The sequence below is a fragment of the Diadema antillarum genome, unplaced genomic scaffold (assembly GCF_040938485.1).
Source record: "Diadema antillarum isolate AM-2024a unplaced genomic scaffold, OU_Dant_1.0 seq00001523_RagTag, whole genome shotgun sequence".
Lineage (NCBI taxonomy): Eukaryota > Metazoa > Echinodermata > Echinoidea > Diadematoida > Diadematidae > Diadema > Diadema antillarum.
Genome location: NW_027272255.1, coordinates 598,138 through 721,910, shown reverse-complemented (window position 1 = coordinate 721,910; position 123,773 = coordinate 598,138). Strand labels below are relative to the sequence as shown.

The following is a 123,773-nucleotide window of genomic DNA, read 5'->3' as shown; positions in this document are numbered from 1 at the left end:
ATCCTACACTGACCCTGGGAAACAGCTTTGGGATGTTACACCTTGTGTTCGAACATGTTACAGTTCACAGAGTGACTGTGCAAAGCAATGCGCAATGTCAGAATTGCTTTGTGACGTCACAATTGTTTTGTAAGAAATAATTGTTACATTTCACAGAGTGACTGCGTTTTGTTAAAATTGTCACATTTCAGAGTGACTGCGCGAAGCAGTGCGCAATATTAGAATTGCTTTGTGACGTCACAATTGTTTTGTTAGAAATTGTTACATTCACAGAGTGACAGTACGAAGCAGCGCGTAGTGTCAAAATTGCTTTGTGGCGTCACAATTGTTTTGTTAAAATACATTTCACAGAGTGACTGCGCGAAGCACTGCGCAATATTAGAATTGCTTTGTGACGTCACAATTGTTTTGTTAGAAATTGTTACATTCACAGAGTGACACTACGAAGCAGCGCGTAGTGTCAAAATTGCTTTGTGGCGTCACAATTGTTTTGTTAAAATTGTTACATTTCACAGAGTGACTGCGCGAAGCACTGCGCAATATTAGAATTGCTTTGTGACGTCACAATTGTTTTGTAAGAAATTGTTACATTTCATAGAGTGACAGTACGAAGCAGCGCGCAATGTCAAAATTACTTTGTGGCGTCACAATTGTCTTCTTAAAATTGTTACATTTCGCAGAGTGACTGCGCGAAGCAGTGGGCAATGTGTAAGTTGCTTTGTGACGTCATAATTGTTTTGTAAGAAATTGTTTACATTTCATATAGTGACAGTATACGAAGCAGCGCGCAATTTCAAAATTGCTTTATGACGTCACAATTGTTTTGTAAGAAACTGTTAAATGTCAAAGAGTGACAGTATATACGAGGCAGCGCGCAATGTCAAAATTGCTTTGTGGCGTCACAATTGTCTTCTTAAAATTGTTACATTTCGCAGAGTGACTGCGCGAAGCAGTGGGCAATGGGTAAGTTGCTGTGACGTCATAATTGTTTTGTAAGAAATTGTTTACATTTCACAGAGTGACAGTATACGAAGCAGCGCGCAATGTCAAAATTGCTTTGTGGCGTCACAATTGCCTTGTTAAAATTGTTACATTTCGCAGAGTGACGGTACCAAACGGTGCCGCCATGTCAGAATTTGTTTGTGATGTCACAATTGTTCTGTTCAAAATTTTTACATTTCACAGAGTGACTATGCAGAGCTGCGCACAATTTCAGAATTGCTTTGTGACGTCATTTCGCAAATAGTACTTCATGGAGTGTCAAACATGCCAACATTCTGACATAGCTGAAAATACCTATAATCGCTTGAAGCTCTTTCAACCAATCACTATAAGAGGATACATTTTTATCCAAAATACAATACTGACTATTGATTGGTCTGACTAACGACAATTATTCTTGGTTCCAGACCTCCTCCTCCTCCTACTTTTTTTCTTTCTCTTCCTCTTCTTATTCCTCTACTTCTTTTTCTTTCGTTCTGTGTGTGTGTGTGTTTGTCTTAACCACCTTCTTTGTATGACATTGTCATTAAAAAAAAGAAAACAATCTGCGATCAGTCATTAGTAAACCTGTTGACATTAAGGTTCACGGGGAGCAGTATTGTCTATAACTTCCCATTTGCCGACTCCATTTCCCATTTGCCGGCAGAATAACGATCCTACGGTCTTGAACTAAGTCTCTCAAGCAAAGAGTAAATATTCAAACATGAATGACGCGCCTCTCAAACTAACAGTAACGATAACAACAAGGAATAGTTCTAAATTACAAAAAAACCACCGACGTACATTCAAACACCAGCAAAACAACCAACATTCACACCATATGGATCACAGAAAGTCTTCACTGTTTGATAGTGATAACACAATCATATAATATCAACCACCATTGACTCGAGTGGTGAACGTTGCTGCACGCAGGGATACTTATTATAGTCGTGGTGAGAAGTACAGTAAAAAGAGAGAGAGATTTTTAGGTCAAAGTTAATCATGAGGGGAACACAGTTCAAATAATCCATGCTAACCAGGGAGGTGGCCTCCCTGCTATAACCTGGATTTTGGTAACTACACACATGCATCCATCAGATGAAAGAGTAATGTCCTATGTCGATGATTTTAAAAAGAAAGGCAAATACAGTCTTGTAAATTGTCTAGAATTAATTTGAACAAAAACTTCACTGCGACAGGCTTGTGTGATAGGTTTCATTGTATGTACATATGCGTGTTGCTGAATGTAACCCCTTTTGTATAAAATATAAGAAGTTAGGGTGAATGAAATAATGTTATTGAACATGGTAACCCTGGTTAAGAAAAAAAATCTTTCTATATAATTATTCCACTGCCGGCGTATTGCGCGACTGCAGACGGCAAAGCACATGCAGTCTATCGACTGCAAACATAATGCTGTTTCCAATTCCTGTGAATTCTTCCATCTTAGTGTAAGTGCTATCATATGAAATGATGATGTTGCTATACATGTCCTTCTAAATTGAATTTATTAAGAAGACACTGGCGGAATAAGGGTTGTCTTTTCATCGCTCACGTATCTTCTCTCCCTACACCCATCTTTCCCTATCTCACAGCTACAGACTGGAAATCATTACTGTGCATAGGCACACACTACGGGGTCTCGACGCGGAGGTGAGCGGGGGAAAAGCGTGTGATTCACGTCGCGTGTGCGTGTATATTGCCCGCCGTCATTAGGCTGAATATGAAGCATAAACACCGGGGGTGGTTCCCGTAATACCTTTCCTGAATATTTTTATTGTTTTCATTCTTTCTTCTTTATCTTTTCCTATCACAAACGCATGCTCTTTGTCTGTCTGTCTGTCCCTCTATCTATCTATAATCTACCCATACATATCTCTCCCTCTCTTTCTCAGAGTCTGTTCTCTTTGAATTAAGATATATACGACTCAAATATAGTTTTCTTTTAGATGTAAAATTGTGATGTTTTTGTTGAATTTGTTACTACCTATCATGAACCAAAGTATCTGCCATTATTTCGCAGTAGACAGGTCAATATTAATAACTTTTGCCTGCCCCAATCTCAGTTTAAAAGAAAAACATATTACCAACATTATATTATTAAAAAATAGATATGTATGATTTATTTACTTGAATATTTGCAAGAAGGAGATGGGGGGGGGGGGGGGGTTACGTGGATAAGATAATACAAACCGGGCCTAAAGGGATATGAAACTCCAAGCCTGTGTGAATGCACACTTCGAATTCGGATGTACGTAAGTCGTTGCCGACGCTGTAAGGGAATATGAAACTGAATTGTGCTCTTGTAGTCTTGATAGATAAGCTTCCACATCCGGTCATTTGGAATCCATAGTGACTGCGATGGCCCATTTTTCTTGGGGTTTGTGTGCAGGTTGTGTATCTATGGGTGCATGTGCGTGTGCGCGCGTGTGTGCATATACGCATAATCTTATGGCAGAGCATTATGGTGTGCAAATGATGCAATGTATCTAGCCCCTGTATCCCCATGCTTTTAGGATGTGTTACTGATTCGCAAGACCTTAATGAAGGAAATTATTAAGGGAGAATGTTATTTTTGTTCTGAAGTACCCCACTCCTTTAAGAAGTTTCGACAAACTGGACTTCAGAGTTTCGACAAACTGGACTTCAGTCTTTACGTAACTGTTTGAATGTCATCAAATATCTATCCTGAATGAAGTTTTGACACCTTTCTTCCTCTTTTTAGTCTTTACAATGTTTAATGTCTCCGCGTTTAAAGGAAACCAAAACCAAATTATGAATATGGATTGAGTGTAAGTTTGAGGAGAATCCGACCATCGATTCAAAAGTTATGAATTCTTAAAGTTTCGGTGATTTTATCACTGCATAGATAAGAAGACTGCTACAATTCATAACGTCATGCACGGACGACAATATAAAGAAAATATAAGGAGAATTCCTGAAAAAAAAATTATCTTAATTCTTTTTAAATGAAAAGTACACATTCCATCGACTTGTAACAGACGTAATATTGATAATTCCCTCTGCTTTCTGAAAGAGGTAACTCAAGTGCTTTTTAGTGTGCTAAAAGAATGAAAATACAGTGTGTTGATTTTTCTTTATATTCAATTTCCTTCATCCTGTTGTCTATACATGACGTCATGAACTGAAGATAGTCTTCCTATATCCAACGATGATTGCATGCACGCGAGCTTTTTAGTCTATTGTCCGATTTTCCTCAAACTTTCACTGATGTAGTGTTCTACTATACTGCTGCATTCATTCAATCTTTAGGCTTGGGCTTCCTTTAGCGGGGATAATGTATTGCAGCGCCAACATGATTTTAAGTTTGAACGACTCTTGGACATTTTCAGCGACAAATAAAAGTGGCAGAGACATTTCAGCGACAAAATCAGAATATTCAGAAGTGAAGCATTATGACTGAAATAAAATTCGCATCACCTACATGATTGATAACGATTAAATGAGTTTGATATTTCGGGTGTGCACAATAGTAACAGAATGTCACCATTGTGGCAGTCAGTTAAGCTTATTATGATATTTCCCGTTCGTATAGACCATTAATTCACTTTCACACCATTCTTAATACGGAAGAAATGCAGCTTAAAATTTAGCTTTCTATGTCATCTAAAGTTTGGCAACGAATTCGATTTTCTTATCAACATTTCCTTAGGTCACAGAATCAGTGTAGTGTTCCGCTTCCATTTCAAACCCATTAGAAAAACCTTCGTGATATGCCATTCATGGGGAAAAAATGTAGTCGATATCAATACATAAAGTTCTTTGGAAAATATATTAGTTATTTACTTAAGGGATATGTCTGTGATCAAGACTATTTTGTATATTGTTCGTTGATGATGCATTATAGGCCCATTGTATGTGGGTGATTACCAAAGCAATGACATAACAATGACGACAACGATATTCAAAATAGCAATAATCAGAACTCGAATCACGATGCATTTTGAACTTATTCAGCAAAACAACTTTCAACATGATTACGTTCTGAATTTCATAAATTTCCATTAGACAGAAAAAAAAGAACTCCGTCGTGATTAATGACATTCAATAATGTGATTTGACGTCAGATCATTTACATTTTAATCACCAATTTTATCTTCAATGTTTGATGTAAAAATGTCGCCTAAAAGCCTACGAGTAAGTCCTGTCCATGGTAGTTTTATCTGCGACTGTCATGATTACGACGTAATGTGCCGATCATGCGAGTAAAATTTGTACCCATCGATTTTTTTCATGACCCTCATCCATAAAACGACACATTCTCAGGAATTGACATATAAAATTAATGATTTACTTTATGTCGACTGAAATACGTCATTCTTCTAATTCCCGTGTTTTTGCTTTTAAATCCTGACTTACTGCCATGTCCCATTCTCCAAAGATTATCGGATAAGTTTCGTCAAAAGCAGTAAACACTGCGCACACGTCAATCCCTGATTTGGAACGTAAAGCTGTTGAATGCATAAACAAAATAAGGAGCAGTAGTATAATTGTAAGAAGGTAAATGTGCAGTCGATTCTTTAAAGTAGCTTTTCTCTTCTTCTCTTCTCCTTAAGGGTCTGGTTCATATCAATATATGCTCGAGAATGCTTCACTTCACAGTTTTGAGACAATGCGTTTTTTATTTTCCATTTTTTTCTAATGCGGTTTTTATTATCTTCTTTTTTTCTTTCTTCGTCGTGTTCGGGTATTATATTTTTGTTCAGTTCAGTTCAGTTTCATTTCTGCATTTCATTTTCAATGCAGCATAGCAAACTTTAGATAAGTGTCAGCATTATTACTAGTCTATGAATTCTGTCTCTATGCACCATGTGGTATAAATCGCTTATACAGTTCGTTATTCCGAAGGTTCGTCGATCCCAATATGAAATAAAAATGGTTTTTTTTCAGACGGTTCTTTAATCCGAACGCGAACTAAGGTTGTAATTCCGAGGTTTGTTTGTATAATACCCTCCTTTTTCCATTTTCGTATTAACGAACCGAAATGCTTTCTGAAAGAGACAAGTTGAGTGCTCTTTCGTTATGCTGGAAAAGTGAAAATATATCAAAATTTCTTTATATTTTCTTTATTTTTTTATACGTGACGTCACAAAGTGTTGTAGTTTTCTCATCCATCGATGGGCTGCACCAAAGCCTTTAAATTCATAACGTTTGAACGGATTGTCAGATTTTCCTCAAATTTTGACTAATGTGCGTGTTCTATTGATATTGCTGAATTCCGACAATTCACATATCTATATATTATTTATGTTTCACTTTCCTTTAAAAGGCAATTCCTCCGTATCCCTTAGTGGACTTGACTTGATGAAATCAAACGAACAGGAGGGTATAGATTTCATCAAAATTTGACCTCAATATAAATCATACGAAAGATCTATATAAGATTCTAAAGTTTAAAATATTTTCATGAAAACTGCTATAAGAAGCAAAAAAAAAGCAAGCTTAATAGGTGCAAATATAAGAGAAGTAAACGTCGTGGCCTCAAAATTTCCCAAGTTATCTACACAAACATCTGCAAAAATTTAATAATTCTTTTCTTTTTTTGTTCAAACACAAAAATAGTTTTTTCAAACGCATACTTCGCATCATCACAATTTTGTCGCATACCCTTTCATTGAAGACTTTTAGGACAGGGATAACGTTATTAATGGAAAAAATTTTTACTGTGATATTGTTATGCACATCATTATATCAGCAAGATAATATAAGCATAATTACTATATATTTGCCACTAATATTATAGTATTTAAGAGGGGGAATTGACATATCAAAGATCCATACGTTTGTTTCATCAAGTTCAATTTCGATGACTCCTTTTACCATTCTCTTTGACTGTTTTTACTCTTGTTCATTTGTAAAGACAACTGGAACATTGTGACAGTATCCGTCATAATAATCATCATATTGCTCATGTACATAGGCCTATATGATATGGTCTTATATATAAATAGATATTTGCCAGACTAGTAGACAGAATGTATTGTGACACCGTATGTCTTAAGTGATGTTGTATTTTTGTGGTATCATTTCAGGCATGTAGAATACGAGCAAAATCTCATGTGCAATCTTATTTGAGAACATACATTTCTTCACCTGTGATAAAAACAAATACGATAGTTTGGAGACTTGTGATAAATTGCGTTTTATTTTCCAAAATCGTAGTCTTGTTATATTAATGTCATCATTACCACCGCATCTTTGTCGTTGCAATGAATATCATTATCATCATCATCATCATCATCATCATCATCAGAACATGTAACTATAGTTTGTGTTGTCATTATCATTATTATCGTTATTATTATCATTACAAAATGCAATCTTGTTATTATCATCATTGTAATAATCATCATTATTATCATTATAATGATTATTATCATTATTATCATTATTATTATTATTATTATTATTATTTATTATTATTACTACTACTATCATTATAATCATCACCATCACCACCATCATCATCATTATTATCATTATTACTGCTATCACTATATTTATTATTGTTATCATGCATCCTCCCTTCTCTTTACGTACATCTCCTCATTTTCCTCTTCTCAAGTTTCCATCTCCCCCCGCCTCCTTCTCATGAAATCTTTATTCCAAACCCTCATCAATCGATAATTACCTAAATGTACCTCGCTGTTATTCTCAGAGAATTGAAGAGAATTAGGATTCTGCTCTCAAGACGAGATATTTACTCTTTTGGATAGTATTATCGTCAGGACCAGAAAACGCATTACCACCCCATTACGATTGTCCATCATAATCTTTCAATGTCCTGCCGTTTCACAGTAGTATATAAGGATTTATTTCATTTTTTTCTTGCGCAAACCTCGTACATTTTCAGCGCTGGCCCACGCAGAGACAAATGATAATACAATGAACTCGAATTTTCTTACCTTAATGGCGACTCGACATCATATGCATTATATATATACCAGTGTGTTCCATAATGATAGAAAATAATAGATTTCAACATTAAACGTTTCATTTGTTCTCATGCACGCAAACCACTTACGCGACCAAAGGTATCGTTAAGTATGCGTATACACAACAACCCTCCCTCCCCCCCCCCCACCAAAAACAAACAAAAAAAAAAACAAAAAAAAACAAAAACAAATAGAGAAAAAAAAACTAGATTCACATTGAATCGTATATAATAACGCGATTATCAGGAGAAAGAAAATATTAGTGGTAATCGTTTAGACGTGAATTAAGTCCAATACAGAAGAAAAATAAATATGATAATTATGAGTCCTATATAGGGAAGAAAGTTTCAATGTGCGCTTTTAACTTGTATGAATATTCTCACGGTTTTGTTGTTGTGTTATTGTTGTTGTTGTTGTCGTCGTCGTCGTCGTCGTCGTTGTTGTTGTTGTTGTTGTTGTTCAATTGAAAAATTGGGTCAGCGGCGTACGTATGAAGTTCGTATCATTCATCACGGTGCAGAGGAGCAACTTATTGTCGATGATACAAGTATTAATATCCCAAATGGATTGTGCTTTCTTTCCAGTGGGTTATCATATACAGTCATGGACAGTTACAATCACACGATAAAGTATATATATATAGGCTATAGGATTTCTATCCTATCGACGCACTTCCGACACTCGATATATCTTTCCCTTGCCTCTTTTTTTTCATTCTTTAAAAGTTTCGCATTCCCGTTAAATATCTCCCTATAGTTGCACTTCAAACCGCAAACGATGACCGTTAAACGATTATTATTCTGAACACTGTTAATGGGTTGTCTAAAAACAGGCATTATTTTCAATCAGGTAAAAGACTTAAGTTAATAGAAGTGGCTTATTAATGAAATAAAATACAATATCTCTCCAAATGACATAATGAAAAAAAAATCTACTCTGATGCTTCTAATCTTATAAAGGCTTTCAAAAATATACCCTTGTTTGAAAGACATGGACAAATAATGCATGCATGACACACACATCCTCATACGCTAATGGAATATCATTACATGAATCATCGCAGAGCATCAACTCATCAATATTGACAGGTTTTGTATAATTAAGAGCATATTGGGATAAAATATTCATTTCCAAAGTTCCCAGTGCAATTGCGATAAAGTGTTTATATTAATTGTTTACGCCATCGATAATAATTGAGCCCAAAGATCATGTTAGTGACATAGGAATTCCATTCAAACATTGTGTACAACGTTTATAAAGAAGTATAGAAACTGATCAAATACATATATACATAAAATAGATCTATACATACTTATGACATACGACATGAACAAATAGACATGAATATACATGTGTTAAATCGGTTACAGCTCGTTATTCCGAAGGTTCGTTATTCCGAAGGCTCTTTAGTCTGAAGATTCGTTATTCCGAAGGTTCGTTAATCCGAATTTCATTTTCGGATTAACAAATCTCCGGAATAACGAACCTTTGGAATAACGCCACAAATGTTCGGATTAACGAACCCTTTTTCATTTTCGGATTAACGAACCTATATGTATAGGGAATTTGTGTGTTTCGGATTAACGAACCTTCGGAATAGCGAACCTTCGGAATAACGAACAGCACCCGTTAAATCATACCCGCTAAAAGTTATTAAGTTTCCTCCCTCGAAACAGGTTTGTCATCACGAAAACATATCGATATAATTTCTCATTTCTAAGTGACGATTAAAAAAAGAATCATAAGTATTCGCTTTATAAGGGGACTAAAAATAAGAGCACCAGATTCTCAAATGGCCACAACGAGAAAAAATAAAATGAATACGATGTAAAAATGTTGATTATGTATATGAAAAAAGTAGCACGACGATGATGATGACGATGATTATAAAAGTAATGTATTGTGTTGATAAAAATGGCAACGATGATAATACTCATCTTTTTTAATGTCTTCCACTGCATATTTTCAACAATGATGATAGTAAAAGTTATGATTATAATGATATACTATTCTCAATGATGATAAAACGATTGAAATATTTCAATAAATGTGATGATAATGTTAAAAATGATAGTAACTGTAATACAGAGGCTAACTGATCTAAGAATTTTATACAAAATAGATGACTTTGATAACGACAGTGCATTTAATATTGCCATTTTTAACTATATAGAGAGGTATACATGTAGAACGGATGGTAGGCATGGCGAATGTCAAGTCTGTATAAAGAGTATCATATTTTCTTTATTGTAATCGACTATGTAAGGAATTTCAGATTACATTCGCTCGTTTTGAGTTTCCAAAAGTGTCACGTTGAAGTCTCTTTGGAATTGATATTGAAATGACGTGAAATGAAATATCGTGCACGACGATTTAATGAATTCAAAGAAATTCAGATATCATGGTATAGGTGTGTCAATGACGCATGGAAGTTTGGTCACGTATCAAAATTTCATGTACAGCCAGACCAAAAAAAATATATATATTCTCGATACCCAGAAGGGTTACCCGACCGTGTACATTCCTATAAATCGTGACAAACACAGATAGCAAACTGATTGATCAGACTCAGATTTTGACGAAAAAAGAAAGAAATATAAATAACGACAGACAAAAAAAAAAAGTCGCAATGGATGAGAAACATGTAAAGGAAATGATCATACTGCAACGTTTCTGGAAAATAAAGCTCGTGGTTAAGACAGCAGGCATTTACGATTATTGTTATTAGCAGTAGTAGCAGTAGTATAGTATATCATTGTTATCATTATTTATCATTAGTAGTAATAGTAGTAGTATAGTAGTAGTAGTATCTTTATTATTGTTATAGTAATAATGATGATTAATATTATTATTATTATTATTATCATTATTATTCTTATTGTTATTATTATTATTATTATTATTATTATTATTATTATTATCATTATCATTATCATCATCATTGTTATTATCATTAAGAGATATACAAAAACAAATCCAATCGTAATGTTGTTGCACTGCGTGACCAACCAAAGCTTTTAAAGAAAATTGATATAGAAAAAAAGCACGCGCTTGCTCCAGAGACTGAGCACTTCAAATTGCCCCCTCCCCCCCCCAAAAAAAAAGAAAAGAGAAATACATACATATATATATATGTATATATATATATATATATATATATATATGTATATATATATATACATATATATATGTATGTATGTATATATATATATATATATAACATATAAACAATTCTGTTTTACTGTTTCGTAAATCATGACGAAAGCGCAGAATTTTTATCATTATCCTTGATTAGAAGCATTCAAAAGTTATGAGTTTTAAAATTTGTGCTGTAATTCCAGTTCTGCCCTTTTTTCTGTGATGAGAACTCTGCGGCAATTCGTGATGCCAGTAGTAGAACCATATAATAGAGAAAGCATGCATAAATTTGACAATATCGACATCAACTCTTGATCTGGTCCAAGACATTTTCCTTAAACTTTCACCCAGAGCTTCACTATAATCTATCTGTGTATCTGCTGAATCCAAGTTTTATAGTTGTGAAACTTCTCTCCATTCTTCCTTCCTATCATAGTTCCTTCCTTAATTTCTGGCCGCTTTATTGCCTCAATATTCTGAGTCCCCCCAGGTCCATCTTTGTTTCGATATTCCCCAAACATCTCTAAACCGTGGGATCTGCATGCACGTGACTGTTTATCATCTCAGACCCTATGATAGCTGCTTTCATTAATCTCATATATAACCAGAAAATCTGACTGGTCTTTTATCTCTTCCAGAGCATCGAAAGCATAATATATCTATTTTCAACGCAACTTTCCCTCTCCTAAGATTGTGTTCTCTTAGTTTCCTGTGTGCGCACAAATTAAATAAAATATCCTCATCAGGATGTTTTTTCTAATGAGTTCATTAAGTTCATTCAGAATGATCATATCTGCTGTAGGATCAGACTCCACATCGCTTTGTATGTGCTCATGATTAAAGGACAACAACAAGTAAATATATTATTGCACGTGTCATTATTGCACGCAATCACACAGTATCTAAAACCAATAAATACTACTATTATTGTCTTCCTCAAATATGATTTGATGCAATTGTGATTATTCCAGAAACTGGAACAGTGCGTCATATTGTAGCCTATATCAAAATATTAACTAAAAAGTCCAGCGCTGCAAAATAAATCATATTTGGGGTGGGGGTTGGGGCACAGCAAACGAATAAACTAACACATTGCTCTTTGGCAGTAAAAGTGTCCAGTAATCAATAGGACATCATTTCAAATATCCTTTTGAAATGGTATTGACGTTATACATGTAAATATGATACAATTCTTGAAAAAGAAAAGAAAAAAGGTTCAGCTGATACTCACACACATACACACACAAACGGGCTCGCGCACACACACGCACACACACACACACACACACACACACACACAAAAAATCAGGCATGATGATATACTTACGCACATCAGACTGTTATGTGTAACATACGTGTACGTCGTTAATCTGCAAATGTTTGCCCACATTTAGAGCTAATCAAAACTCTTTCTCCTTTCACTTCCAGTTTTATGTAAGACGTCGACATTAGTGAAGTTTTCCCCGGAGATGGGTTGGGATGGAATAAGGTATCAGTATCTTCACCTAGACATCATTCCCAGGTTGTTTCACTTTTCCTTTTAAAAAAAGAGGTATGTATACAGTGTATGTGTGTATATATCGTGACGTTGGCTTGGCCATGTACGTGATAGGTGCTTCCTTCGTGACGACTACATTATATACACATGTATATATCATTTTTCAATATTGTGGCATTACATACCCGTTGTTTTTTGCTGCTTTCGTTGTGAACGGGAGGGACGAGAATGCCGAGTCCAAAGTGGCGCGAATGTAACCTAAGGAGGCGCTCTTTATTGGTGGTTGAAGACCTCGCACCGAGAGGAGAAAAATAAAAAAGAAGGAACATAGTAATTTTTTTGTGATTCGAATAAAAACACGCAAAAGCTCACTCAGCAATATCCGACGTACAGACCTACCAGGTATTTGCCTTACAATTTTCTTATTGTTTTTAGTAGATATCATTCCATGTTGCAATACATGATTATAATGGAAAGCCTTTGTGCAATAAAGTTTAAGGATGGGTTTTTATTACACTCAAACTAGATTTTTGGATCGTACGTGCTCTTACAGATATAAGTTGTGGTAGGGTTTCCAAGCGTACCCGCTCTTGATCATAAAATCATGTGCACTTTTTGCTTCTTCCTTTAGACCTACTTTGAAGCCACTCCTGTTAATTTACTTGATTATGTTCGTTTCTGAACATTGTTCAAAAAGAAAAAAAAAACCCAGCTACGTCAGTGTTCCTCTTCTGTCTTCCAGAATGTTTGTTTTCTGAAGTGCAAAGATCTACACTCACCCAGAGACCAATGTTTGTCGAAAAACGCTGCTCACACTTGTATTTGTTTTCCCAATATTAAATCTTCTTTCCCCACGTCAATCGCGATTACGACACGCCCATGTCGCGGTTTGAGGCCGACACGTCAGATGTAAACAAAGCTTTTGATTGGACGATGACATTCGTTTCTCCTTTTCCTCCTTGCACGAAAGGATCGTGCATCGTTGTTTCTTTACATGGGCTTGGAGAAAATGATGATGATTGGGACTTTATTGTTTTTAAGCCGATTACGCGAGTGAGAATTGGTTCTCTTGCACGTAGTTTCAGGCCCAATGCATGAAAGTGAGAGCCAAAGGATTGTATTCAAATTATCATCCAGTGTGTTTCTTACATGTCGTCACAAGCAATCGGCTGATAAACTCGGATGTTCACGATTAGCGTCTCCGATCTCGATGGCGATTGTCTTTCTCTCCAGCTGTTTTATATTTTCCTTTTCTGTGACAATCTCCATTATATTGACAGTCGAGCAAGAAAATGACACGGCTTCTTGTTCAACATCAAGCGTGACTGATTGTAGGCGGTTGCGTTATCAATATGCGAATTAATCATGATTGATATCATAGCTCATCGTTGACGAAAAAAATAGTAGCGTCTGGATCGAGGCTACCAGAGGACATGTTGGCGCGCTTTGACTGTCGTCTGCAGCTGGGCTTGTCACTCACTTCGGCCGAGAGATCAGCGTGATGAATTAGCGCTAGGTGCGAGTGATTCACCGTGATTTTGAGCCTTCCCCGTAGTTCTCTTGGATGGGAGGGAGAAAACCAATAGACCAGGAGCTGGCTGCTGGTCAATTTACCCCATCAAGCCCAAAAGGTTTGACCCCTCAAAGTTACTGGGGCCACCCCCCTCATTACAAAACTGGGCGTCAGCCTGATACCTGAGGGCGGGGTCGTCCCCCAGGGACCCCCCCAAAATGGCCCCCGGCGGGTGTAATTTACCCCATGGAGCCCATGGACCAAACCTGGTCTAAAAGAATGGCCTAGGGGTGTACATAATAAAAATATAAAAACTGACAAAATATCTGGTCGGGAAAGGGGTTGCCAGACCGTCCCCCCCCCTGGGCCCCCCCCCCCCCCTGGCGGGTGTAATTTACCCCACGCAGCCCATGCACCAAACTTGGTCTAATGAAAGTACTATGGGTGTACATAATGAAAATATAAAAACTGACACGATATCTGGTTGGGAAAGGGGTTGCCAGATCCCCTCACCCCCCCCCCCCCCACCGCCCATTACGCCCCTTCGTGGGTTTAATTTAGCCAACAGCACCCATGGATCAAATTTGGCTGGGGGAAAGTAGGCCCCACTATGGGTGTGCAAAAAATAAAGATAAAAGCTGACAAAATATCTCACTTACAAAGAGTAATCAAACATATCCCCTACCTTTGCTACCCCCCCCCCCCCATTTTTTAGTGTGAAGGGCCTATACGGTTTGGAGAGGTATGAATGAGCGTGTCATAAAAAGTAATAAATGGAACTTCTCGAATTAAGATGAAGTTATGACAACAGAAGCATTGTGTGTGTACATATATCCACATGCCCCATCCCACTCCCTCCCCCAAAAGAATGGAGTTATCAATATCTACACTAGAAACATACTCAGACAGTGCAGACCTTTGCCAAGCAGCTCATTTCCACCCATCCACACATGCTAAAAACTGCCAAATTTCCCATATAAAAGCCTTTTGCTTTTAAATGCCATCAACTTCCAGCTGTGTGGTAGTGCATTATACCTTGAGCACATGCCTTTACCTTTAGTGCGCATGTATGCAAACCTCAAATTCATGCAGCTTGAACTCCCAATTCCATTGATCTCATCTGCCATAAGATAAAAATCATCAAAATTTCATAAAGATTCCCGGATCACTACCAAAATTTATATTTATCATCTGTTTTTAAAATGTAATTGTGTTATTATCATCTTTTCATACAAGTTTCATCCAAATGTGTTCTCAACCTTTCAAGTTGTTTTGCATACAAACAATAATGCAGACAATACTATATATAAGTAACATAAAACCTCAAGTGGCAGAAATAATTACAACTGTATCCAACATCCTACAGTTCAACTGTGTTACCATGCATGTGGAGCAAGCTCATGTACAACAGTACAAGAACTGTATACCTGTGATACAAAATTGTACATGCAGTGGGTGCATAGGCCATAGTGTGGTTAATTGCATGCATATATTTGTATGTTGTATACATTTTACTTGTTGCATGCAATTATACATTTCGAAGATCGGCAACACGTGTATCATCAGTCTGCAAACAATAAAAAGGCGGTGTTTTCCTGACCTTGGTAAGTGAACTGGGCTTTCCTATTGTAGGTACTATCATGGAGCTACAAACAATTTTGTAGCTCCATGGTACTATACTGGTAGGCCCCTATGACAGTAGTACATGTATTTCATCACTGGATGACAATTGGTGTCAGTAACAGAGCAAACAAAGAAAGGTCAAGAGTCTAGATCTTGGACTAGATCTAAGTCTCAAATATGCTATGATATGGCTAGATATCTAACGTTAGACCTATATTTCCTATACATGCTATAGCTTGTAGAGTACCTAGTACTATTTGGCGAAACCAAATGAACTGGAACAGGGGATGGATTATCAGCGAGATGTAGTGTATTATGAGTCATAACTGAAAAACCAATAAATAGAACATCAATGTTCTCAGCCTATATAGGTTTAAGTGTCAAAGGTGTGCATTGCTTTAAATTTGCATAGAACACTTAAACCCTGAATTTGTTCAAGTCACTGCACTTCCTGTCATTCATAGCTAGAGTCAAAAAGGCAGAATTATACTACATTTCAATTTCTCTATCTAATAGACAACTTTGACTTTAGGATTAGAAATAGCCTTATTAATAGCTATATGTATCATACATGTAAGTGTTGAAGATGCAGATGTTCCAGTGAATGAATACTTGCAGAAGTGGGTATGAAGATTAGGCCAATAATCTGAAACTCTCTTTAAATATAGCAAAAGAAATAACAAACAGCCTGATTAAAGTTGCAAATATTGTGATACCAATGTCTTAGCAAGCTACAGTACATGCAGCATGTCTACCATGCCAGAAACATGGACAGAGAGCCTTAAGATTGAAGAGCTGTGCCCAAATGAAGCCTCAAATTGCTTAAATTGCAAATCAAAACCATTGGTAGTAAGATAATATTTTAAATACCTGCAAAAATATAGGAATCTGTACCAAAGGTCATTCACTTACACCTCTGTTAGAACCAAAGCTATAATTGTGCATTGCTACGGTATTTATGCTCAACTCTGAGTTTGTTTACACTGATGTATGAGGCAAAAGTACACATAAGCTTGTTTTCACTTCAGTTGTTTGTTTTCTATACCTTGTGCAGCTCTCATAGTTTACAGGTACAAACCTTTGTTGGTTGTCAATGAGTCTGCACAAAGACTACTACATGCACCACACTGGCACTGCAGCCTCTCCTGGGAGAGGCTACAACACAGGGAATGCAAGTATTCATTCACTGGAACATCTGCATCTTCAACACTTATGATACATATAGCAATTAATAGGGCTATTTCCAATCCTAAAGTCAAAGTTGTCTATTAGATAGAGAAATTGAAATGTAGTATAATTCTGCCTTTTTGACTCTAGCTATGAATGATAGGAAGTGCAGTGACTTGAACAAATTCAGGGTTTAAGTGTTCTATGCAAATTTAAAGCAATGCACACCTTTGACACTTAAGATGAAATACATGTACTACTGTCATAGGGGCCTACCAGTATAGTACCATGGAGCTACAAAATTGTTTGTAGCTCCATGATAGTACCTACAATAGGAAAGCCCAGTTCACTTACCAAGGTCAGGAAAACACCGCCTTTTTATTGTTTGCAGACTGATGATACACGTGTTGCCGATCTTCGAAATGTATAATTGCATGCAACAAGTAAAATGTATACAACATACAAATATATGCATGCAATTAACCACACTATGGCCTATGCACCCACTGCATGTACAATTTTGTATCACAGGTATACAGTTCTTGTACTGTTGTACATGAGCTTGCTCCACATGCATGGTAACACAGTTGAACTGTAGGATGTTGGATACAGTTGTAATTATTTCTGCCACTTGAGGTTTTATGTTACTTATATATAGTATTGTCTGCATTATTGTTTGTATGCAAAACAACTTGAAAGGTTGAGAACACATTTGGATGAAACTTGTATGAAAAGATGATAATAACACAATTACATTTTAAAAACAGATGATAAATATAAATTTTGGTAGTGATCCGGGAATCTTTATGAAATTTTGATGATTTTTATCTTATGGCAGATGAGATCAATGGAATTGGGAGTTCAAGCTGCATGAATTTGAGGTTTGCATACATGCGCACTAAAGGTAAAGGCATGTGCTCAAGGTATAATGCACTACCACACAGCTGGAAGTTGATGGCATTTAAAAGCAAAAGGCTTTTATATGGGAAATTTGGCAGTTTTTAGCATGTGTGGATGGGTGGAAATGAGCTGCTTGGCAAAGGTCTGCACTGTCTGAGTATGTTTCTAGTGTAGATATTGATAACTCCATTCTTTTGGGGGAGGGAGTGGGATGGGGCATGTGGATATATGTACACACACAATGCTTCTGTTGTCATAACTTCATCTTAATTCGAGAAGTTCCATTTATTACTTTTTATGACACGCTCATTCATACCTCTCCAAACCGTATAGGCCCTTCACACTAAAAAATGGGGGGGGGGGTAGCAAAGGTAGGGGATATGTTTGATTACTCTTTGTAAGTGAGATATTTTGTCAGCTTTTATCTTTATTTTTTGCACACCCATAGTGGGGCCTACTTTCCCCCAGCCAAATTTGATCCATGGGTGCTGTTGGCTAAATTAAACCCACGAAGGGGCGTAATGGGCGGTGGGGGGGGGGGGGGGTGAGGGGATCTGGCAACCCCTTTCCCAACCAGATATCGTGTCAGTTTTTATATTTTCATTATGTACACCCATAGTACTTTCATTAGACCAAGTTTGGTGCATGGGCTGCGTGGGGTAAATTACACCCGCCAGGGGGGGCCCAGGGGGGGACGGTCTGGCAACCCCTTTCCCGACCAGATATTTTGTCAGTTTTTATATTTTTATTATGTACACCCCTAGGCCATTCTTTTAGACCAGGTTTGGTCCATGGGCTCCATGGGGTAAATTACACCCGCCGGGGGCCATTTTGGGGGGGGTCCCTGGGGGACGACCCCGCCCTCAGGTATCAGGCTGACGCCCAGTTTTGTAATGAGGGGGGTGGCCCCAGTAACTTTGAGGGGTCAAACCTTTTGGGCTTGATGGGGTAAATTGACCAGCAGCCAGCTCCTGGTCTACAAGTGACAAAAGACAATATTTGCTGGAAGGGGCAAAACTGTCAACAATACAGTACTGGAGAATATGAAGCATTGCAGACCACGGACCCACAAAAACCTCATTCCCCCCCCCCCTCCTTTCTCTCGATCTCTCGCTCTCTCCCTACCCCTCCCCCCCCCCGTCTCTCCCTCTCTTTCTTACACACACAAATGGACAAATGAAAAGGAACTGAAGATACACACAACCAGAAAGTTCGTGAGGGGAAAAACGGTTTGCGGGAGGTTAGCTGCCACTCATGGCGGTCGAATCAATTCCGTCCATTAATTTTTGGGGGCAATAACTAAATACTATGAGGTTTTCCGTCAGATGGACGCGGGTCAAAATAGCCCTTTGTAACCCGAGATTTATGAGTACCCGTCAGTCATTACAGACTAACCAGAGAGGGATAGCAAAAACTAAATTGCTCATCGAAGTGACGCAAGGTTCTCGAACATCAGTCTTTGTAGATAAAATTGTTCTCTTGTTTTTCTTTCATAGCCACATGACATTATACTTTATACATACTATTTTATGCGGTAACGTGTTTCTAAAGTGACATCATAATACATTAATAGTACAGCCTCTCGCTCTTTCTCTCTCTTCGCTAGGTCATAGTTCGTTACATGAACAGAATATTGTAAAAGGACATTTTATTAAAGGGATGCCGTGCAATATAACAATCTCCCTCCTAATTTAAAAGTTGTTTGTAGTCCTGCCTCATTTTCTTGTAAGTTAATATCATTTGTTCCAGATTTTTATAATCCCTCCATAGTATAGGTTTATTTATTTCCTTTGTAGCTAAGCCAAAATACTATTTTTCTGTTGTCAATGATTTGCAGTTTGAATCTTTTTATCCAATATCAATTTCATGTTAGGACCCCATGGAAGAACAGCCATTATTTGCTACGTGTATTCATTATGTTCATATTTTGGATGCAGGAGTTGTGTGTATTAGACTTTTAAATTGTTATGCTATTGTTTGTAGTTGTATTTGCTTCATGACTTCTTGTACAAATCGTCAATGTTATTACGCAATAATTTGTATTATTTGGATATGGAAAATAAATGAAATTGAATTAAATGAAATAGTAGCAAGTGAAATCGTTTAATATCTACTAAATCAGCACATTGCAAGCCTAGTTATAATCTGATGTTCACTTACACTGGCAACCAAATATGCACAAATATGTACAAATCGTCAATGTTATTACGCAATAATTTGTATTATTTGGATATGGAAAATAAATGAAATTGAATTAAATGAAATAGTAGCAAGTGAAATCGTTTAATATCTACTAAATCAGCACATTGCAAGCCTAGTTATAATCTGATGTTCACTTACACTGGCAACCAAATATGCAATGGGCAAAGCTACATTTTTTAAGTAAAGTTTCTATGATATGCGTAAAGGAAACGTGAAGGAGTTCTGAGACAGACGCTCCACAGAAGACAGTTATAGTAGTTTAGTAGGACCTACTACAATGTTAAAGGACAAGTTCGCCTTCATAAACATGTGGATTGAGAGAATACAGCGACATTGGTAGAACATGTTGGTGAAAATTTGAGGAAAATCGAACAATCCGTTCAAAAGTTATGAGTTTTTGAAGCTTCAGTTCGCGATCGCTGGATGTGAAGACTACGAAAGCTTGTGGTGGGTATTGTGTAGAACGATATAAAGAAAATATACAGAAAATTCAACATATTTTCTCTTTTCTCTTGTGATAAAAGAGTACATGACTTGCCTCTTTTAGAAGGCAGGGGAGTAATATTACCCTTAGCATGATTATGTCAGTTACAAGTTGAGGGAATGTGTACTTTTTTTCAAAAAGAAAAATTTTGTAGAATTCTCTTTATATTTTCCTTATATTGTTCTGCACATGTGACATCATCAACTGTAGTAGTCTTCCAATCCAGCAGTGACTGCACAGAAACTTTAAAAATGCATAACTTTTGAACGGGTTGTCCGATTTTCCTCAAACTTTCACTGATGTGTTCTACGTATGTTGCTACATTATCTCAATCCACATGAACGAGGAGTATATGAAGGTGAACTTCTCCTTTAAACTTCACAGTTCACATTGAACAGTTGAATTCCAAACGTTACCTCAGATAGATGAGTAACACCTTGTATACGTTTCAGTGTTGTTTCAATCGGAGGCAGGCACCTATCACAGTGATTTGCAAAATAATGCGCGTTGGTATCGTTTATTGCGTGAAAAACCACAGCAGTAAATGTTTCCTGTATTAAGAAATGATTGATTTGTAGGAACAACTTGGCACCAGAGGGTTAACTCTAGCAAGTTTGCAGTGACACCGAAGCACTAAAAATGGGCTATAGTGAACACCTATTGAAAAACAAGAGAGAGAAAAAAACAACAACAACACACACAGACGCTTTTAGACACGTACTCATCACTATACACCCATTAATGATAATAATGATTTTATGATGACGATAACGGTGATGATAATTATATATATATATATATATATATATATATATATATATATATATACATATATACATATACAATTTATGTTTCTGATGGTACCAACTAACAAACCACTTGAGAGAACATACAAATTAATTTATTTAACTTCGCGTATGATAGAACATGTAAAAGCGTCCTGACAAAATACAGAGAAATACAATGAAAAATCAAATCACCATGCAAGACAGTCCCCATCAGTGAGCAAAACTTAAATCTTTGGAGCCTATAACAGAGTTATAATAAACCATCGATAAACTTAGCTACAACAAAACAACAAAATAATAATCATGTTTCACAAAACAAAACATTGATAGACGTGTACACAGGTGATGCTAAGAAAGAGAAAAGGATAGCGAAAGTGCAAGATAATGAGAAAGAGTATAAAGAGAGAAAGTAATATATCTCATGAATGCAATATAAGAAGTGTATATATACAAACATATGAATATATATATACATATATATTATGATGTGTGTGTATAACATATTTATCATCTGTCCTCTGTAGTGTATCGACAGTGATCTGATAAAATGGAAGAGGAGAGAGAGAATTCAGGACGAGATAGAGAAGGAAGAAAAAGAAGAGATGCCAAATTTTAAATTCACAATGGAGGTATGATCGGAAGTATATCATCAGAACAATAATCGCATTATAATACTAGTTTTTATTTTTCCCTGAGTTACTATTTGTCACACTAAACAATACATTTCATCAAGGTCGTGCTGCGGGTAATGCATGATCTCAATTATGACCAGATGGAAATGGATTTTGTGCATGGTACATTTATCGACGATCTGCATACACTATCTTTATAGATTACGGAGAATCATTAATCATGTTAGTGGGAAAATCTACACTGAGAACAATATGCGTGAATCGTTGCATTATCAAATTCTAATTTCACCGTGCGCACTAGAATATGAAAAAGTAGACTATTTCAAACAGTTTGATAGCAGTATTCAAGATCAAATTACCAATGGCATGATCTATGAGATATTTATTGTTAGAATTGAGGGGATCAATTTCCGATTTCAAGATCAAGGTCGTAGTATATAATGAGTCCTGCGGATCGTCCACTTGTACCGAAAGTGTGTCATTGATACATGGTCTGTAACTTATCCCATTGAGAGTTTCCCATATATAGTGAAAAAGCGACGCTTTTTCTGACGTTTTTTTTTCATTATTATTGATAAAAATATAGATCATCGTCGACATAAACAATCGAAACACAAATGAAGTACTGCCCTGTGTTAGTGCTTGCCATCAACGCGGTTCTTCGCTCACTATACCAGCTGCGGCTGGGAGTGCGTGAGTTTCGTACTTTCGAACAGACAGCATGCAGCGAACGAGCGCGCATCGCATTACGCCGAGCACGTCTTTCACCCACGCTGCAGCGCAGCAGAGCTCTTTCCTGTGCGGGCGCCACCACTGGATTCGCTATGACGCACTGAGAGCGCCCGAGGCGATAGCCAGCGTCCGTCACCCCCCGGCGTACGTGGGGAGGTAACTTGGTCCCGCTCATGCGACCTGAAAGCCATGGACACGCACTCGTGGTGATGCAGTCATCGAGTCAGGAGAACTGTCTATACAATCAGGGAGGTGTCTCACCTCCCTGATACAATACTAAGACCTAGTATTTCCCCCACTCTGTAGATTCTTTCAGATCCTAGTTTAGCTCAGCTATATTTCAGCGTGACTCAAATCAGTATGATTTCTACGGTGATAACCCGCTTTCCGGTTTTGTTGTTGTTTTCATGAAATCCGAACCGCTCTTATTGTGTCGGTTAATAAATGAGCCTCTACATAGAATCAGATAGATTGAGGAAACGGCACACCAGTTTTTGCTAGTTTAGAAATAGGAAGGAAATGTGATGGGGGATTATCTTTAAGAATATTCTTCTAAATGAAAAGTTTTGGGTCAAGAAATGCAAAGATGAGTTTAGGGCATAGGGGACCATGGAGAAGGAGGTTACAGTTCGTTATGCCAAAGGTTCGTTACGCCGAAGGTTCTTAAATTTTCGAAAATGATATAAGTTTTTGTTATTTCGAAAGTTTATTCGTTATTGCGAGGGTTCATAAATCTGAAAATGGAAGGAGGCTCGTTATTCCGCAGGTTCGGTAGAAAGAAAATAATGTTCGCAATTCCGAATGTTTGTTAGTACGCACCATCTTTACATTTTTGGATTAAAGAACCTTGTTTCATTTTCAGATTAACGATCTAAGCTTCGGAATAACGAACCTTATTTAATTTTCGCATTAACGAATCTTCGGAATATCACCACAATTAATGTTCGGATGAACGAACCCCTTTTCATTTTAGGATTAATGAAACTCTAGGTAACGGAATCAGTGTGTTATGGAAAAACGAACCTTTGGAATAACGAACCTTATTTCATTTCAAGATTAATGAACCTTTGGAATAAGGAACCTTATTCTATTCATAGACTTTTAACGAACCTTTGGAATAACGGACGTCAATTAACCATGGAGATATAGGTCGAGTCCATATGCCCGTCTCAGAAAACATTCTGCGCATGGCCTTCACTTGAGCGATGAACTTGAGCGATGGACTGCTGATGTCACACTGTCACTGCGCATGCGCACCAAATATCTTGTGCCTTGGAAGATTCTCAACACAGATCTTGACTGTGTGTCTCTATCTCTACAGAAGCACCATTACGACTTGTGGGTCGTGAAGAAGAAATCCACTCCAAAATGTCATCAATTTTATAAGAAAGAGAGAGAGAGAAAAAAAAAATCCCCGCAGAACAAGGCAAGAATGATCAATCGGATAAGAAATACTAGTAAGGAAGTTATGACATTTTGAAATACCATTTTTTTTTTGAAAACACTTCTTGACCGGTTGTCGTAATTAACATTACAATCAGCAAATTTTGCGATGTGATGCTCTCACAATTTCTTATAAATTTCAATATACAGAAATTACAAAAATCTCATATTTCAGCTGTATAAATATAAGAATTACCATAACATCGCCCAAAATAAAAAAGAACAAATGTTACCTCTGATATATTTTGGTATGGGAATATGCTTTTACCTGTATTAGCTAAAAGTAACGTATTTTCCAAATTTCACATGAAACATACATGAAAAATTGTGAGGGTATGACATCATCAACTCGCTCATTTAAATATTGATAAGGTCCGGTCAAAAAAAAAATTTCCGAAAAACTGTTGAATTTCAAAATGTCATATCTTCCGTATATTCAATCCGATTTTGGTCATTTTTGAAAGTTCGGTAGGGAATTTATTTTCTTTTGGAGTTCATTTACTTTTTGGATGGATTTCCTCTTGAAATTGAACAATGTGCGAATTAGGAAAAGAGAAAGCAGGCAAGGATAAAGCAATGTGTGTGTGTGTGTGTGTGTGTGTGCCGATAATTACGTCATTGTGGATGGCAAATATTTTAACACGTGGCGTGCCGTCGCGGCAGATTCAAACGGCGCCATACCAGGCCACATAGTTTAATGGGAGGCTGCTGGTTGTTGTTCCCCCCCCCCCCCCCCCCTTGGCCACACTGGAAAATTTCGCATGCATACATCTGCCTTTCTTGTCTTTTGTGTTCATATAGATATGATACCCGAAGAGCAAGCCATGAGCGTGAAAGAAAGTATGCATGTCAACTCATCGCCCCGTGCGCATTGATTGTAACTGCCTTGATTTCACCTGTACAACAACAACAGCAACAGTCACACTTTGATTAAGCGGTAATACGGGGTGACGGTCGTAGAAAAAAAAAAAACAACGATGAGTTTGAATGACGAAACAATAAAGATCATCAAATGTATATATAAAACATGCATATTCATCTAACTGTGGGATCTTTATCCTTGGCAAGTCGAGGGATTAGTTAAGGAGTTTGATTAATACTCATACGCTCCTGAATAATCTGATCCGGTGGTGGGCCTCTTCCGCACGTGCAAGTTCCTCATTTTCACGGCGCGATTGCGAGCTCCCGGGAGCGAGGTATACGTACAGAGCGAGGCAAACAAAACACTCCCGAAAAGCCACCAACCAGCACTTTCAATCACATACCGAACGGACATTGACTCTTTTCAGTGAACATAATAGTGGTTTTAAAGGGGCATACCAGACGATTTTTATAATTTCACATCATGGAGTACATAAATCAAGAGCTCTATGTATAAATTTGTGGAATTTATTGTGGTCCTATAGAGCAGAGAAATCAATAATTCTGAAAAACCCAAAACAAATTACACTGAACAGGGATGATGACGTAGAGCCTACTCACATAATATTTCAGAAATGTAGCAATGTTATACCATTACAATATCACGCGCTTACAACAAGTTCATCTGTGTACAATTAATGCCTTCTTAACAATTCCTTCTTTTGTTCTGCTTCTCTGAGCCCCAACTCATGCATTCTTATAGTAAGGCTGCTATGTCATCATCCTTATTCATTGTGATTTCTTATAAATTTTGAAAACATTCTTATTCCTCATCCTAATCACTATAAATTCTGAAACTCTGTACCCAGCATAACCAATTTATGGTTGTTCATATGTAAAAGTCTGAAAATCATCCGGAGGTCGCCTTTAACAGGCGCTCTCGGTAATGTGAAATGAGTGTGTACTCCACTCGGCATGTTTGGTATATCACGTCGGGAAATCGCTCTCAATCCTGCGGGATCATACGAAGATCTTTTGTCCAATAAGACCCAACTGATTACAAGTACCGACCGCTACTCGGCGAACGCTTCGGTAGCCTCAAATAAAGTTTAACTTGATTAGTTCTACACGATCGATCAAAATCGATAATCTCTCTTACGTGGAATAATGTCCTCGGGGTTTTTTTGTGTCCCATGTTCGTCCCTGAAACCGAGGTACAATAGACAACAATGGACCGGTCTTTACGAGTGTTAGAAAAGACACAGAACGCACCGCTTGCTGTAACAAGATCGATCATTTTGATATACCGGGTAATTGAATCGGTATTGTTTTCGACGACAAAGACAAACTCCTCCACAATGCCCTCCGCTATATCGGATATCTCAAATTCAGTACTCCGTGGAGTGACTAAAGCCAGACGCGCAACCACTGTAGAAGGCAGTCAAATACCAGTATAAAATGACGACTGGGGCTTTTGTTGTCACGCAAAGTGGAAATGATGAGCAGAAACCAAAATCAGGGTTCATTATCTCAGAAAACATGAGTCGTGTCGAGTCACATGAGAGGAATGGAGGAAAACGGGAAAAGCTGTGTTTTCGCTGCACTGTACAAAGATTGGATGCCTGATACCCAGTCCATGGGATTTTGACCCTGACAGTTGAACCGTATACTACTCTATTCATCTATACATGTATACCTCTTTGTACTATGCGTTTTTATGTCTGTAATTTCATCAATTGATTTCATGAATGTGCTAATTCATTTTTTTTTTCATTTATCTAAATATCTGTTCTCTGTTTATCCACTTACTCTCAAGCTCTTTTCGCCAATTTGAAATATATCCATGGTCTACTAATAGAGTAATTTGCGTATGGTTCAATTTGTGTAGTTAGTGATTTATTCACTAATATTGTATCGTATTGTATTACATTTTTTATTCATATCTATCTATCTACCTACCTATATATATATATATATATATATATATATATATATATATATACACTCCGCAAAAAAAAAGAAAGTAAACACTTTTTCGAGTTCATCTTTCTAGACTATTTGGCAAATAAGGGTGTTTTATATACCATATTAAAGGTAATTTAATTGGCTATCAACCCAGTAGGTCAATAAGAATGGAAACTTTACGCATGAGTGAACACATTCGTTTTTCTCTTCCAAGGCACAAAAGTAAAAATTGCAAAAATGGACAAGTTGTTATTCAAGCGTGTATGCTTTTCAATATAACAATGAGGACAAAAGACAAATTCAAGACAATAAAGATGCAGATTAATTTGCAAAAATCCCCCTATGAGCTCTATATTGTCTCTATAACAATCCAAAGATAAAGAAAACTAAAAAATAACGGAGTAAAGTGAAGAATCTTCTGTCCAATCCATAGTCAAAAGATATAAGAGAAAAAGTAATGGTAACAAAGAAGGTTAATTTGAAACCTTATTCCAAATCAAGAAAATTTGAAATAATATTTGGTTCTTGAATTTGTCTCATGCATTCTTAAATTCCTTAATTAAAAGGTGAAATGTAGAAATTCTGTCAATTTTATCACCTTTGCGGCTTACTCCCTATATATGTCATTTAAAGTTTGAATTGATAGAATATTATGTTTTTGTTTTAGAATACAAAGAGAAACGAGGGAACGGAAACTTATTTCTGCTATTCCATTCATGTCTCTCATTGCGATAAATTGGGTTTTTGTTATCATTGCTATCTTGGAGGGCATTTGTAAATGAATTTCAATGTGTCAATTTCCGCAATTTTTACTTTTCTGCCTTGAAGGACAAAAATGAATGTGTTCACTCATGCATAAAGTTTCCCTTTGTATAAACCTACTAGGTTAATAGCCAATTGAATAATCTCTAATATGGTATAATGACACAATTATTTTTATTAAAATCTTCTATGAAAAATATTAACTGGAAAAAAGTGTTTACTTTCTTTGTTGTTGTTGTTGAGTGTATATAAATTTTAAATAAAGTATATCGCAACAGCGATGCAGTTAGTATGAATTCAAGTTCGGAACTTTATATGACAAGGAAGAGATTTGCCATTATACTCTGACAAAGCAGTCAATATACCCCCTCCATCGGAAACTTTTTAACAGTAAATCACATGAGAATGATATTGCTGTTAAACACAGCAAACGCAGCCTAATTCTTTCATTTAATCAATTTCACATATTCTTGATGTTTCCCTTCGTATATATATCCCAACCCTGTCTGTGGCACAGTGGATAAGACTCTTGACATTCAATCTGAGATCCTGAGTTCGAACACCGTCGAGAGCCAGTATGCCATTGGACAAAATGTTTTTACCCACCATGTCCCTCTTGACCAAGATATTATATGAATTTGGCATCTCGTGACACTATTGACTAAAAATCATGACAAGGCCCTCTGATACAGCAGTGGCAACACTGCAGAGGCTACGCTTGATGAATTATAATGATAGGACACCATAACATAAATAGCACTACCACCTGACTTAAATAGAAAACGCACTGCCTGCTCAAATTTGATTACAGTTCGTTATTCCGAAAGTTATTCCGAAGGTTCTTAAAGGGGAAGGCTAGTAACTGATCAGTGGGAATCAGTGGAAATGCTGGGAGATGATTGTTCCAATCCTTATGGGATTCATTCAAGAGTTCAATGTATAACTATTGTTGTGTGAAAATGATTTGCTTCAGAACGGTCTCATATTCAAGTAATGTGCAGATTAATGCTCCGTCACTGACCAGGGACGCTAACCTGGAAGCATTAAACTGCACATTACTTGAATATGAGACCATTCTGAAGCAAATCATTTTCACACAACAATAGATATACAATGAACTCTTGAATGAATCCCATAAGGATTGGAACAATCATCTCCCAGCATTTCCACTGATTCCCACTGATCAGTTACTAGCCTTCCCCTTTAAGTCCAAAAATGAAGTAAGGTTCGTTATTCCGAAGGTTCGTTAATCCAAACTGAAATACGGTTCGTCATTCCAACGGTATGTTAATCCGAAAATGAAAAAAGGGGGTTCGTTACTCGGAAGGTTCGTTAATCAAAAAACGAAATAAGGTTCGAAATTCCGAAGGTTCGTTACTACGCATCTTTTCAGTTTCGGATTAACGAACCTTCGGAGTAACGAACATCACCCCTCAAATTTAACTATGCATTTTTTTTTCTTCAAACGGATGAAATCATTTGCTATTTTGCGATTGCTGTTAAAAAAAAAATTTGATATCAAAATCTTATTCTTTTCAGAACTTACAGATGGCCAATCAAGGACACACACACACATTACACTATGATTCAGAGGACACACTCGATCTTCTCATACTTGTCATGTTATTTTAGTCAATATCTCTCTAACTATAAGAATTACCATTGATCTTAATGGTCATTAGATTTAATGACTGGCATTAATATCTTTTTATTTTTTTCTTGTCAAAAAAGTATTAGTATCAACATATCGAAATATGCAAGTAACGCAGACTTGCATTTGATTTTGCTGCTTGTCCCTACATCAGTTACTATTTTGTTTTATTCATTAGTTGTGCACGTGCATGCACACCACTTCTCTTTCAATATCAATATCTATTTTGTAATCATCTATCAATGTTTCTTTTTATGCATCATATACTGTCTCTTTACAATGCAATTCCTTGTGAAAATTCACAGTGAAATACCACTCATCTATGCCAGTCTGCCAAAATCTGTAAGTTTAGATTAAATTTTGTCCTAATTTCGTCCTTGCTATTCCAAAGTATAATGTACAAATTACTTTCTTTTAAAACATGCTTCATCTCCGAGACCTATTATAGTATTTGCATCAGATGTTTCGGTTTTACAATAACATCTTACATTCGCCAAAGCAAATAAAGAATATAGAAAGAGAAGAAGAAGAAACCGAAGTAACGAACAGATATTGTATCAAATGCCATACATGTATAGATAGTATTACCGACACCGAAGGGCGACCCACAATACACTATACACGCATGCACTGATTAACTCCGTCCGTTCTACTATAGGCCGTTTTGTGAGAGTATGTGAAAATTATATACAGTATCCCATATATATATTATCGCAGTTTTGCATCATGTCTGACAGCAGTGTCGTTTACGAGCTAATTACGGCGCATTAATTAAATTCGCCACGAAGATTGATCCTTCCCGTCGATACTCCAAAAATTATGATATTGTCGTTAATCTCTAAACATAGGTTAGACGCGAATCGTTAATAATTGATTAAACTCGCTTCGCGCAAGATTTCGGAACCACTCGCCGTTGACAGCGTTCCCGTTCTGAATTTGATTGATCTGCCATATTTCGGGTGATAAAGTATGATTTCTCACATGATTGGAATTGACAAGAAGAATTATACCAACATTATGTTGATACCGTATATAGTCATGGCTGCATCAGCTTGAAATTTTGTTCAAAATTTAAATAACGTTGACTGAAATCCTAACTACAAGAATGGGGAGTTCTTGTTCTCAGATTGGTATTCTAAACGTGTGTTGTTGCTGTCGTCTGTGCAAAAAAAAAAGAAGAAGAACATAATAAGATAAATGTTAAAGTAATGGGAGCACACTGAATTCATATCATCGATAAACAGTATGGGAATTGTCATTGCTGATGATCATTGTGAATAATTTACAGGGTAAATTATCAGCCTTCGTATAATAATGTTCAAAACAACCTACATTATTATCTTATTGATATACATAATATACACACATTTTAACTGATTTACTCAGATAATAACAATGAGAAAAACAAAATATTGTCGAAAACAATTCTAGCAGTGATAATAACGAAAAAAAAAGACCACTATTGTTGTCATCATTATTTTGCCTATTAGGGCACAGTAAATCATTACATTCTATAGCAGTGATAATGATGAAATGGTAAATCTATAGATGTGCTAGATATAGTAGACAACCAATTGCCCCTACGTGCACAAAATCATATTCTTTTTCTTTTTCTGTAAATATATACAAAATCATTCAGATGAGCGCATTGAAAATGGATGTATAATAATGCCTAAGAATAATCATGTGATATATACACGAGACAATCCATGTACAGAACCATTGGTGCCTGCGTACACAAAATCATCATAAACACTGCATTTTGTAATGTGTAGATACACAATTATGAAGAAGAGCGCATTGAAATTGGATATATTATTATGATCGAAACTTCAAAGCTATTAGTGTATACGTCACATTTAGAAGGAGGCACGTTCGACAAAGGATTGCACAAGAGTTATATTTTTTATCTCGAAAATATTCTATTACTAGTAGAGCATCAGCATGTCTTATTTGATAATTATTTAGTACATGATCTTCTATGCAAATCAGCCTTTATTGAATTTAATTCCTACTTAAAGAGATGTGCGATTATTTTCCTGTGAAAAATGTCTTACAAACATCAAAATCATTTTTTAATACATGTAACGCTTATTCAAACATCATTGGCTTATGTCCATTAATGGCTGATGATGACAAATCACGAAGATTTACAAAAGTATACCTGATGAACACACAGAGACATTATTATACAAACAATCAGAACAGCTACATGCCCTTAAAAAAGCAGGCACGCATGAAGTATAAGAATAAGAATGTTTTGATCTCGTTGCATTGTCGATGACTTACTTGCCATGCTTCATTCTTCGGTTTTTATGAATGAATGAATGAATGCATAAATGAATGAATGAATGAATGAATGAATGAATGAATGAATGAATGAATGAACGAACGAATGAACGAATGAATGCATGAATGAATGAATGAATAGAATTATTTATCTCTTTATTAATTCACTAAATAATACATGTATTTATCTATTTAGTTATCCATTTTTCTATCTATTAATTCTTCCTTTTTTCTTCAACATTTTTTTTTTGTGTGTTTGTGTGACTTTTGTCCAGCGCTAACACACCATAGGATCACACTGTATGTATAGAGTCCAGAGTTATGTGGTGTCAAAATCAACCGAAGCAACAGCTCTTAAAAAAAAAATAAATAAATAAAAAAATGAAAAAAGCCAGTCCAAATATTTCCATGCTAATTCTCTTGAGCAAGGTGCTGTTTTACATTCTGATACCGGAGTTGGCTGGGAACATCATCAGTCATTTCCAGGGAGTCGGAACAGTTGTCGCCTAATACATCTGTAAAGACTTTGAATATTATGAAGGGGGAAAAGGGGGGAGGGGCATTCAAAAGCGCCACAGTTACACATACTTCATTATCACTTCAAGAAAAAATAAGCTCTTCTGTGAATCAGAACAAGGAGATATTGTTTGTACCTTTATCATAACTCGGTATTCACTAATGACAAGCACGTACTTTCATGGATCGGACGAGGGGGAGGAGGAGAAGGAGGAGGAGGGGAGGAGGAGGGGGAGAGGGTTGATGGGAGCGTTTATAGTCAACGAAGAAGTTTACAGCGAGCAAATGGGTCGTTCTCTAATCATGCATCAACGATGCAGAAAGGTGGTGTATAAACCTTGTTGCCCATACAGCGGAAGCAAAAGTTACCATTACCATATCTTGCAGCGTTAATCAAATTGTATAACTAGAACCAGTCTGAACGCCCCTGTTCAGGTTTTTGTAACTTCGAGTCGCTCGCCAATCAATTACTGTCCCAATTTGTTTATGTAAATATAATAGGTCGCAAAAACGAATCTATTCTCCATTTCGGTATGCCTTCCACGGAACCGACGACGCTGACGAGGAAATCTTCGGGGACACTCAGGGAAGGCTAACGTGCGCCGACAGGGTCCGTCGCTTAATTGGTTCTTTCAATTAGAATTGGTCTCCCTCTCTTCTCCCTCTCACAACCAAGCCCCATCTCCTCTCTTCCTCTTCCTCTCCTCCCCTCTACCCCCGTCTCTCTCTCTCTCTCTCTCTTCCCATGTCTCCCTCTCTCTCTCTATCTATCCATCTCTCTCCCTCGATTGCTTTGCAACGCGCCTGATAGCTTCATGAAATTGGACCTCCAATCTCGCATTGAGATTTTCTCTTTCGTTCTCATGTTTACTTTCAAAGCATCCACATATTTCCCTTGTTTTGACTTCTGTAGTACATTTTTTGGTGTATTATGCTGAAGTATACCACTGATAGTCTTTTTCTCTCTCCTTCCTTATTATTCCTTTTGATAAAGTATTTTTCTTCCATTTAATCATCCCTTTTCGAATCGATGTTATTGGAAACGTACACATTCGGGAAGCGACATACCACTTATCTCCTTCTTTCTCGTATAGGTAATCAAGTGCCAACGATTTCAAATTGTTATTCAAGTTGTCATTGATAACCTAGCACGCAGCGCCGCCCACTGAAAAATATCTACTTGATCAGGGTTAGGGGCTTTCAAACCGGGCTTGCGTAAAGTTGCGTATATAGTGTTGAGTACCGACTACGCCGAGCTTACGCTATACCCTACGCTGTGACTACGCTGCCTACGTAACAATACGTTACGAGACGCAAAGGGGGACGCGGGGTACCCGGGAAAAAAAAAAAGTACTTTCGGCGTAGAGATTTGACAGGACGCAAAAATACGCAGTTTATACGCAAGTCTACGTTACCCTACGCAATATTTTTGTATACGCTACCCTACGCTGGTCCGACGAAAAACTGTCGATTTAGACTGTACCAAGTGGAGGAAAAAAAAACCCCAGAACGTTCGCGAAATTAATGTATATTAAAACCAGTTACTGTAACCTTGAGTTTTGCAAACCAGTTTTTGAGTATGCAGTCACATGCACCATGTTATTTTGCACTGAGAAAATTTCATAATTTTGTTCTTGATTCTACTTTATTGTTACATTGCTCTGGCATAAACTGAGATAACTATTCTATTTTTTTTCCAGGTGTGCGTTCGTCGTTTGTTTCTTCTTCTAACTTTGTTCTTTTCAGGTACCTTCCTGCGATAACAGCAATGGAAAGCTGTGGAATTGTCGTGTTGCTGGAATTATTAACATACTCTGCATGTATATAGCACTAACACGGACAGGCAGACACCACAAGCACAAGCACAATCAGATAATGTGTCTATAATGTATATGTGCGTGTGTGTGTGTGTGTGTGTGTGTGCGCGCGCATGTGTGCGTGTAATGCTCCTTGTGACAGGCTGATGTGTGGGCGGAAGCAGTAAACTAATATACCATAAAATGTAACCGTGTGTGTGTGTGCGAGTGTATGTGTATGTGTGTGTATGTGCATGGATGTGTACGTGTGTGTGTGGTTTGGTGTGTATAGGAAGTTGAGGTATCGACAGGTGCAAGGGGGCAAAAGAGAAGGGATCGGGCAGAAGGGATAGGACAGGGTTAGAAGGGGGAGCTACGAAGAGTAGCTGGGGCAAGGGACTTGTTTGGTCTACATGTAACATGATTCCAGTCTATTTTGCTTTACAATTGTATTTTCATTTCAACTTTTATCAATTAAACACAACTGAGATGGTACGTGTTTTCATTATCTAGTTTTGATTCTTATTTTTGCTTGAAAAAGAAAATAGTACACATAAAAGAAAGCAAATATTTTTGTTAATCAAGTTCAATTTATTCCTGTTACTTTGTGCACAATGCAAGTTAAGATCACAGTTAAGATTACTGTCCTTGTATTATATTGCATTGAATAAATACCATTGAAAAAGAAGTGTGTGTGTGTGTGTGTGTGTGTGTGTGTGTTTGTGTGTGTGTGTGTGTGTGTGTGTGTGTGTGTGTGTGTGTGTGTGTGTGTATGTAGGGTGGTAGGTAGGCAGTATAGCCAAAACAGGTTAAGTCAACACCAAACCAAGTTCAAGCTGGTTTTAAAGAGGAATGGAACCCAAATAAATATATTGATTGAGTAGATGCGTAAAAAAACTCATTGGTAAGTAAATAAGGGTGAGGAAAATCGGACAAACCGTTCAAGAGCTTGGTGCCGTCATCGCTGGATGAGAGGATTACTACCGTTCATGACATTTTCTGCAGGACGAGATGATAAAATATAGAGACAATTCCACAGAATTTCCCTTTTTTATGAAAAGTGAACATTCCTTCCTCTTAATCTGAAAGACGTATTAAAGTAAAGTGCTTTTTCATAATTGCCCCCCACCAAAAGAAAAAAAAAATGTTGAATTCTCTTTATATATTCCTCATTCAACGTTGTCCATGTGTGACGTCATGAAATGTCTTCTCATCCAGCAATGGCGGCACCGAAACCTTACAAACTGGTAACTTATGAACGGCTTGTCCGATTTTCCTCAAACTTTACTAGCGTGTTGTACTAATATTGCTGCATTTACTCAATCCACAAAATTATACACTAGTATTTGGATCTCAATCTCTTTGAAGACACTGAAGAACTTTGTTAACTGAGCTATATGATGCTGATTACGATTATGGATCGGAAAAAAAATCAATATGAACAAATAATACATATACAGTATTGCTTTGCTACCAATACCAAGAATTCTACAAACAAAGTTTAATATCATGTTACTAATCAACCGTTTACTGACTGGTTTATTTTTACAATGTCTACGGGCAATATAGAGCATGGTAAATCATACTTTTTTGTTGTCGTTTGAAGGATTTAGCATTTGCTCTCAACAAAAATTATTCAAGGATTCATATCTATATACAATATCAAAGACTCGGGTATAGCATTTCAAAACACGCATTTCAGACCATGAAACTTTGTCAAACGATTCCGTAGTGAATATTATGATAAAAATCACACAAACAGAACGGTGGCAATTTTGTAAAAATCAGCACTGCATAATATATAAAAGTTATGGAATTGTAACAATTTCACATGTTTTCAAGGCAGTGATACTAGTAGCAACCACACATGCTAATTAGACGAGCTATTCTACGAATAAAAATTTTCGTTTTTTATTAAAAAACAAAAACAAAGACGGAGCTGCGCATCAAATTTTATTGCGCCGCAGCCATTCAGGAAAGGTGTACCATGATTAGCTTCAGGGTATATACATAGTAGGGCTAACGGCTAGTAGTTAGTTATGCGGTATACGTACATAAAGTGTTATTTATATACGAAATATGGCGCTTGCTTCCTTCTGTCAAAGATCAGTACAACGCTAAGAATACTATCACGACTCTGACAAAAGGAAGCAACGTCATTGGCATTATAAAACAGCCCGATATTAACAAGTGGTTAAATATTTGATATACATTCTTGGTTTCCTTTTTAATGTTATAATTTCGAAAACGAAGAAAGGGGTTGATAGAATTATGGAGGAGGATTAGGCTTTAGAAGGGGAACTTATAACTGGTATAAGAGCCCATCTCTCGATCAAAACACGCCTTTCTTTGGTATACTTTTGCGCACGGAACGAAGGGAAATAATGTGCGTGGATACATCGCCACCTCATGCATCTAACTTGCATTCTGTTGATCTATACGACCAATGTCACTTTTCGGTGAAAACATGTGAACCTTTGAAATTCTATTGAACTTCAAACTGTCGTTTTTGCGTCCATTGAACTTATCATCTTGTTCCTCTGATATCCGTTTGTGTGTGTGTGTGTGTGTGTGTGTGTGTGTGTGTGTGTGTGAAGTCATCGTGAAAATGGCTGGGAATTGCACCTTGACGTTGTTTTGGGGACTGGCAACAGGGGAGATTTGTGGTTCTTTGGGTGTGTTTGGAGATATGCAGGGTATGCGTGTTGTGGTTGATTTTTATAGGTATCACTAGGGTGGTGTCCGATGGGAGATCTCGATGCAGGCTGACAGAAATGAGCGTCAGCAGGGAGAGGGTTAAGTCTAGTAATAGGGCTTGGTAGCGGCTGAAAGTATGCGTCGCCCTGGCAACAGCCGATGTTAAGATAATGAAAGATATATTATACGCGATTTGTATAAACGGTATATTCAATAACATTGGTCTTAACGTGATGGAGTATTCCGCAACCCCTTGTTGCCGTCTGATGTACAATGTATTTCACACCGCTGAATAATGTCGTTAAGATAATTGTGCCAAAAAGTGCAAAAATCAAAGACGTGTGTGCTGGCATATAGGGTTTGTAATAGAGTACACGGTCCGCGGATCACGATACATGTATGACATGTATAGTATTAGGCCATTTTTTCTCCCGTACCCAAGCAGCCATTTGATACCTCTTGCATTCAGGATGCAATTTCAACTAATAATCACTGCATATCCATTATTCTCATTACTATCACTGCGATCCAGGGAGCGGCGGCGGTCCATTAAAATGAATTCCCGGTTCCAGGAACGTATAAGTTCCACCAACGCTAACTCAGTATAAAGCCTCTTTACATTTGCCATTCCCAATATTTTTTTTATTTCTCTTACTTTTCAAGCGCGTATAGAACCCTCGTAAAAAATATGTGCTATAGATATCAAACGCACAAGTAGTACTGAATAAAAGTTTTAAAAAGTGTATGTAGGCCTACACATACACACACACACACACACACACACACACATATATATATAAATAAATAAATAAATATATATATATATATATATATATATATATATATATATATATATATATATAGGCCTACACATACTTAATATCTCAACACTAGATTAACAGCAACGAAGACATGTTTTCATCTTATTCAATAAGATCAGTTCACATTCCCGCCGCAGTGCGCCAGAATGACCCCCCCCCCCCACCCCCATTGCAGTAGTTATACTGTATTAGTGATAAGAAGATGTTCGTCGTTACCACTCTCAAGAACTGAATATTACCCGTCTCTGTCAGAACAATTGGGATAGTCGCTCTTTATTATAGTCACTTATGCGTTTTGGCTAATGTTATTATTTCAAGTCCCCTCCGATCGTGCTGCCAAGCGTACCAGCACTATTCTCCTCTCCCTTCGTTCTCCGCACGACAGATTGTTGGCAGCCACTCGCTATCCCTCAGCCCGCCCGGCATGGCGCCGTCTACCTTGACAATAATAACAGAACATAATTATTATCAGAGCTTTTCTTGCGCTCACGGGTCGAGCGCGTATAGCGTTTCGTAAAAAGATACCGCGCTGGCGAGGCTTACCTTTGCCGAATATAAAGGGCGACCATTATAATACGCCATGGGTTGATGGTAGAGGCTATCTTGTTACTAACTACACATATTAAGCGGTACTTGCTCCGACGCGATGGGTAATTCTTTTCGCTCGGTACCCTACACCGCGACTTCGCGCAACTGACGTGCGGGGGCCCGGTTTACTTCGCGCCATTCATTTCCGCATGGGCCTGCCGTGGCTGTCGGCCCAGACTACCATGGCACATAGCTGTCTGAAACGGTGCGCGCACGGCACCTACATGTATGTGTCCCTCTACAGAGCTAGAGACGAACAAGCAATATACCCGAAAGTGAAGATTTCGGCATTTCAGTTTCGAAGTCCCTCCTGACTAATGAGAAAAGGTGACCTGAAACCAAGGATGGCGGTTTGTGGGCAGTAAGGGAGAAGATGTGTTGGAGAAATTAAAAAAAAAAGAGATATGCTGGTGTGAAGATAATTTTCGGGGCAGCCGCTCCTCGTCGCAATCAAGGTAATGGCGCGTTTGTCGCGAGATCTGCGGGCGAGATTTTCCGCTTGGCAGAGCATCGTCGGCTTTCGTTTCACGGCAGCCGCTTCTACTAGTCACAATCACCGAACACTCCTCGAGCCATCTCCGCACTCAACTCGAATCAACCCACAGTTCTGTGGAATCAACCCCACAAAACAGCGACTGCGCGGGTACTTACCGAAGAGGGCGCATGCGAAGAAGCAGCAGTGAGACATTGCGGACTCGCTGATCGCAAGGACTTATCACCTACACGATACATACGCACACATGCTAACACACACACTTTAACACACATACACCGACACAAACACAACACCTATACACCGACACAAACACAACACCTATACACGTGTATACCCCAAAATACGCACGTATGCTAACAATCACAATCATGTGCATACATTGTAAGCTAGAAATGTACAACCAAACACACACCCTGACAACTCAAACAAAATACATACACAGTATACATACACAGAAGTACCTAAAAAATATGAACTATTAAAATAATTGGTTGAACACACAGCTTTGATGGAAAAATAAGACGATAAAAAACAAATTCATTTTCTTTTGAGTGGAGAAATATATTCCAAAACAACATTACAAATGTATAAGTCTATTCAAACAAATATACAGATAAATAAGTCACAAGCATAGAATTGTCTATCTACAATATAATACACATTGTACTGTACATTAAAGGACAAGTTCACCTTCATAAACATAAGGATTGAGAGAATGTAGCAATATTAGTAGAACACATCATTGAAAGTTTGAGGAAAATCAGACAATCTGTTCAAAAGTTATGAATTTTTGAAGTTTTTGTGCAGTACCCGCTGGATGAGAAGACTACTGCAGTGTATGAATAACTTAGATGTCACATGCGTACAACAATATAAGGAAAATATAAAGAGAATTTCACAAAATTCCATCTTTTGAAAAAAGTACACATTCCCCTGACTCGTTACCGACAAATGTTATGGGTAATATTATTCCCCCTGCCTTTAGAAAGAGGCAAGTCAAGTGCTCTTTTATTATGCGAAAAAAGTGAAAATATGTTGAATTTTCTTTTACATTTTCTTTTACTGTTGTACGCATATGACTCACAAGCTGTAGTAGTCTCCTCATCCAGCGGTTCCAACACAAAACTTTAAAAAATTCATAACTTCTGCATCGATTGTCCAATTTTCCTCAAACTTTCACTGATGTGTTCTACTAATATTGTTGCATTTTCTCAATCCTTATGTTTATGAAGGTGAATTTGTCCTTTAAGGCATTGACATTCAGATGCCACTGACTGATATGAAAGGGTAACTGCCCTGTGGGTCACAGTCATTTCATCTTGCAATGGAAGAAAAGTATGTATTTAGACGAGTATGTTTCAGTAATAAAACATTTTGAACTTAAAGGGATAGTATAGTTTTGGTTGAGATGGGGTGGCAGGTTTCCAACTTTTTTTTTGTGAGATATGAGAAACCTCTTTTAAAATATTAAATAGAATACAATTCTGAGAAGATTCAAAGCTCATTTGTTAAAAATGGGTTTTGAATTAGCCGAGATATCCAAAAACAAAGAGGTCCTAATGAAAGGTGGGACCCACCTTTTATTAGGAAACTTTAGCATTTTTAGAACTGAAATCTAACAATCCTGCTGCTCACTTTGGGTGACATATTTGGAAAATGTTAAATCACTAACAGCGATACAGTTATTTATTCAAATTAGAAAAAGAAACTAGCTAAACTTCTTAAACAGCTGTGTAATTTTCTCATCTACTCATGAAATTATTTTAAATATTAATCTCCAAGTCTAAAGATTGTTTTCTTTGTTCAAACGAACCCTCCTTACTTTGTACATGTGGTTGCATGTGATCTACTGGTATATCACACTGCCCAGAAAACATTATGAAACACTAAAATTCTGTAACTCTCCTATTTTAGCACAATCTTTTTAAAACTTTCACTCTCCTGCTAAAGTTTAATCTGTTTACACCACCAGAGAACACTTAAAGTGGTACTTCACTTGAAAGGCGGGGGTGGAGTACTCTAGTAATTGGCTACTTGCATGTTTTTTTGGTGGTTAGGTAAAGCGTCCAAAGGTTAAAGGGACATTCCAGACGATTTTCATAATTTCAAACCATGTAGTACATAAATCGACAACTCCATGTATATATTTGTGGAATTTATCATGGTTCTTGAGCAGAGAAACAATAGTTTAAAAAACCTTAAGCAAATTACACTGAACAAGGATGATGACATAGGAGGTTCACATATTTCAGAAATGTAGCAGTGTCATTCCATTACAATACCGCTTGCTTGTGAGTTCACCTGTGTATAATCTATGCATGCCTTCTTCTTTTGTTCTGCTTCCTTGAGCCCCAACTCATGCATTCTTATGGTGACTCTGCCATGTCATCATCCTTGTTCATTGCAATTTGTTCTAAATTTTGAAAATATTCTTATTCTTCATCCCAATTATCACAAATTCTGAAACTCTGTTCTCAGTATAACTAATTTATAGTTGTTCAAATGTAAAAATCTGAAAATGATCCGGAGGTCTCCTTTAAAGGGATGGTACAGTATTGGTGGAGATGAGAATTGGGCTTTTAACTTTTTGCGAGATACCAAGAAAACACTTATGATATAGTACAGAGCATACCATTTTAAGAGGAATTGAAAGTTTATTTGATGAAAATCGGGTTTGGAATGACTGAAACATCCAAAAAAAAAAAAGTAAAACAAAGCGATCGTAATAAAGTGTGGTCCCACACTTTATTAGAATCGCTCTTTTTTGGATATCTCAGCCATTTCAAAACCAATTTTCATCAAATGAATGTTGAATTCCTCATAGAAATACATGCTCTTTCATATTTCATAAGAGGTTTCTCATTATCTCACCACAAAATGTTAGAAATCTGAAATTAGGTCTCAACCAAAACTGTATGATTCCTTTAAAATAGACAACACCAAAAACAAGCTCTTGCCCCGGCTTCCCATCATCTCTGAATATAATGGCTTTGCTGTCTATCTCGGCGCCCACGTCCTGTAAGAGGATTTCTGACCATAAGAGAAATCAAGTGATGTTTGAAATTAGGGTTTCATCCAAATAAAGGAATATACAAGGAAAGGAACGGGAAAAGTTTGATAATGGGCCTTGCAGTGGTAATTAAAGGCACTGGGAACCCATAGAAAATGTTCCAAGCAAGGCATGGCAGTTGTGTACTCCTCTAGGCAGATCTATACAGGGAAACTGTTTGATGCTTGTTTTTTACTGAAGACTGACAATCCTCATTAAATTTTGTCTATTTTTTGCTACGCAATGTCATTTCTCTTAAGCAGAAACAATGAGTCAAGTACACAATTCATATCTTTGCAGACACAATTCTTCAGTAGACATGCGGTGGGTGATAACAAAACCTTCTATATAACAAAGGTGATTTTGCTGGTCGTAACTCTTTATATTTCCATGTTGGTTTATACCCTGATGTACTGAGAAACCTGGGCCCTGTTTTATGAAGAGTTATAATTGATTATATAGTTGATTTCTATCATAAGTCTATGGCAGCCAGTGTTGTAAGGAAATTTATAATCAATTATATCTTTTGATCAAATGGGGCCATAAGGTACCAGTCAAGGTCTTTAAGGCCTCGTCAAAACGAGGTACGACTGTATGCTATGCAGGAAAGAAAACTGTAGGGGAAACCTTGCTACAACAAGGTTTCCAGGAACGCCCATTTTACCTCATTATACCTGATACCTCATTGCAAACAAACTAAAAATGAGACCAGCTAGATACAGTAAGGGAAATTTAGGACTGCCAGATTTACCTCATTAAAAGTAGTATTTCATTGTTAGCGACCTCTCTCTAGTCCCAAGTGAGGACGGGCAAATAAACTGCCATTCGTGGTTTTAATTACCTCTGTTTTGAAGCACAAGGAAACGTCAATATGTAGTCAGAGGAAGAGTGGGCCATTATGAAGACAAAGCTCACTTTTGAAGCATATCTTAACCCTTTGTGCTCCAATTGGTACAGAAAACCCCATAGCATTGTACACACTGTCAAAAGTCTGTAGTACAGATAGGGTTAAGCAGGAAAACAGCTTAAGTCCTTAGAAGCAGAGCATCAATACAAACTTGTGTGCATTCGGGTCAAATCCTAGCACAGGGATTATCATCCACTGATATTTACCTCCGCCAAGGAGGTTATGTTTATGCCAGTGTTTGTTTGTTTGTTTGTTTGTTTGTTTGTTTGTTTTTGTTTGTTTGTCTTTGTGCAAAATAACTCAAAATGTTGTGAATGGATTTGGATGAAAGTTACAGGGAAAGCTGATAATGACATAATTAACAAATGATTCATTTATTGTAGTGATCAAGGAATTTTCATGAATTTTGAAGGATTTTCATCTTTTGGCGGATAGGGTCAATGAACTTGGGATTTCAAGCTGCACATAACTTAAGGTTTGCATACGCACACTAAAGTGCATGCTCTGATTAGGTTAGATGCAGCACAACTTGAAGCTGATGATGTTAACAAAAGGCTTTTATACTGGGAAACTGGGTGAATTTCAACATGCGTGTGTGGGTGAAAATCAGCTGCTTGGCGGAGGTCTGGCTCTTAGAATGCTTTTCCAGTTTTCAAAGAATTTTGTGAGTACCATGATGCTGTGGGTTTTGTTTTTAACTGAAAATTTTTGATTCATACGTCAAAAGGTTTCTTCCAATAGTAGGCCATTCTTTGGGACAGCAGCAAAAAAGATTACCTCACGAAACAGACAAAGAGAAGGTGATGAGGTTTCATACAGGTATCATGCTGTTTCCAAAACATCAATATGGGTTCCTTTCTTCTTTCCCGGGTCAGACCGCCACATCCCAGAGAAGAATCTCAGTCCCCGAAACAGAGAACAACTGGTCTCCACTTCTCGAGAACCTCACGAGGTTGACGGCGCCACTGTGGGCAGCAAAGTCTTGAAAGCTGCATTCATGGTAGTCCATTATCTTCAGCAGACGTTCTGCAAGGTGGGGATAAAGTTGAAAAGGGGACAAATACTTCATATTCTACTATTAAAGAGAAAAGCAAACCAACAAAGTCTTTGCATTTGAAGGCTGTGCGGCAAACTACAAAAGCCACATCAAACTTCTGCACTGATTTCAATTTCAATTCCAATTTCAATTTTTATCGTCCATTTTGAAATTCATTTCATTTTTAAGTCTTGAATTTCGCATGTTTTTAATTCTGGGGAATCAAGACATTTACCGGTAATAGTGGTACATATAACAAGCAAAAACATTTGTGAGCTTTTATTTATGAGCTAGCTTCTGGTTGCACGAAATGTGCAAATATTTCAACACCGCAAAAATTTCCACTTTTACAGTAGTAGGAATATTAGTAGATATTACTACTGATATGACACAATCATATTAATCATAATTATGCCTCATCTTAAACATAATAGTGCTGAACTTCTGGAACTGATTCTAAAAAGTGATGAAAGCAGACAGGTAGCAAATGGAGGTTTGTTGGGAGAAGGCAGACTGACCTTGAGTGGACAAAGCAATGAGATGACCCCTGGGGTTGAGGTCAAGGGAGGATGCCCAGTGGGTCAAAGCTGCTGTCCTTGTCACCTGAAACAATAGATAATGCCACAGAAAAAAAAATGAAACAACCACAGTCATAATTAATTCAGGGACTTCAGCTTTCTGTTGTCAAGGCACCATGATCAAATTCCAGTACTTTCTATGGTATAGTACTTGCATGGGGTGGGTAGAAGTGAGAGTGTATATTCAAAACCTGCCCTGCAGTCTTCCTTTAAGTGTCACCCAATATTTGAAGAAAACAAATATTTGTAAAATATGATATAATTTGCGAATATGAAAGAGACACGAGACATTGTTTAAGAAAGTTTGCCCCTTTCATGACAGCTGACGAGAAGAGTAGCCAGCCATAAACTAAACCAGCATCGGGCGAAAGTGTGAGTATGTAATCAAACACACTCGCTAATGCTCATTTCTGTCAGGCACACATTTTATGTTTGGCTTGACGTGCAGATATTTCACGGGAGCTACTGCCACAGGAGAAAATGCCATGGAACTGAATAGAACACAGAACGGATTAACATCAATGACAATACCACTATGTTTGTTTTCTCTTCAGGATAGGACTGCAATTCATCTACCACATCCCTCCCCCCCCCCCCCCCCCATCACCCCTCCTCTCCCCCTGTCTTTCACCCCTCCTGCTCCCCTTCACCACTCCCACTCCATCTTCCCTCACCTTCCTCTTTGCCGTGCTGTAGAACGTCAGCTGCTTCTGCATCCCGTATCCAGCGTACACTATGACGCTAGGGTCCGATGGGGAGAACCTGGCCTGGCTGGGGGGTAGCAACTGGTAGTGGTCCTGAGGGGTACAGAACAGAAAGTTTGAATCACAAAATGAATACATATGCATTATTATTATTATTATTATTATTATCATTATTATCATTATTATTATTATCATTATCATTATCATTATTATTATTATTATTACTATTATTATTATTATTATTATTATTATCATTATTATTATTATTATCATCATCATCATCATCACCATTATCATCATCATCATCATCATTATCATCATCATCATTATTACTATTATTGTCATTTCCTCATTACTATCATTATTATTACCTATGATTCCTGACCAGTTGCTTACAAATACTGGTTGTGCTATTTCAGATGATCAAACAAGATTTTTTTTTTTTTTTTTCATTTTGGTTATCAGCTTCTGCAACCAAGCTACAAAAAGCAAAAGGAAGATAAAAACTCTGATCTCTTCTTTCTCTCTCCCTCTCTCACTCTACATCTCTCTCTTTCTCTCTTTCTTATATGGATTCCAGTCTTGCTTTGAGCAAAAGCTGCGCGCCATCACAAACACAAGAGAGAAATGAAACTCCCTGTGAAAAGACGAAGAAGGAAAAAAATAAAAAAATGGGTGCCTTACAGGATCCAAAACACGTCTCCAGGAATTACCAGGATGTGGAAATGGGATATTAGCTTCCCTGCCATAATTCTGGTCACTTTCAATTCTAAACTAAATACAAACATGTTACAGAAGACCAGAATAAAGTCCAGGCGAGAGAGAGAGAAAAGGGGAAAAAAAGAGTTGTATATGCAGGAAACATGGCGCGACACTTACAGCACTTCCTTTCTCCACTGGCGTGCCATCGGGGGCATAGGCCGGAGCGGGAAAGGTCAACCAATCGGTCAGCTCGCAGAGATCCTTTGACCAATCAGCTGCCCACACACTGACTCGGCGGTCAGCGCTTACAGCTAGCCACTTGTGGGGGGCACGGATGCTCGTCTCAGAGAGTTCCTGTTGGGTTGGATGGAACAGTGTAGATGGTTACTCTCCGTATGTCTGTCATGCTCTCAGTGTATGTTGTACATATATTCTTTTTTCTTCCATATTTCTTTGCTCTTGTTTGCAAAAATAATTATTGACATTAAAAATATGATAATAAAGGAAAATGAAACCCAAATATATTTATCTGGATCAAGTGAATGCAGCAACATTAATAGAGTACAAGAAATGCACAACTTTTTGAACAGATTGTCCCAATTTGCTACTATTGCTGCATTCACTCAATGCACAAATGTACTTTTGGGGTTTCATGCCCCATTAAAGGGGCAATGTTGCTGAATTTAGAAAACTCAAGTGTGTGGTAAAATTTCAACAACATCAAAAATCAAAGCAGACTCTTCAACATTTCAAGGGACTCTTTTGTTCCCTCACTACCATATCAAGAGGCGTCACGACTTCAGATTTTTCATGCACCATTGTGATACCACATTTACACATCAGAAAGACTTTGGAACAAACTGCTTTCAAACAAAGTATCCCACCTATGAAAGTTTTGTTGGCTTTTTTTTTTTTTTTTTGCTCAGATTTGGTGCATATGCTTACTTTCTTTTCACTTGTATCCGTGTTATTGTTTTCGCTCATTTTACTTTTTCTGAGTTCATCGAGCTCACTGGCAGATAAACGTGCCCAGCTCTCACCTGGCAGAGATTCAGTGAAAGTTTCTGGCTTGGATCTACTTCACATCCAATTACATAAACCACACCAGACAAAACCAAACATGCAAATACACTCAACAAAGACACACAAAAAAAATAATAAAACAGGAATAAACCAAAGTCAGATATGATCACTCAGGCAGTTGAGGCTTTGAATCCATGCCAACTAAGGCTTAAAACTGTCTTGTGGTAAGAGTAAATAACCCAACATGAAACTCTTCATCTGGGCTGCACTGCCAAGATACTGTAAGATTGGATGCAGGGCTGACTGAAATGTGATTCACGAGGTGTTGAAGATGGGATGTGATATCATGGGTGGGGCCACCAGAATAAGAGATTAGATGCAGAGGCTTCGGGCCAACAGAGTGCAAGATATCACACACAAAAAAGTATATGCCTCAGTGTCTGGTGTGAAATGTCAAAAGGTTACCATATCTACAGTTCTGTATCAATTGCTCCCCTCAAGTTCTGGCCTGTTTATTAGACCAACAAGACAATATAAGACTTTTCAACACCTGCAAAACCTACAATTATATATACACGTAGTACATGCATCTAACGGTTTCATTTCATTACAGTCAAAGTCAGTTCAGTGTTACCTAAGCATTATTTCTTACTGCCACGAGTGATTATGCCACAGAGGGCTCAGGAGCTCAGTGAGAACTGGAAGGTAACTTGCCATTCTCAGCCTCAAACATTTAGAATATCAATGTGATATTTGATGCAGTGTACCAACTAAAAATTCACTGTTTTGTTGTATTATAACTATTTTTAAGCACTGTACCCTAGGTCACCAAAAAATGGGTGAAAGTTATCATGAGTGCTTTATGCAAAAAAAGAAAGTAGAGTTAGTAAACTTAAACACAATAATGAATGAATGCTATACATCAAATAAATCCTCGAATTTTGTCAATTTTTCCCTCTCTCTGATTACGATACCAAACGATAAATGTTAATGCCCTGTCGCTATTGTGGCAGTGAAGTGGTGATCTCCGGTGGGAATAGATTGTTTTTGCGGACACAGATTTTGCTGTTACTGTGTATAAACCACATCCCCTATATCAAGGGTCTTCCCGTGGACAAAGAAAGAGGTGTGGTTTCTCATTAAATTTGGTATTTGTGGTTTCACAACTCCCTCGATTCATATTGCCTTACTAGGAGTTTTCACACTGGAGCAAAATCTCCTGATAACTTTCTATGGAAACTTCATGGTGGACTTTGCTATGTTGAAGAGCAGCATTGTCCCTTAAAAGTAGGTTTGAGAATGATAAGAGTATAATAAACAAATTATGCACCATGCACTGAAAGCCTCTAGTTGAAATTGTGGATTCCAAGGTGGCAGGAATGTACTATTTTATGAGGGGCACAGCCCTGAAAAAATAGTGCAATTTCTGTCATTGAGAAATCTATAATTTCACTGGAGAATTGAAAGATTGAATGATATTTCTATTCTATATCCTCATACAGATCTTTTGAAAAATTACAAAATGATTACACTTTCAACAAGGAAAAGTAGAAATTACGCGGTGCGTAATATATGTCCCCGCCGGAAGTAGCATTTTGTAGCAAAATGTGCAATATAGGTAAAAAATCAAGGTCAAAGGTCAAAGAAGTCAAAGGTCAAAATTCTGTGTAAAAGTTTTGAAGCCCTCACCTAGTGCCATCACATAAAGCAAACGGAATCGAAATCGGGTTAGAAATGGCGAAGGAGTAGCATTTTATAGCCAATGTACAATACAGGTCAAAAATCAAGGTCAAAGGTCAAAGAAGTCAAAGGTCAAAATTCTGTGTAGAAGTTTTGAAGCCCTCACCTAGTGCCATCATATAAAGCAAACGGAATCGAAATCGGGTTAGAAATGGCGAAGGAGTAGCATTTTGTAGCAAAATGTACAATATAGGTCAAAGGTCAAGGTCAAAGGTCACGACTGAAATTCTGTGTAGAAGTTTCAAAGCTCCCATGTAGTGCTATCATATAAAGCAAACAGAATCAAAATTGGCTCATAAATGACAGAGAAGTAGCAAATTGAAGATTTTGATCACACACGGACGCACACACGGACACACGGACACACGGACGGACGGACGGACACACGGACGGACGGACACATGGACACACACACGTACGGAGCCCGTTTCATAGTCCCCTGCTCGAACTCGTTCGGCGGGGACAATAAAACATCACTCTAATTCGGTTGTTTGTTTACATACGCATTGCAGCACACATATTGTGTGCAGTGGATGTGACACAATGGCCTATCGTGATACCAACAGTAATAGCATTTTACACACTGACATGCCATTGATGAATACGCCATGATTATGACACCATATTCATGGCATAGTGCACTATAGCATGAATAACAGTATGGCACATAATATTCCCAATCAGCATTTTGTCTTCAACATAACAATGTTGTCTTTGGTCACATCATACTATGTAGACGAATCAGTAAAAAGATTTCATTAATGAAGGATATTACTTAAATTATCTCAAGGTCCAAAATACATTCATCACTTGAAAAACACTGATTCAAGACAGATTGTATTGGATCTGTGTTGTTTTCCACTGCTACATCCTCTTTGTGTGAAAGAGGTATTGGGTTTGTCGACTCACAACAATGTTATCAAATGTGTGTATTGATATGATAGGCCAGAACGTGGTGTACGTGAGTAGGTCCCACACGACTCACTTGAGACTCCGGATGTGGCTTTCCCTATTACGTTTGAGAATGTTGTCCGTATTTCAATGCAGCATCATTATTTCAGATTGAATCACTTGTTAAGATGACAAAATCTGAGGCTTCAGTGTATTCACAAGTTTTTGTGAAGGGATTTGCACCAAGTATGCTCTGTCACAAGGTTACATAGCCACCAAATGTTGAACAATTCTGTGTAATGCTGGAGGGCAAAGAACCACATAAAGACCTCTCGCATTGTGTGGCTACCAGCCAAAGTGGAACATTGTATTTTGAAGCGGGGTATGTAATGTATGCAAAAGGCCGCAGGCTGCCATCAGTGAATTGAATATCTGTCAACAACTTACTGTAAAACAAGAAATGTTCGCATGCATGCATTCAAATTTCACGAATTTTGGGAAAGCCATAATTTGTAACATTAAAATGCAAGCAAAAGTTCTTGTCTACACTTGATGCCTTGAATGCCAGCGGCAATTCACGAAAGTTTCATGCCATTAAAAAGGCCATCAGCTCCAGTACGTGAAAATTTCGTACCATGAAAGTATCTTTCTTTACAGTAACTGGATAAACTTATCAGTACATGTATTTGGATTCAATATTTAGAACAATGTAATGGCTGGTCAGCGTGTGTATTCTGTAATTGTGCTTTAGAGACCATTTCGTTTCATACGCTCATTAGTAAGATCCTGTCCACACTCACCCAACACATAAATCATAGGAATACACACACATACACATCAATGTGCACATAAGTTGCTCCGTAACTGCATATGTGGTAAATATGACCAATGCCTGGAATAAACAAATGCATACATGTTTGCTTGAGGTCTTCAAGCAAATGTGCAAGCTGTTTCCCTAAATGCCTGCAAATCCAACCCTTTATAACACTCTTGATCTGAAACAAGCGATATATCTGTTATGTGAACCTCAGACACACACGTACTACACCAGAGATTGAGTTACAGAAAAGTAAAAGAGTCAAGAGCCATAATGCTAGTTATAAAACAGCAACTATTTCAGGGTAACCATGGCAACAAAACACAGAAAGTGAAACTTGCAAATGAAAGAGCAGGAAACGACTGGAAATCATTATTCAACTCTATGACTGCCACTTGATGAATTTCATTACCTAATACATCCTTTTTCCTCAAGTGGCATACCACACATTATGATCAACGACCTTGCCCAGATAAATCACTAAAAGCGAGCAAAACACTTTCCTTTTCTAAAAACTCCCCGTGTAATTTTCGTTTCAACTGTAGAATGAGAAGAGTCACATGTACCATAGATCTGTAGTTGCTCTATTAACCCGTTCCTTAGGGGAACCTGGTATACCAGGTTCCCAAAATGAAGACAAGAGTGTCTGCATTTGTGGCCTAAATTCATGTACATTTGTATTATGCTGACCAGAAAAATGAATTTGATTGAAAGATTAGAGTGTCTTCTTTTGATCTGTTCTATTTCTTTATCCAAACTAAATGAATTTTTGTCTAATTTACCTTTCCAAAATAGAGGTGGTGCCCTTGTGTGGTTATGAAACCCATATGAACACGTGCCCGGCAATCAAGACTGAACTCACTAGATTTTGACTCATTTTGCCGACTCTTTTGGGTGCATTTATAGTATGAAACAAGGTAGTTTGCGAGCCCAGTGTACACTCTATTCATCTATCGTCCAATAGACACTTTGTATTGTTCGATGGCACATGCAGCTGCCCGTGGAAAGGGGATACATGTACAGCTTGACCGCTTTTTACCTTTAACATACCGAGCTTTTTCATCAGCATTGGGTAATCTGTATATCAAAACTTGACCTAAGTGTAAATTAGCAAGCCTACTCAGGTCGGGTGTAGCAATGGGGGAAATAGGCTCAAATGGATACGAGTGCTATTTATACATCTGAAGTGGTCTGGTTTCATTTTAGACAACCTGCTTGTAAATAAATAGCTTTTGGATGAAACACTTAGGAACAACGAAACAAACTCTACAATCATGGTGTTCCAAGAAATGTGTCATACATTCTGTACATCCTGGTATGTGATAAAAAATTACCAAAATACCAAATAGACCAGCTTGAACAAATGAGTCAACATATTAGCCATCAATGGCACCTTACAGTAAAGTGCAAATAGGTAGTAATTCAATATGTCCATTTTCCAGTATTCATTTTAACCAATAACATTGTGCCTTCATCGATCTACCATGTTACGGTTATTGAAGAGCATTTTCCTTAATGTTCTTATTTTTGCATGCCATGTGCTTTCAAAGAAAAAGATGCAAGATGAGGATAGATCACAGCAACGCCCATCAAGATTTAGGGCTTGAACATTAGAAACATACTGAAAGTTGTATTATTATTATCATTTTTTTAAACAAGAGTATGTTAATGCAGAGAGGTGGCGATGTGCTGAGATAGATTTTTTCATTAAATGCCACCCTCTGTACAAACGCATTCATAAGATTGCAACTGCAGATCTACATTTTAACATAATTTTGCATTTTAACACAATTTTGTCAAAATGTGGATCAGCAGTTGTGACCTTACAAATCATTTGTTTGTTTGTTTATTTGTTTGTTTTGTAAATAGAAAGAACTAATCTTTCCCATTCCCTGCACCTTGGGCTTTCATTCTATAACCATCACCCTCATGTGACCATGGCAATGACCATCCTTATATCACATACACAAAAACACAAAATAATGCTGATGATTCTGAAATTTATGATGACAACAATAATAATAATGATGAAAATAATTACTATCATCATAACAATCACCATTATCATCAACATTGCCATCATAATCATAACTTTTCTCTTGTTACTATATCACTATTATTCATATTATTGATATCATTATTTGTAGTAGAATGGCATCACTGACACTAATTATTGTTATCTTTGATATGATGACTGATAATAATGACAGCAATAACTCATAATATTACATTTAATATTTAATATAATAATAATGAAGAGAACAAAAATCATCATTATTAATATTCTTTCAATCAATAATAATGGCATTTCACATTTGTTTAACCAGGATCATAATTCACATTTAGGGATATGAGCAAATTAGAGCAGTCCCTTTCCATTCACTTCAAGCGAATACTCAAAAAAAGGAGACAATACAAACTATTCTCAAATGGTGATATGGATCCTAATCAAATGATTGGCTGAGAGCAATCATGTGACCAGTCTGTCATTTTACCTAACATGCCCAGCAGGAATAAGGTTTCCCAATGACTGGTGCTTATGACCGCTCAGAATATCATTGCTGAATTATGTGACTTTGTTCACATAGTTGTAGCATGTATTTCTCTAATCATGCTCACTGATGTCACAATTGCATGCTTTAGCAGCGCATATTCAATCAGTTACAAGCATGCCCTCAGTCACTTATTTACTGTAAACCAATTCCCAAGTTCATGTTCAGTGTGTTTGTACCTTTTCCTCAGACTTCTTGGCTTTTGAGCAAGTTTTACATGTAGCTGACTGGTATTTACCCATAAAGATAAATGAAAAATAGGTCATAGAAACATCTTATAAAACAAATAATGCACAGGTTTAAGTTTGTGATGTTAGTGGAGATGTAGCTCACTCTCAGGTATTCACAATGTCGTGCAACGCGCACCATTGTAAATACCCTTGAGTGTGCTGCATCTCCACTAATGCACTCTCGCCTGTGCATTATTTGGATAGTATACGAACACTGCACTAGAAGGAGGAGCCACTGCACCAACTGGTCTTGTTGAAAGAAACTTTTGATAGAAGGGCAATATTGTGGGTAACGCGTACTGTGCGTTGTTCACTAATATGGCACACTCGCTGGAGTGCTTTCTTTCCTAATTAGCGTGGACTCTGGAGTGTTTTCTTAGCCAATATTGCTGTAGATGTCTGGAAACTAATTGTCAATGAATAGAGTAATATTACCATATACCCCTAATTCCTATTGTGTTACCATGGCCTTCCTGCAGGACTGAGGCACATTGCTACACCTGAGTGAGCTTAGCTAATCTACAACTAGGTCCAGTTTGCATGGATTACTGAATGCTGATGAAGAAGTTTAGCCAGTTAACCCATTGAGGACAGACTGATTTTGCTACAACACGCATTTCCCATAGACACCTGCACGAGTATACTCGGGACTCATCCTCAATGGGTTAACTTGAATGCTGGGGCACATTAAAGGCATAATTTACCATTTGCAGATGAAACAAAAACCTAGCATTAGCGCCTCAAAATAGTTCTAAAATGTGAGTTAGGGATAGAAACATCCCATGTAAGAATTTGAACCAGTATAATCGATGTTAAGTGTATGTATTGTTAAATATACTAAATGTGAACAATAGATATAATGAAAATGTTTCCAGACTAAACCTGTCTACAGTTATGGTTTAATGAGAAAAATAGTGATATCTCCTTATATTTTAGGCTTTATTTCAAAAAATTTATGAGGTAGGATGTTTAGCGATACAACTGACCTACACATATGCATCAAAAGTGATATCTTGAAAATTTTTTAAATCACTGCTCCCAAAGGTAAACAGTACCTTTAAGGGTTAAACTACTGTACAAAAAAAAAAAAGAAAAAGAGAGAGAAAGACAAATCAAACTGAACATCTATGATTTCAGTAAGCATGTTGTTGTTTCTATGCTGGATGGAAATAAACTTGAACTTGAATATGTTTGTATAAACCCACTGAGGATGAGTCCCCGAGTATACTCAGGCAAGCATCTATGGGAAATGCGTGTTGTAGCAAAATCAAACCGTCCTCAACGGGTTAAAGACAGCTATGAAAGTAGATGCATGCTCACCACGTCTGGGCTGACCCGAATGTCTGTGATCGGCGCCCCCTTGTGGTCCTGTATGACACGCATGGTCATCCCCGTTGTGGGGTTGCTAACGGCAATCAGTCCCTTCCATGATCCAGAGAGTATCACATGTCCTGTAATAACAACCACAAGAGATGCCACTCTATCACTGTTAATTCTTTTTAACAGAATAAATTCATGGAGTGATTTCTAATAACTGGATCTTATATTTCACTTCTGTGCCAAAATGAAATCAGAAGCATTCTCTAAAATGTTTGCTTTTTATTCAAGATAAACAAAACGTACAAGGAGATACAAGCTGGTTTAATGTTCATAGAGAGCATAGTGATTGCATTACTCTTCTTGCACTTGTTAACAACAGACTATCACAGAACGACTACAAATCTATGGAATTTCCCCTTCTCGTTTGCTAACCACTAATGTGAATAGTAGACTACTTTTGAACAAAATACCTTCATGTAATATTTCACATTTCATACAATATTTCATTCAAAGAGGACACTAGGTAGTGAAACAGGAGATGTCAGTTTTAAATTCCATCATTAATGAATTTGCAATAAAAATGCAAATCATTTTCTTTGAAGACTTTTCCAACACTCACAGGATAGAAATCTCTTCATTCTATTGATTAGTTAATACACAATTGTTCCTATGGATTTAAAAGTGGTCACTACATTTGACCCTGCCAAGCATATTATATTAAACCATGACAAAGAATTGAAAAAGGTGATTATGCAAACTACATAATTGTTATTATAGCTCACAAGGATTTACTTCTTCCTAAACCCCTTCAAAATTGATTTGTTATTGCAGGCTATAAGTAACCATTTTCCATCAATTTGACCAAAAAAAAAAAAAACAATCTCACCATTCACGGAGAAAGCGATGGCCGTCACTGGATGCGCGTGGGGCTGCATCTTCATCGTCATCTCGCACTGCGACATGTCGAAGAGACGGACCGTCCCGTCGCTGTACCCTGCCGCGATCGGAGATGACGCTGCGGTCCCCAGCTGCGCAAGGCTTGGCTGCTCAGGTCCAAATGCTATGCAGTTGCAACTCTGTGGGAAAAATACAGACAACTTATATGGCCAAAACAACAACAAGAAGCATGGTAAGGTACAATTGCCAACATCACTTTCATCAGAGCTTCAACTGGGTCCTGGCAGCTAAGAAGTGAGTAAAGAAAGAAATTAGATGATTATTTCTCATGTGGAAAAATAAACAAACAATCAAACAAACAAACAAACAAGAAACCCAGGGGTCTAGCATTCACCTGAGTATCACAAGTTCATCTTCCATGCATTCTTGCAGACTATTAAGACTATTATCTTAGAACATACAGAACTTGGGGAGCAGCTTTGAGGGCCTCCAGGGGGCATGGTGTTCATTTGTATATTCTATCACACTGGCAAAAAATACCTGCCAAGTATGTAGAAAATTTGACCATGCATTTTCAAGAAGAGGATCAAATGTAAAAACTGGCCTTCAATTTGTTTCTGACCCCAATGGGGCCACCCCATATCTACAATAAATAAACTTGAAAATATATTGTTTTTCATTAATGTATTTACTCAGAGTATCTCTGGTTTAAAAGATTTTTTTTTACTCTTTATTTTTTTCTTGAGATTCTCCAATTTGGTGGTTCGGGGGGGGGGGGGGGGGGGGGGGGTAAAGAGTCCACTTGTACAATGAGTCTGTCACCCTAGTGATAGTGCCTGCAAAAGTTTGGTGAAAAATCTGACCACGTACTTTCAAGAAATAGACGAAAATGAGAAAAATTAGGCCCAATTTGGCATTGTCATATTCATATTCACTACCATCATCATTACACCTTTATTACTATCATTATTGCTATTACTTGTTTTTGTCACTATTATCACTATTATCTTAATGTAATAGCAGGTGTCCATCTGCTTCTTGTGGCACACTTCAACACATTTCCCAACTCACCTGGTCAAGAACCTGAAACTGTATGGTGCGCTCCATGTCAGCCAAGGAGTAGATGTTTAGACTGCCGTCACGGCAACAGGTAGCAAATAGGTCGCCGGCGTCAAACACGATGTCATTTACCTGAATGGTATCCAAGATATCACAGAAAATGATTACGGTGATATATACTATTTATAGAAATCAAATGATAACTAGAAATGTCGCTACAGCGACTGGTTATACCCCCGCCAAACAACATTTCATAAGCTTTGGTCAAAACAACATTTCATAAGCTTTGGTCAAAAAACTGAGGAAGTAGTTAAATCAGCAAGATCTTTCCTTGATCTTCTGCCATTAATATGCCGTTACCATGGCAACGTACTTTCGGGTACTGTTGAAAAATGCGTCTTGCACATCTACAACCAAAGGCACACATCTGTACCAAGTTTCATGGAAATTGGGCAAAAACTGAGGAAGTAGTTTGCAACACAAAATTTTCCATCATTTTGGCTCATGATATGTGAGCTGTTACCATGGCAACATACTTTTTGTCACTGTCAAGAAATGTGTCATGCTGACCTATATCCTAAGACAAACATTCAATATGAATTCCATGAGAATTGGAAGAACACTGATGAAGCAGTTTTGCCATATATTTTACCAATAACATGCCGTTACCATGGCAATGCACTTTTTGCCACTGCGGAAATATGTCTTGCACATTAACATATTCAGATGAACATCTGTACCTAATTTCATAAAAATTGATCAAAAACTGTGGGAGGAGTTCGCGACGCAAGATTTGTACCCATTTTTGCCCATAATATGCCGTTACCATGGCAACGTACTTTTGGGTACTGTCAAAAAATACGTCTTGCACATCTACAACCCAAGGCACACATCTGTGCCAAGTTTTATGGGAATCGGTTGAAAACTGAGGAAGTAGTTTGCGACGCAAGATTTGCAATGGACCGACCGCCCGACCGCCCGACCGCCCGACCGACCGCCCGACCGACCGTCCGCTGATTCCTATATACCCCCTTCAAACTTCGTTTGGCGGGGGTATAAATAGTGAATGGTATCCAAGATATCACAGAATACGATTATGGTGATATATACTATTTATAGAAATCAAATGATAAATAGTGTTCTGTTTGTATATATGATTCATTTCGATTCCACTGACAACACACTGCCACTGGGAGACATTTTGATTGCGTGAAGGAAACTCTCCTGATGCTGTTATAGAGAACCCAAGTAATGATGTCACAGTCTTTTGTTAAAGCTTAGTTCTGGTTCCACACAAAATACCAGTACCCTAGCACAAGGCTTAGGGCAGTGGGTTGGAACCACATACGAGCATGGTTAGCAACCATATTGTTCACAGATATTTGGGCTACGCGAGGTTGTTTAGAACCAGTTTCCATGGCGATGGATGGCTATGACATCACACTAAGGTACTCTATTCCTTTTCGTTTTCTGAGCTCATGTGACAAGAATGTGCTGTGAGAAAAGTAAATGACCATTGTTAGGATTTAGATAAAAAAGAGTGGTTACATACGAGAGGAGAATCATTGCAATGATGATGAGAGTGATGATCATAATTTGTTAGAAGAGTGATCAGACCACGCACATGGTACCTAAGAATCCATGATATGAATGTGAATTATCGAGAGGAGAAGCAGCCTAATCCTTTGTACCATGTCAATCAAAACCTGCCTGTTTAGCACAAGCTATGAAATTTGTCTCACCACACTGTAGCTACGCATTAACTCCCAGTATGAGCTATTGATACGTGTGTGGCGAATGGTATAATCAGTGGAAGTTGTTGGAAAGTCACGTAAGCTCCACCTCCCAAATCATGTTTTAAATGGTCATGCCATACACACATGAATCCTAATCATGATTTGAGTGAGTTCACTTCACTACAATACATCTCTGGAGTGGAATTTGAATTTGTGATTCTAATATGAATCATCATTCTAGTTTAGTCACACATGTTCTGCACACTCGTTATTTGTTTGATTTTTGTTTTTCTTACAATTATCTGTCAAATGACACATTTTCTTTACAGAGTAACCCCCCACCCCCCCCCCCCCCCCCCAACAGAAATATCAGCATAAAATGTGAGTTGACGTAAAACTGATCACCACTCTGCATGCACTTACCACTGAAGTGTGGGATGACACCAGTCTCACTGATGTCCTGTCCACCCAGTTGACGTACCACAACGTCCCCTCCACAGTGGCCACCACCCCTACGTCCATGGTGTGGTCAAACTGGGCTGAGGTTATTGCACCATCCAGGGTCATTTCATCCTCCATGGTCAGACCATTGCCCGCGCCACTAGTGGTAAAACCAGTGTAGCAGAATTAGCAAGATTCTTAGGTTCCATCAAGAGTGAATACCAAGTATTAACAAGCAACAGAGTTTAATCGAGGATGTCTTTGCTAGTTTAAGCCCACTTTGTTTTTCTCATATTTTCTCTGTTGATTTTCATTTCATTTTTCTTCATATTTTGTTGTTGTTTTCCTGGCAAGGCTACTACGATACAATCGGAAGCCCTTTCTGCCTGCACTCTAGTCAAAATCTGAGATGAGTATCAAACTGTTGACTTTCAGATCAGACCAGCAAAAGGTTCAAACACAGCCTGCGATACACTTTCAAATCACTAATACCAAGTCAGAGAGACTCAATTATGATAGTGAGACATTGAATACAGGATATCTATGAGACGTTGCATCTAGGCACTAATCTTTGATACACTTTTTTGTTTTTACATTTGCTTAATCTATATATATATATATATATATATATATAAATCTCATTATTTTTTTTTAACGAAGACACTGGCCCTTACAACTTTTATTTCCTAACTGATGTACAATAAAGTTATCAAATGATTTACAAATTGGCCTTCATTGACACAAATAAACACCGATTGTCAGTCAGTTGTAAATCAAACCCGACAAAAGAATCATCAATATTTTTTTTTTAAAGATATTGAAAGGTCGCATTTATCATTATCAATGTCACAGACACAGAAAAAACTACAACAACAAATTGTAATCCCATCTTAACACACGTTCTCCCCACAGACAAACCAACCCCCTTTGAGATTAATGCCCCACTACTTCTGTCCACTATGCTGTAATGGACATCAACGATATTATGAAAGTATTGGACTTTTTTTCTCTATCTCTTTACCTGCTGCTGTATCCAGCGGTCAGTCTCAGCTCCCCCATCCCATGGACTGACCAGAGGCGCAGCTGACGTGAGGCCCCTCCAGTGATCAGCCGGCTGCTGCCAAACTTGCTGACGATGACCACTTGTGTCGATAAAAATCAAAGACGAAGTTTCATTTACCGGTATGTAAATGCTGGATATACAAAAGAGCTGTGATTGCCATAACAGGCATCATAAGAATAAAAATAACTATCAAAATCAATTTTTATGCTTATACAAAACCTTGTTGATGAAAAATGGTCCAAATACAAAAAACATTGTTGACGAAAGATGGTCCTAATACAAGCTAATTCACGCAGCACACAGCAATATTTCATTCACATCAGTTAAGTAGTTGCATATCTAGTCAACCACTTTTATTTCTTCTTTAAGGAAATACTGTCCAAAGTGAATCTTTCACAATTACAGTCATACGTCTTTCAAGAAGAGCAATAGCATAAAAACGCTTGAGTCTTTTGAAACAAGAGATGTAAGCCTAATCTCCAACAAGAAGATCTGCCTAGCGATTCAATCCTGGTCTATCCCATCTCACTGTTTAATGAGATTCCAAGTATGGTCACATCTTGCTTGCAAAATCCACACTAGAGTACTACTTCTACAGCATAGAGCTGATGGTAAGATGTTCTAGCACTGATAAGCTAGCTAAAAATCTCATCATGAAATTTTGGATGAGGCCTTTGTGGTATATTACAGGGAAAATACTTCACTTATTCCACAATTCAACCTTTTTGATGGTTTGTCTACACTACAGATCAGCACGTCTGCTGGTGCCCTTTCTTTTGCCAATCACAACACACATCCAGAAATAAACTGCCAGGATATTACAAAATAGGCAATGCATTAAACTCATTGTACGACCACACCAAAACCTTTGTGTGGGACTGTTGCCATTTTACATATGTAAACGGCCTTATCTAACTTGCCTTAAGACAGTTCAAAATTCTTCTTTGTTGTTGTTTTTGTGCTTGCATAAAATGAAAACTGTACAAGGATTTAAAAAAAAACCAAGTACGGCAAATAACAGACAAATACATGGGTGCCCTGTGAGGCAATAACACAGGGATGACACTTCATATCATAATAATAACGATAGTTCCACTTAATAATGCGTCAAATTCATCAAATGAAATGCTTGAGGTGCACTTGAAGATGAAAAGATAAGGATAAGATGAAAAAGATAAGACAAAGAAAGATATTCTGAGACGATATTTCGTGGGATTGCCCTCACATCACTCCTCACTCACCTATCTCTCCCGTGTCAGCGTCCCAGTGTAGGAAGCAGGAGTTGTGCCGTGTGTCCCAGGCCGACAGAACCCCCGTGGTGCTGCCCACATACAGTACGCTATCACCCCCATAAGCTAGGGTGGTAAAGGCAACGTCTCCAAGAATCTACAGTTGGGAAGAAACACAAAAGCACAAACCAATCAATCAATGAACTCCTGATCACTAGACAGGCATCATATCCACTAGACTACAAAGCTTATGCCCGATAGCCAGTTATTATTATATTTGGTTCAAGTCCAACCCGAGTACATGGATGCCCATGATTTTTACCATGGCTATCATTACAACAATGAATAATCAGTGTTTGTTCAAGTAGATGAAGGGCAAGAGGCTGAATATGATTTAAACCAATATATCAGTATTTTCGTGACAAGTTCTTGAATATGAAGTTCTAATAGGAAGCAACATACAGTAATTTTCTTTCTGCATCAGGCATTTTAGTGTGTGACAGACACGCTATGTTACCAGAATTTCACTATCGTTATCATTTCTTTTACTGTTATTATCATCATAATCAAGTTTACACTAAACTGATCAATATCATTTCATCATTACCATTACTATCATTGTCTTCATAATCAATTTTATTTGTAGTACAGTGTAGTAGCAGCAGTAGCAATTTTAGAGCTACTACATTGTTTTATCATTATCATCATCAACAATATCATTATTACCATCCTTATCACTATTGCTCCTGTTATCATGATATGGCAGTGATTACAGCATCATTATTGCGACTGCTTTGACTGTTCTTACAATCATTATAGTCATTACGAGTATTAATGTAGTCAGTGGTAATGACCAGCCTTCAAACTATTAGAGAGATAGATAGATAGATAGATAGATAGATAAATAGATAGATAGATAGATAGATAGATAGATAGATAGATAGACAGATATATAGATGGACAGATGAATAGATGGATAGATGGATAGATAGATAGAAAGAGAGATAGATAGAGTGAGAGAGACATACCATGCTCCTCTGATCCATCAGGTCCTGGGGAACGGCCGCCTCGTGGACATTGAGGGCGACCTTCCCCTGGCTCTCGTCCAGCAGCCAGAACAGCATGGTGCCCGCTTCTCCCACCGTCGCAAACTCGTTGGCGGTGTAGGGGTCCCACAGCAGCTGGTGCACCGGCAGCGCCGTCCTCGACGCCGCCAACAGGACATAGTCCTGGGTGCTCCATACCACCACACTGCAGTCCCGGAAGTCACCTGATTTTGAAAAATATGTTTAATGAAAAAAACAATAGTTCAATATGGTTCTTAACATCAATCAGCACACGATGAGGATCACCAATTCAAAAGTTTCTGGGAATTTACTATAAACCAGTTCCAAAATAGCCCAGAGGAAGCTAAGGCTTGCTGGGCAAGCCCAACGACATCCTGAGCTAGCATTGCATTCAGTTTTATTATGAGAACCACTACATGGGATAGCTAGGTGGGGAGGGCCATAACAAACATTATGCAGATACATTTGGGGCAGAACCTGGACTTTAGGGGTCCATTTCATGAAAGTCTTATGAGAGATTTTTTGCTCATAAAATACACTTGTGAGAAACTTCATGAAATGGACCCTGGACATGCAGGACACAGCGAGTATAATGGAGAACAGAGAGTCCTGGAGGGACGAGGATCTCAGGAATACTACCTGACACCAGTCAAGTAAGTCAAGTTCACTGAACTTTATGGTTTTGTTTTGTTTGTTTTGTAGGTTAGTTTACGTTTGTTTGTTTGTTTATGTCTGATATTTAAAACACCATTTCATTTTACCATCGAAGCCTACACTTCTGAATGCTCTAGACTGTTGTACGGTACATACTTTTGCTTTAGAGTGTAGGAATTGTGTGGAATACTTCATCTTTACATGGCACAACCTCCGAGTCTGGCAAATGAAACATGAAAATCATTCTTCTATCAAACTTTCCCCCTACTTCCAGGCTTGTCAAGGTCATCATACACAGCAGAGCGATGTGGAGTGGAAAAATGAGATGTATTTCATATCCTGCTATATAGCCAACAGTTCATACGTTATCATCTGGTTTTGAGGAAATAAATTACAAAGACAAATCCGGCAGGACTTCATTCCCACTCACCTGAGAGGAGTGTAAAACACATCTATTCATCGATGAGATATTAGAGTAAGATGTTGGAGCATAATAAAACTGAAAGTGAAATTGATGCATATTTATCGTGAATGCATCCACACAGTCATTTTCACTGGCAACGTACACCTTACCCTATGTACCTGGTAATTGGAAGGAATATTCCTCATGGCATCAACATTTTATTCACATCATCCTGTTCCTGTCAAGAGACACAGCTCATGGTAAAAAACAAAATTTCAGACAATTATGGGCAAGATCTCTGCTTTATTTCTAAACTCCAATGACAGACAATCATCAGTTTCTCCGCAAGGACAGGTAAGTCTAATCTTTCAGTACACCAAAAGCCAAGGTACAGATTTTTTTTTAAATTAAACATTGTCTTGGAGGAAAGAAGAAGCCTGAGAACATACCAACTGACACAAGGAACCTGTCGTCCCGCGAGAACTCCATCGCCACGATGCCGTGCTCGTGGTAGGACAGTGTCTTGAGGCAGATACCCCCCTGCAGGTCCCACAGGCAGATCTGGCTGGAGGCGAGGCCGCTGGACCCAGAGGCCGAGGCCAGGACCTGGGCATCGTGCTGCAGGGCCAGGGTGGAGATCTCCTCCACATGACCTATGACCCAAGCCGGGAAAAGGAGGGTGGGGGACAACAATGATAGAATTTAGATTCCCATCATCTGCATTTTAGGCACTGTTGCCATGGTCTCAATGTAACCAATGGTCATTATTTGAGAAAAAAAAAAATGATGCAGGATTTGCTATTTATATTGGCAAGGTACAACATTAGCAGTAGCCCAGCAGCCCGGGGCCCCTTAAAATTGATGTTGAGCTATCAGATTTTTAAAATGGCTACATATTGGGGGCCAATCAGGCAACTAAGATTCATAATGACATGTTGCGTTTGCTTTATTTTGGGCCATCAAAATTTCAGATTTAAAGGGTGTGTACAGTTCTGGTTGAAATACGGATTTAGCTTTTAACATTTTGTGAGATATTCAGAAACCACTCTATGAGATGTCAAAGAGCATACAATTCTAAGGGGAATCAAAAGTTTTTTTGACGAAAATCAGTTTTGAAATGACTGAGATATTCAAAAACAAGGTGAAACAAAGAGATCCTAATAAAAGGTGTGGCCTGTCGCCTTTTATTATTATCACTTTTTTTGGATATCTCAGCATTTGAAAACCAATTTTCATCAAATAAACATTGAATCCTTCTTAAAATTACATGCTCTTTCATATTTCATAAGAGGTGTCTCATTATCTCACTTAGGAATGTTATAAACCTGAATCGCCACCTCAACCAGTACTGTACAGTCCCTTTAAAGGTTATAGTGGCCTGCACGGGCCATCAGAGAAAAAAGTTAGTGTCAAGCTCTGACATAAGGATGCATGTTTTACCACTGGTGGTAGTAGTAGTTGTAATGATTGTAGTACTAGTGGTAATGGTAATGATCACAATGATGACAATCATCAAAATGCTCACAGTATTAAGTGATGATCAAAAATTTATCTAATCAATATCTACAGCTATTATTCATTCATAACATTAACTACCATAATTATCATCAGTAGCATTTGTAGTAGCATAAGTGTGCGTAGCAATGATATAGATGCTAATGACCTTGATTACAGTATCAGTAACTGATCACTGTTGTCTGTCTCTATATGGAAACTGATTACTCTAGGTCAAAATTAATATACCTCACAACTGTTGTGAATAGATATGAAACCAAAAACATAAAGTTCACAGGAAGTTTAATGACCACTTAATAATCCAAACTTGAGACTTACTTTACAGATCCCATCTGCATTTAAACCACAGACTGTGGAGCAGTTTTGCACAGAGCTGCTTCTGTGAGGTCAGACTTAAACAACAATTGCACATGTATTTCAGTGCCGTCATGGAATATCAAAATCTTAAAGGTAAAACGCAGTTCTCAGAAGGTATCAAAATTCATCTTCAACACCTTGAAATTTGCTTGTAATGTACAAATAATGTATCTAAAGGTTTTACCAAGAAAATTGTCTGGCTGATGCAATTTGCCAGGACATAGAGTTGTTTTCGAGTATTTTAAGATCACGGGTGTAAAATGATTTTGGTCATAGTACACAACTTTTATTTCTGAAGAGCCCTGTACTCCACAATCGCAAATTCAACCACTCGTGAAATCTAAGCATCGTCAGGAAGTCCCTATTCACACACACAAAAATTAGACTCGCTAAATATATGACGTATATAGTAGTACGTGGAGAACTGAACACATGAATGAAAACGAGAGCCTTAGACGGGGGAGAGATTAGCAGTATCTTCCTCTTACCCAGGAGATGAGTCTGGCTACTGGTATCCAGGTCCTCTAAGACGAGGATGGAGCCACAGGTGTAGGCAAAGAGACCGGAGTCTGGGTGCCAGATCACGTTGCCCCGCCCGTTGCCGTTGTAGCCCAGAACCCGCTTCAGCCTCAGGCCCGCCTGGTCAGCTGGAGCTATGTACCGCCGCTGGATGCATCAGAGAGAATTGGAAAAGCAGATACGACTTTGTGAGCAACATTCATACGCATGGATACCTACAGCAGGATTCGACACTAACTTTTTCTATCTCGCGGCCAGTTCGAGCCACAGAAATCCATAGATTTGAATTTTTGGTGGTCAAAAAAACATATATAGTGGTCTGAAATAATAGCAAAAGTACAAATTTATTTTGAATCTTAGTTGCCCTATTGGACCACCAAAATATAAATTTGATGGCCTGACACATATTTTTAGTGGCCCCGGGCAACTAGGTCACGACTAATGATGAGCCCTGCCTATGGTAGATCTTAAATGCAAGCATGTTATGCCTCTGTATTCAGTGCCAGGTTTTTGTTTCCTCTTAATAGTGGCTTAGATCATGTCCCAGCAGAGGGGTTAGTTACTACATTTTATTGGCCTTTTTTTTTCCCAGCATCAAAGTCCTTTCAAAACTGTGTACACCTGGGTATTAATAACATCCCCATTAAGAACTTTCTGTATGTTTCACTTTCGTACACCGAGAGGGTTGTGCACATCAATGTCATGATCCTAGGAATTAACAATTTCTTGTTTTGTCCTGTGACCTCTGAAGTGATCTTTGCTTTCTGAATATCTTGAAAGACTTTCTGCAGTCACAAAACATCAGTACAATTTCTATAGCTTCTCCTGTACACTACCTGCAAATGACAGCATTTCTCCTCCCAAAATACGGTATAATTGCATTCTTACTAAAATTATAACACACACACACACACACACACACACACACACACACTTATCAAACAAAGAAATAATCAATCCTTTATGTGTCCTGAACACCAATTGGCACTGAAAACCCTATAGCATTGTACACACTATTCAAAGTTCCTGGCACTGAAAGGGGTAACAGCCAAGTGTTCAGTACAGAAGTACCTGTGCAAGTTTAGACGAGTTTGGCCGAGCGACAAAATGGCTGCGGCAGCGGGGTCTGTCGTGGGAAGGCCTCTGCTGCTGAGGGCGGGGTCCAGAACCCCTAGCAGCCCCCAACGAGGGGGCCCCGGTTTGGTCTTCCTCTCTTCCGGTCCCACCTGGGCGAGATGCTTCCGGGCTTGGTCTCCGGTGGGTCTGCGTCCGCTGGCTTCGGCCTAGAGTCTCTGGAATCGCGTCTGCTCCCTTCATGTGGGAGGAAATGATGTTGATGATAATGATATTAATAAAAACAACAGCAACAATAATCATAATGATGATGATGATGATAATGATGATGATGATGATTACTACTACTACTACTACTACTACTACTATTTATAATAGTGGTAATAATAATAATAGTAATAACAATAATAATAATGATAATAATAATAATAACAATGATAGTAATACTACTACTAATACTACTACTACTACTACTACTACTACTACTACTACTACTACTACTACTACTACTACTAATAATAATAACAACACCTAGTGCCATCACATAAAGCAAACGGAATCGAAATCGGGTTAGAAATGGCGAAGGAGTAGCATTTTGTAGCCAATGTACAATATAGGTCAAAAATCAAGGTCAAAGGTCAAAGAAGTCAAAGGTCAAAATTCTGTGTAGAAATTTTGAAGCCCTCACCTAGTGCCATCACATAAAGCAAACGGAATCGAAATCGGGTTAGAAATGGCGAAGGAGTAGCATTTTGTAGCAAAATGTACAATATAGGTAAAAAATCAAGGTCAAAGGTCAAAGAAGGCAAAGGTCAAAATTCTGTGTAGAAGTTTTGAAGCCCTCACCTAGTGCCATCACATAAAGCAAACGGAATCGAAATCGGGTTAGAAATGGCGAAGGAGTAGCATTTTGTAGCAAAATGTACAATATAGGTCAAAAATCAAGGTCAAAGGTCAAAGAAGTCAAAGGTCAAAATTCTGTGTAGAAGTTTTGAAGCCCTCACCTAGTGCCATCATATAAAGCAAACAATAATAATAATAATAATGATAACACAAAAATGTATTTTTTTTGAAAAAACCAAAAACAAGATATTCAAAAGTGTACTTTAATATGACTTTGCATTTCTTGATCTAATCTAATGGCCAAAATAAACTATCTTTTAGATTTTTTTTTCTTTCCCCTACCTCATCAGACAAGCTGGACACTTCACTCCTACTCTCCAACTCTGGACCAATCAGAATCTCTTCTCCTGACTCAGATACTCCTTCTGGTAACAGACAAGAGCATAGAATAGAAAATATTCAACTTGGAACAGAGTTGCACAAAGCAATACATCAGAAATTATACAGAGAAATAACAATCACTTTTAAAATCACTTTTATGACCACTTTTGCCAACAGAAAAAAAATATAATTTACTGGATATCAAAACATAACGAGAAAATTTTTTCTGCTCAAATATTCATCTACACTTACACGACTGCCATTCACTTTGCATCAATTTTACTTGACACTGCCCAACAGAATGGTGAAAGAAACACATTCAAACCAAGTTCTTGACCTTTGATTTGCTGTATTTAGCCAGCAAAGCTCAGAACTATAAGTCATAGCCATCAACCATGTATTTCAATCACTTAATTAATGAGTTTACAGTCAAACCATGCAAATAGGACTCTGTGGTAGGAACCAAGTTGTTTCTGTTTTCGCGTGGTAAAATAAAGACAATGTATGCTTGCACCGGAGTGGTGTCTTGCACCTTACTACTGACCCAAGTAACAGGTGATACAATTTCTATACCAGCAGGCTGTGAAACTAATACATCAAAGTATGGCATGATAAAACGTCTTTGTCTAAAATCTGGAGTGCACATGACAATTGCGGTAGTCTGTGAAGCTGGGTGCTCTCACCGTCCCTATGTCGTAAACTGCTGATGTCTGCCAGCTGAGTGGGCGTGGTTGGCTTAGGGACCCGTTGCCGTGGTGACAGGCTGGTGCTCACATCCAAACTGACAGGACGCTTTGGGGAAGCTCCTGCAAAGCAGTGATATCAAGAGGTTTACAGAGAATTGAATTCAGTTTAATCGTGATTTGTTTCATACGGTTGCTTCAAAAGAAATGAGTGCTTGTAAACAAGCCACCACCAGACAGATGCCTATCTGAAGGACTGGGCAATGAGGATCAGATGCCTTGCCTAGGGGCACAACTGCTGCTGCTAGTGGACCTGAACCAGGGACCTTGTGATTGATGGTCCTTGGTATTATCCACTGAACCACAACAGTTCCTAACGATGTAATTCAATCGACAAACAAAAGAACCTCTGCTTTATCAGTAGATAGCTCTGTACAAATTCTATACACAGAAATACAACTCTCAGCTCATTTACGTAGAATGTGATCATAAAAATATGATTCAGCCTGTTTGGAACTAGTCTACAGTATTCTCTGCTTAAGGTAATGGGGTCCATTTATAATTTGTGTCTTTTACTTCACTCTCCATTGTGTGATTCATGTGTACACGGAAGTTAATATCATCTTATAACATCACAAACAATAGTACATCGCAAATAATCCAATCATCATCTTAACTGCTAAACAGATACATTCTTCTCCATTTGAAATAAACCATGGGATGTACTGACAATAAAAAAGAAGACTTACTTGTTGATTTCAGAGCTGATACTACAGACTCACTGAAAAAAGAAGAAGAAGAAAAGAAAAATTACTATAACAAATTACAACAATCATTACAAGCATTTGACTTGGTAATTTCTTTCTGCAACACTGAACAGCAATGAAGTGAAAATTTATGTCATCATTGTCTGCTATAGTATCAAGTTTCATTTTCTCCAGACTGCAAACTATTCCAGTGTTTTATTTGTTTGTAAGTTCTTTTATCTGAGAATATCTACTTGATATGGAAAAAAAAAAGTTTTGTAGAATGCAAAATGACAGCAAGCCACAAATAATAGATACAAGTCTCTGAACAATCACATGAAATAATTCAAACATCTCTAATGCTCCATCTATATATGATAGCATCAACAAAGAAGTGTTATTACTGTCAGACTTCAACAAAGAACTGGATTAAGTCACGCCCACCTGAGGGACGAGGGAACCTGATTGGCTCCAAAGAAATCCCAGATGAAGATGGCGTCGCCGACGGAGATGAGGTTCATTCCATCGGGGGTGAAGAGGACTTGTCTTATCACGTCGGAGTGACCGATAAAAACCTGCATCATGGAATAACGTCAAATCAGTTCTGCATGATCAGTCAAAACTCTGCTTTAAATTTTGTATCAAATTTACAGTATTTCCCTTTTCACAACAGCCATGTATAACAGATGTCATCGGACAAAACAATATCAACATTATAAAAATACACTTTGAAACACAGAAACTAGCTACAAAAGTAAATGCAATAATACTGTATAAGAGCAAATAGAAAACACAAGTCTATTTTCATATAAATGACAGAACCAAGACTTAGGTCCATCATGAATAAGAGTCTGAAATATGACAGAACAAACCAAAATAACAAGCAACAACTTGATTGAAAGAGATGTGGATAGCTGAGGGGAGCTCACAGGAGCTTGGGGATGGTCTGGGCTGGCTGGGTTCAATTCTGAACATGCTTGTAGCTTCTGCAACTTTTATCCTTTCTCAAGCAGCTTTTTTACTCTGCTGAATATACCAACTGAATTACATACCTTTTCAAGGTATTTTCCTTGAAGATCCACACTGTGACAATTGTGGACATATCTACTTTGGTGCTATAACATGAATTGAAACGATGAATAGGAGTTTATATTAAATGAGAAAGCAATCAACAGTCAAAAAGAAATGTCTAAAGAAATGCACAAAGGCAATTAAGAGAAGGTGGACATGACCTGTACCCCTGAACCTGCACAACACTGCCAGCACATACTCTCTACACGACAATTCCGTTACCTGGAAGTTGAGGTCGAGTCTCATGTGGTAGTCCCACACCTTGATAACCCTGTCGCCTGCCGTGGCCATGTGACGGCAGTCTTGACACACGTCCATACCTGTCAGCCCAGATCTGTGAATACTGGACACCTGTTGGAGGAAAACACGCCATATAAACCTGTGTTCTATCACACAGACCCTCTCTCTACTGTATATGCCATATATTTCGCGAGGTTTATATTTTTGCATATGTTGCGAGTCCCATGCTTTTCATGAAGTTAACAGCATGCAAAAATATCAACTCTGATCTCATCATGAACACCATGTGCACGCGCACATGTACTGATATGCAGTACAGGGTCCATGAACAAGGTGCGTGATAATACAGTATAACAGGCCTAAGTCTTGATGCCCTTATACTGTGTGAATTGATGCTCACACTTCTTGATTTCTCCGTCCATTGCTGTATCACAAATTTTATGCATACGGCCCATTATACCTTTATATTTGAGGTGTTAAAGTGATAGTGACTGCTTTCTCACGACACAACTTCCTGGACAATGATACAGGGCTCGAAAAATATCAGCGTATCAATAACAAACTGATGCATAGTAAAAATCATATTGTACCCGTTTCAAATACAAAAATCACGTCTCAGCTAAAATACAGGAAAATTGCTTAGGTCATGTATGCTTGATACAACTTGAGAAAAAAAAAATCACTCCAAAGAGCTAAATCATTTCATTACTTTTGGCAAAGACATATAGACAATTTGAAGATAAAAAACACATTTTCGCTAACATACAGAAAAATTGCATGTGTCATGCATGCTTTATAAAAATTTAAGACAAAAAAACATATTTTTTCACATCAAAAAGCATAATAATTTTCTTATTTTGACACAGACAAAGGGAGCTAGCTGGCAGTTCGGCTGATATGAATGGCAACAGTACAACCTTCTGATTATAAATGTACAGGAAATGAAAATCAACACACGCTGGTCAATACTCCACAAACACACCCTCAAGCCCTGCGTCCTTCCTGCCATCCCCAACCCACCTTATTGATGAGCCTCCCGCTGCCGGCGTCCAGTCGGAGGAGGTTGTTCTGCGACGTGGCCACCAGGAGCTGCCTGGTCTTGGCCGGAGCAAAGTGGACTCGTCTGGCCATGTCCAGGGCGGCGGTCTCTCTGTCCGCTGTGATCGAGGAGATGTCAATCTTCAACACCTGGGAAGCAGTTTGAGGAAAAAAAAAAATGAGTTAACCCATTCCATACTGAATTCTGAAATCCCCATAGACTTAATACACATGCCACCAGGTTCCCATAGGTAACGGGTTAAACTTACCATTCATGACAAACTGGAGCACTTTAAAGCTTCACTCCAGACTCACATTTTTCACCAGGCATTTAATTGCTAACTTTCTTGCAGGAGTCTGCGCCTTTGAATGTTTCTAATAATAGATATATAATGCACTTTACAAATGCTGTGGATCATCATCATCATCATCATCATCATGTCAGTGATGTACAATACAACCTAAAGACTGCACAAGCTGAAATGTTAGCAGTGGTTTAGTTTTCACACATTTAGCTAATCATCTTTGAATCACAAATATATACAAAACATGCGGAAACAACAACGTGTGAAAATATCATTTCTAAACTGGAAATGTCGCTATGGCAAATGGTTTACCTCCGCCATATCACATGGTTCCCCAAATAGGTATTGAGTATGTCTTGACTATGTGAGAAGACACATTCATGTAAATGGCAAAAAATTGAAATAACAAGTTCGTCGCAAGTGTGTTGAGAGCTTACCTTCCTTGCACTAGGTTTTATTTGGATGGATTGCTAAATTGTTAAGAAAGCAAGTACCTGGGAATTCGATCATTTTCACTTGAAATGAAAGCCAGACCTACTGATATATATTTATACTAAAAAATGGAAAACTTTTCTGTAGGCTATGAATGCTTTACTTCCATGCAAAACCATTTTCCAAGCTGCTTGTGCAATTCACCGCCCAATATCAAAAACTGTACAAGAGATTTGCATATAACACCTATTCCATGGTTGTTGCTAGATTGAATAACCATGAGAGCTGCATTTGCAGCGGAACCATGACTGAAATTATGCATAAATCCTGAAAGCGGTGGCTCGCACACTAAATTCTGCAATGAACGAAATCTCACCTCATCCAGTGTCCTCCCATCCGCCACCGTCACCGTGAACTCCGACGGCCCCACGAAGGCCAGCCACCGCCCGTCCGGACTCAGCGAGAGAGCTCTGGGTCCATAGCCGTCGCCCTTGGCGACCGTGCTACCCAGGATCCGCTTTGTGGCATAGCTGTCATCCGACACATCGTAGAGCGCCAAAGTGCCCGAGGAGGAGGCGCTGTACAGATGTCTGTCGTCTGGAGAGTACAGGAGTCCCGTGATTTTGCCTTTGGTGTCGCTGTGGAGGTAAACAAGAGATTCTCATTACATAAAAAATATCACAAATGTCACTCTACACCAGAGGAGATCTTTGCATGATTAATACTTTGCGCTTAAGCGCCTAAAATGTATTTTTCATGTTCTTTAATATTGCTAACTGTCTGCAAATCCTGCAGACTCATAATTGTGAAGCAAGTAACAATTGATTAGCTCATTTTTACCTTTGCACTGGAACAGGCAACTCTCATTATTACAAAGCCCTCAGCACTAGCAGTTTTCTTTCCTTATATCAAAATTTCATTATGGCCAAACGGTGAAGTATATAAAGATCTATATATGATAATCTTAGGACCTGAATTTTTACTTCATTGTATCAAGAATTTTATTATAACCACGTTCCTTGTAATGGGAAGGCACTGTATTACAAAGTGTGAAAAGCATAAAAGTCCCACCGCAGAAAATATTTCACGTTTACAGTATGTAAATCTGCAATGAAACCAATATTTGTTCTTTCGCGAATTCAGAACTAAGTTTAACTTTGCAAGTTACTGCTATGGGCAAACCTCTGCATTTTAATTATGGTTTATCAATTATAACCTCAGGAAGTTAGTGACCATCCCAAGCAAAGAAACTAAAATATTTATCAGATATAAACAATGGTATTCATTCTTAATACAAATGAATTCTTTCATATTGGTTAGTAATTATACTCTCTTTGGAAACATGGAGAAATACCAAGATAAAGACTGTAAATGTACAAAGTTACAGCTATACAGAGTAAACATACTAAATTCCACAGTGTAAAGGATGAAGCAGAAAGGATGAAATTTATCAACAAGGACATACACCACAGGAAATACAGACTTCAAACCAACAGAATACATTAGAATTAAAAGATAAAACAAGGAAAAGTAGCAATTACGCGGTGCGTAAAATATGTCCCCGCCGGAAGTAGCATTTAGTATCAAAATGTACTATATAGGTCAAAAGATCAAGGTCAAAGGTCAAAGAAGTCAAAGGTCAAAATTCTGTGTAGAAGTTTTGAAGCCCTCACCTAGTGCCATCACATAAAGCAAACGGAATCGAAATCCGGTTAGAAATGGCGAAGGAGTAGCATTTTGTAGCCAATGTACAATATAGGTAAAAAATCAAGGTCAAAGGTCAAAGAAGTCAAAGGTCAAAATTCTGTGTAGAAGTTTTGAAGCCCTCGCCTAGTGCCATCACATAAAGCAAACGGAATCGAAATCGGGTTAGAAATGGCGAAGGAGTAGCATTTTGTAGCAAAATGTACAATACAGGTCAAAAAATCAAGGTCAAAGGTCAAAGAAGTCAAAGGTCAAAATTCTGTGTAGAAGTGTTGAAGCCCTCACCTAGTGCCATCACATAAAGCAAACGGAATCGAAATCGGGTTAGAAATGGCGAAGGAGTAGCATTTTGTAGCCAATGTACAATATAGGTAAAAAATCAAGGTCAAAGGTCAAAGAAGTCAAAGGTCAAAATTCTGTGTAGAAGTTTTGAAGCCCTCGCCTAGTGCCATCACATAAAGCAAACGGAATCGAAATCGGGTTAGAAATGGCGAAGGAGTAGCATTTTGTAGCAAAATGTACAATACAGGTCAAAAAATCAAGGTCAAAGGTCAAAGAAGTCAAAGGTCAAAATTCTGTGTAAAAGTGTTGAAGCCCTCACCTAGTGCCATCACATAAAGCAAACGGAATCGAAATCGGGTTAGAAATGGCGAAGGAGTAGCATTTTGTAGCAAAATGTATAATATAGGTCAAAAAATCAAGGTCAAAGGTCAAAGAAGTCAAAGGTCAAAATTCTGTGTAGAAGTTTTGAAGCCCTCACCTAGTGCCATCACATAAAGCAAACGGAATCGAAATCGGGTTAGAAATGGCGAAGGAGTAGCATTTTGTAGCAAAATGTACAATATAGGTCAAAGGTCAAGGTCAAAGGTCACAACTGAAATTCTGTGTAGAAGTTTCAAAGATCCCATGTAGTGCTATCATATAAAGCAAACAGAATCAAAATTGGCTCATAAATGACAGAGAAGTAGCAAATTGAAGATTTTGATCACACACGGACGCACACACGGACGGACACACGGACGGACGGACGGACGGACGGACGGATGACCTTACGGTGATATACTTGTGTGTCTACCCCTTTGTTCTCCCTTTTGTTAAAATAGACACACAAGCAAAAATTTTAGCCACACAAGCCTGACGGAATAAAGGCCATCTATTGTGCACTATTGTTCTCCTAGCCACACAAGCATACTCTCGTTAGGACGGACAGACACACGGACGGACACACGGACACACACACGTACGGAGCCCGTTTCATAGTCCCCTGCTCGAACAATAAACATCTTTGGTATTGATAGAGAAAATGCTCAAGTAGAATAAGATCTACACAGGAGCACATCGAAAGGAAATGCTCTACCATAAAGACCCTTCTCTACCAAAAAACAATCAAACAAACAAACCAAAAAAAAAAAAGAAACAAAAGCAAAAAACAAACAAACAAACAAACAAACAAACCCTTACTTCATCTCGGCTACCAGGCTTGTTGAAGAAACACTGAAGATCCGGACAAAGCCATTATCGAAGCCGCACGCAAAGCAGTACAGAGAGGGGTGGTAGGCCAACACACATGGCAACTCATTGGGGGCATGGAAGTCATACAACTGGAAAGCAGAAACACATAACAGTGAGAAAATCTCACATTTTCTTTCACTAACTGTGGGAATGGGAAACAGAGCTTCGATAGCAATGATAATCATAACACATATCTCTACAGGGTCATGGAATAAGTATGATATGCTTCTACATGCAGAAATAACATTTTCATTTTTGGACAGAGCATCATGACTCACATTCCAGAAGGAGAAACTAATAATATTTGGGCCACAGGTTACACCGAGCTGTAAACCATCAATCTCGGTAACAGTCATCAAAGGCAAATCTTTCAAGTTTGAAGTGGCATATCCTTTTATAGTTATCTTTTGTGTGTGTGTGTGGGGGGGGGGGGGGGATAGGGGAAGAGTGAGGGAAAGGAGCAGGGATGGGGAGAGAAAGGGGCAATCATAGATACAAACAACCCAAACAAACTTTCAAACTCTGACAGTAAGGGAATCAGAATACATCTACAGTCAAACCTGCCTTAGCGGCCACCTCTCTATAGCGGCCACCTGTCTATAGCGGCCACTGAAAAATCCCCCCGAGAGAAAAGCCATGTTAAAGACCCTGTGTATAGCGGCCACCTGTCTAATGCGGCCAGCGGCCACAAATTTTGTTTCCCGCGGTAGATTTTAACCTGTCTATAGCGGCCAAAAACCTGATGGAGCCGTAGCCGAGCTGATAATTCAGGGTGTTTTTCTGCTTTTTAGCCGTGCCAGTCATTTCTGGGCAACATTCAGTGATCGCCACCGTTGCATTCATCACTTATTCAGTCACAATAATGCACTAATTCATGACTGTGCACATGCTACATCTAGTGTACTGTGCAACAATTTCATAAACACCGGCATTGTTCTATGCATGATACACATGTGTGCATACGTACACACATAAATGTACATGTATATGGGTCAGAATTTTGAACGATGTACAATTGAGCCAAAACAAGGCAAATTTTAAAAAGTAGGAAATTCTCCAAATCATTTTCCTTACCTGAAAGAGTACAACTCAAGCTTTAATATGAACCCAATTATACTGGGATTTTCCCAGAGGAACAAGTTTTTATTCACCGAGGAAGTTAACCATGTCCAGAGCAGCGAACGTCCGTGGGGAATAGTACTGCACTTACATTTGAATACCATTTAACATAGTTTGCAACGATCTGATTCAGTTCAAAATCGTAACGAAATATCTTAAGGGACAGGTGAACGTGTTGGGAGAATATCAAGCTTGTACTCTTAACCAGTACGTAATGGTAGACAACTGATGATTCAACCAAACTCGTCATTTCTGTTGAAATATTGCTCTTCCGCTAAACACTTTCTTCACTTTACGCGCATTTTACGGAAACTCAATATTTCGACCTCTTATTTCACTATCCCATACTTTAATCCTCACTCCCAAATAATAACATACCCTTCTATCATGTATCTGATCTAGGCAGTCTCGATAACCCAACAAACATAGCATAGTTTTCATCACGGAGGTTCGCATATAGCTCACGGACGTTCGGAACAAACAAGATATTGAACAATGCAGCTCTCTTGAGTTGGAAACGCATTCTACTCACAACCAACCGCAATTTCATGTCAAGAACAAACTCCTCCGCAATATCCAGAATAGATATTACCAATTCTCAATTATAAAAGCTTGTTTATCTTCTCATACTGAGGATCAAAGAAAACAATTTTTCCATCTCTCGTAAATGAAAGTAGAAACGTACGTGTAATCTCAGTGACGTAGTCCATCCTTGAGAACGAATATATTTATCAAAATTTCGTTATCACGAAGTAAAGATTCAGGTCCTAAATTTGTTATCTTAAGTCTACAATGCAAAATTTGCTTTTAACGAACATGGTCACAGCTAATTATGACATAGAATTAACATAGAAAAACAAAAGAAATGTGCTCCGTTATAGAAATACAAAGTTTAGCTGGAGAGGGCAAACGAATACGTTAGGAAGAAATCCCTCTGCGTTTGCTCCTTGTGTTACACACTGTTACCGAGGAGAATTTGTGTTATTATATTAGTCAGCAATTATATTAGGTTCGATACTGCGAAGTTTCGTCATACCAAGACACAATAAGTCCATATAACTTGGATGGATGTTTGTGATTTCGATATTATACAATACGGTTTGTTATATTAAACATTTTGTTGCGCGTCATTTCGGAGGCTCGTTATTCATGCGGTTTGTCAATCCGAAAATTGATAGAGTTCGTATAATCATGAAGCTTTTTTATTCGGTAAATGATAGGAATCTCGGAAGATTAATCGAAAGGTTTATTAATTGGAACATGAACGATCAGGTTCACTTATCCCAATGTGGAGAAACAAGTTAACAAACAATTCCTCCAAATTTCAAAACCTCATGATAACCGTTTTTACCTAAATGAATGTCAGGCCAATTCCACTTTTAGAAGAACAGACCTAAAAGTAATGAACCTTAATTCTTAATTTTCGGACTTACAAACTTTCGGAATAAGAAAAAACATTTTTGATAAGAAACCTTCTGAATTAACTACGAATTTTTTTTCGGAATAACAAACCTTTGAACATTCGGATTAACGGATCTTTGGAAGAGCAAACGTATCAAAGTGCAAACTTTAACCTATTCTTAATCACTGTTTTTTTTAGCATGTGTTTTCAAACTAAGCACAAAAGCACAAACAAATTTACAATCTCTCTGTCTCTTAAATGTAAAATGAAAAAAACAATCTTAGAAAGAATTAAAAATTAACATTGATTTTCATTGATGGGTATAAAATAACACTATGTCATGATAAGCGGAGGATTTGCGTGTTTTCATCAGACAATAATTGTACACTGCATTATTTTTGTTCGCTTGTGACGGCATTTCGATGAATAAAAAAATAAACAAACGAACAAATACAAAAACTTCTTCAGAGGAATTTGGTAAAATGGGAGTGCACTGGCAATTCTTTTCTCTGTTTGTTGGAGCTTGATCCCTTCTCTGTTACTCAGTCATTTTCATTCAAATGCTTCCACGTCCTTTTGAAACTTTTCCGTTTCTTATTCAACATATGCCCATTACAGACTTCTTCCGTTATTATCCCTCATGTGATTACGTAGCACTTTTCGGATTTGTTTTGGCTTGTTTTGTTTCGTTTTTGTTTTCTGTTTGGTCGCAGCATGTTCAGGCTATTGAGGGAATGAGAGAAAAATCGTCATGAAGAGAAAAATAAGAATGAATTAAGGCATTGAATATCATGACAATTACAGCGAACGTCCGTTATGGAGACCAAAACTGGATGTGTTCTGTTTGAGACGGCAGCTACCATACTCAAAAGATAAACACTTGGAGCACCTGTCACTAAAAAGTTGCACTGATCCTCTTTCTCCTACTATGTAATCCATTGACTTATTCTACAAACGAACATCCGTGACCAAAATGTTTTCCGTTTGTTATTACAGGTAAATTGAGAGCTGAACGTTATGCACTTTTAGGTATGAGAGACTCGGTGATTTGGTGATATTTTCAAGTAACATTAACTTAATGAGCAGTGATATATTTGTAATTATCAGAAATTTCCTTTCTCGGACAGAACGTCCGTGAAAGAAACTTTCAGAACTTGTAACAGTACAAATTGTCTCCAGAACCTCATTAGAAAGAAATTTAAATGCACCGAAATTACAGATTACACAAAATTCCATTTTCCTATAACTTTGTTTTCAGCGTTAAGCTGTTTTTTGTATAAATAGAGGGACAATAATCGTAAAACTGTAGGTAAATTTTCAACTGTTTGTTCATCATGATCACATAACGCCTTAAAAATTCTGAGACTACTGCTCTAAACTCATTGTTTATTTTGTAAAACTTTCCGTGTCGCTATTGGAGCCAAAAGTTTTATAGAATACAGGACATTTTCGGGACAAATTATACCTATCGGTGGGGTTGCATACGTCACGGACGTTCGCTGAAATTGTCACGGACGTTCGTTCTACAACTAGGGTCATGTTCCAGGACGAATAACTAATCGGCAGAGAATACCTAGCATTCCTAACTTTTTCAAAATTTTGAAAAGGTATTGTCGATCCAAATTATAAGAATTTTGACATCCTTACAACATATGTATTGCTCAGAGGGGGAACAGGAGGTGAATTTTCAGAGAAAAAATTAATTATTTGCTTGGTTCTCGGTGAATTGCATGGTCCAAAAACTGCGGACAAACCTCAGTCCGCTCCAAAAATGACATGCAGCTCCTCTGCAAGAGAGCCAAAGGCAAAATGTACCTCCGCCATCAAAGCAAGATGGTGTCCCACTCGAAAACGTTTTAATCATCACGGACGTTCTTTTTTTCTCGGAGGTTCGTCTAAAAATATAATTTCGGTTCCTATTCGACAAAGGATGGACAGAAACTCAAAACAAACATATTATTTTGTGGCTAGATCTTAGTTGATTACGACTCAGAACAATATCGCCAATAACGTTTAATGGGCTGCGATCTTTACTAGAAAATAGCGGAAGCACGTCCGTGACGAAAACTGAGTATAATTTTGTATAAAAGAATGTAACGCCCCATGTACAGCCAGCAGACGTACAATTTTTGCAGGATATGTTTATTAGGTGGAACACCAAATTTTTGTATACATTACAATTGGGACAACAAAGTAGAATTTGTAGCAGCTATAGAAATAAGAGCATCACGGACGTTCGTCTGTTTAGTGCTTTGATATTTCAATTGTTCTCTGTAATTTTATACGTGCTCATAAAGTTCTTATAATTTTGTGATACATACTCATGATATGTCAGATCCAGAACATGGTCAGATTTTAGATGCCACGTACCATAAAAAGGGCACATCATTAGTTTGAAAAACAAAAATTATTGTGAAAATAGCGTTTTTACCGTATTTTTACGCTTTAAGTCCTTGTCAAATGAAAAATATCAGGCAAAAGTCAACCAAACCATACATTTCCTGAAAGGAAATTTACCAATCTTTGAGATGACATGAAAAAATCTGGTTTCTTAGGTCATCCTGGCGTGTTCTAAGGGAAAGAATGTCATAAGGTGCGAAAATTGGCAATTGTACATCGTTCAAAATTCTCACCCATATACAAAGATGATACATGTACATGTAGGCAATGCACACAAAGTTGGATTACCTGTCTATAGCGGCCACCTGTCTATAACGGCCACTTTTTCCGTATCCCTTGAGTGGCCGCTATAGACAGGTTTGACTGTATTTAAAACACTCTTTCTAACATAACTCCAATAGTAAAGATATCTAAATATATATCTATCACAAAACTCCCTTCCAAACACATACATATCTATTTAACACAAGCTTCAGCACTCCAGCAGTAAAGAGAACTAAATATTTATCTATTTAACACACACTTTCAAACATATCTATGTTTCAGACAAGCTTTCAAACTCCAGCAATAATGGAAAATAAACATACATTCATATATTCAAGGCACACTTTTAAACATATATCTATTCAACACACACTTTTAAAAAATATATCGACCTAACACAAGCTTTCATACTCCAGTTGTAAAACCAATCTAAACATATCTATTTAGCATACACTAGGTGCTTGCTCCAATTGTTTTCTCTTTTCCTCCCAGACAAAAGACACATTATCCTTTAGGTTACCTGCTGCAGTGTGTCCAGGTCCCATATCCTGATGGTGTGGTCATTGGACGCCGTCGCCATCTGTCGCCGCAGAGGATCCAGCGCCATGGCAACCACATTGGCCACGTGAGATCGCATCAGCGTGGTGTACTTACGCGTGGAGACGTCCAGCACGCCGACGTTACCAGTGGCAGTCCCGGCGAGCACACGCAGGCCGTCCGGTGAGACAGACACAGCTGTGACGGGACCTTCGTGCTCTGTGAGAGATACAAATGATTGCTGAAATGTTCACAGTGTCTTCCTCACTTTGCTCAAAATGCTGATTTTGCCTTACCACAGAGCCTACTTTAGTCTCATGAATATCCTTTTTCAACTCTCAACAAGAACAAATAGACACAAGCAGCTTATTTCTTTACCACTCCAACTACAGCTGTACTGTATATGCACTGCCATAGATAGCACTACACTCTCGGGCCAGTATTCATAAAGGTTGTTTAAATCATGTCCATGGTTTAGATTTAGTCCATGGACAAAACTTGTGTGAAATAAGGCTTACCCTGCACATGCATGTGTCAGTGGGCATTCATTGATGGATGTCTGATGACATAATGTAAAACATGATATATTTGTGGCATGAATTTTTCGCGAATTGGGGCTGATGGCCTTTTTTGCTGCATGAAACTTTCGCGAACTGCCACTGGCATTCAAAGCATATAGTGTAGACAAGAAGTTTTGCGTGCATTTTAATATAGCGAATCTTGGCGCTCGCGAAATTTGCGAAATTAAAATGCACGCGAACATTCCTCGTTTAACAGTATTCACAAAGGTGGTTTAAGTCATACGCATGGACTAAAATACATGTGAAAAAGACGTACCTTACACACACGTGTATCAACATGCCGTTATTATACTAATGATGCACAGGATAGAGTGTGTTAGTGAAGGTGCGGCGCGCTCGAGAGTATTGACAATGGTGCGACATGCACGAGGCGCAGCCGAGTGCATGTTTGCAACCGTTGTCAATACTCGAGAGTGAGCCGCACCTTCACTAACGCCACGAAATAATCCTGTGCATCATTTGTTTTATAAAATGGGTCGAAAACTAACAGCATTATTCACGTACCTTTGTGGGTCAATACCAGTCAGCTACATGTAGCACTCGCTCAAAAGTCAAGATGTCCGAAGATGTTCGTCCCAACCATTCACGCACGTCGCACTCGGAAATCCCGCACATAAGTACTGTACGTACGTATAAGAGTATACGTACGCCACATACTGTTATGCACAAGAAAGGCCGCTGGCTGTTGTGGCAGCCCGCGGCCCGAACTAGAAGTTGTTTACAGGATTGACAGAGCGTATAGTAGCGCGTGACGCACTTGTAACAACTGATTGAGTGCGCACTGCTAGTGTAAAACATTGTGACGTACGTCAGGCCAGGGAGGTGGAAGAGAGACTCTTCTTAGTGCATACCTGAAGAAAATAATGCACGCACACGTGACTCATTTCAGCGCTTCCAATTGGCTACATTCTTGAACCCATTTTATAACACTGGATGTCTGTTGGCTTATGTGATCTGTCACACACAATCACGCAAAAGAAATATGCATAAATTCATGGACTAAATTTACACCACCACCTTCCTGAATATGGGCCGCTGTGTCTATCTATGTACATATGAAGAGTGGTTAATGTAGTTTGTGGTGTAATGTATCATAGAGTCTGGAGCAAACTACTGAATGTATTCATAAAGGTAACAGTGAGTATAGTCTCGGTGTATGCTTTGGTGTATGTTTCAACTACTTCAATATGCATCACATCCGTGTATCTCAACACCTTTCCAATACACACTATCACAACCTTATACTGTACCTCTGTGAAGAGTCAGTGTATGGGAGAGGTGTATTACACCTACTCTCTCATACATAATTATTTTCACTGATCGCCTACCTGCTTCCATGAAGACACTGGAGAAATCCAGCGGCCAGAGCCTCAGGAATCCGTCATCCGAACCGGTCACGCACAGTGCACTGTTGACACACATGGCATTGATGGCTATACCAGTGCCTATTGACAGGGAGACGGAAAACATTTCAGATATAATGACTGAACTAGACCTGACTGACATACATTTTTTATTTCATTCAGCTGATAATCCCCCATACACAATAGTACACTGTGGAATACACACGTTCGAGCTGTAAACGGAACTGACATTCACTGCGTTTTGCCCACAATGAAATAAAAACAAGTGAAGAAGTACTTATCAGAAGTACTCTGCTTGATTTAATAAAGCTGAATCCCACAAGAGTTCCTGAATTAAAATATCGCTCGGTTTAATTCGATCCTAAACTTTGACTACAACTTTTTTCTCCCGTAGCTTATTTGGGCAACTAAAATTTGTGAATTTTAAATTTTCGTGGCCTAAAAGAGAAATGTGGAGACCCCAAATAATAGGAAATACAAAATGAATTTTAGATGGCTGATCGCGCCACTGAATGATAACATTTTTGGAAGTATAATGGTGACTCGACATCGGTTTTTAGTGGCCCCAGGCAACTCCGCTACAGCTAATGTCGAGCCCTGCAACTAGTGCAGCTGAATATGGGCTATCCAGCCATCTTGTTAGATTGGAAATGAAAACGGACAAACAAACGAACCTGTGCGGAATGTCGCCCTCTCCTTGACATGCTTGCCGACAGGCAGAAGCCTCCTAATGTGGGTCACAGTCACTCGGGCGTAGTCGATCTCAAAGATGTGACCCGACCTCGTGCACGCATAGCTTTCAGAGGAAAGAAGGCGCAGAACATGATCCATAACGAAGAACATACAGCTATCATCACAATACGTTATGCTTTCTGCTGCGTCTAATCAGTAATCTTGAATCAGTTATTCAGAACACAAGTCATTTGGGAATGGCTACAGCTTGCATATCAATATTTAAGGGCTCACCTGATTCTGTGAGGCAGTTGACACAAAAAAAGTCATTGCTGAAAACATGTATCTATTTGTGAACGGATTAGTATAATCATGTAACAATGATGGCAGTCATTAAGCTATGATCATCTATGATCATCTCGGTCTCTCCTGCAGACATTGTTTGTTATGAATATGAGTCAGAACATTGAATATTCTAAAATGCTGCCATTATAATTCTAAAACCTATATGTTTTTTTTTTTGTCTTCTTTTTTTTCACAAGCAATATTGTTTTGGTAATGACTTGAAGTTATATACACACATGTGTTTTCTATGGTATATATGTGACAGTGCACCTCAAAACGAACATAAAGTCGCACATAATAATTTTGCGTGAGGACTGAAAATAAGTGAAATGGGTCAACCTAGCCGAACCTGACTTTTTCATATTTTCTGAAAGAGCGGGTCTTCTTTTACATTATGCTAAAATTTGCCATCATAAAACGGGCAGGAAAGTGTGTTTTTTTAGCAGTTTATCTCGAACATTTTTGGTAGAATAGTGTGATTAGGTGTATCTTTAGAATCCCTTTTTCATTTCTGAAAAACCTTGTCCACACTCTTCACTTTCAACTCTAATAACTTTTGACAGGATAGTGCTACTGCTTTGAAAGTTGGCATTAATTATGGACAGAACATGTTAATGAGGCATGCTTAATTTCAGTTTAATCTGATAATCCCTTCATTGTTGTTACTCTGGTGGTTTACTTCCTGTTTTTTGTCCCATTCATCGCACAGCCAGCACGGTGTGGTAAAGATTAAGCGCTTGAATAGACACTGTACTTCAGAGCCTCTTTTCTCAGTTCACACTTTTCCTGTGTTTGTGCTTTCTTTCCAATATTTGAATAGGTTAGGAGAGTCCATTTGATTTGAGTCATACATCATTTTAAAGCTTAAAGTCTGCTCTTTCAGAATATGGCCTTAACTAAAAAGTCATGTCTGGCGACTTTTTGTTTGTTTTGAGGTGCAGGGTCACATATGTACAAGTTTGTAGGAATGCAGACCCACCTTTGGTAGTTGTCGGAGAGTATGTGCTGTGGTGACAGGTTTTGTTTTGTTTTGTTTGTTTGTTTGTTTTCTTTTCTTTTCTTTTCTTTTCTTTTCTCTTCTTTTCTCTCTTTTTTTTCCTTTCTCTGTTTTGAAGGTCATTCAAATTGCCAGTGGATGAGATAGGTTTTCTGTTTAACTGTTGCACAATGTGTTGCCATGGTAACAGTACATTTTGAATGAAAAATCATGTTAAAAAATATGGATTTGGAGTATTTGGTTTGAAATTTGGCATATGTAATCCTTATATGATTTAGATGTTTAAATTTTTGTTATGTTAAGTAGTTGAAAAGTGCGTTGCCATGTTAACAACATCATTTGAATGAAAATTATAGAATACTGTTTTTTTTTAGTTTTTTAGTATTTGATTTGAAATTTGTGATATGATATGATCTATGATATCATAGTTGTGTAGATTTTTGTTTCATGTTATACATTGTGTTACCATGGCAACAGCGTTTTCACTGACAAACAGAGAAATTACTGATATATTTATTTTTCTCAGATTTTGGGCATTAGACAAGAGATATGATATACAGCTGTATATGTGAATGCCAGTGGGCATTGTATTCGTATTCTTATTCTATGTTGAGTAACATATTATTATGTTCATAAGTTTGTTATTAGTAAGAATATAATAAGATGGTTGCTGGTTGGGTTCATTTCTTCCCGCTTTGGGTGGGGGTATTTATCACTCTCAGTGAAAGTCTTAATTCTTAATGAAATTTATGGTTAATTGTTTGGTTATGATAGTTACGTAGGCCCATCACCATGTTATTATTGCTTGTTTGACTAGTAAGCGTGTAATTGTCAGTGTATAGTTATTGTGTGACTGTATGTAGGGGACTCAGTGGAAGAATTGTACCTGTCCACATACAGTGTGTTGTATTTGATGTATATGTCTCTGTCTTGTCAACTGTAATGTTTGTTTGTGCAGGGCCCCCAGTAAGAACAGTACTTGCCTACTGATGGGGCTACCCTGTTGAAAAAAGACTGAATAAATAAAATAAATAAATAAAAATAAAACCAATTCTATATCTGCATCACAATATTTGATGCCAGTGAAAAAGCTTTTAATGCACACAGCATGCAAAAACTTTATCTATATCTGTTATTTGACAAATCACCTTCACTTTTAAACATCTAACATGGTGCCAAAACCCATGCTATACATGTACAGTTCGACCTCGATTATCCGGCCATGTCGGGACTGGCGCTCATCCGGATAAGCGAATTGGCCGGATATGGGAGACACAATGTTAATGTAGCTGCCGTCCAAGCTGACCGATCGCGATATGGCCTCGACGGCGCCGTGATTTACTGACAAGTTTTCCATCCATGTTCTTATGGTTAATTTATAGACCATGACTTACTTTTACGATGATAATGTGCTGTGAATTTATGTTAGTTCTGTCGGGAATTATTGTAGGTAAATCGTGTGAGTTTTGTAGAAATTTTAATTGAGTTTAAAGTCACTGTTTTCTCTCAATTTATGACAAAAAAGAAAAGTCCTTCACTGTGTGAACACGTCCGGATAATAGAGATTTCCGGATAAAAGGAGGCCGGATAATCGAGGTCGAACTGTATGTCTTATTTTTGAAGAGTCATCAGCAGAACAATAACAAAACTCAGACCCAATATCACCTTAACTTATATTAACAGATGATATATAAATTGTATTTCACACAGGTACGCTAGTCTCCGTACCAGATTCATCTAACTCAATCATCTAAAAGAATGTTGCTATGGATCTTTGCTTACGCAATCTTGTCTGCCGGCTCCATGCCGGGAGAAGTCGGAACCTCGAAGCTGACGTCGGTGAACTCCGCCACAGAAGTCTGTCCGAGGTTGACTGGTGCTGACCGCAGGGTGCCGTTGCGCACCCGCCACACCCGTACATTGTCCCTCCCGCAGGACAGCATTCTTAACACCAAGAGAAAGTGTGTGAAACAAAGCAATATAAAGAGTCTGTTCTAGCATTAAATCCATTCTCTAGCCGCTCTAGCAGAAGAAGTATTATCTACTATTGAGACATACAGATGCTCACTAAAGAAAGAATATTTTATTACATACAGAAGGCACGGAACTACACTCTAGTGTCTTGCTCACGTCATCACGCTGCTCTTTTGCAGTCCAATCATATGGACGTTCATTTTGTTGCATTCTTTGATTTATGAATATGCATTTTCCCACTTCTTAATTTGTCATTCTTTGCAATTGGAAATTTCATGAAAGAATTCAGTTTATATTAGCTTCTGAGAATCAGCACCTTACTTTACGAGCACTGCTTCAATGGAAATTCCTATATTTTGACATGAATATTATGTTGTATGTGACAATTTGCAGATTCAATTTTTGATATGTTTATACTTTACTTGTAAAATGTAGAAAACAAGTATGAAACAATGAAAATGAACAAAGAAAACTAAACTATAAGTGTATAAGCATAGATATTCACTCACTGTTGTACACATAATTAAGATAAGGGCGGTTGGCAACGTTTCTTTCAACTAACTTTGTCTCATCGAACGGAGCCACTCTCATCCGTGTGATGTCCACGTCTGTGTGCGCCTTGGAAACGAGGGGTACATCGCCACGCCTACCAACGCGGGATGTATTCCAAACAACCACCATCTAACAAGAAGAATTTTTTGGATACATCATACAAATACTGCCTCCAAAGATTGAACCATGGGGACAGTAGGCACAAGATCACTATGGTGATGTGCTTGACTATATACGCTATGTGTAGAAGCAAATTTGGAAGAACTGATATTTATTCTTCAAATCTTGTTTGAGCCTCTGCTGTGATTCTTTGTAAGCACTGAAAATCTTAACAAGTCTAATGATTTGGTGCTTAACCCTAACTTACCGGGGGCGGGGGCATAATGGCCATAATGCCCCCCCCCCCCCATCGACGAATTCCGCGACCATTCCGCCGCGCAAATTTTTTTGACCGCGCCGCTCGCTGACTTTTTATTTTCAAGTCTCGCGCAACTTTTGAGACCAAATTTGTCGCGCCCAGGCATACCGTTCCGAAGCCACGCCCCTTCAAAAAATTTTTGTCAACCCCAAAATTGCTCAAAAACGTGATTTTGTGTACAAAGTCAATACAAATTGTGTTCTTTCAATTAATTCATATAAGGATTAATATTATTAATTTTAACTGCTGAAATAAATTTATTTTAGTATAATTATGCTTCTAAAGATGTGAATGACAAATTCTGCTGAAAAAAGCAACAAAAACAAAAGTTCGAAAAAACAGAGAAATACATAAAAAAATGATAAAACAATAAAAAACATCAGAAATTAATTTTGATACTGAATTTTTTTTTTATGCACAAATGTTCGGAATGTCACTAGGAATATTTACACAAAAATCAGCATTCCATAAGCTTTTATAAGCCAATTACAGACGAAAATGAGGTTTTTTGCATATATTTGCATAATTAATTATTTTAAAATAGAAAATGCACAATTTTTGAAAATTTAACTGAACAGTCTTGTAGATTACATCCGGCTTTATGTTCATGCAAAATTTTGCTGCGATCGCGCGATCAACGGCCGAGATCTGAAGGGGGGCCATAATGCCCCCCCCCCCCCCCAAGGAATTCAAGCTTGCTAAATAGCCCAGGTAAGTTAGGGTTAAGGCATCCAAGAGCTAGTACTTGGTTGGTTTGAAATTTACCTCCTGAACAAGGGCGCAAAGTAATCTTGCACAAAACAACTCCTTATCTTGTCAGATTTATTTTTGTAGCTACTTTAAGGACACAACAGCTGCTACCGGTAATCTCAAACCTAGTGGTATCCTACTGTGTTTGTAATTTCTTGTATCCGTACACATTAAATGTGTGCTTAGATATATGAAGACCAAATTTGTATGTTTAATGACGAGTGATTCCTTATACAAATCTGATTGCGTAAGAAAACTTTTACTGAATAAATAAGACAAAAAAAATGGAAAATACTTTTGCACATCAAAAGAGATGGCATAGCACAGACACAAAATCTATGGCAATTACCAACAAAGGAAGGCTGGAATTTCTACTTACATCAAGAAATCACTTACATTTTTACCATGTCCGTCTTTCCCCACTCCACACAGCATTGTGGCGTTGCGAGAAAAACTAGAACATAGGATGAAAGAATTTGAAATACAATCACTATGAAATAACTATTAAGTCCATGCCACTATGTCTGTCATGTAAAGTTTAGAATAATCTACTTTGCTTCAGAAACTTTGTGTTTTCAAAGGTGTGAACCAAGGCATCCTCTTTCAGAAAATCACTCTCGAACAATTGCAACTTACATGGCAGCAACAGGGCAACATAAACACACAGATCTGAGTATTTTTGTCATTGCCATGGTAACAGCAAGTCACAACTGTAAATCTCTTTATGAAAAAAAGGCCTGGGACATTGAATACCACCTCTTTTATCATATCTTAGAAGCAATGAAACAAAAAAGGAACTATCCCTCTAGACATTGGAATGTACATGTATATTATCAACTTTGCATGTGTGACTGTGTCCAATATCACTAGTTTGTTTGAACAGGTGCAATTCTGAACTTTACTTCCTTGGATTCCTTTTTTTTTGGGGGGGGGGGGGACTTTACTGAAATTGATACAACTTTATTTGTTAGATTTTGTCCTACTGAGCTAAATAATGTGAGTTAAACACAGGTGAATTTTCCCCCACAAATTATTTTGCATTTTCTCTGAAGAAGCAATACACTAGTGTGTGACTGATAAATTTGTGCCTCACCCTGATAAAAAAGACATGTTTGACTGACCTCAGACAAAACACCGAGTGTGTGTGGGCCTTGATCATGGCCAGGCAGTCCCCCGACTGATAATGCCACACCCTGACCACTGCCTGCTCTCCAGTCTGTCCAGACGCCAACACTGACCCGTTGCTGCTGAAGGCCAGGCAGGACACCTGTGTTATCAAATGTGAAAGGAGTCACATCTCAGTGCAGTGACATAAATGGTAGACCAGGGAGCAATTCATATTGAGATCTTTAATCATTGCTGGAGGTTTGATTATGACATAGAAAGATCTATCAAGTTCCAAGAGTTTCAGAAATCATGTCATGTTGATCAGCAACTTCAAGGAAAAAACAAACTTCCATATTACACTTCAGTTTCACCTATTTAGGTTAGTTTATGTTCAAAACAGATTAACCCTGAGCTTTGCATCATCTGCAAGGAAGTACTGAAAAAAAATCACATGTCATATTGATCGTCTTTGCCCTTGAAAACATTATTCCTACCATTTTGATCCTTCATCGTTTGAGAATTTTGTTCTTTTTGGAAATCCTGCCTGTCCTGTAATTCCAGTGACTCAATGTGATTACCAAAGATACTCAAAATCTGTGAACCTTGCAAACACAATATCGTGAAACATAGTTCCATTTAGGGGTACTATCGACTGACCGTCCCTGGCAAATATCGAAACATGTTCATATGACGATTTCGCTAGGTCACACATACACACCAAATGAAATATCTAATTAGCCATACACACATTAAATAAAAGATTTACTAAAAAAAAATAAAATAAAATAAAAACTCTGCTTTCTTGCTTTTTAAATATTTGAAGACACCATACCTTGTCGGTGTGACCAATGAAGAACCGCTGCTGACCCCTGATGACATCCATGGCAACGATGACAGCATGGCATGGGTAGATGACATGGTTGCCATGGTGATCCCAGAGAACATCCCCCCTGGTGCATCCTCCAAATCCGACAATCTTTTTCAGGGAGATGATGGGGTCCGGCTGTAGACTCTGTCAGTGACGGATTGGAATTTTGTAAAGGATACTGTAATTCATCTATTTCTTTTTAAAGAAAGTTGATATACTACAGTGCACTTCCGTTAATATAAAGAACACAGTTATAACGAAATTCCGGTAACAACAAAATAAAAATTCAGGCCACAACATTATTGGCTCTAAATGTATTTCCATCGTTTATTTGTTTAGTTATGACGAAATTTCGATATAATGAAAGGAAACTGCCATTCCCAAGGACTTCGTTATAATGAGAGTCCACTGTCCAATCAAAACAAATATCTGCTGCTGTATTTACACTACTGCTTATATAGCCCAATCAGTCCAATCAATTTAGCAGCATTTTATCATGCAAATAATTGAGTGCAAAGTTCCTAAATAATCTTTCCTGAAAATCTTTCCTGAAAAACTACTCTATATAATTTTGATAAGATGGGAGACAGCAGATAGATTATCTTACGGTAGTGATTATCTACCACTGAACATCAAGGTCAAAATATTATTTGCCAGACATTTCTTCATGCAATCTAATAATCTGGCTGGTTATGGAATATCTTGGCCAACACATGGCAAAATGTAAAAAAAACATCTAACCCACAGGTTTTAGTCCAGGCTAGAAGGCACCAACCTTGTTTTTTGATATATACAATGTTTTTTGATGGTTTCTTGTCAATTTGAGGGTGCTGATTCCAAATCCGATTGATGCCACTCGCGTAACCTTGAGCATTTTCGGCAAAATGCAAAAATCCAAAATGGCCGCCAGATATGCTAATTCGGCCGTGATAAACACAATAATGTGCATTATATGACCAATTATTCCACCAAACTTTGTACATTTCTGTTCCTAGAGTTACTCCATCTGCATTTGCAATCGAATTTTCATTTCATATAGGTTCATTTAGCATTCAAAGCTCTTTTTTTTAATTCAAAATGGTCGCCATTCCTATGCTTATGTACTATATGAATGGCAAAACATATGCATGGAAATATAGAAGTAATTTACTGTATTTCCAGTCCCGTGCCTACGCTATCATAAAGTGTTGCATGTGCAATATGTTGGGTGTCACTTACAATATATAGGGGCCTACATAATTAATATGAGCATTTAATATTCATAAACCTTACGATGTTGAACACAATTTCTTATATATTTCATTTTGTCTCAACAAAAGTCTCACAATATAAGTTCACTAAACGTCTTGCAAGGAATCAATATACCATCATATTCTACATGCAGGTTGAATATAAAAAATATAATACTAACACAATATATCAAGGAGCCTAGATACATGGTATTTATCAAATAATGTTGAAAATGGAGGGGAAGCTAGAAAGCAAAGCTTGTAATATGCATTCCCCTAAAACCATATTAACAAAGTACAAAAACATCCTATACAGTAAGTGCAGAGATACATGGTTGCAGACAAAAACACAACTAAAAACCCTTTACATTGTAGATTTTTTTTCCAGCAATGAGTTGGGGGGGGGGGGGGGGGGGGGAGGAGGGAGCAGTCCTGAGGCGAGTTCTAAATGGATCATAACCTCCATCACTTTGACATGATTTAATTTAGAAATGTTGAAGGCATAAACGAAACTGTCCTAATGCAATACCGTACAAACTGTTCATTAAACATCAACCAAGGAGCAATGTGAGATACCTTTTTCAAGGACAAGTCCATCTTTATATACATAAGGATTCAGGGAATGCAGCAATATTAGTAGAACACATCAGTGAAAGTTCGAGGAAAATTGACCTATCCGTTCAAAAGTTACGAATATTTTAAGTATCTGCGCAGTCACTGCTGGAAGAGAAGACTACTACAGTGTATGAAAATAAAAAGAGAATTTCACAAAACTTTACTTTTTGAATAAAGTGCATATTATTCTTCGACTTGCTGCTGACGTATGTTAAGGGTAATATTATTCCCCCTGCCTTCTGAAAGAGAGAAGTCGAGTGTTCTTTTGTTATGGGAGAAAAATGGAAATATGTTGAATGTTCTTTATTCTTTCTTTAAATCGTTGTACTCATGTGACATCACAAGCTATAGTAGTCTTTTCATCCAGCCGTGACTGAGCAGAAACTTCTAAAATTCATAACTTTTTAACGGATTGTCCGATTTTGCTCAAACTCTCACTGATATGTTCTACTAATATTGCTGCATTCACTCAACCCACATGTCTAGGAAGGTGAACTTGTCCTTCCATTCAGTTCTCTCACAGTTCCCAGGTGTTGATAATATACACTTTGACATCATGATCTCATTCAGTCTTGTCTTAAAACTAAAACCGTCATTTTTATTGTCTTTAAAGAACCCTTTAATTGTATGTTTAGCAGCAGGCGACATCAGCCCCAAATTTGCAGAATTCTCAGGCTATGCATATTAGTCCTGCAATTGTCTTAATTGCAATCACATCTGGTGATGTTCAGCACTTCCTCAGGGGTCAGAGGGCGATTATTTGCCATAGAAACAGGATGAAGACATGAAGACTTGCTTGATCACCACCCGTTGAAGCCCTATGGCTTTGTTGCCAGGCCAGAGACAGTGTTGTAGGTAACTTGGGTGGTATCAGAGATGACATCAGACCAGCATCTGCACCAACCTGTTTTGGGGTCAAAGCTTTCAAGTTACAGTAGGGAAATCTAGGCTTGTGGGATTTTAGGCGCATTGATGGCAGGTTGTTCAAGGGGGCATTTCATGAAGTGTTTTGTCAGATCTTTTCTTTTTGACAAACTGTTATAAGCTATTAAATTCCTTGCATCTGATTGGCTGAGAGCAAATTTGTCAGACAAAACGCTTCATGAAATGTCCCCCCCCCCCCCCCCCCCCCCAATGCTATCGTGTTTGGAAGGTCAGGGTATGCGTTGACGGCACTGGTGACACTTGCCATCCTTTCCTTCCAGTGTGAGGGAGAGTGATCGAGTGCCAGTGAAGGAGGGTGGACTTCCATTGCCACAGAGGGCTCTACCTTGAACATAGCGTTGGCAAGATGGTTACTAAGATGGAAGACATGGGTCTGATGATAATCTAATAAAGGTTGGGGCAAAGTCTCCAGAAGATGAAGTACTCCACTATTGTCTTCAGATGGGTCAGTACTCGGCTCATGTCATCCAAGGACTTTCTATGAGACGTAAAGGCAAGATCATCTGCAAACTTCCTATATACGTGAAGTGAATGTAATGTCACCACATATATGTTAAAAAGACCTCTCGTGGAGTTAGTTTACAGCCACCATAGGAGGCCATCATTCAGAGTCCTTACACAGCTGGTCTGGTTACCGAGAGCAATCCTGAATCTGCAAATGCTGAAGATTAAAGACAAGCAGTGTGAAGTTGTTATAACACTGCTTTCAGAATGAGGCAGCACTGTACAGATCTCAGAGTCTCCCTCGACATCATAGGCCTATACTCAAACACATTCACTCCGAAAAAACGGTGGTAAAATTAAGCTACCATATAATTCATCTGGCTTAACATTAAAAAATTTGGGGCATTGTTTTCATTTCAGAGATTTGACAACAGGAAGTGAGGTGGTCCCTTTTTTCCACTTTCCCCTGCCTCATGTTCTTTCTCGGATGAGGGGACTGAACAGTTTGTATAATATCGCTTTTAGATAATGTAGAACAGGACAGTTAATTGGAAATTTCATTTGTGTCATCATCTGGGATTCAGCCTTTTAATTCAGTAAATCAGAATGAATATTTTGATGTTGACCATCTCAAGGCAAGTAAGTATCAAATGTTCATATCTAATAATTCCTGATAAACGATCTTGATGTTGGCGTCAATTCAAGTTTTGGTGGATTTTTCTAAATACCTAGGGAAAAATTCAGATTGAGGTAGCAAATTTGGATGTTTGCATCAAAAAATAAAACAGCCTTTGTTAGTAACAACCTTCTGATTGATAATCAGCACACAAATTGGTAAACAGTGTACCTGAGTGACAGAAAAAAAAGAAAATTTGTTTATTTCACACGCTCTGCCGTTCATATTGTGCAGGGGTATGAGTGGCATCCATTTTTGAAGTTTTGTATTAAGAAGAATATAATAAGCGTAAAAACAATAAACTTTCTGTTTGTTTGCTTGTTTGTTTGCTTGTTTTGCTAGTGGCACTCATCAGATTTGCATTGCACATGCAAAATTCGTCTTCTATTTCTATGCATATTTTTTTGCCATTCATATAGTACATGAGTATAGGAGTGGCGGCCATTTTGAATTGAAAATAAGCTTAAAATACTAAATGTACCTCTTCAAATGAAAAATTTCTTGCATGTGCAAGTAGAATTACTCAAGGAACAAAAATTTAAAAAACTTTGATGGAATAATTTTTCATAAAATTGACATAACTGGGATTATCATGGTCAAATTAGCATATCTGGCGGCCATTTTGTATTTTTGCGTTTTGCCGAAAATGCTCAAGGTTACGCGAGTGGCATCAATCGGATTTGGAATCAGCACCCTCGAATTGACAAGAAACCATCAAAAAATATTGTATATAAAAAAAAACAAGGTTAGGTGCACTTTCTATGGAGCCTAGCCTGGACTATTTTAGGAAAAGAGCTACCAGCAAATCTCTGATACAAAAGAGAGAGAAAAATCGAGTAAAAAGTATGCAGCTTAGTTGACCAGAAAATTCATCCATGCAGACAATAGCAGATAATACTGCAAACACCAGTAAGATAGTGGAGGCTATGCGATATTTGATACAATGTTTAAGACAAAAGCGTTGAAGAGGCCTTGGCTGTTTCTTTAATCATGACATACCTTGTAGAACTCATCTCGATGCTGCTGCTTCACTGCTGGTTTTGATACCTTGGTGGAGATTGTCTAAGGGGGAGACACAAAAATCTCGTTTAGATATATGGTGGCACATACTGATCTATTAAATAAAAAATCCAAATTATTCAATAAAACTGTGCCTTTGTCAAATGTTGACGACTGCTTACAAGACGTGCAATTCAATGGAAGATGAATATTCTGAGCATTTCTGGTATTTCAATCATAAATGATTGTAAACAAAATTCAGATTTTGATCATCTATGCTCCTACATCAACAACAAAAAAAAGAAGTATGTAACATGCCAGGAAAAAAAAATTTGGATTGTTGCTGCTTGAATAACAACAAAAATAATAACAAAATGGAGGAAAAGTTGCATAATGTGCCTAAAAAAAAAATAATGCCATTTATCACAGCTTATATAACAAAGAATTCATGTTTTGTAACAGGTGTTGAACAAAGTGCTGGTACAGAAAACATCAATAAACATAACGTTCAAGAGAGTATAAAGAATAATGCGGGCACCATCACCTCAACGTGAGAATTTCAATGCATATAATCTTCTCTGATTTCATAAAGCAAGGTGAAAAAAAAAAGAGAAGAAATTTGAAATAAAAACACACCTGTAGCACTTATTTTATCATATGATATCCAGTGATTTTCATGAAATATCACATTATCTTTATTTCTTCATAAATTCTCACCCAAATACAATTCAACCATTCACATTGTGTTGCTTTCTATCTGAGTCATGAAACCTGACAATTCTGGAAAAAGAAAACAAAAATGTGAAAAATGTCTGAAAAAAAAGAAGTATATTGTTGCTACTTGTATACCCCCCCCCCCAAAAAAAAAAAAAAAAGAAAAAAGTACAGATGTGGAATAACATGACTGAAAATGCTCTTCATCTCTGCTTAAATACAAAGAAACGTTTTGTCACATGCCTTCCAAAAAGTGCTGGTACAGAAAGCGTACTTGAACACAACATTTTTCACAGTATTGACAATGATGTGGATATTATGACCTTTACATGTAACGACTTCAATGTCTTTTATCTTAGACCTCCAATTTCATCAAAAAAAGAAATTTGAAATACAGACACAACTGTGGCACTTATGTATCATATCCACTTGATTTTCAGGAAACAATAAATCATCTTCATGTATTCATAGCTTCTCAGCAGTGATATGCATCATCCAAATACTATGGAGCCACTCATGTTTTGCTTTCTAACTGAGCCATGAAAATGACAATTCAGAAATCTGCCATAGGCTAAAAAGCCGGTGGCAAGAAAAAACATTCTAATTCATAAAGCTAGCACAACATTCAATAATCGGGTGAACAGTTCAAGCTGGCAGCATACATTGTAGATTACACATGTGCGTCAGAAACTCAAGTGCATTTGATTACATGCATTCAACGTACCATTCCTGTGGTATCGTCGTGCCTGTGGATGGTGATGTCATCTTCCGGCTGAGCAAACACATGCACCTCCCCCTGGCTACCCTGCAGAAGGGATACGTCACCATTCACGCCGACTGCGGGCAGCTCCGTGGACACCTTCGGTCTAGATGGACGTTTCTTCTGTGGAGATGGAGTGAGAAAGGGGATGGAAGAAGAGATGGACAGAGAGAGAAAGTAACAGAGCGAGAGGATGGAGGGAAGGTAGGGGAGCACAGAGAAAAAACATGAAGAAAGAAAAATGGAGGAAGAAGAGATAGAAAGAAAAAAACAGACTCAGTATGATGGAAATTAAATATTTCAACATCATATATTGACTGAACATTTGAAGTTGGAGACATTCTAAATGAAGGGCCAGGAGAGTACTTCATAGGCAGATACTGGCCTTATACAAGAAGCCATCATCATCATCATCATCATCATCATCATCATTATCATCATTATCATCCTCATAATCATCCTCATCACCATCATCATCATTATCATCATCATCATCATCATCAAACTGGGAATAAAGAAAACAAGGGAAGCTGGGAGGCAGAGAGGGAGAGAAGGGGAGAAAGAAAGATATACAGACGGACAAAGTGGGGGCAGGAGAGTCAGGGAAGATGGGGATAGACAGAACGAAAGGGAAAGGGCAAAACAGACAGAAAGAGAGGGAGAGAGGGGAAATTTAAAGAGAAACAGATAGATAGAGTGGAGTGGGATTGCTATTGTGGCATGTGGAGGTGCTCTCTGTTCATACTCAAACATCACTGCAATGCTCACGTTTCCAGACAGTATTGATATGACAGGGTATTGCTGGGTCAAAACTCCTGGGCTAGGGTGCCTTCTGTGATTCAATCCCAAATTCACTAAAGCATGTTTATGGAATGAAGCCAAATGGCACGGACTGTGTGAAACAAACATGCTTAGATCCTTTGGCTAAATAAAGATGACAAAAGGGGAAAATCAAGCACATTGGTCAAGCAAAGTATAGTACTTGGTTAAAATATGTGGGTGCTTGCACTGTAAATATGCAATCTATCAAATGTAACACAAACAGTCCATGAGTGACCAAGCCTCAGGAGCTCTATATAATGACAGCAGCCCTTGTCTTGTCTAATCTCTGTGGACTGGTCAATCAGATGCAAGCCCAAACCAAGGCTGAGAGTCGCCTTGGAGTCAAAGTGACAACACATTTGTACTAGGACTGCCTCTCTGATGAGAGTGGAACACAAGACTTGGTCAAACCTTTTTGCTCGCTGCCGTCGTCACCGACATATTTGATGTATGGGAGTCTCCTCTGTTAACCTACAACAAAAAGAGAGAAAATACCATTTGCTCATTTTTTGCACTTTGCAGAGAAATGCCAGCAACTGCATCATTCATTACATCACGTATGTTACTTCTGTGGAGAATGATTATTCAATCAGATATGATATGACAACACTGTCAGTTGAAAGACAAATATCATGTTCACTGATTCTTAAATATGTTTTTCTTTCTCTCTCTCTTTCTCAACAAGGACATGTTCAGTCTGACAGAAAGCAAACTCTCAAGCCCCAGTCACATAGACATCCCAGATCACCCCAGATCACCCCAGATCACCCCAGATCTACAAAGTGATCCAGGGAGATCCGAGATAGTTTCGACCTCGATGGAGTGTCGACGAGCGTTGATATGACTGTACACACGGTATCAACACGGCAGCTACACGGATAAGGCCGGAAGAGCGCGGCGTCTACACGAACAAACACGGCATCTATACCGATCAACACGGCAGCTACAAGGCAGCCAAACGGACCATCCCAGATTGCTTTGCCAACACGGCAATCCCCGGATGACGCCGGCTGTTTTTGACATCCAAAAGTTGCCGTGTTGGCCTCCCGGATGTCCCCGGATCTACACAGACATACACGGAAGTCCAAGGATGTCCAAGCGTCAACACAGGGTAGTCCAGGGTGATTAGGGATGTCTATGTGACTGGGGCATTAAGTTCTCCAATGACTAGCACTTTCAAGCTGACCTGTTTTGGGAGCAACATCCCCTCCCCCTCTTCCCCCCCCCCCCCTTCCGTATAGACCTGTTTTTGGGAAGAAACCCCACTACTCATGTTGACCCGTTTTTGGAACAACCCCTACCACTCACATAGACCTGTTTTTGTCAGAAAAAAAAGAGCAACCTACTACTTGCATACACTTGTTTTGGAGAACAACCCCACTATTTACATACACTTCACCTTTCTGTGCATATGTTTGTGTTTTTACCATAGTTTCTGCCTATGCTACGCGTACTTGTAAGTTTAGTGTCACCAAATTCTGTATTGTGAAATGAGTTTAGATTTTGTCAAGCTGAATCCACTTTTGCCATTCTACACAAACATTTGTTTTTTTTTAATATTGTTTTTGATTTTGAACTCACATACTCCAAATGGGGTGACTGAGTTAATAAACTTTCAAATTTTGGGAACAACCCCCACTACTCACATAGACCTGTTTTGGGGACACCCTCTCTGGGCTCATTCGTCCAGGGGCCTGCTTTCCCCCGCCTGTCACATGACCAGAGTTGTTCAGCTGCACAGAGTCGAAAGGGACCTTGGTCCCAGCCGATGGAAACCTGAGCAATGCAATGACAATTTGTCACTTCAAGTCGAATCATGTCACACAATCGATAAAGAATCACAACGCCACAACATGCTTTTAGCATACAGAGGCAAATAAAAGTTTGCACATTGAAGAGGTTTCGCAAATCTAAATAAGTTTTCAATGTTACATTGCTGAAAGTTCAATTGAGTTACATTGGGAGTGCCTTGCCCTAGACTAGATTTAACAGATATCTAAGTTTGTAATTTAATGGCATCCAAAGTCCCAACCTCTTGCCAATGAATAATGAAATTGCTATGAAATAGAATGCCCATGAACAGTTTTTTTACGGAATTAACTCATCCGTTTTCCTCTACTGCTACAGAAAGGGCATCGTTCAAAAGACAAGCTTACCCTAACAAACATTCATGATTTTCATACAGTTTGCACAAGTGGTTTTACAGTACTGTAACTATCCCCACACCACCATTACCTGATGTAGTCATACAGGTCCATCCACTTCTCCCCCTTGGGCACTTTAAAGGTCATCTCCCGGGGCAACGGGGCCACGCCCTGTGCCAGGAGGCCCGTGTCGCGGGCGTCCTGCAGCGAGATGTCCGGCTCGTACTGCATGTCGCTTGTGAAAACATTCTTGACGTACATGTTGGCACAGAGGCGGACACTCTTCAAGTAGCGGTACTTGCAGTTAAGGTACATGGACAAGATGTACTGGAGGTCGAGAAGCAGCAACGTCCACTTGGAGCTCGGCGGGGCGGGGCCTTGGAGATCTGCACAGAGGTAGGAGACAAGATGTTGTTGCCTTGAGACCAACAAAGACAGATCTTTCACCACCATGCAACATGGCTTTCCTCACAAGCAGTAAGGGACTTTTTCTCAGAGCCTCATCTACTGTATATCTGGACGAAGTGCAGTAACCCTTGAACTCTAACGAACTTTCTACAATATACATTTGGGCTTGTGTTATGGCTGGATGTCTCTCTTGATGCTGAGTTTTTATTTAGAAAAATTTTACCTGACCTATAAGCTTTTATTCTTTGCACAAAATTATCTTGTACATATACTTGACCACCATCTTTAGCATGCAAGTACCTACTAGTCTATATACTGTAAAACCAGAAATATTTGTGGCATGAAATTTATGTGAATTGCCACTGACATTCAATGGATAATATGATATGGGGAAGACAAGAACTTTCGCATGCACTTCAATTTCAAGAATCTTGGCTCTCATGAAATTTGCAAAGTTAAAACATGGAAAAAATTCTGGTTTTACAGTATATAACCTCTTTGGAATTAACCCTGATATGAGAGAGAGAAGGTGCAGTCAGACTGGCAAACAAAAGGGAAGTTTAAGATCGCGAAGTCTTCACAATCATTTGTCATCCGGTCACACTGGCAGTCAAACTTCTCGATGCTTGGATTGAGAGGTTTGGGTCACTGTGCAAGTGTGCAAGAAAAAAGAAAGAGTATGCTGTCTAATGGCTAGTTATTGTGATATGACAACAAATACCTCTGCATTACAATGGCCCTGCAAACAAGTGGAGGGCTGGCCATGTGACAAACTTTGCTAAGTTTCAGCTTCCAGCAGTCACACTGGCAAAAGATCGAGAAGTTTGGAAAGAGTGGGAAAAATATCCCTTGTTGGGAGTTGGAAGTGGGAAGCTTTGCGAGAAGTTTTGCGGGAAGTTTGCGGTCACACTAACAACAAGGCAAGTGCCATAATGTGTCTCGCCCATTCGCGTACAAGAAATTGTACGCGAATGGGACATACCAGATAAAAAAAAATATAACAGATAAAAAGAGAGATATAACAGATAAAAAGAGATATAAAAGGGTAAAAATTTATGGCAAAAAAGAAACGTGCCACAAAAACTTAACATTGGGCCCTAAAGTTTGTTGACCCCTGCCTGTGACCTTTGACCTTGTGGTGACCATCCACTACCCAAGGGTCATCTACCATCCAAGTTTGGTCACAAACGGACCTATGGATCAAAAGTTATGACCCATAATAGAAATGCGCCATAAAAACTTAACATTGGGCTCTAAAAGTTCGTTGACCCATGCTTGTGACCATTGACTTTGTGGTGACCATCCACTCCCCAAGGGACATCTACCAACCAAGTTTAGTCACAAATGGAGTTATGGATCAAAAGTTATGACCCATAATAGAAACGCGCCATAAAAACTTAACATTGGGCTCTAAAAGTTCGTTGACCCCTGCCTGTGACCTTTGACCTTCTGGTGACCATCCACTCCCCAAGGGACATCTAACATCCAAGTTTGGTCACAAATGGAGTTATGGATCAAAAGTTATGACCCATAATAGAAACGCGCCATAAAAACTTAACATTGGGCCCTAAAGTTCATTGACCCCTGCCTGTGACCTTTGACCTTGAGGTGACCTTCATATATGGTAAGATGTGAAACTTTGTATGACTCCTCTTCCCTCGAAGTTTGATTGAAATTGAAGTCCAGAGTAAAGAGTTATTTAAGTTTTTGTAGCATTACGAACAGACGATGGACGGACGGACGGACGGACGGACGGACGGACGGACAGATGCCACAGGCGATCCCTTAGTCTCCCCTCACCTCCGGTGGGCTCGACAAAAATTTGAGATCTTAAAGATCACGATCTTAAACTTCTCAATCTTTTGCAAGTCTGACCATGCCTAGAGAGGTAAAATAAACAAACATATGAACAAACTAAAGACAAACCTTTCCTAGCTGACTTTGCAGTGAGCCTCTCCACAGAGCCCTTCCCTGCAGGGCAGACGAAAGGGAACTGCAGCCAGGTGGAAGTGGACTTGAACTCCCTGAAGAGGTTGGAGAAGGACAGCCGCACCACCAGGCCATCTTGGCTCGCAACGTCGACGTGGGTGACAAAATACTGTGAAGAGACAAAAAGCACCAAGGCATGTATTGCATGTGGCCACAGAGTTTCCTGCGTAAGCAGCACTGCATTACAGTTCTGGTTAAAACCATGGGCAGAGGTGACTCCAAAAATAATAGCACTATTCTCTGAGGGGCGCAGCCCCACAGTGACTAGTACTAATGGAGGTACCGAGGCCTATAGTTTGAACAAGAAACTCGAAATTAGGCAGAGTACATTTGTTTTATATTTTGGATTTTAAATATTACACAAAACATGGGAAAAATGAGGCTAGAAGTTGTGAGATGGATGTGATGTTGTGGAGGGATCCTACAGTGATCATACACAGCAGGTGCAATGTTAAATTGCTTTGTGACATCTGACAATGTGACAGTATGAAGCAGCACACAATGCCATTCATAATTGATTTGTGACATCATTTCACATATAGTGTACTATTTGGAAAAAGTTGTCATAAAAATGATGTCATTTTCCAAATAGTATACCAAGGAGAGTGACACATGCTGTCAGACTGAAATGGTTGAAAATACATGTGTATATAATCCAGTGAAGTTCTCTCAACCAAACATTACTGACACTCACATACACACTCGTTCAAACACAATAAAAACATGTACACATCGATTCAACCATCCCATGCACTCATATTACCTCTCTTACACACATAGCAGAATGTATCCACGTTTACAAGTCCTCCTACCTTGCCTGGAATGGGTCTGAAGAGGATATACAGGAACCTGCCAGTCAGTCCCAGGGACTGGGATGAGGTACGAGGCAGCTGGATGTAGTTCCCTGCTGGTATGGAGCCAGTGATGCGGTACACTGTACACTTGAGTCCCTTGTCCTGATGCCATCATGAAAAGGTGGGGTATGTGATTGGAGTAGAAAGCATGATTATAACACACGCAGTATAAGTGAGAATTTGTGACACTGTGGAAATTTTCACGCATTTTGCGCAAACCAGTAGCTAGTGTGAAAATGAAAGCATGCATATATTTTTGCAAGCCATATGTTGCAGTAATTAACGTCCCGATTCAGCAGAATTAAAAAACACACAAAATTCATCTTACATGGCTGAGCACGAAAAATTACTCATGCCAACACATCCACTTATACAGTAATAGGGCAGGGGGTACTTCATGTATTTTCAACAATACAAGGAGTCTCCTGAACTGACTTCTCTTTGCCATTATTCCTTTTCTTTTGAAAATGTTAGAAAGCAAGTGCATCATTATAAGGCAAAAAATACAAGGTCAGTTCATTATACTTCAAGCCAATTATCTCTCATGTACGCACGAGTGCTATAAACTTTGCAAAGGCAAGGCGTGTCTGCACAGCAAATACGCACTGCAGGGATGAGGATAAATTATGCAGCTGACATAATTTATGCATGGCATGTTGGTGGGCATGTCTCTTGGACCCTGTTTACAATGCCCGGCTCGGCAACGCTTTTAATTCAAACCTTTCAATATTTTGTTGTTGTGGCGCTCTTCTTGTAAACAACGCAATTTGGTATAGTCTGGTTTTCAGACCTTTTGCCAACTGGATTCCATGGCAATGAAGTCACTCTTCGGGCCTTTGCCGGAAGAAAAATCCTTTGCAGGACAAAACCACCTTAAACTATACTAGTTTTCGATATTGTGGGGGTTAATCTCCTGAATAGCGAAATAGTACGGTTAGAGGGTTTGGAAGCCATCGGGACTAAAATTGGCCGCGCATTTGGCCCAATTTGCTTTTACACTGAGAAAAGGCCGGGCTTGGCCACGGCCGAGCTGCGGCCGAGCCTCGCACTGTAAACCGGGTCTTAGACTACAGTTAACCCATTGAGAACAGCGGATTCTGCTATAACATGCATTTCCCATAGACACCTGCCCGAGTATACTCGGGACTTGTCTTCAAAGGGTTAAGAGAAGTTAGAACGCTGAACCCACCATGACGGACATGACCTCTCCTTCTTTGGTTGCTTTCCTCCATTCTCCAATGTTCACATGCTTGAAGACATTCACGTATGGATGCTGCCACAGAGATGCTAGGAGAAAGAATAAGATTGGTTTATTTAACAGATGCTAAGATCTTGAAGGGAAGATAAATAGGGTACTAGGTACTGTACTGAATATATGAATGGAATGATGGCTGTACATTGTATAACAAGGATGCTCTAAACTGTACACTTATTATAAGAATTAGAGTAAAGCTGATTATAAAGTCAGTGCTTCTGTCCAAAAACAAGTCATTGCCTGAACTTATGTGACGTTTCTTGTAAGTTGTAGGGCATCTTTACCAAGAGTCATTGCAGCCAATCCACAATGTATTGTGACGTTTAATTGAAGGTTTAGTTGAAAAACCCGCACCAAGGTTCTAGTTGGACCTCCCATGCCAAAATTCAACACAAGTAGACCATCTACTGACTGTGCACAAAAGCATAGGTGGTATGTAGAACTATGTAGAAGGCGGTGGAATTTTGGACAGCACAGCGTAATGGTCGAACTATGGGCAGCTTGCCATATTTGCTTTTACATTCAATATGCCATCATCTGATCAGAAAGGAAACAAAACTTATTTTTCAGGTACTTCTGCTGGCGGTTGGACACTAGTAAATGATACAAAGTGCAGTGCAGCTTTAGTATGAGATATTATCATTCTGCATCTGTAAGCTAGTGTAAAATGTTGACTCACATTAGAATTTATGTTTATGTTAAAATCTATGTTAGTAATCCCATTAGTATTGTTCCTTACAATGTCTCTAGAGACTAGACTCTAGACCAAGACTAGGTCTAGTATCTGACTATAGGATGAGAAAATCACGACACAGACATGCAGACTAGACTCTAAATAATATGAAGCTAGAAATTATAAACAGAAGTTTGCAAGACCCAAGAGTGAAATTTAACAATGTTAACAACTAACTAGATTGCGATTGTAGCCCTGTCGCTGTACACAAGTGTCGCAAGGCGTCTGGTTGGACAGGTTAGCACTAATTAACAACATGTCTCAAGCCAGGATTTAAATTCAAATTTAAACATGAAAATGGATCGACAATTCAAGCTGGTTAATAGTGTCTGCCTCAAGTTCTAGTGCATTTAGGGTAAAACCCCCAATATTCGGTCATTTAAGCTTTTCAACAATATTTTTAAAACTAAAATAATACATACATACCGGGTACATCATATCTACAGCAATGTATGTGAAATATATAAAATTTCTTTAATCTCAATTTACATTAATTTTGTTAAATATCTCACAGAATTGCACAAAATCCCAAAATATATCAACTTGGAAATCCCCCAGAATACGATCACCGCAACCAGTATTCCGTCACGCGATGTGCGCATTCAAAGTCAATGTGTGTTCACGCTTGGGATCACAGCAGCTGAAAAATGCACCGCGCACTACCTTGTTGGCACAAAATTGCATTGGGTATGTGGCGACGCCCGTTGGTGACCAAATACCGGGGAATCGGCACTTGCATTCAACCCTTGTACATTGAGTCACTGCATGTACGGAAATTTTGTTTTTCTTTTGCGTTTTTGATGAAACCATCACACTCCGACCTTGCGATAAGCAAAAAATCCCGCAAGAGAACGGCGTATTTCTCGATTTTTAGCGCTTTTTGGGTGACCCGTACTCTTAAAACTGGGCTTAATCCGCGCGCGCTTTTGGAAAGTCGCGCCGATTCTGCACTTTTGATGGTGAAATTTGGGATTTTGGATGGATTTTTGGAGGGGGCTAAGTTGTGAATGAGTGTGCAAGTATGTGAATTGATGTGATTTGCGTGTGTTGTGACAGTAGAACTTACTGACTGGTGAGTATTGAAAAGTGACCAAATACTGGTACTCTTACCCTATAGGGGCCTACAAAGTCCACACCAACAACAGGTTTGAATTTAAAGTTTTCACGTCTTTCTCTGCTCTGCTCTGTTAATCTCACTTTCCTTTGTATTTCTACAGTGAGTTAACTGACTGTTGACCTACAGGTTATGTTACAGCTAGCCCGACCAGCCACAGTGCGAAATACAGCTACTGGGCTGTGTATAGATCTGTTTACAGCTACAGTTCATGTTCACATTACACAATTCACAACTTTAGCTGCTATGCAGAAGAAGATCTTGGAGTAAATTATGACAAGAAGTTAGATTTTACTCATTATGTGGACTCAAGCTGTACTGCAGCAAATTTTAAGATCGGAATTATTAACCGTACATTTTCTACTTTCAATGAAAAAGGGTTTATTCAACTGTACAAGTCTATTGTAAGACCGACTGTAGAATATTGTTCTTCAGTGTGGCATCCACATTGGAAGAAGAACTTTGTAGGCCCTCGGAAGTAGAGAATGTACAGCGTCAAGCTACTAGGAGCTAGACTGATACGTCCACTCAGACCTCTAATGTATGAAGCAAGACTTAATCACTTGAAATTGCCTTCATTGGCATATACAGATGGCATACTAGAGAGCCGATATGATACAGATTTTTAAGATTGTGATTCTTGTGAATGGGATCGATGATATGAAGTCTTCAGAGTTGTTTGAGTTCTCATTGGAGGGAGGACACATGGACCATGGTCATAAATTCAAGTTGACCGAAAGATCGGTCTGTATCTGTCCGTCGGGGAATGTTCCGCGGAGACTGCGTCTGGCTTCACGGATCCCCTCCGTATACAGACCGAAGTCAATGATCCCAGCTCCTGTGTGGAGCAACGCGCACAGATCAAACGTTACGATAAACCAAATTTCAGACAGCTTTTTTACATTCAAACAAGTTTGACATGACATGACACATTATGCAGCAATATTTGGGGTTAATTTCTCACATTTTGCAATCGAAATACTCACAGTAACGCGGTTATAATGCAGAAATTTTATCCATATCACAACATCGCCGTTCGCTAGCCGTAGGTCGCCATTTTGAATCTGTAAACCAATCACATGCGAGGTACTTTATTTAGTAAAAAAAAACACGTAGAAACTACCTCGCATGTGATTGGCTAATAGATTCATACTGTACGTTTCTGCAGTTTGAACGCGACGACGCGACGGGCTGGTTGATGTGTGTTTTGCATTGAAAATTCTACCGAAATATTGGATTATTCATTAATCTGGTGAGTGTAGTCTATTCTTGAATAGTTGATTTAACTATTATCAAGCTTAAATTTGCCGACCTAGGGCCGTGAATTTATAGACGCAATCGAGAAGGGTGAGGTACCTCACCAATTTTCCATAGAGACAGTGGTTAAGAACATCCACACAGCAATGGGTACTGCAACCTTCCGTCTGTCTACGGAGGACAGCGTTAATGGCAAAATACAAAAGAGTCCTCGGGACAGACGGATCTTTCTGTCTAAAATTCAAGATACTGAAGTCGAGTGAAGAAACATGTAAAGTCCAAAGTGAGACAGTGCTCTTTCTCTCAGAGAGTGATAGTGAGTGGAATAAGTTGCCACCATTTGTAGCTGAGAGCCCATCTGTAAACAATTTCAAGTCTAACTGAAGTTAGACTAGACTAGACTCTAGAATCACTCGTTCTGGGCTGGAGTCATGTCACCGTGGTCACGACAAGAACAAACGAAATACAGCCCCGAAGCGGGGGGCATTTCTTTGTCCATGTAGGGCCTAATACGATTTCTGCACAGCGCCCAACAAAAAGTTATTAATGGCATCTCGACGACACCGAGGGGCAAATAAGTTGTGATTAACTTTATACCCACATCCGGCGCATCCAATGTAACTAGACTCAAGAAGTCTATATTATGCAAATCTCACTCACTTCGACCGTCGTATTCCTACAGTCCCACATATTTGTATCCGTGTTTGCTCTCCAAATTCGTGCAATTACTCTTCTTCGGAAAAATCAACCTTATGAAAGAAATCTATACTATACTTACATTTAGACATGATGGACTGTGTGCTTCAGACTGAGATAATAGTCATGAAAACAGGCTCATAAAGGACTCATGACGAGACGTCAAATAGGTAATTTTACTCGACGTTGGTGAGAGTTTCGGTTTGAAGGAGTTTGTCTTTCAGCGCCATTTCAGTGTTTTGCAATGCTGCCCTCATCGTTGAGAAGCGGACAATAGAGAATGTGTCGACAACATTGCTGTTCTCGTTCTGGCTGATGTTGTTCTTGTTGTTAATGTGGACACAAAACATTTTACTATCTTTACAATAAATGCCCGTTTCCTCGACTTTATACTGACATGAATTAACGGTGACATCATTCCACCATTTCCTGACAGAGCTAAGTCAAGTGCTCTTTCACTATGCCAGAAAATAATTATAGGCTGCATTATGCTAAATTTATGTTTCCTAGTTTTCCAGTGACCTCATGAACCGCAACGGATTGCAGTCTTCCCAAATCCAGCGATGGCGGCACCATTACTTTTATGAATAATTATTCGCAATAATTGAAATTATTGTACAATTTTCCTCTCCAGCTCTTGGGTGGAACTCTCGAAACGTTTTCTGGTGCCTTTTTTTTTTTTTTTGTCTTTGATATTTGTATTGTTGTTGTTGATACTGTTGCTGTTTCTTTTCCTTATTTTATTTTTTTTCTTTTTGCTAAAAGGTAGGTACTGGTAGTTGAGGCCGCAGCACCCCTTCCCGTTCCGCTGCCCCTGCATGATAGCCTTTAGTGTTTTCTTTCTGTTTGCTCATCAATTTGAGCAGGGTTTCTTTGTGACAAACTTCGTTTTTCTTTGAATTCCAAACCGTGTTCATTCGTCCGACAAAATTACAATGACCATTCCGAGTCAGTTCTTCTGCAATGAAAGTCAGTTCTTCTGCAATGAAAGACGACTATTCCGTACACGGCTCTTTTGTATGTGTGTGTGTGGGGGGGGGGGGGGGCGGAAATTGGGTGTGAAGTGTGCGTGTGTGCGTGGCTTTGTGGACGGGAGATTTTGACACGGGTTGCAGGATATCAGGGCCCCGTCTTATAAAGACTTGTGATTGATTCAAATCAATCGCAACTTTACGATTGAATGCAAATCCATCTTATAAAAAAAGTTATGACTGAAATTAAGACGGAGAACTGCAATCAATCAATCAATCACAGGTTGCGATTGATTGCAGCTTTCAATAGATTTGTGATTGATTGATTTCTATCACAAGTTTTATAAGACAGGGCCTTGGTCTTGGTTTGAACGTCAGCATAGAGCTCCAAAGATATGGAAATACGAGGCAGGGCATCTTTCGTTCTGCATGCATTACCATCGTCATATCTGCAGCGTTACCTAGACTAGCCCCTCGCTATAGTCAAAATGATAAAAAAAAAAAATGTTACTTTTTTCTTCATGTCCCGCTACTTGATAGGAATCATCAGTTATTCGAAATATAGACATACTAAGACATCATCGGGTTGCAACAAAACCATTATAGATTTCCAACATAATCCTTGCGTATCTCTGGCGTCCGTGAAATAAATTGCAATTAATTACAGTTGGTACAACCAGTTACACCTGTTTCTCTCCAGCAGTATGTTATACAAAATTTGTTTATTACTAGTGTATATGTATATATATATATATATATATATATATATATATATATATATATATATTCACTTTGAAAGTCAGTCTGCCTGAAGATCGCCACAGCGTGAAACCGTCGGTAGCGGACAGGACGCCAAAGTACAGGTACATAGGTATATGTTTATATAAATACATATATATTGCATTAGATCCGTTTCGGAAGCAGTGATATATGTATCAGCTCTCATATCCTCTCACTTTTCTGTACTTTCGACATCTAGCCTAATACGATTTTAGGTGATGACACACCTCACACTTATCATATTCATTTATCCGTGTCCGAAGCCCTGAATGCATAAAATTAAGCCAGCAAATATAACCATGCATTATAGTCTTGTCTGCTTTGTACAACAGCATATCTTTTCTGATGAAGATCAATTTCGGGTTATAACATCTCACAAGTGGCACGACGTTCTTTGCTGAAACGACATCCAAGAAGTCTATCATATTGTACTGCGAGTCAACAGATTTTCGTATTTTCACAAAGACATAAAATCGATGGCATACAAAAGCAACGTTGGACTTTATACTATGCAGCAAATATGTGTTTTCCATTCCAGGGACCACAGAGAGAAGATTATGAAAACATGCAAGTCTTCAAAATTACGTTATCACTGTCTGATTGTTAGACGGTCTTCTGTCGTGTCTGTAATGTTGAACGCACCTATCACATTTTGTGGACATGACATGAGCACATCAGACCGATAAACTAACCGATCAATCATCTTTAATTTCACCGAGCGTCAAGATAAGAAAGGAAAATACATTTGCTTACAAACGGCGAGGACAGTGCCACAAAGAATAGAGAAAAAGAAAGCGAGGAGAACTCACTCTTTAGGGAGTCACACTTCATTGGACATGAATTCACAGCCAAGAGGCGGTAAGTGCCATTCTGAGTTCAACACAGCTTGAATTCAATGAAACCAAAATTCGAGTTTCCATTACTATAGACGTTCAGTGAATCATCACACACCATTGATAACATAAAGAGGTTCAAGAGATTGGAGTTGCGACTAGCTAGTTCCAGTTTTTATGCCAGGGGCGGATCCAGGAATTCTGCGAAGAGGAGGCGCCTTTACAAGATTTAAAATGGGCACACGCGCCCCCTTCATTTTCCATTTATTTCTATTGTTTTAACAAAAAAAAAAAAAATAAAATGGGGGCGCAAGCCCGGCGCGCCCCTCCTGGATCCGCCACTGCGGATGCCGTATACCATGCACCAAAGAAATTGTTGAAGTATGGTCAAACTGGATCTGCATCGTGGTAGAGTTCAAAATGAATCTTCCGCTTGCTCAGAAAGATGGCGACTTTAAACACCGAGCATCAAAGGGACGTAAATTCACTTGTGAAAGTCGTCTTGCGCATCAATAGAATGATTATAGCCATTTGGAACGCCAGCTCTTATAACTCCGTGCACATTACCATCTTGGTCCTTTGCTATGACGTGCAAAGACCGCCTGTCTCCGTTTCAGAGAGAGAGAGAGAGAGAGAGAGAGGGGGGGGGGGAGGGGGGGGGGGACTCTAATGGAGTGTAGCAATCTAACTCATCAGAGCCACGAATAATGACGATAATTACAATTAGACAGAATACTCAAAAATAATGATTAAAGTGTTCTGACATTGTGTGTTTGGAAAGTTTGATCTGTTTGAATGCCAATCCAGTGAAGTCTGAATGTCGATAGCGACCACTGAATGGGAAGAATAGGTTAACGTCCTACGTTTTTTTTTTTTACGTTTTTACACATAGGACAAGCTAATAACGCAATAATATTACATGATTATCACGCAATCATGATATAGACATATAATACAAAAGGTATTGATGCATTATAATGAACAATATCAAGAAACATAATAAAATGCGTAAACATGGTAAACGCCATACGAGAGCTTTGCCTGATTTCGGGGGCTTGTGACTAATCGATTGAACGATTGTAATTAATCATTCCTCGCTATGTTGAAAAATAATACTTTTTTTCATTTTAATGTAAAACAAATAATGAACAACAGAAACTGCTATACACGATAAAGCGACTTTAAATGTCATTTTCATGTTTGTATTTCATTTTTGTGTTTCAATATCTAACCTTTGTGCTGTTACATCTGTTGCATTAATTTGTACCGATAAATTCCATGTTGCATTGTAGCGTGAATAATTTTGTTGCTGCTTATAATAAATATATTCAATAAATTTGTTTGTGCAGTATCATGCTATACTTTCATTTAAGAAAATAACACACACGTTCAGTGCCTGGCCATGTACGAGTACTCCCTGGATAGAGAAATAAAAGCAAAATATAATAACAACATGATAAACAAGTATTGTATAAACACTTAGGCCCAAGTACAGTGGGTAAATATGTAGATAATAAACAGATAATAACTTATAAGTACCAGTGGGTAAATATGTAGATAATAAACAGATAATAACTTATAAGTATCAATCACATTAATTTTATTATCAGATTTGTAGTCTTTGGAGAATCATTCAAGCTTTATTTTCCTACTGCGTACTTTAAAAAGAAGGAAAATAAACTGTTATGATCTCTTCGTACAGGCAGTTGGCTTATGATGGCAAGGAGTTATGAGCTGTAACGAGGCCTGACCAGCAGCTGCCAAAGGATGGCGCTGATGCAGTTTTTGTGGTGCAGTTCCTTCGCGCAATATCGTATGAATAAGAAAAAACAAACAAATAAACGTAGACTTTAAATAAAGATGAACTATTATAGCCAATGGTTCAAAATTTGTGAGTCATAATTATTAGCATGACTTATTTTCACGGCATTTTATGCTCTGTTTAGCATGCAATAGAGAGAGAAAAGAAAATAGAAAAAGAGAGATAAATACCACCAACTCTCAGAATAGAAAAATCTCAAAAAATAAGATAATACATAAAATCAGTTAATCGGTTCCTGAAATTGACGAGTGTAATCGTTACAGATTGTGCAATACGCCGATACACTGCCCCTGCGTACATTGTATATACGACAACCAGGGGCGGATCCAGGAATTCTGTAAAGGGGGGGGGGGGGCATGACTAATATTTCTGGTGCCACTTCCGGGTTTCATTTCATTGTTTTTTTCTTTTTATTTCTTTTGTTTTTTACGAAAAATAAGGGGGGGGGGGCGTGCGCCGGTTGCGCCCCCCTCTGGATCCGCCACTGACAACGTTTACAGTAAAACGCTACACATGCGATGGCTCTTCTTTCGTGTCTGGCCGAAAGCGTATAGATGTGTGTGTGTGTGTGGGGGGGGGGGGGGGTTAGGAAGGGTCTGCACCCAATTTTCTGCCCCTGTCCCGCAGCTCCTGACAAGTAATAACATTAACCGATTAGAAGCAACATAATTGTATTTATTTTTCAGGTACATGTACGTATAAACCTAAATACACATCGAAAATCAGAGGGTTATATATCAATGAAAATTATGCAATGGAAGCGCATACCACTAGTTTTTGTCCCAGTTTTACTAGCATGATTTGATATTTTGATCTTTCTTTTTTTTTTTGGCCGCTAAAGCCCCTCGTATATATGATTGCATATTAGTAATATGCCTACTAGTTGACATGTCCAGGCATCTTCTGTTAAAGGGACTGTACAGTATACTGGTTGAGGTGAGGATTCAAATTTATATATTTTTTTTGCGAGATAATGAGAAACCTCTTAAGAAATATAAAAGCGCGTGTAATTTCAAAAAGGATTCAACGTTTATTTGATGAAAATTGGCTGAGATATCAAAAAAGCGATCTTAATAAAATTGACAGGCCATGACTTTTATTAGTATCCCTTTGTTTTACCTCATTTTTAGATATCTAAGTCATTTCAAAACCGATTTTCATCACATAAAACTTTTGATTCCCCTTAGAATACCCATTGTATGCTCCCCTCAACATTTCATAGAGTTGCTTCTAAATATCTGGCAAAACAGTACAAGCTGAATCCTCACCTCAACCACTACTGTACAGTCCCTTTAAAGTTAGATAGTAAGCAGATCAATTGCGACGATTGTAACTTGCCTTGCAGTAGTTTTGTAGATGGGTGCTGTAAATGGGCAAGGAGTCTGATTCTCCTATCATAAAACCTGTTCTTTTCCGTCGTTTCTTCCTCTTCTGAAAAGAGCTGGGTAGACTTCGAACCCTTGTCATCCGCTAATCAACCTTAAAATTTTCACCTTGGATTTTTGTGTATAGAATGTGTGTATTACTTGGGGCTCGGTGTGTATGTTTGTGTGTGTGATTGTGTGCATTGTGTGTACATAATAATACAACCTAATTGCGTGGTCCAAAGTGCTCTCAAGCGTTGGAATATTTGCACGTGTGTGCGACTGTGTGGTATTCACAATTGCATAGGCCTTGATATAATGGTCTTTGATTCAGCGTTGAAGGTAACCAGAGCTGCCGGTTAATATATCATTCTGTCCTCACGCTTTTACGTTTGTATAAAAGTCTTCACGCTTTTAGGGTAAAAGTTACCTGCTGACCCCTACAGAGAAGTGGGCATTCGATGCGCGCGCAGTGCATTATTTAGTATAAAACGAGATCCCATGGCCCAGGGATTTTGGATCCCCTGGATTTTGGATATTACCGCGATGTATTGCAAACCGCTCGTTCATTGTGTCACATCTTACCATCTGTCATTCATCGTCCTTCACTACTAAGTACCAGCACTCATCTAGGCTGTATAGCTTCCAAATACAGATATTCTGTCGATGTCCGTGAGATAATTTTCGCGCCTTCTGTTTGGGTTTTTTTTTCACACTGCAGAGCAGTATAAAGGATCATACCCGCCGTAGCTCTGCTGTAATCGGGGATAGTAATGGCGACGGACGTACCAGCTGATGATCGTGCAGAACATGCATCCTCTTGTGGCGCCACCATGAGCCGCAGCATCAGCGAAGCTGACCGTAGAAACAGCGGGGAAGAGAGCGGCGTAGAATACGGCGTCGTGATTCGCGAACCCTATTCTGGTTCTGACATCCATTCGCAGCAACGTACACTAAGGCCGCACGCCAGTGGCAAAGACAAATCAGACTCTACCGACGAAATGAAGGATGATGAAAAGACAGCCCTACTGCAAAAAACGCCCGGGTTACATCAGGCCTCGGGGTCAGTTGCATGCGTGTTTGGCCAAAGTGACTCGGCCTCCTCTGGCATGTGTCTCGCTGGACAAGTTTTGCAAAAGCTGGGATGTGCATTGCAGCCTCGCCTTATGGGCCGGCTAGGAGAGGTGCCAGCGACTTGGAGGGTGGAAGTGCTCGATAAATCTGAGGAGACTTAGCTAGCCACGCTTTGTGATAATTATTGTGCTCTTTGGATCATCATCTCGCGCTGAGATGGTGCATGCATCATCCATTTCGTTCGTGTCGAAGATGGAGCCATCTCAGGGTGAGAAGAATTCACTATATACCCTGTGGAAAAGCGAGGTCTTTATCACTCAGGGAGGAGAAGTTAAAGTTCACAGCGATTTGGACATGAAGATTTCATAATCACACTCAGACAAATGACGAATTGATGGGTATATGATATCATATTCATGCAGATCCTCTTTCATCAAAAGGACCTAGCTTAACTCTTTCTGTGACAAAAAATCAAAACTGTGCTCAAATTTCCTAAACATGCCTTTTAATGTGGACAATGAATTAATGTGGTGTGCAGAGAGTTGATACGACGTGAAAACAGTCACGACCTATATCATTAGTGATGGTGCTGTGGCCATGGACGTATAGGTCATTACTGTAACTCATCTGTGTTGTTTGAGTGTCCAGCTGTACTTCAGGGAGGTAATTCCCTTCGAGAAAAAAAAATATCGTGGTATCAAGCGCATCACCGTATGGAAAGTTATATTTGATGGTACACGTAGAATATACTCAAGTGCTGTCGACGACCTGAAAAGAATAGCTGTGGGTTCGCTGATCATGAATATGTAGAGAAGGGTGATTAATACCGCAGAAAGTGATGATACATCAACTCTGTTTGAATTCTGTCAAGAAAAGTGGTTAATAATGCCACGCACGACGTGGCAAAACAGTCAGGTGAACTAGTCTGTGTGGTGTAAATTGCTAGAATGTCGGGCACTCCTGCTGTCTGTAAGGTATGACGTTTAGTACTTGTTACCACATTTTTAAAAAGAGAAGAAAAATACTCTTAATATTTGAATGACTGGTACATACACGTTGTAGCCTTAATCAAGGTGTTATATATAGTAAACTGCTTTGTGAATCGCCGCATGTTGATGATTATAATACACACAGAGATAAGTGGATTATTGCGGGTCATCTTGTAACAAGGAAGTTATAATATGAAAGCAACGCTTGTGATTTACCCTTACCAGGCATTGCCAGGGAGGTGGAAGAGCGGTTCCACATCCCTGCCCTTACCATGTAGCTTATGTAAATGCGCGAAATGTTTATCCGATGATTACAATCGCTGACTCTTTGTAGTCTGAAGAAATGCAAATTATCCCCGACCTATTGGTTTTCATGAAGTGGTAGTAGAAAAATAATGCTTGAATACTATTGCAGTCAGTTTAATGGTGGTGGAAAATATTATAGCGCATTCCTAAAACATAATATTATTTCACCGCTTGTATAAATATAATGTTGTGCGCATCTTGAAGATATCGATTTGATTAGTATAAAATCCTTACGTGTAAAGTAACACATGTACTGTGTTTTATATGATGACCACGATTGAGTATACTATACAGAGAAAAAAGTTTGGTAACATTGCTCGCGTAACTATCACATTATTTCATTCAATATTTCCCTTTATGATGAATCGTTGTTGGTAACAGTGTTAAGGGGAGAATAACCAGCTGTTTTAAAAAAAGATGGATGTTAAATCCGGAAAAATCTGTAACAATGTAAATGTGAAAAAGAACAGAACTTTAGCTGAAATCCAAGTTCCTAATATAAGTCCAGGGTAGACTTGCCAGAATGTTTAAGAAAATTATAGAAAATCAAGTGATTGATTATATGTTTCCTTTAATTCAATCCATTGGACAGTGCGGTGTGATATGGCTTGGTATCGGACTAACGTGTTGAAATCACACGGTGATTCGAGCATATTCAGCTCGTTTTCACGCCCCGCCAGATTACAACCAATGCTATGCATTGTTCCTCGGCATTGTTACAAGGAAAGAAACTCCTTACGTAATCAAATGAGATGCACTTAATAGTGCCATTTGAAGGCTTTGCGCCATTGAGCAACGAACACTCATGATACACCTCGTACATGTGTATATAAATCACTGCAGAGATGTGGGAGCTGGACGACACTTTCAACAGTCGTCAGGTGACTTTTGTACACATCAATGTGTGTGTGTGTGTGGGGGGGGGGGGTGGAAACAAAAAGTGCGTTTGAAAGGTCTCTTTTTTCCACATTCCACGCATGATAGCTCGAAGTCCCTATTCTTCTTCTTTGTTCTCTTTTTTTTAATCGTCAACTCAAAACTGTTGCTATTTGATGCATGCAGGGCATCCTTGCGGAATGACCACCGACATAATAAACTGTCATCTGATGGCATCATAGTGACCAATTTGTCTCTAAGACCTCCAATACAATTCTTTGATTCAAACTGACTTTATTATGAATCAAGCCCTTCAGTGATTATTACTTTCCGGCTTTTTGTTCTTAAAACTCAGTATAACGAAGGGATGAAATTGTCTTATCACTGGATTTATCTGTGATTTATTGTTGTTGGGCGAACCTTACACTCAATGTCATAGATTATTCAAGTGAAAATGTGTTCAAAACACAATGAATAAATTTGCGCGAATGTGCGATGGCTGCTATATTATGTTGCAGTCATAGAAACGTGAATGATCAATGATTGTTTCTTTGTAAGTACACCTGTAAGTCAATATACGTGCATATGTTACAAACACACATTTCCTTATGTTTAGGACTGCAGAAATGCATGAAAGACATAGACTTAACGATCCATTTCTACAAAAACCCGGTGCGTATGAAATGATATAAGGCGGTGATATTATGTTTATATATATTTATAATATGACGAATTGTATACAATATAATAGTCTATGTTGTATATTCTGTATATGATTTTTTTTTCTCACATCAATTGACAAAATTGATGAAGAGAATCATATGTATGTATGAGAGTGAAGATCGAGCCCATCCATACATGTCTACTATTTGAATCTGAGTCGGAGAGTAATGAAATTATTAGTGTTTTCTGGACCCTTGATGATAATGCATGGTATCGGATACGTACTGAAAACCACCTGTGAAAATAAGTTGATTTGACGGTGTCATCAACTCGGATAGAGTCACCTGTTACCGTGGTTATACCAGTTTGTTCACCAAAGATATTTCTTGAAATGTATATAGTTTTCGACGAAATATCGACCTTAATATATAGCGTCGCCCTTTTAATATAAACCGGATCGTCGCCCATTTTCGTTTTACAAAACTCTAAGTGATATCCTACGTAACGCATACACATTGTTTACTAGAAAAGCCCTTCAATTTTCTCTCGTCTTTTCTTTTCTTTTTGTACAATTATTCTGTGAAGGATGCCCGCGTGTCGCGATTTCAACTGGAACAAACAACCTAAGGTGTCGACAACAATAGTGTAGGACGCTGTTTGTCGGGTATGCGCTAAAAACAATTACTTTTGCAGTGGCAGATCCAGAGGGGGGCGCAACCGGCGCACGCCCCCTTTATTTTTCGTTAAAAAAAAAGAAATAAAAAGAAACAAATGAAATGAAACCCGGAAGTGGCACAAGAAATATTAGTCACGCCCCTGGATCCGCCCCTGCTTTTGTGTTTTTCTTCTTTTCTGCCCCTGATATTGCAGCATCAGTCTACTGATTATAGTGCAAAAGAAACTTCAGAGGCCAGCCACATGTGGAACGAAAAGTACATGGTACCAGTTTGATTTATGTGTACTGAACTCAGAATCACTGTCCGATTGGGGCTGTGTTATTTATACAGCCATGTCCTTATTGAACACACGGAAATACAGTGGTACATTTTGAATGGTTGCAAATTATGAACAAGACCCGCGCAACACTATACACTACTGTATAAACGCACGGATTACTTTAGCAGTACAATGTATAGGACATAATGCGTGAGTAAGTTGATGCAATTGAGTATCCATGCGTCCCGTGTACAATTGTACTTGTATTCTACAGACCTTTTTCCCCCGTTGATGACGTGAAGGACGAAAGACGCGAAGCAAACCGAGACGGCAGACAAGGGAGGGGAGGGGGGGGGGGGGGGGGAGGACCGGAAAACGGACACGTTTACACAAACGTCTTAAAGGGGCATATTAAGGGGCATTCCAGACGATTTTAATGATTTTACATCATATACACGTGTAGTACATTAATCGACAGCTCCATGTATAGATTTGTTTAATTCATTGTGGTCATTGAGCAGAGAAACCATACTTTCAAAACACTAAAACAAGTTACACTGAACAATGATGATGACATAGGCCTACACTGTAGGAGGCTCACGTGTATTTCAGAAAACCTTCGTATAATCTATGCATACCTTCTTCTTTTTTTCTGCTTCCGAGCCCCAACTCGATTCTTATAGTGACGCTGCCATATAAGTTATGTCATCATTCTTGTTCATTGCAATTTGTCATAAGTTTTGAAAACATTCTTATTCCACATCCCAATTAATATAAATTCTGAAACGCCGTATCCAGTATAACTAATTTCTAGTTGTTCAAATGTAAAAGTCTGATAGCATCCGGAGGTCTCCTTTAATGGTTTGCGACTGTGTAGACTGTGAAGGTGAAACAGGTATTGAATAAAAACAGACACGCACAGACGCACAATCACATCACACGAGATTACAAATTTCCCAGGGGCATGTACGATACTTTTTCACTGAACCCAAAGGCAGTCGTGGGATATCCACTGACTCGAATGTCAAAAATGCATTTTGATGTTATGTGTATGAGCAGGGAGGTGACTTCGCCTCACCTCCATGGTATGAGATAACTGATTTGTGTTAAAGCGCTTTGAAACTCCCATGTACGTTATGAGGCCTAATATACCAGCTATTTTTACGTGCATCAGCACGCACGAGTAGAGTCAGAGTGCAGGCGTTAATATTTGGGTCACGGTTGCGGCTTTCGATCAAATACTCAATGGCGGAAGAATAATTCTGATCTGCCTGATCTGATGGAACCATCTGGCGAGTGACCTCATAAATATGCATTATGAGGTCACCAAACGGATTCTACGCATTTTATGCATTCACCAAAAGCCTATAAAAGAGCAACATCCCTGTTATGGCTCTTTTATAGTTATTATAGGCCCTGTCTACATTTTACATGTAATGCATATAAGGAATATAATATACACGTATATATATATATATATATATATATATATATATATACATATGTGTATATATATATATTTATATTTATATATATATATATTTATATTTATATATATATGTGTGTATATATATATATATTTATGTGTGTGTGTGTGTGTGTGTGTGTGTGTGTGTGTGTGTGTTAATTCATAAACTGATTGACAATTGTCCTTCATCGACGTATAAATCAAGCACCAATTATTAAATGTTTTAGTAGTAGGCATGATAAAAAAGGAAATCATGGACATGCGTATACTAGTACTCGGGTTGGAGTCAAGCCAACAGGCTTATTACTGTGCCAGACAGGCGTTGTATTCACTGCGGACGCGCTACCAAGCCCCTCCCGACACCCAGTGCTGGTTCTATAATTTTTCTTTTTTTTTAATGTCACGGGTATGGTATAGCCTCGAGTTACTTTTATTGCAACTGATTGACAATTGCCCTTCATCGACGTGAAAAAAGAAGAAGCACCGATTAGGCTGTTCAGTGAATAACCACACACAGAGACACACACGTACATTACTGCCCTTGAAAGCATTACATATAGCGCCAGGGAAGTGACCTCCCTGTATAGCATTAATGCTGTCAGAATGATGCGCCGTCCTTTGTCAGGAACAAGCTTTCATTTCACACAATACACGTATTTTCATTTCAACCCCCTTCCCTTCTGTCACATTTTTTTTTTTTTAAATGATTGTAGTTTTTTTTCGTCCGTTGTCGAGGTATACATGGGCTACCTCATCGTATAATGGGGCGTTTCTCAACACGCGGTCAAGGTGTCGAATAAGTAAAAGGTTAAACTCTTTCAGCCAGAGAGTACGAAATACTTGGAACAGCCTTTGTGTGGAAGCTCTTGAGGCAACATCGACTTCAAGTCTAAGCTCAGTGATCACTGGAAACTGAAACATAAAAAATTTTAATCCGGATTGCATAAGTTGACCACCCCGTTGATACATCACATTGAACTCCTCAGGCTCAGGATTGGGCCCTTTGAATGGCCTTCATACAAGTCTTTGACTTTAATACTGGGTGTCATCATAGATAATTCAGGTAAGGCCTATAATACATGCAGGCAATTCAATGAAGTAGACTTCTCCGCCCCTGACTCAACTGAGCAGTTACCGCAACTCACCAAGAAGGTGACTCCACGGCGACTACAGAAACGTCTTAAAAAAAGTAACTCATTCTTCCAGAAGTCGCAGAGACGTCGCCGCGGCGTCTTCAACACGTATCTTCAATCGTGGAGATGTCTCCACGACGTCTCTGGTAGGTCGCCAAGTGTCTCCGCAAAGTCACGGAGAAGTATACGGCTCGGAGACCTCGTGAATACAGTAAGTCTCTGTGACTTGGCCGAGACTATAAAACAGAAGGAGATGTCTCTGCGACCAGCTGGAGACAGGAAAGAATCTCCAAAAAATCAAACATATTATGTTAGATAATTATACTCTCATGAGTCATGACTCTCCGGAGACTCGGCTATATTTCAGGAGATGTCGCAGAGACGTCTCCACGACCATGCAGGGACCCTCGAGTTGCCACCGGGTCGCTATCTAGGCTATACTAACTATAGTATGGGCTACATCGACCTTGTGGAGGTAGCACTGGCTACCTCGGGAATCGTGCCAAGGCGTGAAAACACATGGAGGAAACAACAACAACAACAACAACAACAACAACAACACACACACACACACACACAGAAGACCAAAACAAACAAACAAATAAAACACAAAACAAACAACGCTGTTGCTGTTGGAAGCTTGCGAAATGACATGGACGTCAGGATCTTGTATACCTGCTGAACACCCATGAGCCATTCACTATTTTATTTCAAATGCAGACTGGCTCGACTTAAACATTTTGAATGTGGACTTACATTATGATACGCTTTCATTATCACGATGTATGCTGTCTACACATCACAGCTCGTTTCAGCACTGCGTACTTCTGCCCTCTTTCAGTCCGATGCACTATAATTTAATTATACCATAGCATTCTCTCTGACCATCCAAACGGCACGCAGCCATTATGTCATATGAGAGGATTTTGGTTGATTCTATTTCTATTGTAATCATGCCACACGCTAAACATTACTATGCAATTCATAAAGATTTCTAACTGGTGATGCAAGAAACTTCTCATAATACATAATATCCGGTCATAAATGTCTCGTGCGCTGCCTAATTGTTCCTTGCGGCTAGTATATCATTATTTTGATTCCAACCTCATTTTGCTCAATATACAGCCTTTATACAGTCAAGCCTCAAACACCCAATCTGACACGTGATATTGAATACATCTATGCCAGGCACCCCTTTATGCACTGCTCATGTTCATATAATTAAATATACTCACAACATGCGAGCATTCCCATATTAGAATTCACATACGTGTCATTTTCGTGAAAAAAAAAAGTCTTTTGGTATTCGGTTTACGTATGCCAATGGTTGTTAGGGAAACGGAATGTGCTATACGATTTGCTCTTCATCGGGCCAAGACGATCATTTTGCAATATTGCGGAATGCAGAATACACGTTACTCTGCTTAATGTTCGCATGAATAAACTCAACAAATCCATAAGTGTCTGTACACGCGTACTCTCTAAAAAAAATCGAGTGAAAATATTCACTCTTAAAAGAGTGAATACAAAAAAAAAAAGTGAATTTAGAGTGAAATTGGAGTGACTTTTGAGTGAAAATGTTCATTTTCACTCATTTTGGAGTGACCTCAGGGATCACTCCAAAATCTTCGAGTGATCCCTGAGGTCACTCCAAAATGAGTAAAAATGAACATTTTCACTCAAAATTCACTCAAATTTCACTCTAAATTCACTCTTTTTTGTATTCACTCTTTTAAGAGTGAATATTTTGACTCGATTTTTTTAGAGAGTACGGTAACCATAATTATTTGTTATTTGCCATATCAAATTTATCGCTTATTAAGATATCAACATGACTAGAATATACATCAACCATTCAATATTTGCTGGTACCCCGCGGGGATGGTGCAGTGACTGCCGTCACAATGCTGGTCGGTGCTCCACGAACAAAGGAGCAGCAGAACTTGCACAAAGTCACGCACGGTGAAGAGAAAGAAAGGAAAATGCAGAAGAAGCGATGCGGGTTCTTCAAACTTTTGAACCAAGGAAAATATTTATGGCATCGTGGTACTTTGACCGTAGGCCGAGCTTTATGTTGTTTGCATTCCCATTTTCACTGTAAAAGGCATTGTACACGTACACTGTGTTTCCAGTTCAAAAAGAAAGAAAGAAAGAAAAAGATCTGGTCTTGATTGTTCCGAATACTGGCTGTGTCTCTAATATTGTGTGTAAAAATGTTCCTATCAAACGAAAACACTAGATGCAGGCAGTGGGAAATGTTGTTTACTTCACTTCCCACCTGAGATGTAAGCATAGCCCATTTAATTCTTATTCAGCTGTACTAGCTGGTCTTCGATGGGGTCCTGTGGATGTGAGGCAGGACCACTTTGCCGGGTTATGCTCCTGCTCTTTTCGATGAATGAATGAAGTGGGCGAGTTGTGACTCTCTCTCATACACGGGACCACCATTTTTTATGACTCATCCAAGGGACAGAGTGTTTTGTCTCTTACTAGAGGGGACGTATCTTCAAATCAAAGGAGGATCCAGGAATTTC

The 123,773-nt window shown here is 38.5% G+C and overlaps 1 protein-coding gene across 1 annotated transcript; it reads right to left on the bottom strand.

The window, feature by feature from the left end:
• Positions 1-42,986: 42,986 nt before the first annotated feature.
• On the bottom strand, positions 42,987-108,244 carry LOC139710345 (WD repeat-containing protein 90-like). Its single transcript, XM_071622267.1, has 39 exons — positions 108,107-108,244; positions 104,159-104,256; positions 102,928-103,071; positions 102,053-102,224; positions 99,810-100,104; positions 99,221-99,350; positions 97,986-98,045; positions 96,717-96,875; positions 95,279-95,341; positions 90,335-90,514; positions 89,517-89,662; positions 88,792-88,849; positions 87,238-87,356; positions 86,484-86,645; positions 83,362-83,483; positions 82,652-82,768; positions 80,726-80,961; positions 74,970-75,109; positions 72,181-72,442; positions 71,050-71,217; positions 70,012-70,140; positions 69,163-69,293; positions 68,722-68,753; positions 67,967-68,095; positions 67,251-67,333; positions 66,063-66,302; positions 64,961-65,138; positions 63,050-63,253; positions 61,505-61,746; positions 60,489-60,633; positions 59,206-59,326; positions 58,167-58,344; positions 56,020-56,139; positions 54,938-55,127; positions 54,052-54,182; positions 45,656-45,832; positions 44,747-44,869; positions 44,013-44,097; positions 42,987-43,484 (listed from the first exon to the last, which is right to left on the bottom strand). The coding sequence occupies exons 1-39, from the start codon at positions 108,114-108,116 to the stop codon at positions 43,330-43,332; spliced, it is 5,634 nt and encodes a 1,877-aa protein (XP_071478368.1). The 5' UTR covers positions 108,117-108,244; the 3' UTR covers positions 42,987-43,329.
• Between the last annotated feature and the right edge of the window lie 15,529 nt (positions 108,245-123,773).

Bases quoted from the DNA above. Each gene is read 5' to 3' on its own strand.
- LOC139710345 (XM_071622267.1), bottom strand. The intron at 69,294-70,011 runs GTAACGGAATTG...TCCATGATGCAG, and splicing joins GACTCGACCTCAACTTCCAG to GTTTTTATCGGTCACTCCGA. The intron at 60,634-61,504 runs GTATGTCTCTCT...TCCCAACTGTAG, and splicing joins TGATGGATCAGAGGAGCATG to ATTCTTGGAGACGTTGCCTT.